The following is a 144,179-nucleotide window of genomic DNA, read 5'->3' as shown; positions in this document are numbered from 1 at the left end:
CTTCCCATTCTTTGTATTATTTCTAAAGTAATAGAATATTTTGAGAGCATTTACTTAAACACTTGGCATGTAACATCTCATATTCGACCCGATCATCGGGTCCAAGTTATAGAATGTCACATTCATTGTCGGAGCAACTATGATCGTTTATACTCAATTTGAGAACATTAAAACATTTAAATACAAGTATAAAATTTGTATAATAGGATATAGAATCATTATCAAGTCTCAATTAAGCTTACGAAAGCTTTTTTGCTAACCCAAGGTTGGATTAGAACCAAATTGTAAAGTCTGCAAAATGCCATGTTGGTGTCGCGACTACGGGAGCTCTTTGTTGCAACGTTGAAGGACTAGCGTGCTATACTGTTCATAGTGCTTGAACCGTTTTGAGCTTACCTTTCTTTGAATTCGTACCAACCTAAGCCTCAGAACATTACAATCCACTAAACTCTATGTGACTTTAGCGTCTTCATTTACAAACTGAAACTTGTGGAAACTTATTGAAAATGAATAAGTTGATTTCTTTCATACATAGATACATCATGTCTTACTCTCTTATTGTGATAGAATAATGTGTAAAATTTGGTTTTCTTAAACTACCTCTACTTTTGTTTGCTCTGTAATTTCTTGAACTAAAACAAATTTCTCTTAAAACTATGAGTTTGCAATGCATCAATTTTGAGTAGTACAATAACAAAACTTGGTACATAGTGTATGCCCATTCATCAATTGTCAAATAAATTCATTATTTAAGGGTCATCTCTTTTTGCATGTTTTGTGTGTTTGCCTAAGGACAAACAAAGACTTAAGTGTAGGGGAGTTTCATTTGCCGTAATTTGATATGTCAAATTAGGCTCATTGTGTCACTTAACGAGCTTTTTTTCTTAAGCAATTTAAATATTTTTTTAGCAGTTTAGCTTAATTTTAGTTTTTGCAATTAAGTAAGCGTGAATGCGTCCTTTTACTCATTTTGAGACCCAAATTGGCCAATTGTGCCATTAGGGACCTTAACAACTGATTGAGTGTTGTAGGAACGTGTTGGTGGTCGAATTCGAGCAAGAACATCATTAAAGGAAGGGGTATCAGAATATCAAAGCTAAAAACCATGATAACCTAAACAATGCTGAAATGAAGAGAATGGAAACCACCTATAGTGGTATCGCGATATCCTCCTTGGGTATCACAATACCCAACACCTTAAGGATCCCCCACTTTGAAATTGCTGATGATATCACGACATCTATAACAGGGTATTGCGATATCGACATCGTGAGGAAACAAAAAAATGACACCATGGGTAGCCCTTTCCAATTGAAGCACCAATCAGAAAGAAATGTTCAAGGGCTTTTTGGTCAACAATTGTGGGTCAGAATTTGCTACTAAAACAACCAATTTTGGCCGAGGAGAGAGAATAAGAGCATTAGGCATAGTTTTAGATAGTTTTCTTTAGTTTTTCTCTTCATCTTTTCTAGGTTTTATCATTTTCTATCTTTTTCCATAGTTGTAGCTTCATTTTCTCTGTATTTGTTTCCATTTCCTAAGTTTGTTATTACTGTAGCTAGGGTTTATTTGCACCTTTAGTACCTCTTCTTTAGTTATAATGTCATTCAACTCTTTATGCTAATGCTCTTTCAGTTTCTTTTATTTTTATATGTTAAAAACTTCATCTTTAGTGTTCTTTGTTTATTATTTGGTTGTTAGAAACTTGTCTTTACTTTTCTTTTAAGTTTTTTAGGTTAAAAATCTGAACTTTCATTTTCTTGTTGACCTTGATGTTAATGGCTTCCATCTTCCTTATTTATTGTTTGTTCGCTTAGTTTTTATCATGAGTAACTAAACCTTAAGGGGGTTGATTGATGGAGATGTGGGTAAGCTAATTTTTTAGTAAGGGACTAAATCGCAATAAATTGGACTAAATTGAACAAACCTAAAAACTTAGGATTGACGCCCCTAAGGGAAAATCTAGGCAAGTGAGACCGATAGGTAATCTTGTTGAGCATCTATTCGTTACTCCTAGGTTAGCCTGTGAGATCGAGAGATAAACTAGATTAACTTGTCTAATTTGGTAAATTTGAGATCGAGAGATAAACTAGATTAATTTGTCTAATTTGGTAAATTTGAGATCGAAAGGTAAAATGGAACCATTTTAGGAGTTTAAGCAATTTAGATCCCTGATTCAAGGATTGGTGAACCATATAAAAAATAATCAACCATCATTTTTTATTTACTTGTTAATTTTGTAACTTGCACACTTTATAATTTAGTCCTTTGTAGCTAGCTTGTTAATCAGTATAATTTCTCTTGACTTTATGGTTTCTCGTACTATAGTGTTTAGCGATTAGTTGGTTAGACTCTTTATTGTACATGCTTGTAGCTAAAATCAGTTCAATTGTCGTCTCCTGTAGGTTCGATCCTCAGAGTACTTCGTACCTTGTTTTACAATTATATTACAACTGACTTGTCACACTTATAGACATCGCACATGGTTATTGATTAATTGTTGTATTTAGTGTTGATTTTTCTTGTAGTCCGCAAGGATGACGATAAGCGGTCAAAGTGTTGGGAAATGTGTCCATATTGTAGTAAATATAATTATTTTATATTTATTTGAATTATAAATAAATAAATTTAATTTCACATTTCACTATTATGTCTTTTGTAATTTTTTATTTTATATTTTGCATGCATAGCAAAATTGTGACAAGCAAATATAAGATCATTAATTGTCTAAGTTCAAAGTGAAGATAAATGGCATTCTAAGAATGTTTACATTACGAAAAAGACAACTTACTTCAGTAGATCATCTAAATAAGTTCGTAATCCAATAAAAGAATCGAAGTAAGCATTTGATTCAAATACTGAGAAGGGTTATTATGTTATCTATAATTCCAATTAGAAAGATGACTAGTCTTGGCTATCAGAGCAGTTGACTCCACGAGTAAAGACATAGATGTACTCATTGGTAGAATGATATATTGGACTGGACCCAAGATGAATTCATTTTTGAATCCATTTGTGAATTAATTCACTTGTGACGTTCATAGTGTGATTTACTAAATTCTGAGTTACTCACTGACCATGCATATGCAACTCATGTGCTTTGATATAAGTGAAGGCTTATGCTCTAAAGATGATCGAGCCTATAGCCAGTATTTTGTCTACATGACTTCTGTATGGCATTGCTTTACTAGCAACAGTGGAATTCATAGCTCAATTAAAGAGTTAATGATATCATCTCATTGTCATTGTGTGGATTGATAAATATAGAACGTGGCCACCGGTTGCTAGTTCTTGAACGAGCATTTATCACAGTTATTTGTTGACAGTGATCATATTTGTAACACCCCTAACCCGTATCCGATGCCAGAATAGGGTTATGAGGCAATACTAGACAATACATCTCATTCACATATATTTATACAATCATAAACAAAACTCATTCACAGTGTTCCTTACGAGGCCCTACAAGACCTTAAAACATGCTTAAGAGTGGTTTGGGACTAAACCGATCGCATATAAAAATTTCCAAACACTTAGAAAAATTTCATAAAATCATAAGTCACACGCCCGTGTGAACCCGACACGCCCGTGGCGCTGGCCGTGTGAAAACAGGGCATACATACTGACTTGTACCACACAGCCGGAGACATTCCCGTGTGTTTTGGCCGTGGTCGAAACTGACTTGGGTCACATGACTAACCACACGTCCGTGTGTCTAGCCCGTGCTCAAGACTGACTTAAATTCGTAGGGCTACCCCAGGGGACACATGGTCGTGTAACATAGCCGTGTGTCGCACACAGCTGAGACACACGCCCGTGTCTCTGCTCGTGTGGACAAAAATAGTCCATTTGGAAAACCAATTTGCCACCCTAAAATCATGCATACAAATCAACTTATTTGGTACCATTTCAAATCATTTATAAGCAACCAAAACCCATTAAAACATACACATAACATAACATATATAATTAACCATTTTAACTAATCAATTCCATATTCAAATTATACCAAATCATTATGCCAAAATCATCACAACTTGCATATATTCCCTATTCACTAATTCATCATAATATCATCTATTTCATATCACAAAACTCATCATATCATCATCTTAAACCAAACCAGTTCATAAAGCATTATATACATTACATATAATACTCACCAAACACATAATTCAAGCCAATTTAGATGGTTATACATACCACATTTACAAGCAAAATCTCATGGCTAATATCATGACTCAAAATATACCAAAATATCACTAGCCTATACATGCCATATACCATAAATACAAGGTTACCAAAATACCAACGAGATAATCGATAGTGTGATGACGTATTCCCGACGATCCCCAAGTCCGCACTAGCTTCAATAATCTATAAAACACAGACAAATAACACACAGTAAGCTTCAAAGCTTAGTAAGTTCATACCAAAAATACTCAATAGTTCATATTATCTAAATCATCAACTAATAAACACTTAATAGTTCTCATCTCTTCATTCAATTCTAATCCATAACCATTTATCATGTATATACCATTTCATCAAGCTTCGTACACATAGTATCAACTACCACATAGGTATTGTACGTACCTGTACTTTCCTGTATTTATTTATTTCATCCTCACCTTTTTGTTCAATACGTTAAATCGTTCGGAAATCTTTCAATACTTTAAGAACTCGCACACTTAGTGCATAAATGTTTAGCCGAAGCTATAACGATATCGCACACTTAGTGCCATCACATTGAACCGAAGCTATCTCGGTATCACACACTTAGTGCCACATAAACCAAAGCTATTTCAATTCACACACTAAGTGCTATATATAGCCGAAGCTATCTCGAAACGCACACTAAGTGCCAAACATCGTAGACTTATCGTCGTACACAGTTGTAGTCACAAATATACAATTTATGCATTATTAAAGTATTGAAAACATAATTGTAACTTCATTTATCACGTACGAACTTACCTCGTACTCGGAATGGACGAATCGAATCGATTACTCTATAACCTTCGATTTTCCTCGATCTAAATCCGATTCCTTTCTTTCTCAATCTATATGAATTCAAAATTAACTCATTTAATCAAACATTTATTCATTTCAATCCAAAAACACATAATTAGGGCATTTTACACTTTAGCCCCTAAAAGTTCACATTTTGACATTTTAGTCCTTATCTCATAAAATCACAAAATACGCATAATTTCACATTTCTCATGTTTATTCGAATTTTCATATAGTCTCTAGCAGCCCAAAAATTTCATTTATTCACACATTTAACCTTAAATTTTCACATTTTCACAAATTAATCCCTAATATGCATTTTTACTCAAAATCACTTTACAAAACATGAATATCAAGTACCAAGCTTTCATTATTCATCATCAAACATTCAAAAACTCAAGCATTCATCAATGGAAACTTTAAAAATCATCAAAAAATTCAAAAATTAGGGTACGGGCTAGCTAGTACTCAAAGCAACGATCACAAAAACATAAAAATCATCAAAAATCGATCAAAATACATACCTCAATTAAGCCACACAAGTGCCGAATGTTTTTGAGCATTCAAAACCCTATTTATTTTCTCATTTTCGGCAATATAGATGGAAGATGATGAATGAAATGATTTTTGTTTAATTAATATTAACATATTAACCAATTTACAATTTTAACCTTAATTTAAACCATTTAAAAACATTCATTTTATGGCCATTTATGTCCATCTCCACTATCAATGGACTAATTACAACATAAGGACCTTTCATTTAATAAGCCATAATAATTAGACACCTTTATCAAATAAAATGTAACTTTTGCATTTTACGCAATTTAGTCTTTTTCTCAAATTAACCACTTAAACGATAAAGTTAACATACTAAACTTTCGCAGATATCTAATCTCATGCCATAAACATACAAAATAATATTAACATATTTTTTTGACTATGATTTGTGGTCTCGAAAGCACTGTTCTGACTAAGGTCTAAACCGGGCTGTTACAATATTAATCATTAAGAAGACACAATGGTGACAATGAGATAAAATAGGATTGTATTGAGTGAACGGATTTAACTTAAAAGAATCAAGGATATCATATGAGAGTAACACACATATGACGAGGTCATTGGACAAAGCAGTTGGATGAATTACTTCGTAAAGAGTGTACAATAAGGAGTTTTCAATCATGGTACTTCTTGTGGATTGACTATATGATTAAGTAATTGTGAATTATCGGAACGATACTTCTGGACATAATTGGAGTTACTAGAGCCTAATTGTATATATCCGATTGGTCCCTCCGCTAGCTTAACAAAAGCTTGATTGGACTGCATTTGAATCAGAAAAAGATTTTACGACTTTGGAAATAATTTAATTGAGTCGATTTATTCAATATGGAATTAAATTAGGTGGTTGTGAGAATTATTCAACTAAAAAATTTGATTAAATAATTTAACTAAAGAATTTGATTAAATAATTTTCTTAAACATTTAATTTGGAAAATTTAAGTGATTTTTCTTGACTGGACCGACAGAGTCGTCATCGACCCGGACCGAACTAACAGCAACTGAACCGGCTCGGGGTGTTGTAAGGGTGTTGCACCTGTATCACCAGATATGGTGGTTCCGGAAGCTACGACGGCAGCATCTCGATGGTCGGCGATAATTGGTCTTCGGTGGTTGAATAGTGGAAGAGTTACACTGTAACCAGGACTCTACCAGAGAATTTGATTTTTAAAATTAAAAATTTTAAAAAATAATATTATTTCAATAGTTTAATATTAAATTAAATTTAATACTTATCTTAATAGTATTCTATTAATTTTATATTAAAGTGATTATCTTAATATTAAATTTAATTTAATGTTTATCTTGTAGATAAACATTCTATTATTTTAATAAGATTTAATATTAAATTTAATCTAATATTAATATTATATTAATTTATTATTAAAGTGATTAAGTTTAATCATAGTTGAACTCTCTAAACTCTCCCTATATAAAGAAAGTCTTGGGTCATTATTTTACACATACTTGAATTCAAGAGAAAGTTGTAGAGAGAAAATTAAAAATGTCTAGATATTTTTTATGATTTACAACTTGACCCAAAAGTTTAGAGAAATTACGAAATTACCCCACTGACAATTTTTGTGAAAAATTTTCTGATTTGAAGCGAGCCAACACTCGACAAACATGAGCTTGAGGATAACGGAGAAGACTACTCAGTCAAATCACTCATCTTAGACAAATCGAAAAGGTACAATTTTGATTAAGTGTTTATTACTTTAGATATCACAACCAAGATCTTGTTTTGGAATTTTTTTTAAAACTCTGGTTTTTCCCTTAATTTACTTTCCGTTATGTTTTTCAAACATGCTTTTTTTCCAACATTGGCCTTGTAATTTAAACTAGGTTAAATTAAGAGGTACTCGATAAACTATTCTTTTGACCTCATTTACCTAGATAACTTCTTAGGGTTTAAGCACACATAATTTAATCCAACTAATACTAAGGCAAACCCTAATTCTTTAGTTAATTAATTCTACATAGGATCGTTAATCTCTTTAAGGTTTTAGTTTATCATGAATTTAGATGCAATTTTCCTTAAATTCAATTCAGATATTAAAACAAATATCAAAATAAAAGTAAAGGGAAAAGAAAATTTTGATCATTTGGATTTCGATTGAGCTCGGAATCTAGAAACCTGTTAACAGTCGTCAAGTGAACAACAATTGAAAGGCAACACAAGAGAAAAACTAAAAATTACTAAAGAAAACAAAACAAAAATTGAAATTGAATCCAAAATAAAAGTTGACATCAAATTCCCAATGAAAACAAACCCTAATTTAGAAAACTAAAAATTAACTAAAGGAATAAGCTACCTAATCAAGCATTAAGCATTGTTATTTATAGTTATCGTGTTTTATGACCATATTAGATCCATTACAAGTGAATAAACATAGTTAAAATGATTTGTGCAGACTAAAAAACCCTTAATTGTAATCTGGCCCTCGTCGAATCGGTGTCGCGACATCGAAAATAAATTATCTTTCCTAGAAGTCTCAAAGTTGCATGTCGCGACATTGAGTACTGGTGTCACGACATCAAGGCCTTCGTATTCCTTTACATGCCTTTGAAGTTGGATGTCGCAACATGGAAGAGTTGGTGTCGGGACAATACCGACTTTGCTCTCCTAGCTTGCATTTAAAGTTCATTGTCGCAACACTGAGAATTGGTGTCACAACATTGCCGTATCTGAATCCCCATTTTGACCTTTGAAGTTGGTTGTTGCAACACTACCAATGGATGTCACGACATTGGAGTCGTTCTTTAAATTCCTTAGCCTGAAATGGTATCCTGCACACTCAATTAACCCATTAGTCATTCCTTAGGCCCGTATTGGCCTAACGGAGCATCAAAGCACCTAAAAGTGCGTAAAAATGCTTATTATATTGAAATCAGACATAAATTTATTAAAATGAAAAACTACTAAAAAGCTAAGTAAATTGCCTGAAAATAAGCTTATTAAGTGCTGGAAAGAACCTCATTTGCCACAATGAATTGTGGAAGATCAGGTCCTAACTATGGGAGTAGCACGACGAGTGGAGTTACAAATTGACGAGTGGAAGGGCAAGGAAGATTTTGAGGTAATCCACTTAGATGATTATGACCTTGTTCTTGGCTTGAACTTCCTTGACCGGATTAAGGCGTGTCTTTGTCATTTTGTTGGTTGCATTCTTATATTTGATGATTCGCAACCACGATGTGTTGTGTCAGTAAATCGAGACATGAGGGTTGGGACAAAGGTATTTTTAGCAATCCAGCTAGTAAAGGATGTTTCGTATGGGAGGAACATCGACTTGGTAGAATAGAGCACCACGAAGACCTCCTCGAAAGTGTTAGAGGTGCAGGAAACAAATATGAAGCTTATTAAGTTATTAATGGGGCTACGACTTATAAGAGAGGTGGGTTGTGCATTGGACTTTGGGGGTAAAGTGGTGATGCAGACTAGGTAGTTGAGATGAGTAAATGATGTGAACGAGGTACATCTCAAACACATTCCTAGTGTTTTTCATTTTAGCTTACTGTTAGCTTGGTAATGACATAATAGCCCTTTTAGAGTTCTGAAGTGGGTAAGTCGAGGGGCTGACAAATCAAAGTTGGCGAGAATACTCACGGTTAACCCTGTGTTCAATGTGGGTGTGTCGAAGCCTATTTGTGAGGATCAAGGGGATCTCAATCAAGGCAAGTAAGAGTGGTAGGCTCTTATAAACTAGATGTACCAATGAGTAGAATGGTTCAAGCTAGGAGACGATGGAAACTGAGGCAAAGGTTTTGAGGGGCGAGACTACCTGATAGTAAGACTAGTCAAGAAAGAGCCAAGGCATCGAGAAAGTTCGATAGTGAGTCAATCTAGTTCCATTCCGAGGACGCAACGAAGGCATTGCGAGATGGGTGGGAGAGAATGTCACGAACCACGATTCAAAACCCGTGACCATTGCACAAAAAGCGTATCATGTAGGTCAATTTATTAAGTGGGGCTCATTTAACCCATTTGAGCTGGCCCAGTGAAACACTTATGGAAAGTTAGGACTACCTTGGTAAATATGGAAAGTAATATTTGAAGATATGTAATTTGATAAGATTTGATTTTGTAATCTTAAAGGATCGAGTCAATCCCTTAAGAATCTCAATTGTAGATAGTCTTTAATCTCGACTGTTGATGTAACCCAATCTGTACCATTGATTTTGGAGGAGCTCAACTATAAATAGAATTCTTCCCCTTCATTTGTAATCATCCCATTCTTTGTACTCTTTATGGAGTAATAGAACACTTTGAGAACATTTATTCAAACACTTGGCGTGTTTTACTTTCTTGTGGCATTTTCTATTTTTTCATTGTTATTTTGGCTTGGACTACTTCCGCTTTATTTTTGGTGCCTTGGGGAATTTCTATAAAGAATTCTCACTTTGCGAGAGTTAGGATAACTTAGACGGATTTGAACACAAGAAATTATCTAAGGTCACACGGATTAAGACTAAAATTCTAACCCCGTGACACAAATAATTTAATCTTTGAAAAGATTTGAACTGAACTGCAATTTAATAATAAAAAATATAATACTTTATTTAACTTTAATAAAAAATATCTAATATTATTAAGTTGATACAATACTCTAAAGAAAATTTAATTATGATTTAATTTGATAAAATTTCAAATTGATTTAATTCGGACGTAAATCCTTTTTTTATGAAATGCTTTGACTATTGAAGATGTTCACCATTGATCTTAGTTTAGTCCTTTACACCGTATTAGTGTAGGCCTAAATTAATTATAGGCTACCAACTTCCAAGTAATTTTCTTTATACGACAAAATGATAACATCTCACGTGAGAATTATTTACACAAATAATTAATTAATATATTTTAATTTCTTTGCTTTCATTAGTTGGAAAGGTATATTTTATTTAAAAAATCTGAAAAGAATAATCTTTAAAATAATATAAAATCTATTTTTATTTGTGAATTATAATATTAAAGTAAAATTCGAATAATAAATGTGATTAGTATAACTCAAATTCAAGTCACTTTTAAAGCGATAAACACTCTTAACCATCAGATCATCACATGGGGTTCAATATAAAATCTTTTTTGATTTTATAAAAATTATAATTTATGTATAAAATATATCTTGCAAAGGTTTTAAAAATTATGAATTTTCACCTTATTGTTATATTCAATAACGAGAAATTAAATAAAAATAGCGAAAAAAATTTGAATGTCGAATTTTTAATTAAAAAGGCCAAAACTTTTTTTTGCTAAAAATAGAATAAAATTAGTAGTAAATCACTAATTTTTCCATTTATCAGATAACTGTCTGCACAAACTCAGTTAGGATCAACTGATTTAATACATGTTTTGTTCAAATTCGCTTCCTAACTCAGATTTAACAACTGAGTTAATCTCATTCATCCTCCGTTTCGACGTGGGAGTTCCGTTATCCGACGTGGACGAAGCCGATGATAACCAAGCCAAAGACGAAGCAGGCTCCGGAGACCGCCGCTTGTTATTGCTCACTCTTACCGGTTCCACCTGATCCGACCCAACAAGGTGAGGGAAATTCAGCTTGGCTTTCGCGCCGCGCATTTCGAAAGCCGCTCTATCATAAGCCAACGCTGCATCCTCAGGCGTCTCGTAAGTACCCAACCAGATCCTCGCACCTTTCCTCTTCGGATCCCTTATCTCAGCCGCGTATGTCCCCCACGGCCTCCTCCTCACACCCTTATAATGCGCCTTCTTCGGCAGCGCGTGGGGTTTAGTTTCCACCACTTCGGAATCAGCATTCACTTCTCTGGTCGGAAAGGAGACATTTAATTCTCCAGCGACGGCGAAATCATCCAAAAACTGATCAAAGGTTATCCATTGATCAACATTAATAGTATCATCAGTCGCCGGACATTGGGTTTCAAAATCATCTTCCAAAAGATACCGACCAATAGACTCCAGAAGGCCGATATCGACACTTTCTCCATACATTTTCCTGTTTGACGTTGACACCTGAGACTGGGACGTGTAGGTTTGAATTTTTTTGAGTCCACTTTGATCATATATATAAATGGATTTTCTTTTATTACAATGACGATTCTATTTCTGGGAAGTTTCACTCTCAGGGGGTTGAGGCTTTGAAAATTAATGTAATTTGATCACGTTTTTGAAGTGCCTCTTTAATGTTTGTTTAAACCTTTGCTTTTGTACTAAACAATTAATTGGGACAAAAGTCCAATATTATTCCACCATTGACCAGCTTGTCTGAATTATTATCCACTTTTTCCAAATATTTCTCAACCAAAAATCCCCCACTTACTCTACTAAATAATTCCCATTATTTTTAAAAATTTTCATATATCTCATTACATTATTTGAGAATTTTTATTTAAATTCCTAGATTGTTAAGGTTTTTTTTTTAAAGTCTAGTTAGTGAGGTCTAAGAGTTGATTTGGCGATCAATACGGTAGATTAATACCCATCGGCGAGTAGAAGAACATATATTATATTTAAGTTGATTTGATAATCAGTATCGAAGTTTAAAGAAAAAAATTGTTTGGATTTTGGTTTGTAAACTCATAACATTTAAAGTTGTTTCATGAAAAAGAAACTAAATTGTAGAAGAGAAGGGAAATGATAGTTTTTTATTGGTATAAGTAGTGCGAACAGAGAAAGTCATGTAATAACGATTTTAACAATCTGGTGACTTAAATAAAAATTTTTAAATAATTCAGTGACTATTTTTTAAGTTTTTAAAATTGAGTAATCAAAACGTAAGCTTTGCTAATAGTTTAATGACCTTGGGGTGTAGTTTACCTATTATTTTAAAATACTTTCATGTTAGGATTTTGGAGTAAAGCAACATTAGGTCTTGAATTTAATAATTTTTTCGAACTTGATCCCTAATTTTTTTTTATCCACATTAATCCTAAAATTTGATAATATTTTTCTATTTGATCATTGAATTTTTTAAAAAATATTATATAAAACACAACAAATTATTAAAAATTTTAACATCTCTCAAATGTCACGTCATTAATATATTAACAAAATCGAAGTTTAAGAAGTAAATTAGAAAAAAACCGCAAAATCCCAAAATCAATATAGAGAAAAATTTTAAAGGACCAAAGAGAAAAAAATTGACTAAATATTAATTTATCCTTTTTTAAAACCCCATTATCTCCAAAGATTTTGGCACTTAATTTGATTGCATTATTTGTCATAGATTTCATTAGTGGTATAACTTTTATTCAAGCGTTCATACTGTTTTCTTTTTATTTATTTATTTATTCATTGGTTTTAACTTAAAATGAAGTTTTCTTTTGTTGGGTAGGACTTTAAAAATGAGCATTCACATGTTACATATTATTATATATTATATTATTTTATAAGGTTTATAGGAACTTGGAGTAACATGTCTGCCATTTTACTCTGTGTTTGCAATATTTATCTTTTTCCATGAAGCTTCTCTTAATTTTTTATATATTTTTTTATGAATTTTAATATGTCATTCAATTTATAAATAATAAGATTAAGGAGTGAAAAATACGTAAAAAATATATTTATTAATTGCAATGATAAAGTTGAATGTTTAGAATTACAAGTATTTTATGTTAATATATTGTATATATAAATAAAAATATTAATTCGATATGAAAGTAAATGTATATATATTCATTTCTTTAAATGTGTTTAGATTTAATCAAATCAAAATTTATGTATCAAATCACATATTAAATTAAACTTTATATATAAATTTAATATTTATTTCTATTATTTAGTAGTCGTATTAAATTATGGTTAATTAGATAATTAATTTATGTCAGTAATTGACATATATATAATATTTAATGGATTATTTGTGTATAAATTTCGTAAATTATCAATAAATAAAAACATGAAATTATTAAATAAAATAAAATATAATAATAAATATATAAATAAATAATAAATTTATTTTAATACAAATAAATATTTTAATAAACATGATTTTCATACGGTTTTTACTCTCTTTTTTACTGTACTATTATTTGACCAAATCGCTCATTGTCATTGACTCTCAACTGGCTGATGTTAGTCTTTTATCGCCCATCTCGGTGGAAAATTTGTGGCCTTTTACTTTTAAGGGAAAAAAACATTTTTAGTTACTAAAATATTATTCATAAAAATATATATATTTTTAAGATTTATGATATATAAAAAATTATATTATTTATCAATTAAGCATTAACTCAAGTATTTCAATAACAAAGATGTGCTTTTATTTTGATTTAAAGATTAAAAAAATTATGCTAAAAGAAATTATATTATTTTTTATTGAATTGTTATTGAAATACTTGAGTTAATATTTATATATGAAAATTTAATTAATAAAAATGATTTTTTAGCTTCATCCCGGTCTAAATTGAAGTCGTTAATATATAGTGATAGTTAATTAAGATGATATTTGAATTGGTATTACATTAAAATATTTTATTAAACAATCAAATAATAATTTTCGATTCACAAGGAAAAGTAAGATTAAAAAATTAAAAAATATGTTGATTAAGTTTTAGTTCGATTGGTATGAATATTATTATCAATATAGGAAGATGTGGGTTCAAATACACTGAAGCGCATTATCTTTTTAATTGAGGAGGGTAAGATTGAGCAAAATCTGATTCTATTCGAAAAATTTAATAAAAAATTTAAATTTTGAATTAAATAATTTAACTTAATCGAGTTAATCAAGTTATTCGGATCCACTTGAATAAAAAAATAAAAATTTTTCGATCATTTTGATAAATGTTTATCTTTTCAAAAATTAAAAGTCAAAACCATTAAGTTAAAAAGTAAAACTACGTCATTTTGATAAATATTTATCCATCAACCTTCCTTATATAATTAAATAGTCTTATACTTTGTTTTCTAGTTAAATAATAAGTTACACGCAATATTAAGTATAAATAATAGGATTTGTTAATTTGATTAGATTTTAAAAAAATTAAAATTGAGTTCTGTTGCTAAAATAGGATTTGTCAACTTGATTAATTCGAAATTTTTTTACTCGATTCGACTCGACTCGATCGAATGTTCACTCTTAGAGCAGGGGTTATGAATAGTTATAAATATTATATCAAAAAGAGATCCGCTTAGAACCTATAATGAGTTTATTAAAAAAATAAGAAATATAAATAAAGGAATTATTACACTAATGAGAAATGGTAAAAAAAAATTCATTTTCAAGATTAAAAAAAACTATTATTTCGTTAGTGTTTTTTTTAAAAAAAAAAAATTCAGGGGTATTATTTTAGGTCCAAGTAAAAATGGGTCGGACTCAAATAATCCAAAACTGGTCTCCAAATGTTGACCAAGTATTCAATTGAACCACTTCCGGCGTGGCTTTATCCTCTGAGTTGCTTGCACTCTTCCTCTTCTTCGGCTTCGGCGAGCTATCTCTCAATCCGTAGGACATCGTCGAAGCTGAATGTGCCGGTGACCGGCGCCTCGAACCAACTCTAATCGGCTCCGAAGTGTTAGAGCCAATCAAGTGAGGGAAATTCAGCTTAGCCTTAGCCCCACGCATTTCAAAAGCGGCTCTATCGTAAGCCAAAGCAGCATCTTCAGGCGTCTCGTAGGTTCCGAGCCAAATCCTGGCGCCGTTCCTCTTCGGGTCCCTAATCTCCGCCGCGTACTTCCCCCACGGCCGTCTTCTCACCCCTTTAAAATTCATCCCCCTCGGCGGACGTGGCGCGTTTGTTTCACGCTCCACATTAACTATCCCTTCTTTCTCTTCCCCGCTTGAAACCACCACCTCTTCAACCGCCTCCGCCGCCGTAACCTCGTTAGAAGGAGTCCACCCAGAGTTTGCAGCGTCACGTAAAGCACTGTAAACCACCATATCCTCCGAATCATCCATTTTTAAGGGCAAATCACCCCAACTTTCATTCAAGAAAACACCACTGAAACTTAAACTCCTGTTGTAACAAGGTTGATCAACAAAAACACCATTATCACTGCTGCAAGTTATTGTTGCTGCTGGAATTTCATAAAAATCATCAAAAAGATAGTGATGAAAAGATTCAAGTATATTGAACTCTGACTCTGAAATAACCTACATAAGCTTAAAAATCACAAAGCTTTGAACTCTTTTTTTTCTTTTGAGAGTATAAGTGAACTATGAAGAGGTTGCCATTGGCCAAGGATATTGTGGGTTATATAAGGAGACATAATCAAAATGGGAACTAAAGCTAAAGCCAAAGCCTTGATGTTTTGCTTTCGAGGACATGTCTATGAATGTTCCCTTTAGGGACTTTGGGGTCATTAATTTATAATTAATATTGAAGTGGAGGAGGTTGGGGGAAGATTTTAGTTTTCAATAACCTCGAGTGTTTACAATCATTTCTTCGAAAACAAAAAAGTTCAAAGCATAATCATATTGCTCCATCCGAGATGATTATCAAACTGTAATTTCATATTATTCATATTTTTTTCTAATTGAAAAAGAAAAAATAAGAAATTTTTTTCCGGAAGGAAAAATCTGTTTTCTCATTTTCCTATTAAAAATAGATAAAAATAATACAATCTTTTCTCTTTGTTCCAAAGCTTATAATGTATGGAAATATTAGGGTTATTGGAATATTTTTTTTTATGTTTTTATTTAATTTATCTTGAAAGTAGCCCTCATTTATTTTCTAATTTTTAGGATAACATTAATATTTATTTTCTTTCAAAATGTTGTAATCTTTTCCTACATTCAAAACCAATCAAATAGAAGATCGATCGAAGTGTTTGGATGATATATGAAATTTAAGTTTAAAAACTGCGATTCCATGTAAACGAATCGAATTCTATTTTTTATTTGATATATAATTAATTTTAATTCTTAGGATAACTGTTAATATTTATTTTCTTTTAAAATGTTTTAATCTTTCTTACTTTCAAATTCAATCAAATCGAAGATCGATCGAAGTATTTGGATGGTATATGAAATGCAAGTTCAAAAACTGCGATTCCATGAAAACGAATTGAATTCTATTTTTTATTTAATATATAATTAATTTTAATTTTTACGATAAAAATAAATATTTTTATATTTAAAATAGTGAAAATAACTTAAAAGTTCTATTGTTTTTTAGAAATATTAATGAAAAATCCTTGAAATTTTGTCAAATAATATTCAAAAGCTATAAAACAAAACTCATTTTATCAAAATAAGTCTGAAAATAAAAAAAATTAACATGGAAAATTTGAAAATCAAACCGATTTGTGATGGACGATTAAAAAAAACTAAAAAACTCGATCGAACCGAACCGATATCACCCTTACCTGACTGAGTTGGTGCCACCCTCAACTGGGTCACCAACTCAATTAGGAAGTTACGAGAATACTCCCTCCGTAGTTAAAATAAATAATATTATTCGAGGATATTTTAGTCTTTTCACTTTTAAAAAATCAATAAAATATGCCTATGGTGAGATTTAAACCCATGCCAATTACATTAGATAAACTTTTAATTTACCATTTAGCTAAAGCTTTATTTTGATATTTATATACATTTTGATTTTATTATGCACACTTTTATTACCCCTATTAGTTGTATATTTATACAATTTATTAAGTGTTTTAATGAATTTGTGTTACCTTCAACCGGTCACCAACTCAGGTAAGAAAATTATGGAAATGCTCTTTCGTAATTAAAACCAATAAATATTATTTGAGAGTATTTTAGTCTTTTCATTTTCATAAAAACTAATAAAAATATGCATATGATAGAATTTGAACTCACGTCAATTGGATTAATAAAATCTTAAGTTTATCTCTCCACAAAAACTTCATTTCAACACGTTTTATACCTTTTTATTTTAATATGCACAAATTATTATCTCTATCAGTTGTGTATATTAATAATGTTGTTAATTGAGTTAGTGTCACAAATTAACTCGACACTAACTCACGATCGATAACAACGCCATGATAAATAATTGTAGTGCATTTAGTATTGTTAGTCTAATGTATTATATTGTTAATTCCATGTGTTATTAAGATTAATTAGTTTCAAATTATAAATTTCATTATTTATTTTATGTTTTGTTAAATATGTAACTATGTTTTAAATCCATGATTTCCGCACGTATACTAATATAGTTCTTATCATTATCCATAACTCTTCTTCAACCCTTAAATAGAGAGATAATGCACTTCAGCACACTTGAACTCATGACCTCTTATACTGACAACAATATCAATATTGATCGAAGTAAAACTCAATTGACACCAATTTAACATATTTTAATTACATCACAAGCTAGGGTTTTCATGTTCCATATTTTCCTCTCTTATTCTTTTCAAAACAAAGCATGCTTAATTGACAATAATTAGAAACAAAGTAGGAAGACATTAATGGAAGACTCGGTGTTGACATTTTCGTAAACTCGGAATATTTGAAAACGACAGAAGATCTTCTCCAGACATTAAATTAGTTTATGTCCTATTAATTGTCCTAAAGATTTATGACTTACGTACAGTGGTACCACTTTTAAGGCTCTTTTTTATTTCCTCGTGTTGTAAGAGTGTTAATTTTTCGTACAAAACTTTTCTAAAACGAAGGTTGACTGCTTATACATCGTACAAAATTTTCCATATGAACACAAAGATTTTACATCTTGATTCTGATTTTGAATTTCTTGTGCAATTTATTAATTAATATTTTAGATTTTATTTAGGGTGTAATGATAAATTTTAATCCCTAATATCTATTTATTATGTCACTTTAACCTTTAATTTTCAAATTTTAATTAAATTATTTTCTTTTAGATAGAAAAACGGATGTGGTAGTATACATATAATTCATAAAAAATCTAAAAGAACAAATAATAAAAAATATTGAAAGTTTCAATGAATTAAAAATAGTTTATAATTTACGTAGATTGTCAAATGAGCCTTTGAATTTCATATTCAAAGTTGCGATCAAACTGATTCTTTTTAATGAATTGATTCAATACATTTTTTATGCACCGATAGGTGCTATATTGGATTTGAATCAGATTCTGGATCAATCTATCTTGATTAACTGCTTCTATTATATTGTTGCTAGCAAATACCATTATTTTTTGTTTTGGATCTTCCAAATCATTCGATCCAGACCTATTTTTTTCTGATCATTCGATAAAAAGATTCATTTTCTTCATAAAAAAATATGAGGTAGAGCCAATAAAGATTTCTTTTTCGATCCATCCCTTGAGTTGAATACCTCATTCAAGAATTGTTTTTGATCCAATCCGTAGGAATCAATAGAAAATGTAAATCCCTTATAATACATCAGATTCGGCATTATTTCGTAGTGAGAATTGTAACTTTCCATGAATTTTCTATTTCTCAGTCAACGACGAAACTTTACGTATTTTATTTTTTTTGAAGATTGACGAATTAAATGATATTTTTGTTTAAATTTTTGCCTCTTCTTCATCTTATAAATCAAAATTTTCTTTGCAATAATAATTCAATTCTTATTATTATCAATGATACAAATCTGGATCCAGGGGCATACCCTTAAAAGAGATGATATACATCAATTTGAAAGGAATTATTTTGAATTAAGTGTTCTGACATTTGAGGACTAAAATTCTATAAAAGCGTGTGAAATTCAAAATTCTAAGGCATTATTTTTCTAAGATATGGTTTCAATTCAATTGTACTGCGCCATACCTCAGGGGGATTGCTTTCAATTAATTAATTTAATTTTAAAGACTTTGGAATTTTCAATTGTTTTTATTTGGACTGATGTGAATTTTATAATAAGCAATAATTGTTTTGCTTTTCTTTTTCTTTTTTTCTTTTTTTTTTATATTTAGCATGTGGAAATCATGATTTTTCTTCTTTATTATTATTATTTTAAAAGCATCATAATTCTTTTGATGTCTTAATATAAATTTGATATATGTAAATATAATAATTACATTTTAACTCTTATAAAAATATATAATTCGATTTTGACTTTTTAAAATAAAATTTTAACTTTACCCTGCTAAGGATGTTCCTTATGTAACAATGGAAATTAACTTTACGACACACAGATTGTTATAATTATTTTTCTTCTTTTTAATAGAATTAGTATGGTTTCCGAGCCACACTTTGCGTTGGGTTAATTATTTTTGGAATAAATAGTTAAAATTTAGAGATTACAATATGCTTCAAGTTTTTGTACTAGCTTTATATTTAGAATTTAGTTCTCATGTTAATGGACTTGAATTTAACAAAAAAATTTAGCGATGTTAATAATTCTTTAAACTTACATTAATATTTTAATTAGAATAAAATATTTAGACTAACTAATAACATTATAAACATCGAGGTAACGTTGGAAAATATTAAAAAAAAAAGAGAGCAATGAAATGTGTCAACGAAGGAAGGACTTGGGGCTTTTATATAGTATAGATATACATATTAATTAGGTGAATAAGTCTTTAAATTACCCTTAATAACCTTTTTCTTGTAATTAGGTAAGTCTAACATAAGCCTAATTGGTGCAATACAATTAAAAAAGCATCCAATTAGCTAAGTCTAAGCCTTTGGTCATAATTTATTTAAGTGTGGATTTGATGTTGGGACAGAATTGGTCTTCATTGTAAGAAACTAAAGAATTCTTGTCCTTAATTTATAAAAAGATATTGATATTTCTAAAGATGAATTTATTAGAATTGTCAAAGAAATTGATGGATCACATAATTAACTAAGACCCATCTCAAAGTCTGAATTATTTAACCACAGCACTGTAATTTCACATCATCATCATTCATCAGCAACCCATTGTAACAATGACTCATCCTCAACATTTACTAATTAAAGGGTTAAATTTAACATTTAGCCCCTCAATTTAGTAATTCTTGAATTTGGATTCTGTTTGAAGTATGATGATATGATATTCTAAAATTAATTTCTTTGTAATTTTTTTAAAAAAATTTAGATAGTATATATATTTAAAAATTTTAGATAATCACATCATTGTACCTTAACAGAATCTAATTTTAAGGACTAAATTGAGAAAACTTGTCAAGTTCCAAAAACTTAGGCCTTATTGGATTTAATTTGTTGTACATGTTTGATAATTTGAAACAAAAACAATTTAATAGAATTTTTACCATAAAAAAAATGTGAAAAATAATAAGTTGATACCAACAGACTAATATTTTTAATTAATTTAAGTTTATTTATTTTAATATTATATTGTCTTATAAAATCTTTAAGTTTAAATTTTGACTTTTGTTTAGAATAAGGTGAAATGTTTAAAAGTTAAAGATAAAATTATTGTAGAATATAATTTTTTATAAATTTAAAATCTATATCCATCAAACAATCTAATTATATATTCCGTAATTAATTTTAAGTAATATGTAAAAAAGATTTTATAACTTAAATTTTAAATACTTAATTTTCAGACATTTATTTTTTCAATTAGATAAAAAAATTTAAGAACTAAATCAAAAAAAATTTACCAAATTCAAACACTAAAACAATAAAGAAGTAGGTTACTAGGTAGCTCACATTTTTTTTTTGTTAAATAACTAAGTTTCATAATTTATTTATTTATTTTAAAAAAAAGCACGTTTGGATTCATTCAAAATTAAAATATGAAATTTCGTAGAAATAGGGAATATTTCAAATAAAATAAGTAAAAGAGACCCATCACTTTCAACTTTCAAATATGAAATGGCTGTAGATTCTTCCATGGTTGGACTTTAGGGTTTATATATTTTCCAGCTCTTCATCAGTTTCTTCCAAGGAAAAAAAAAAGAAGACTAGCTTTGTTCCATTATTTTCTTAGAATCCAAGCAACAAAAAAGAAAATGTGGGTTAATGAGACTAAGTCAGAATCTGACCTTGCTTCCTTGGACATCATTAGCCGGAATCTTCTAGCTGATGATTTTGAAGCTTCTTTAACTTCTTCAGCCATGGTGTCCAGCTTCAATGAACCCTTTTTCGGCAGCTTTACAAGTCTCCTTAGCTCAACAAAGCCTGACGAAGCGGAGGAGGAGCCGCCGCGGGAAGCGAGTCAAGCGGAGGCTGCTGCAGCGGTGGCGGCGCGTGTAAAACCGGTGCATTACAGAGGAGTGAGGAGGAGGCCGTGGGGGAAGTACGCGGCGGAGATAAGGGATCCCGACAGGAACGGTTTAAGGGTTTGGTTAGGGACTTACGAAACGCCGGAGGACGCTGCGTTGGCTTACGATAAAGCCGCTTTCAAGATTCGTGGTGCCAAAGCTAAGCTCAATTTCCCTCACTTAATCGGCTCGAGTAAAGTCGAGCCAATTAGAGTCGGACCACGGCGCCGGTCACTTGAGCCGTCGTCTTCTTCGTCGTTGTCCACGGTGAATACTACCGTCTCGTCTATGTCAAAGCGGAAAAAGAGGGACAATTAACGGCCTCGAATCAATATATAGATGACAGTCTTTGTGTGTGTGTGTTTTTTAAGATTATTTTCTCTAAAATTTGAAAAATGAATTTTGTAATATATTTTATCATTCTACCTATTATTGTAATTTTAATTCTATATAAAATATTATTTTCATTATTCCACTACAAATATTAATAAAGAGAAAGAATTATGTGAAACTGTAATTTCACTTTCAATAAAAAATAATAAATTAAATTTTTTTCTCTTGATTTTTAGCATTTTTAGTTGGATTTAGATTTTTTTCAGGAGGAAGAGGTTAAAAATCAGAAGTTGAAAAGTAGAAGGAAAAATCTAATTTTTCATTCTCATATTGGAAAGGGATAGGGATCACAGTTTTATGCAATCTTTTCTATAGTAAAAGAAAAAAATAAATGTTTGTTAGATGTTAAATACCAATTTTATTTTTCCTCTTTTAAAAGAAACAAAATTAAATAAAACTAAGAAAAATTATACTCTAGTTCACTTTAAAATAATGTCGTTTCTATTTTAGTTACTTTAAAATTTTTTGTCAATTTAGTTACTCTAATTAATATAATTGCTCGAATTGTCACTGCTGTTAAAGATTCTTTTAATCTACTAACAGATAGCCGGCCTTTTTTTTTACTTTTAATTAAAGATATAGATATCTCTATAATTAGTCCAAAATACTTTTTATTTATTTATTTGTGTTGAGGTTTCGTTTTACTTCCCCTAGGAGAAATCCTTCCTTATTTATAAGATATGGTTCTCTTGATGTAACATATTAAAGAGGTAGCATAATTTAGAACGACACGTTCCTCTTTTAGGTTCGACGCGTATTCTATGTGTCTTTCTGACAGGGTTCACACGTATCCCACCTTGAAAGGCCACGAAGTGTTGATATTCCATCTCGCACAAGTTGTGAGTCATCCCCTATAACAGATAAGTGATTGTGTATCCCACCTCGCAAGGCCATGAGGCATGCTTTCAAGAGCACCTCGCATAGGTTATGAGGAATCCCTTGTCGATAACGCCTCGCAAGATTGTGGAGCATTCCATATTGGCCCCATGAGATAGTAAATGTGTCAATTACAGGTAGAATTTCGAGTCACAAGGCCGGCTTGCAATTGAGTTATAAGGAGTTCTATAACAATTTGCAACATATGAAACAACAATATTTATTATCACTTAACACCAACCATAAAAACCACCAATCTTTACCATCGCCCATTCCCTGCTTTCCATCTCTATTGTTCCTCGCTCCGTCCCCTACCCCCATAACAACATCATTTGTACCCATTAATGGATACAAAATAATTGTACCAAAAAATCAGCTCTTTTTCAAAAGGAAAAAATTGGTGGTTTATTGAACGAGGTTTGGGTACTTTCTCATTCTTGAATATTTGGGGTGATTGGTGAAGAAATTTGGAATTAGAGATGGTTTGCATTTTATCTAGAAATTAAATCAAGTAAAAACTAAACAAATATGGAATGCAGAGTCCATGCTTGCTTAGGCTTTTTTTGTTCTACTTCTCTGAACATAATATTAATTCCATAAGTTCATTTTTGGGTAAAATTGACGTTTCATCACGTTGTTTTTATTGTGTGGGGGCGACGGTGTAACAGCCCGATTTTCAATGGTGTCGGAAACAATGGTTAGAGACCACCAAATCCAACGAGGAAGCTCATAAATTTTAATATTTAGTATTTACCAGTCAAATGTGGTTTTAGAAAGATTTTTGAATTAGTAATTTGTGTTTTATAAAGATTTATTAGGTCAAGTGGTTTAGAAAATAAGGTATCGAGACCTCGATTCTATAAACCGAGCCATAAATATTTTTATAAATATTTATGGAGTGTTATTAAGGTAGTATTAAAGTTTTGTTAGAAAATTTTAACGTTTTGATAGTTAATTAATTAAAAAAGACTACATTAAAAAATGTGCTAAACTTGCTAATTAGAAGAAATAGTGATTAAACGGCTTAAATGGTAAATAAGGAGGACTTAAAGAGTAAATAAGCCAAAATGAAATGGCTGAGGCGGCATAAGTAGTGACAATAAAAAAATAGCCATTAAATGGAAAAATAGTAAATAAAGCAAAATTAAAACTACAAATTGAAATTTTAAAGGTTTCTAGACAAATTCTTCTTCGATTCTCAGCAAAAAACAGCCATAGGAGAGATCCTTAAGCTGGTTTTTATATTTTTACTTCAGGTGAGTTTAATTCTTGCCCTTTTCTTGTAATTTTTATGTTTTTGAGACTTTTACAATTAGGTCCAACTAGTTATTACCTTAGTTTTTGATTTTATTGAGAATTTTGAAAATTACCATTAATGAAATTTGATGTTTTTTTTATAAAATAACATGGATTTAGAGCTTTGATTTTGTTGTATGATGATTTTATAAAGTAATTTTTGTTAGATATTAATTTTAGGACCAAATTGTGAAAACGTTAAATATTAGGGTTTGGTATTAAATTTATATTTATCAAGGGCTGTATAATAGCCTAGAATATTTAGATAAATTATCAATTGAGAAAAATTAGTTCATTCAATTGACTAAGTAGTTAAGGGATTAAATTGTAAAAGTTGTAAAAAGTTGGGGTAATTGTGTAATTTCAAAAAATTGAGGGGTATTAATTGTAAATTTAATGAGAACTGAAATATATGCTAATGAATGATTAATTTTATATTTTAGATCAAGAGCCTGTAGATACACGTGAAAAAAGAAAATTAGTATATAGTCCCTCAACTTCTGCAAATCTTACAATTTAACCCAGGTAAGTTCGTACAGTTAAGCTTTAATATTTACATTGATTTGGTGAATGGCATTTTGTATTTATTCTACTGTTATAAATGAATTATTGTTGGAGTTATGCTTTTGAATTGAATATCCGGATTAAATGGAACGTAGGATTTGAGTACAGTCGTTGTGTGGCACAAGACGACATTGGAGGAATTGACGGAAAATTACCCAAGTAAATCGAGGTTTAGCATTTGTTGCGAACTTTCGTCTTTACTTTCCGTTTAGCTTTCATGAGCTTCTGTTTAACTTATATGAGTTTCTGTTTAGCTATTTTAAGCTTCAATTTAACCCTTATGGGTTTCTGTTCAGCTTTTACGAGCTTCCGTTCAACCCTTATGGGTTTTTGTTTAGCTCTCAAGAGCTTCTGTTCAGCCTTCGGGCTTCTAAAAACGATGTACTCCTATCCGTAAGTTGTTCTTTAATTTGGGAAGATTTGGTAAGTGATTATGTAATTGAAATTGAAAAACATATTGTTTGTTATTGGTATTGATGTTAAATAAGTATATTCATCATTTGAAGTTGTGATTGGCAGGGGGTTTACATTAAATGAATTTATCTAATTGAGTTATTATAGTAGGTTCTGTAATATTTATGTTTAACCCATCGAACTTACTAAGCATCATTAAGCTTACTCATGTTATTTAATGTCTTTGTAGATTTTTAAGAGGTGAGAAGATTGGATCACACATCAAGTCACACTATCCAGCTTATTCCGTAGCTTTTGAAACGCACACTATGGTTTATATGGCATGTATAGGGTTGGAATGGTTTTAAGTAAAGTTGGTTCGTGTAAATATAATGAATTATATTTTGTTTGTATTTCCAATCAACTTATATATGTGTTAGTAGTCTTATCATGCTTGATACATGTTTGGTTGTGGTTAATTGATGGATAGTTTATAGGCATGTTAGTGAATGAGATAGTATAGTATAAATATACAAATATGTGTTTTGATCAATATGGTAAATTTGATATGCTATGATATATGAGATAATATGACATTCTTAGAGCTTGAGTTGAGGGTATTGAAGGTCTTGTTATGGCCTATGAGTATGAAATTTGAAGTGTTTAGATTGAAATCAAATATGGGTGAGAAATGTAGCCTTAAAATGACCTATTTTCGTCCACACGAGTAGAGACACGAGCATGTGTCTTAGCCGTGTGTGTCACACGGCCTAGCACAGGGGCATGTGGTTTGGTCGTGTGTCCCCAGCATCTTTAAAATTTCAAAACAGAATGCTCAACTTGTAACAGTCCGGTTTACACTCTAGTCAAAATAGTGGTTTCGGGACCACAAATCCGAGTCAGAAAAATATTTTAATATTATTTTTTGTACTTATTATATGTGAATTGATATGTGTGGAAGTCTCGTATGAAAATTTGAATATTTGTGTGCTTAATTTTGAAAAAGGACCTAATCGCTAAAATGTAAAAGTTGCTTGTTATATGTTAGAAGTGCCTATTTGATTTGGCTTATTATTTGAGAGGTCCTTATGTGGTTAATATTCCATTTATATGGTTAATGGAAATTTATGACCTTGATATTCATGTTTTAATAGTTTTATACCAAAGGGTAAAATGGGAATTTAGTTAATATGATAATTATAATAAAGCATAAGCTTAAAATTTGGTTCATTTTCACTCATCCTTGACCGAAAATACAAGAAAAAGGAAAATAAAAAGAACATTAGGGTTTTGGCACTTTGAGGTTGAAATTAAGGTATATGTTTTTATCGGTTTTTGATAATTTCTTCGTTTTAGTAATCGTTGCTTCGAATACTATCAAGCCCATGTCTCAATTTCTGATTTTTTTGATGATTTTGAAATGTACCATTGATGAAATTATGAGATTTGTGATGTTAGTTTTTGGAAAATAAAAGATATATGTTAGGTTGATATATTTTGTCTTTGAATTTTTGGTGATTTTGAGTAAAATGGACTAAATTGTGAAATTTGTAAATTGAAGGAATAAAATGTGAAATAAATGAAATGTGTGGACTAGTATGAGTACTAGGAGAATTCGGCCAAGCATGAGTATATGCAAATTATGTGTATTGTGTGATTTTGTGAATTAGGGACTAAAGTGTCAAAATGTGAAAATATGAGAGCTAAAATGTAAAATGCTCTAAATGAATGTTTATGGATTGATTTGAATTATTTGGTGAATTAAATGGTAAATTTTGAATACATATAGATCAAGAAAAGAAAAATTCGGATTTAGACCGAGTGAAAGTCGAAGGTTATAGAGTAGACAATCCGAGTCGGCAATTCCGAATACGAGGTAAGTTCGTACGTGATACATGATGTTACAAGTATATTTTTGATGCTTTGATTATACATAAATTGTGTATATATTTGATTATGGTTGAATACGATGATAAATCAATTGCATTTGGCACTAAGTGTGCGATTCAAAATAGCTTCGGCTATAAATAGCACTAAGTGTGCGATTCAAAATAGCTTCAGCTATAAATAGCACTAAGTGTGTGAAATGGTATAGCTTCGGCTATATGAGGCACTAAGTGTGCGATACCGAGATAGCTTCAGTTAATTGAGATGGCACTGAGTGTGCGGAATCGTTCTAGCTTCAACTAAACCTTAAAGCACTAAGTGTGCAGATGCTTAAAGCATGAATAATCTTTAGAAAGTTTTAAAATATCTGAATGAGAGATGAGAGTGAAAATGAATAAATACGGAAAGGTTCAGGTATGTATGATAGCTATGTGGTAGATGATATTATGTATATGAAGTTCGTAGATTGGTATAAACATATGAATTGTGTTGGCATAAAATTGAAAAATGTATTGAGAACTAATAAGTGTTTATGTGTTAATGTTTTATATTTTATAAGCTATTGATGATATTTAGTATGAGCTTACTAAGCTTTTGAAAGCTTACTTTGTGTGTGTTTACATTGTTTTATATATATCGAAGCTGCTGTGAGCTCGGGGATCATCGAGGACCGTCACCACACTATCGAATCTCATTTTGGTACCTTTTAAAATTGTATATAGTAAAGTATGGCATGTATAGGCTAGAAGTACTTTGTATAGGTTTTGTAATGTTTATATTTAGCCATGTGATATGGCTTGATATGGTTGTGTTTATGTTTTTGATTTTGGTATATGAAATGTGATGCAAGATGATCTATTTGACCTGTTCATGAATGGCTAAGAGAAATGGTAAGTTTGGCAAGTTTTGGTATGAGATTTGGTCATGAGTTTATAGATTATGAAACCATATGTTTGCTATGATTTGGTCTTATGTTTTGGCACAATTGAGTTGAGTTTATGAGCATGTAAATGGTTGATAATTTTATGGCATGAATGATGTATGGTTTGGTATAGAAATTGGCTGAAGTTGTTGTGTATATAAGCTTGGTTTGGTGCTTGTAGGTTTGACCCAAATTAGGGTGGCAAGTTGGCTATTCAAATGACCTATTTTTGTCCACACGGGAAGAGATACGGGCGTGTGTCTCAGCCATGTGTGACATACGGTCACATTACACGGCCGTGTGTCCCCTGGGTTACCCTATGAATTAAAGTTAGTATGCCCTTCAGTTTTGACCTGGCCTAGACACACAGGCATGTCTATTGGTCGTGTATGTCATACGGGCTGGCACACAGGCGTGTGGTCGGCCGTGTAGCCAAGTCAGTAGCCTCCCTAATTTTCACACGACCTGGCACACGGGCGTGTCTTGTGGCTGTGTGGACAAGTCAGTAAGTATGATCTATTTCGCCACGGCTTAGACACATGGGCGTGTGACCCTTGAAAGTTAAAATTTTTTCTAAGTTTTGAAACTTTCATATGTTATCAATTTAGTCTCGAATGCATGATTTAGACTTTGAATGCTCGTATTAAATTCATATTGAATAATAATGACTTATATTTATTGAAATGAGATGATATTTGATATATGATTGTTCTGAATTGAGTTACAAGTCTGGTAACACCTTTTAACCTATTTCGGCGGCAGTTACGGGTTAGGGGTGTTACATTTTATTGGTGCCAGAGCTATGGTTTAGTCGGTTTTAGGACTACCATAGCGTATGTGAGTCTAGCTATACATGTCATAGTTTTGAACTATGATAGTGTAATGAATCCTGACATTGAGTATGTACTTTTATATAGCAAATGGATCCCGAACGAGCCGTAACGGATGATGTCGAAAGCAATGCACCTACTCTCGCGCAAGGGACGGCGCCATCGATTCTAGATCGGCTACGAGTAGCCGTGATAGTGAGGCTAGACAAGCCTTCTATCAAATGATGAATGATTGGTTTAGCCAATATATTAGAACCAATCCGGCTGTACAACAACCTCCACCCCCGGTTAATCCTCCACAAGCTCCTGCTATGCCATCAGTGAACCAGATTCAGTTAAGTAAGCCTCCGGTAGATAAGATTAGAAAATATAGGGCCGAAGAGTTTTGAGCTACAACGAATGATGATGCTGAAAGGGTCGAGTTCTGGTTAGAGAACACAATACGAGTATTTGATGAGTTGTCATTGAATCTCGAGGAATGCATAAAATGTGCTGTTTCACTTTTGAAAGATATAGCGTATCACTGGTGGAAAACTTTAATATTAGTAGTTCTGAGTGAGCGAGTTACCTAGGATTTCTTTCAAGCTGAATTTCGAAAGAAATACATCAGTCAAAGATTTATCGACCAGAAACGTAAAGAGTTTCTTGAGCTTAAAGAAGGTTGTATGTCTGTTACAGAATACGAGCGGGAATTTGTAAGATTGAGTCAGTATACTCGTGAATGTGTATCTACTGAGGCAATAAGGTGTAAAAGATTTGAGGATGGTTTGAACGAAGATATCCGTTTGTTAGTTGGGATTCTTGAGATCAAAGAATTCGTTGTGCTTGTTGAACGAGCATGTAAAGCTGAAGATCTTGGGAAAGAGAAAAGAAAAGCCAATTCTGAAGCTAGATAAATGCGAAAGAGATCATCAGGCAAATCATTTCAATCTGCATCAAAGAAATTTCGAGATGATAATAGCCGTTCAAATGCTAATATGGGACATTCTAATAGAGATCGTGCTAGATCGCATTCGAATTTCAAAGCTCCAGCTACGTCGGTTGCCAGTGTTGGTAATGTAAAGAATTAAAAGCTTGAGTGTAATCAATGTGGAAGACGACATTTTGGAGAATGCTGGGGAAAAAGTAATAACCGAACTTGTTACAGTTATGTTTCACGAGATCACTTAATAAAAGATTGCCCAGATTTAGCTAAAAAAGATAATGTTCAGAATTCGAGGCCAAATGGCAACGCTTCTCATGGTAGACTTCCCAGAAATGTAGGAAATGTGAGTGGCAGTTAGAGAGGAATAAAAGATACAGCTATTAGATCCAAGGCTCGTGCACTTACAAGAGCCTATGCTATCCAAGCTCGTGAGGAAGCTTCGTCGCCGATGTGATTACTGGTTCATTCACTCTTTATGATACTTCTGTGATTGCTTTGATAGATCCTGGATCAACACATTCGTATATATGCATGAACTTAGTGAACAGTAAGACTTTGCCTGTAGAGTCTATTGAATTTGTAATTAGAGTTTCGAACCCCCTAGGCAGATGTGTTTTGGTTGATAAAGTCTGCAAGAATTGACCGTTAATGTTTCGAGACACTTGTTTTCCGATTGTTCTAGTGTTGTTACCTTTTGATGAGTTTGATATAATTCTGGGTATGGATTAGTTAACTTTGCATGATGCTGTTGTGAACTGCAAATGGAAAACTATTGATTTGAGATGCAAGAATGATGAAATAGTCAAAATTGAATCTAGAGATTTGAATGGATTGTCTGCTTTGATATCTTCGACGAAAGATTTGAGTATTGTGAAGCCTACTTTGTTTATGTGATCGATTCAAAAGTGTCAGAAAAGAAAGTTGAATCAGTGTCTGTTGTATGTGAGTTCCCTGATGTGTTTCTTGAAGAACTTCCGGGATTACCTCCGATCCGAGAAGTTGAATTTGGTATTGAGTTAGTATCGGGAACTATTCCGATTTCGGTAGTATAGAATGGCTCCGACTGGATTAAAAGAATTAAATTCTTAGTTGCAAGAGTTAACCAATAAAGGATTTGCTAGACCGAGTTTCTCACCTTGGGGTGCTCCGGTTCTGTTTGTGAAAAAGAAAGACGGTATGATGAGAATGTGTATAGATTATTGTCAGTTGAACAAAGTGACTATCAAGAATAAGTATCCTCTGCCCCGAATTGGTGATTTGTTTGATCAGTTGAAAGGAGCTGCAATGTTTTCAAAAATAGATTTGAGATCAAGCTATTATCAGTTGCGAGTGAAAGACTCAGACATTCCAAAGATTGCTTTCCGAATGAGGTACGACCATTATGAGTTCTTAGTTATGCCTTTCGAATTGACTAATGCCCCTGCTATCTTTATGGATTTGATGAATAGAATTTTCAGACCGTATCTAGATCAATTTGTTGTTGTATTCATTGATGACATCTTGAGCATTTGATAATAATGCTACAGACTTTGCGTGATAAGCAATTGTATGTGAAGTTCAGTAAATGTGAATTTTGGTTACGAGAGGTCAGTTTTCCGGGTCATATTGTATCAGCATCTGGTATCCGTGTTGATCCGAGCAAGATTTCAGCTATTCTGGATTGGAAACCTCCGAGGAATGTCTCTGAAGTTCGCAGTTTTCTGGGACTTGCCGGTTATTATAGAAGGTTCGTAAAAGGTTTTTCTATAATTGCGACTTCGCTAACGAAGCTACTTCAGAAAGATGTAAAGTTTGAATGGTCTGAAAAGTGTCAGAACAGCTTTGATCAGTTGAAAACTTTGTTGATTGAAGCTTCGGTATTGGTACAACCCGAATCGGGTAAAGAATTTGTGATCTATAGTGATGCTTAGTTGATCGGTCTGGGATGTGTTTTGATGCAATAAGGTAAAGTCATTGCTTATGCTTTAAGGCAGTTAAAGCCACATGAAGAGAACTATCCGACGCATGACCTTGAGTTAGCTGCGATTGTGTTTGCTTTGAAAATCTAGCGTCACTATTTGTTTGGTGAGAAATGTCACGTATATTCTGATCATAAGAGTTTGAAAGATCTGATGACATAGAAAGATTTGAATCTGAGGCAGAGAAAATGGTTAGAACCGCTAAAAGACTATGACCTTGTGATTGATTATCATCTGGGTAAGGCAAATGTAATTGCTGATACTTTGAGTAAAAAATCATTGTTTGCTCTGCGTGCAATAAATGCTCATTTGGTTCTATTCGGTGATGGTTCAGTTTTAGCTGAATTAAAAGCGAGACCTTTGTTTTTACAGTAGATTATCGAAGCTCAGAAGATTGATAATGAGATTTTAGCAAAACGAGCTCAGTGTGATTTAGAGTCTGATTAAGATGATTGTCTGAGGTTTCGAGAGAGAATTTGTGTTCTGAAAAATCTGGAGTTAATTCAGATGATTTTGAATGAAGCTCACAATAGTCGGGTAGTACGAAAATCTATAATGATTTGAAACAACATTACTGGCGGTCTAGAATGAAAAGAGATATCTCAAACTTTGTTTCTAAGTGTTTGATCTGTCAGAAAGTTAAAGCTGAACATCAGGTGCCATCTGGTTTGTTACAACCGATTATGGTTCCAGAATGGAAATGGGATAGAGTGGCAATGGACTTTATTTCAGGTTTAACCCTGTCTCTGAGAAAGAAAGATGCAATCTAGGTTGTAGTAGATCGATTGATGAAATCTGCTCATTTTATTCCGGTACGATCCAATTACTCACTTGATAAGTTAGCTGAGTTATACATTTCCAATATTGTAAGATTGCATGGTGTGCCATTGTCTATTGTGTCAGGCAGAGATCCTAGATTCACATCACAATTCTGGAAGAAATTCCAAGATGCTCTAGGTACGAAATTTCATTTCAGTACTTCTTTTCACCCGCAAACGGACGGTCAATCCGAGTGGATTATTCATATACTCGAGGATATGTTGAGATGTTGCATTCTTGAGTTTGAAGGTACGTGGGAACAATATTTGCGTTTGATTGAATTCGCTTATAATAACAATTTTCAATCGAGTATTAAAATGGAACCTTACGAGGCTTTATATGGTCGCAAATGCCGTACACCTTTATATTGTACTGGACTCAGTGAAAATAAGATATACGGGGTTGATTTGATAAAAGAAACTGAACAGAAAGTGAAAGTGATTAGATATAGTTTGAAAACAGCTTCCGATCGTCAGAAATCTTATGCAGACTTGAAAAGAAAAGATATTGAGTTTGAGGTTGGCGACAAAGTGTTTTTGAAAGTATCTCTATGGAAGAAAGTGCTTCGATTAGGTTGAGAAGGCAAATTGATTCTGAGGTTCATCGGGACGTATGAGATTACTGAGTGTATTGTGCCAGTGGCATATAGATTGTTGTTGCTACCAGAGTTAGAAAAGATTCATGATGTGTTTCACGTATCGATGCTTCAATGATACAAATCCGATCCTTCACATGTGATCCCTCCGTCTGATATTGAAATTCAGTCTGATATGACTTACGAAGAAGAACCAATCCGTATTTTAGTTCGCGAGGTTAAAGAACTAAGAAATAAGAGAATTCCATTAGTGAAACTGATGTGGCATCAACATGGTATTGAAGAGGCCACGTGGGAGTTTGAAGATGCTATGAGACAGCAATATCCGAATTTGTTCAATGGTAAGATTTTCGAGGATGAAAATCCCTAAGGGGGGAGAATTGTAACAGTCCGGTTTAGACCTTAATCAGAATAGTGGTTTTGAGACCACAAATTCAAGTCAAAAAAATATTTTAATATTATTTTTTGTACTTATTATATGTGAATTGATATGTGTGGAAGTCTCGTATGAAAATTTAAATGTTTGGGTGCTTAATTTTGAAAAAGGACTTAATCGCGTAAAATGTAAAAGTTGCCTGTTATATGCTAAAAGTGCCTTTTTGGTTTTGCTTATTATTTGAGAGGTCCTTATGTGGTTAATATGCCATTTATATGGTTAATGAACATTTATGACCTTGATATTCATGTTTTAATAGTTTTATAACAAAGGGTAAAATTAATATGTTAATTATAATAAAACAAAAGCTTAAAATTTGGTTCAGTTTCACTCATCCTTGACCGAAAATACAAGAAAAAGGAAAAGAAAAAGAACATTAGGGCTTCGGCACTTTGAGGTTGAAATTAATGTATGTGTTTTGATTGGTTTTTGATAATTTTTTCGTTTTAGTAATCGTTGCTTCGAATACTATCAAGCCCATGTCTCAATTTTTGATTTTGCTGATGATTTTGAAATGTACCATTGATGAAATTATGAGCTTTGTGATGTTAGTTGTTGGAAAATAAAAGATATATGTTGGGTTGATATATTTTGTCTTTGAATTTTTGGTGATTTTGAGTAAAACGGGTTAAATTGTGAAATTTGTAAATTGAAGGACTAAAATGTGAAATAAATGAAATGTGTGGACTAGTATGAGTACTAGGATAATTCGGCCAAGCATGAGTACATGCAAATTATGTGTATTTTGTGATTTTGTGAATTAGGGACTAAAGTGTCAAAATGTGAAAATATGAGGGCTAAAATATAAAATGCTCTAAATGAATGTTTATGGATTGATTTGAATTATTTGGTGAATAAAATGGTAAATTTTGAATACATATAGATCAAGAATAGAGGAATTCGGATTTAGACCGAGGGAAGTCGAAGGTTATAGAGTAGACAATCTGAGTTGGCAATTCCGAATACGAGGTAAGTTTGTACGTGATACATGATGTTACAACTATATTTTTGATGCTTTGATTATATATAAATTGTGTATATATTTGATTATGGTTGAATATAATGATAAATCAACTGCATTTGGCACTAAGTGTGCGATTCAAAATAGCTTTGGTTATAAATAGCACTAAGTGTGCGAAATGGTATAACTTCGGCTGTATGAGGCACTAAGTGTGCGATACCGAGATAGCTTTGGTTAATTGAGATGGCACTAAGTGTACGGAATCGTTCTAGTTTCGGCTAAACCTTAAAGCACTAAGTGTGCGGATGCTTAAAGCATGAATAATCTTCGGAAAGTTTTAAAATATCTGGACGAAAGATGAGAATGAAAATGAATAAATACGGGAAGGTTCAGGTATGTACGATACCTATGTGGTAGATGATATTATGTATATGAAGTTCATGGATTGGTATAAACATATGAATTGTTTTGGCATAGAATTGAAAGATGAATTGAGAACTAATAAGTGTGTATATGTTAATGCTTTATATTTTATAAGCTGTTGATGATATTTAGTATGAGCTTACTAAGATTTTGAAAGCTTACTTTGAGTGTGTTTGCATTGTTTTATAGATATCAAAGTTGCTGTGATCTCGGGGATCGTCGAGGATCGTTACCACACTATCAAATCTCATTTTGATACCTTTTGAAATTGTATATAGTAAAGTATGGCATGTATAGGCTAGAAGTACTTTGGATAGGTTTTGTAATGTTTATATTTAGCCATGTGATATGGCTTGATATGGTTGTGTTTATGTTTTTTATTTTGGTATATGAAATGTGATGCAATATGATCTATTTGATGTGTTCATGAATGGTGATAAACCGTAATTTATACATATTTTTACCCCATGTTTAAAGCATTTTATGGATGATTTCCATTAGAATTGGTGAATTTGATGCTCCTAATGCTTTAATTTCGTGTTTTATACTTAGGAGAGCATAGAGAGCGAAAGAACGAGAAACGGGCTAAAAACGGAGAAAATGGGCTAAAGTACGAACTCAACACGGCCTAGACTTCCTCATACGGGCATTCCACATGCCTGTGCCAGTCTAACAGGCTCGAGCACGGCCTAAAGTAATCGCACACGGAGGTGTCCCTGCCGAACCCAAGTTGAGTCCAATTCAGAAAAGACTAATTTTTAGGGCTCATAGGCATTCCAAAGCCTATAAATACACCCTAGAAGATGAGAAAAAAGAGACACAGAATAGGGAGTAAGGAATTATTCCAAGGAAGCCGATTGATTCATCTTAGAAGCCGAATTCATCATCAAGACTGAAGATCTCTCCTTAATTTCCCTTCAGGAGTTTTGGGTTTTCTTTATGTTTTGTATTCTTTATTATTCTAAGATGTTTTCTTATTTAGTTATGAACTAAATCCCCTAAATACCTAAGGGAAATGAAGCCTAAGACGAATCTTGTTATTATTTTCTGAATTGTATGATAAATATTTAACTTGTTCTTAATTATGTGTTCTTAAGTCTTGTTTTAATATCCCAGGATACTGATTCAAGATAAGCTCTTATTCAAAGGAGGAATAGACCCTGTCTAAGAGTACATTTATCATAATTAAGCAGAGTTGATTGCACGTCTAGATAGATGGTAACAAGATTTTGCCGGATTAGGGTGAAACCTAATAAGAGGATCCATAGATCGAGTTAATGCAACCCTAGAGTGTTAATTAGAGAAAAGTCTCGATTATTCAATCTAGGTATTAGACGTTATTAGTCTTGAATAGGGATAATAACATAACTTAGGTATCTCTATGGAACAAGTTAAATGAATAAATCGTTCGATTCGGAGCCAGAATAACAAGTACAGTCTAGGTGGATTTTTCCTTAGGTATTGTCTTCATTCAATCGATTTTTCCAAAAGTAATTCCCCAATTCCATTCTCTGTGCGTTCTTAGTTTAGATAATTAGTTAATTAAAACAAAAACCTCTTTATTCTTAGGCTAGATAATAAAAAGACAGTTATTACTAGTACTTTTAGTTCCTTTGGGTTCGACAATCCGGTCTTGCTAAAACTATACTACTGTTCGATAGGTACACTTGCCTACATCGCGATAATAGTTAGTTTTAAGAACGACTAATTATAAATATTTAAAACCTATCACGAAATAACTTGATCAAATGGCTACGAGAAATGGTAAGTTTGACAAGTTTTGGTATGAGATTTGGTCATGAGTTTAGAGATTATGAAACCATATGTTTGATATGATTTGGTCTTATGTTTTAGCACAATTGAGTTGAGTTTATGAGCATGTAAATGGTTGATAATATTATAGCATGAATGATGTATGGTTTAGTATAGAAATTGGCTAAAGTTATTGTGTATATATGCTTGGTTTGGTGCTTGTAGGTTTGACCCAAATTGGGGTGGAAAGTTGGCTCTTCAAATGACCTATTTTTGTCCACACAGGTATTTTCACACGGCCTAGCACTCGAGCGTGTGACTTAGCCGTGTAACCCCTGTACCTTAATTTTACAAGTCAATATGCTCAGACGGCCTAGCACACAGGTGTGTGGCCTGGCCGTGTGACCTTAGTCAAGGAGTTACACGGGTATAGACACGAGCTGGGACACGGCCGTGTGCTCCTATTTTGAATGCCCACACGGCCTGATACACAGGTGTGTCTCTTGATCGTGTGAGCCACACGGGCGTATGTCCCTTGCACCTAAGAAAAATTTTGAAGTTTTGCAAAAAATTCTCTAAGGTTCTAGTTTAGCCCGATTCATTTCTAATGTATATTTTGGACCCCGATGGCTTATGTAATTGAAAATATGAGTTATTTATGATTATTTTCTGATATGTATGTTAAATGATATGAAATGTTCGTATTTGATCTAAAAAGTTTGATAATGCTCCGTAACCATGTTCAAGCGATGGATAAGGGTTAGGGTGTTACATTTAATGGTATCAGAGTTACGGTTTCGTAGATTCTCAGGCTGAACGTAGCATGTGAAATGTTTAGAAATACATGCCATATAAATTTGTGATTGTGTGATGTGTATGATTTGATCTAACATTTGTTTTCTTATAGATTGTAAAGATGTCAGGTGGGTCTGAACATGCTGACAATGATGAAGTTAACAGTAGAGCACAGACTTTTGAACATGGGACGAGTAGTAATGTCTCGATCCCTCCGGCTCAAGATTAAGAACTTAAAAATATGTTCTTTAGGTATATGAACCAGTGGTTCAGTGAATTTATGCAAGAAAGAAATTTGGCTCAGGAACTTCCACCCCCTACTGTACCACCTATAGTGTCTCCGATTGCACCTCCAACTCATTCAGTGGCTGAATCTAGTAAACATATTCCGATTGAAAAATTCAGAAAGTGTGGAGTTGAAGAATTTAGAGGCAAATTAGAGGATGATTCGGTTAAAGCTGAATATTGGCTTCAAAATGTAATAAGGGTTTTTGAAGAAATGGCTTGCTCCTCTGATGATTATCTTAGATGTGCTATTTCATTGTTGAAAGAGGAAGTATATAACTGTTAGTCAACAATAGTAGCTGTAATGCCAAAGGAGAAAATTTCCTGGGAATTTTTCCAAACTGAATTTAAGAATAAATATGTCAATAAAAGGTATCTAGACAAGAAAAAGAGGGAATTTCTTGAGTTATGTCAAGGAAATAGATCAGTAGCTGAGTGTGAGAGAATTTGTATACCTTAGTAAATATGCACGAGAAATTATGCCAGCCGAAGAAGAAATGTGCTTTCGGTTTGAAGAAGGGTTTAATGATGAAATCCGAATGATGATTGGGGGTACTGAAATACGAGAATTTGTTGTTTTGTCAGATCGTGCATAGAAGATGAAAGAGGTGTACAACAAAAAAATGTAATGAGATAGATGGAATCGAGAATCTTACAAAAGAGGTTCTTCTAAATCATTTTCAGTATTACCGGTGAAAAAGTCTAAAGATGATTTCAGTCGAGCTACCTCAATGCCTAATGTTCGAATAAAAAAAATACAATTCAACAAGATTTTGGGGTAACTACTAGACCCGTTGTTAGTGTGGGTAATGTGCAAAATATTCTTAAGCCCCAATGAAGATACTGTAGGAAATACCACCGTGGTGAGTGTAAAAGTAAAGTGGGGGCTTGTTACAAATGTGGAGCAACTGATCATTTTATCCGAAATTATTCTCAATTGAAAAAAGAGGATAAAGAACAGAAACAAAAACAATTGGCTACTTCTCAGAAAAGTAGGTGTTTGGGTCAAAATAGTACTACCGGGACTGCTTGTTCAAGAATGAAAGATACTGCTGCTCAGTCAGAGGCTAGAGCACCTATATGTACCTATGCCATTCGAGCTAGAAAGGAAGCCACTGCTCCAGATGTGATTGCTGGAACATTTTATCTATTTCATGTTACTGTGTATGTATTGATTGACCCTGGGTCCAATCGTTCTTACATTTGCACTGCATTAGTAGCAAAAAAGAAGTTATCTGTTAAATCTATTAATTATGATATTCAAGTTACTAATCCATTAGGTCAAAGTGTAATAGTTAATTTAGTGTGTCGTAATTGTCCATTGAAAGTGAAAGATTGTGAATTCCCTGTTGATTTGATGTTGCTACCCTTTCGGGAATTTAATGTTATTCTGGGAATGGATTGGTTATCTTTGCATGATGCTGTGGTAATTTGCATATAGAAACGGATTGATTTGAAATGTCAGACAAGAGAGATGATTTCAGTTGAGTCTGAGAATCCAAAAGAAATTATTAGAATTATTTCAGCTTTTTCTACTCAAAGATTGATACAAAAAGGTAATGAGGCATTTCTAGCTTACATTCTTAATACCTGGGATTCAGAATCGAAGCTAGATCTGTTACCGGTTGTTAGTGAGTTTGCTGATGCATTTTCTGAAGAATTGTGGGGTTTACCACATGATCGTGAAGTTAAATTTGTAATTGATGTAATTCCTAGAACTACTCTGATATTAATAATACCATACCGTATGGCACCAACTGAACTAAAATAATTAAAGGCATAGTTGCAAGAGTTATTAGACCAAGGGTTTATCAGACTGAGCATGTCTCCCTGGGTGTACCTGTTTTATTTGTGAAAAAGAAATATGGTTCTTTGAGACTGTGCATAGACTACAGACAGTTAAACAAGGTCACAATTAAAAATAAATACCCTTTGCCATGTATTGACGATATGTTTGATCAACTTAAATGTGCTGCAGTGTTTTCGAAGATAGACCTTAGATCCATGTATTATCAGTTGAAGGTTAAAGAGTGTGATGTGCCAAAGACTGCTTTCAGAACTCGATAAGGTCGTTATGAGTTTTTGGTAATGCTATTTGATTTGATGAATGCTCCTGCTACTTTTATGGATTTAATGAATCGGATTTTTCAGCCTTATTTGGATAGATTTGTGGTTGTCCTTATTGATGATATACTAATTTATTCCAAGACAAAATTCGAGCATGCACAACATTTGAGGATTCTGCTAAGACTTTGAGAGAAAAGCAGTTGTATGCAAAGTTTAACAAATATGAATTCTGGCTTTACGAGGTTGGATTTTTGGGTCATATAGTATCAGCTGATGGGATTCGAGTTGATCCGAGTAAAGTATCTGCTATGGTAAATTAGAAAACTCCGAAAAATGTCTCAGAAGTGCGAAGTTTTTTGGGTTTAGCAGGTTATTACCGATGTTTTGTTAAAAAAATTTCAATTATTGCTTGCCATTGACCCGATTATTACAGAAAAATGTTGAATTTGTTTGGTCTGATGAGTGCCAGTAGAGTTTTGATTAGCTGAAGAATATGTTGACAGAAGCTCGAGTGTTGACTTAACCAAAATTTGGTGTATCGTATGTTGTTTATAGTGATGCGTCTCTAAATGGTTTAGGTTGTATACTAATACAATCAAGAAAGGTAGTGACCTATGTTTCTCAATAATTAAAGCCACATGAGAAGAATTATCCTACAAATGATATTAAGTTATCTGCAATCGTATTCGCTTTGAAGATTTGGAGACATTATTTTTACGGTGAGAAATGTCACGTATTTACAAATCACAAAAGTTCGAAATATTTGATCACTCAGAAGGAGCTGAATTTGAGACAGAGACAGTGGCTAGAACTATTGAAAGATTATGAACTGGTTATTGACTACCACCTAGGAAAGGCTAATGTGGTTTCGGATGCACTTAGTTGGAAGTTTTCATTGTTTGCACTTTGAGCGTTGAGCGCTCATTTAACTCTTAATGAAGATGGTTCTATATTAGCAAAGTTGAGAATGAAACCTCTGTTTCTTCAATGAATTCAGAAATTGCAAGATGATGGTTCAGAATTGGTGTTGAAATGACAGATGGTTCAGGACAATCTGAGTTTAGAGTATAGCATTGATGATAGTGGTATGTTACGTTATTGCAATAGAATTTGTGTTATAAATAATATGGATTTGAAAAATGATATTCTTTCTAAAGCTCACGGTAGCATGTACTCTATTCATCTGGGTAGTTCGAAATGTATTGTGATTTGAAACGGATGTACTGGTGGCTGGTTATTAGACGAGAAATTTGTAATTTTGTAGCTAAAGGTTTGATTTGTCAGTAAGTGAAAGTAGAACATCATGTACCAACGAGTTTATTACAACCTGTCATGATTCCTAAATGGAAGTGGGAGCATATCATGATGGATTTTATCTGGTTTACCTGTGCCTCCGTGAAAGAAAGATTCGATCTGGGTGATTCTTGATAGATTGACTAAATCAACACATTTTATTCCAGTTAGAACAGACTTTTCACTTGAGAAATTAGCGAAATTATATATATATCTGAAATTGTGAGGTTACACGGGGTTCCAACATCTATTATTTCATATCAAGATTCGAGATTTACATCGAGCTTTTTGAGTAAACTGCAAGAGGCTCTAGGTACAAAGATAAATTTCAGTACAGCATTTCATTCTCAGACTGATAGGCAATTAGAACGAGTGATTCAAATTCTGAAAGATATGTTGAGATGTTATATACTCGAGTCTAGAGGTAGCTGGGAAAGGTATTTACCATTAGTTGAATTTGCATATAAAAATAGTTATCAATCCAGTATAAAAATGGCACTGTTTGAAGCTCTTTATGGGAGGAAATGTAAGATGCCATTGTATCGGTATGAATTGAAAGAATCTAAACTAGTAGGAGTTGATTTAATTTGAGAGACTGAGGATAAAGTTCGGATTATCTGGGATAGTTTGAAAGTTGTTTCTGATCGTAAGAAATCATATGCATATTTGAAAAGAAGAGATATAGAATTAGCTATTGGTGAATTGGTATTCATAAAAGTCTCTCCGTGGAAGAAAGCGTTACAGTTCAGCAGGAAAGGGAAATTGAGTCCAAAATTTATCGGACCGTATGAAATTATTGAAAGAATCGGCCTTGTAGCTTATCGATTAGCTTTGCTTCCTGAACTTGAGAAAATCCATAATGTGTTCCATGTATCGATGTTGAGACGGTACAGATTTGATCCTTCACAAGTTATTCCTTATAGTAAAATTGAGCTATAGCCAAATGTGACATATTCGAAAGAACCAGTGAGAATTTTAGCTAGAGAGGTTAAAGAGTTGTGGAATAAACGAATACCATTGGTAAAAGTCTTGTGGCATCAACATGTTCAGAGGAAGCTAACTGGGAAACCGAAGAATCAATAGTGTACAGTATCCGAATCTATTCTAGGTAACATGTAACACCTCCTACCCGTATCCGTTGCCGGAATAGGGTACGAGGCATTATCGGAGTTTACTAAACATTTTCAGATAATTTCGAATCATTTATTATTCATGTGACAGCCCAAAATTGACCCTAGTCGGGAAGTGGTTTCGGGACCACAAAACCGAGTCATAAAAATAATTGATTTCCATATTCTATGCTTATTATGTGTGTACATGAGTATGTGGAAGTTTCATTCTCCAATTTTTCCAATTGCATGAGAAATTATTAAATAGGGATTGATATGAGACATGGTGAAAATATGATAGGCTAATTTAAAATGGTCTATTAATGCATGTTGTGAAAATGATGGGTTTGCATGTCAAATTACCCAAAATTTGAGCTAGTGGTTGGCCATGCTATGGGTGGAAACATGTTGGGAACATGTTGGCCTAGTGAGGTATGTAGGAAAAAAATAAAATAAGGGGCATGGGCATAAAATAATGAAAAGGAGTATGATGAATACAAAAAAAAATGTGTGTAGTTGTTTTTCCCCCCCCATTGCCGTGAGCTAAAGAAAAGAAAGGAGAAAATTTTTGTTCATCCTTTCTCATCTTCATTTAGCCGAAACTAGAAAGAAAAAACAAAGAAAAAAAATGCTCATCCTTTGGTTCATCCTTGGCCAAAAATTTTAAGGAGGAAGGAAGAAGAAAGGTTGAAGAGGTTCGGCCATGCATGTAGCTAGGCTAAGGTATGTTTGATGATGTTCCATGAGATGCATGCATGTTTTAGTTGTTAGCTTGAGTTCTACCTAGCCCATGGTCTAAATCTTGCTATGTGATGGAAATGACACTCGGCCATGGATGCATCATTCTTGGTTGATGTTTGATGTTGTGGTGATGAGGCATGAGGATGAGTTAAGATTCGGCCTAGGTGGAGTTTGTGTTAATGCCATTGCATGCTAAATATGAAGCTTGTTAATGATGCATGTGATGGTGGCTTGATGATTCTTGAACCTCCTTTTTAGCATTTTTGAGTGAGCACATATGTGCATTGGTTGCTAAATGGAGAAGAATCGGCTAGCAAGTTGTATGCTAAGGCCGAATATAACTTTTGCATGTTAATGAGCAATGCATGGGTTAAATTGATGGAAAGGGAGAGGATGCTTTACTAGTGTGTATATGTGTGTATTAGCCAAGTTTTGAACTTGAAACAAAAGGGTGTTTAGTCAATACAAGTGACCATACTTGTAGAATGTATTAAGTGTTGAAATCGGCCCCAAAATAGACATGCATATTCGGCCAAGGGGGAAAAATTAGCTAAAATGTTGAGTTTGATTCATGATTCCGTACATATGTGACTTTAATGTCTAATGTATAAATATGGGCTAAGTGCCTTGTGTTCCTCTTTTCGATGCTCAAATGATTAAATCAATTTATTTGTTTAATTAAGCTCAAGAGCAAAGGGGAACTAAATCTGATAAAGGGAAGGAAAAAGTGGTCGAATAGCTATCGGAATCGTTCGACAACACCCGAGGTAAGTTCTTGAGTAAGAGAGCTTAAATTATGATGTGATTAGATCATGTTTTAAGCAAATTAAAATCATGCTCTTTGTGTGGCTATTGAGCCGAATTTGCAAGAATGATAAATGTCTTGTGTTTGAGTTTTGCTAACGAAAATGAAATACGAATGGGCCATGATTTATTGTTAAATGTGCATGGTTATTTGAATGATGTCCGGGCTAAGTCCCGAAGGCTTGTGCTAAGTGACAATATCCGGACTAAGATCCGAAGGCATTTGTGCGAGATACTAATTCCGGGCTAAGCCCGAAGGCATTTGTGCGAGATACTAATTCCGGGCTAAGCCCGAAGGCATTTGTGCGAGATACTAATTCTGGGCTAAGCCCGAAGGCATTTGTGCGAGTTACTAAATCCGGGTTAAGTCCCGAAGGCATTTGTGCGAATTACTATAACCGGGCTATGTCCCGAAGGCATTTGAACGAGGAGCTATATCCGGTTAAATTCCGAAGGTACGTGATTTGGGAATGAATGAACTTGCTGTAAAATTCCAGTTAATACTCTCGAAACATCCCAACATTGAGGTATGTTTCGTATGTGCTTGAATTTAGTTGAGCCCTTACAAATAAGTATTCGCTCAGTTGATAAACGAGCTATCGGCCTTTGGCTGAGTTGATCTTTTGTGTATGTACATAAGGGTTGATAATGTGAAGCAAGTACGATATCGTAAATTTGTGCATATGAAATTATCCGTTTAGCTATATGAATGCTATACTTTTGTTGTGCTGGAATTCCTTGCTCAAAACTTACTAAGCATAAATTGCTTACTCCGTTTCATTGCTCCTCTGTTTTATAGATTTGGTTCTCCAGCTATCGGACTCGGGATCTTGAAGTCAAAGTCGCCCACACTATCAAAGCCCCCCCTTTTGGTACAATCTTGGTTGAACTTCGAAATGGCATGTATAGGACTACCCGTTTGTTGTGGGTCGTGGACCCTTTGGACTTGTATAAATTTTGGATAGCCATGCGAAAATGGCTTATATGTGTTTGAGTATAATGTTATAATCATTTGGTGTGGATATGCTTGACAAGGATTGGCCACGGGGATGGTTAATCACTTTCATAAATTGTGCTATTTATGCAAAAGGGCTAGTTGAATCATGGAAACCATGAAATAGGTAAAGTCTACCTTAAAGGCAGATGCTGACAGCAGCAGTGATGTAGATTTGGAAAATCACTAAAAATAGTAGGAATGGAATTAAATAGTGAATAAATTATGTAAACAAACCTTGATGAATCTACTTTCATAGGAAAGTAACGAAACAATCATACGGACAGTATGTTAAGAGATATTCAGGTTCTCGTGAGACAGGGCCAGAACGGTTTCTGGATTCCCTGTTCCGACTTTGGAAATTCATTATAAATTAACCAGAGATAATTAGGAGTAATACCATATATGTATAGATTCCTCTCTGAGTCTAGTTTCTATAGAAACAAACGGCATCAGTATTGGACCCCTGTACAAGGAGATATCCAAGTCGTAATGCGCAAAGGTCAGGGTAGTCGATCCCTGTAACATGGGAGACTTTGACTAATAAACTGTACTAATTGGCCCGACCAAAAATTCTAGAAAAAATATGTAGATGGGCATATGAGTCTAGTTTCAGGAAAAAATCACGAAACTGATTTTCAAGTTGTGAAACTCAAGATATGATTTTTAAAGCAACTAGTATGCAGATTGGCAGTGTCTGGGAAATATTTTTTATAATGGGTTTAAAGTCTGTTAACACCTCGTGTTCGACTCCGGTGTCGGTCTCGGGTTCGGGGTGTTACAATTCATATATTTGAAAATAATCATAACGCCCTTCAATTGGGCCCTCGAAGCCCAAAACATACATTAAACATTCAATACACATTCATGTCACATAAATATACAATTCAAACATTCAATAATTCAATTCAAGCTGCACGAACTTACTTCGTTGCTTGTTCGTGTTTATAATTTCACTAATCCGAAAACTTGTCTTTTTCACGTCAAAGTCTCATATTTGAGCTGCCCGAATCTATATAAATAAATTTGATCATCATTTTTATTTATTTCATATTCTGGTACGTTCAATTAATGCTCTAGGCAAGATTACCAATTTACCCCTGAACTTTTGATTAATGACGATTTCATCTTTAGGCACAGAAAAATAAAGTTCTTGTAATTTAATCCTTGTTTCGAGCCTAATTATTCTTATATATTGATAACAGCCCATGAATTCTATAAAATAACAAAATTTTCCATAATTTCAGCACTTTTCAATTTAATCCCTAAAACATGTTTTCACCCGATCTTGATCTTGATCCATTTCATGCAATTTGGTCACTTCTGACATTTTTAAAAAATTTCCCATAAAGTTTTAATTTTATTCAATTTAGTCCTTGAGCCTAAAACATGCAAATTAGCCATGCTAGCTGAATATTTATATATATTTTCCTCCTCCTCCTCTCCATTCCACATCCTTGATGTATATATCATGCTTATAAGTAACATTGTCTATAATTTCACTATTGACTTATGTGTATATTCAAAGCTATCCATCCGTGTCATAGTCACTAAATTATTTTTATCTTAAGATACAGAACTCAAAATTAAGACCCGTTAATTTTCCCTGAAACCAGACTCACATATCTTCTTACCATAAAATTTTTAGAATTTTGGTTTGGCCAATAAGTACAGTTTATTCTTTAAAGTTACCCTTGTTTTGCTGTCTGACAGTTCTGACCCTTCTTCACTAAGAATTAATTATCTCATCGTACGAGATTCGAATGATGTTCCCGCTTATTTCTCTTGAAAATAGACTCATTAAGGATTTTAAACGTATAAATTTAAGCCCTTAATTATTTTTCTCCACACTATTTCTCATTACTTTTTCCTATTTTCTCTTCACTAACATATCAAGAACATAAGACCATATATAAGAAAACTCTACATTAGCATCAATTCCATGCTTTTTCAATAATATTAATCATAAAAATATATTGAAATCTTGATGTTCTTACCTTGTCCCATTGATTTTAATCTTTAACTTGATTTTCTCTCTCCTCCAGCTTCTATTTCTTGAATCTAACTTAATATTCTAGCTCCCCATAGTCTCCTTGTGATCTTTCTCTCTTGATGGCTCTGGAAATTCTTTTGATTTCACGGTGAAAATGGTGGATTTTTGGTGAAAGGACCAAATTGTAAAGAAAACAAAACTTTCTTTCTTTCTCTCTTCTTCTCACGTTGGTTTGCATGGGAAAGATGATGAAAATTCTTCATATTTCCTTCCTTTTATACTTAATAAATAACAATAAAATAATAAAATATCTTATTAAAATAATATTTATCTAATTAATAATTATAAAATATCATCAACATCATCATTACTTTCTAGATTTCTCTCTCTTCCAATTGATCATGTTGCCCTTTATGATCTTTTAAAATTCTATCATTGAATTATCACATAATTTGGTACGATTTAGTCCCTCATAATTCTTTTCCTATTCAATTTAGTCCTAATTCATCCATTTTCCTTAGTTTCTAGATCGTTTCACCCTTAAAATATTTGAACTATTAGTCTTTTAAGTTTTTCACATTTACACTTTAGCCCCTCAAATTTTGAGTATTTACTCTTGTGCAACAAAACTTTTCTCACTTTTACAATTTAGTCCTCTCTTGAATTAATATATCATAATATACTTACCAATGTTGACATAACTCAGTATTTTCCCTTTTTGTCACTTTATTTCCTTATTTTACTATATCAAGGATAATATCTTACTGTAAAAATTTTAGGGATATTACATTTCTCTCCCCCTTAAAATAAATTTCGTCCTCGAAATTTCCTTGTTTTCTTTTGATCATGAACTTCATTATTTTTATAATTCTATAGTTTCTTTCTGCACATATGTACCTAGTTTATCATTTATATCCATTCTCTATCCTTTCATTTCACAATTTATTTTTAATTCAATATTTCACATTTGTCTTTCAGAACTTCCACCAACAGAAATTAGAAGATAATATCATATGAATCTTAGTATCAAGTGTTCTATCACATATATTGGCTTGGAAAACCAAAGAAAGATAGAGCAATATCACTTGTGAATCAATCAGACTTGCGAAAATTTCTGTCTGTTAGCATATTTATCCAACCTTTCTATATAATGGTTATAGCATCCAAACATGAACAGTTGTATATACCTTTGAAAATATCAGTACATATAAGACACCCATATAAAATCCCAAAAATCTACTATAATATACCCAATTATAATAGCTATATTCAAATATTTATGCAATTTATTCACCAATCCATTGACTGGTATAGTCATCAATAATTTCACATCATTCAGTTCACTCAAGAAGCTAATTCGAAAGAAATTTTTAGTTAACCATTCTGTAAATACCTTATCTAAATAAATCAATTTTCCTATAAATAACTTTTTTCTTTAGCAGTGGTACTGTATATCCCAAGTAGTTTTCAGAAAAATCTAATATCTCTATTCAAAACCCATCTTCACTTATTAACTCATTCTCAGTTTTGACTGCATTATCAATTGCTCCACTATCGAACTTTTTCACTTTCACAGTTTTGAACTTAATCAATATAAATCTCATAAATTTCATTGCATATAACTGTATTGGTAAGGGGGTAGAGATTGTAAAGCCTCATAATTTAATTTTCATGTATTTACTTATATAACATAGCATTTATCATTCTCAAGTACTATAAAACATTTATCCGTATCTTTACGAGTTTTATTTCATTGTAATCAACATTTTTACTCAGAGATAATCATTTACCTTGTAACGAAAATTGTTTACCTTTTTAACAGAGGCCCACTAGACTAAACAGAACACTTAAAACATACGGAACTGATATAGAGGTGCATTATTATGCACTATTAAACAGAGAGCACTAAAGTGTTATACAGATAGCACAGGTGTGCTAAACGGAGAGCATTAATGTGCTAATAATCAAAGAGCACTAATGTACTAATAATCAGATAGCGCGCTAGAGTTCCTTAATGGCATGCCACTAATATCCTAGTAGTTCTAAATTCCGTCTACTTGAGCATTAAAACTGAATTTCATACATTTAAATACTTTACAATTTAATCTTTGTACCAATAATCTGTATATTTATATATTCTCTATCTTTAATGCATGTAATATATTTCAAAATTCACTAGTCATTCGTAATTTACTAATAATTCTTATCATGTACTTCATATATCACTTTTCAATTCCAATTTCACTTTCAATTTATTCACAACTCAATCTAATTTCACTTTCTCATCAATATACAATTCAATACTAATATTTATCCATAGCTCAATTCAATTTCCATTCAATTCAACAATAACACTTACCTCATAATTCACTTACCATACACATAATTTAAATCTAACATTTAATAATAAATAATTTGAATTATAGTAATATAATCGTACGCTGAGTATGTCTATACTCAGTAGTATTACCATAATTCAAATTATAAAAACTATAATAAATAATAGACATCAAACATGTAACAATATAAGTCATATGTGTTAATTTATATTTAATTTCATATCTCAACAACAGTCTTTCATCAAATGGCATCATATATAATCTATATTATCTTTAATCAAATCATGAACCTTTGGTTCAAACTTTCAATCGCATATCTCAATTTCAATTCATAATTCCACTTTTTCATACTTTCAATAGTTCAATCGATCAAATTCATTTGATTTTCTCATTTCATTTATTCAACTGATGTCAATATCAACAATTCGATATTTTATCAAATTCATGAACCTCAAGTTCATGCTTTAAATCTCACATCTCAATTCAATTCACAATTCAAATCATAATTTCTTTCTCATATTTTTAATAGTATGATCAATCAAATTTATTTAATTTTTTCATTTCAATTATTCACCCTATTAACAAATTCGGACTTTGACGAATACATGGATTCCAACCCAAATATACCAGTACGGCACATTGTGCCTAAAACATACATAGTACCTGATCAGTATACGACACATAAGTGCCTGAAAAAACACACGAGGTGCCTGAAATACGACACATAAAGTGCCTGATCGACAAAGCCGATAAATCCCGTACTTTTCCAAATCCTATGGCATGCCAATTATATCTGACTAGCCCGACAAGTTAATAGGGTATTCAATTCTCATTTCAATTTCACTTAATATTCATATCTACCCCTATTAACAAGACCCACACTTTGGCGGATACACGGATTCAACCAAACACTCCAGTATGGCACCCAGTGCCTCATCGGATAGTTCGAAGCAAAGTTGACACCCAATGTCTCATCGGCCTAGCCGAAGTAAAGTGGTACCCAGTACCTCATCGAATCTATCCGAAGTAAAATAGTGACACCCAGTGTCTCATCGACTCAAGGTCGAAGTATCTCTGAACACTTCCAATCCTATGGCATGCCAACTATATCCAACTCAGTCCAGTACAGTTAATAGGGTATTCAATTCACTTTTCAGTTTCCAATAAATACACATTTCAATTAATCACATATATTCTCAATTCAATACAATTCAATTCATTTTTCAATAACAAATATTCAAATTTCGTAATAATCACATATTCATATCATTTCATCACATTCCCAATCAATAAATTTTTCAAATATAACATATATCTAAAATTCTATTTCCATATCAATCACATATATCCATACCAATTCAATTCAATATTGATACTTACTTTAAAATTTTACTTACTATACACATAAATTTAAATATAACAATTATTCATACCTTTATGAGTTCCGACTCATCATAATCAACTTTTACTCATATATTTGAGTATCGCTTTCAGCATTATAGGAATTAGCTCGGTTGGGAAAACATTTCTATCTTTAAGTAAAATAAATCTAATCAGAGTTGGAAAATATCACATTATCTTATCATAGGTTATATAATGGCATGTATTTCTAGACTTCACATATGCTACGTTCGGTCCGAGAACCGACTAAATCTTAGCTCTGATACCAAAAATGTAACACCTCCTACCAGTATCCGTTGCTGGAATAGGGTACGAGGCATTATCGGAGTTTACTGAACATTTTCAGATAATTTTGAATCATTTATTATTCATATATTTGAAAATAATCATAACGTCCTTCAATTGGGCCCTCGAAGCCCAAAACATACATTAAACATTCAATTCACATTCATGTCACATAAATATACAATTCAAACATTCAATAATTCAATTCAAGCTGCACGAACTTACTTCGTTGCTTGTTCGTGTTTATAATTTCACTAATCCGAAAACTTTTCTTTTCGACGTTCAAGTCTCATATTTGAGCCGCCTGGATCTTTATAAATAAATTTGATCATCATTTTTATTTATTTCATATTCTGTACGTGCAATTAATGCTCCAGACAAGATTATCACTTTACCCTTGAACTTTTGATTAATGACGATTTCATCTTTAGGCTCAGAAAAATAAAGTTCTTGTAATTTAATACTTGTTTCGAGCCTAATTATTCTTATATATTAATAACAGCCCATGAATTCTATAAAATAACAAAATTTTCCATAATTTTAACACTTTTCAATTTAATCCCTAAAACATGTTTTCACTCGATCTTGATCTAAATTAACAATTTCATTCAATTTTTTAATTTAAATAATAAGATAATCCATTTCATGCAATTTGGTCACTTTTGAAATTTTTACAAAATTGCCCATAAAGTTTTACTTTTATTCAATTTAGTCCCTGAGCCTAAAACATGCAAATTAGCCATGCTAGCTGAATATTCATATATATTTTTCTCCTCCTCCTCTCCATTCCACATCCTTGATGTATATATCATGCTTATAAGTAACATTGTCTATAATTTCACTATTGACTTATGTTTATATTCAAAGCTATCTATCCGTGTCATAGTCACTAAATTATTTTTATCTTAAGATACAGAACTCCAAATTTAGATCCGCTAATTTTCCCTAAAACCAGACTACATATCTTCTTACCATAAAATTTTTAGAATTTTTGGTTTAGCCAATAAGTACAGTTTATTCTTTAAAGTTACCCATGTTCTGCTGTCTGATAGTTCCGACCCTTCTTCACTAAGAATTAATTATCTCATAGTACGAGATTCAAATGATGTTCCTGCTTATTTCTCTTGAAAATAGACTCATTAAGGATTATAAATGTATAAATTTAAGCCCTTAATTATTTTTCTCCACACTATTTCTCATTACATTCTCTTATTTTCTCTTCACTAACATATCAAGAACATAAGACCATATATAAGAAAACTCTACATTAACATCAATTCCATGCTTTTTCAATAATATTAATCTTACAAATATATTGAAATCTTGATGTTCTTACCTTGTCCCATGGATTTCAATCTTTAACTTAATTTTCTCTCTCCTCCAGCTTCTATTTCTTGAATCTAACTTAATATTCTAGCTCCCCATAGTCTCTTTGTGATCTTTCTCTCTTGATGGCTATGGAAATTCTTTTGATTTGTAGGTGAAAAAGGTGGATTTTTGGTGAAAGGATCAAATTATAAAGAAAGCAAAACTTTCTTTCTTTCTCTCTTCTTCTCATGTTGGTTTGCATGGGAAAGATAATGAAAATTCTTCATCTTTCCTTCCTTTTATACTTAATAAATAACAATAAAATAATAAAATATCTTATTAAAATGTTAATAAAATAATATTTAACTAATTAATAATTATAAAATATCATCAACATCATCATTACTTTCTAGATTTCTCTCTCTTCCAATTGACCATTTTGCCCTTTGTGATCTTTTAAAATTCTATCATTGAATTATCACATAATTTGGTAAAATTATGATTTAGTCCCTTATAATTCTTTTCCTATTCAATTTAGTCCTAATTCATCCATTTTCCTTAGTTTCTAGATCATTCCACCCTTAAAATATTTGCACTATTAGTCCTTCAAGTTTTTCATATTTACACTTTAGCCCCTCAAATTTTGAGTATTTACTCTTGCGCAACAAAACTTTTCTCACTTTTACAATTTAGTCCTTTATTGAATTAATATATCATAATATACTTTCCAATGTTGACATAACTCAGTATTTTCCCTTTTTGTCACTTTATTTCCTTATTTTACTATATCAAGGATAATATCTGATTGTAAAAATTTTTGGGATATTACATAACAAATTTCGAGGATGAAATTTCCTAAAGGGGGAGAGTTGTAACAGTTTGATTTTCAGTGGTGTCAGAAACACTGGTTTGAGACCACCTAATATGATGAGTAAGCTTGTAAATTTTAATATTTAGTATTTTCGAGTCAAATGCGGTTTTAGAAAGATTTTTGAATTAGTAATTTGTGTTTTAGAATGATTTATTGAGACCTAGATTCTATAAACCAAGCCATAAATGTTTTTATAAATATTTATGGAGTGTTATTAAGGTAGTATTAAAGTTTCATTAAAAAATCTTAACGTTTTGATAGTTAATTAATTAAAAAAGACTAAATTGAAAAAAGGTGCAAAACTTGCTAATTAAAAGAAATAGTGATTAAATGGCTTAAATGGTAAATAGGGAGGACTTAAAGAGTAAATAAGCCAAAATGAAATGGCTGAGGCTGCATAAGTAGTGAAAATAATTTAAAAATAGACATTTAATGGCAAAATAGTAAATAAAGCAAAATTAAAACTACAATTTGAAATTTTAAAGGTTTCTAGACAACTTCTTCAATTCTCCGCCAAAAATAGCCATAGGAGAGCTCCTTAAGCTGGTTTTTATATTTTTACTTCAAGTGAGTTTAATTCTTGCCATTTTCTTGTAATTTTTATGTTTTTGAGACTTTTACAATTAGGTCCAACTAGTTATTACCTTAGTTTTTGATTTTATTGAGAATTTTGAAAATTACCATTGATGAATACTAGATTTTTTTGATAAAATAAAATGGATTTAGATATTTGATTTTGTTGTATGATGATTTTATAAAGTAATTTTTTTTAAATATTGATTTTAGGACCAAATTGTGAAAATGTTAAATATTTGGGATTGGTATTAAATTTATATTTATCAAGGGGTGTATAATAGCCTATAATATTTAGATAAATTATCAATTGAGAAAAATTAGTTCATTTAATGGACTAACTAATTAAGGGCTTAAATTGCAAAAGTTGTAAAAAGTTAGGGTAATTGTGTAATTTCAAAAAATTGAGTGGTATTAATTGTGAAGTGAATGGAAACTGAAATATATGCTAATGAATGAGTTTTATATTTTAGATCAAAAGCCTTATATACTCGTAAAAATGAAAAATTAGCAGAATAGTCCCTGAACTTTCGCAAATCTTACAATTTAACCCAGGTAAGTTCGTACAGTTAAAATTTAATATTTACATTGATTTGGTGGATGACATTTTATATTTATTCTATTGTTATAAATGAATTATTGTTGGAGTTATGCTTTTGAATTGAATATCCGGATTAAATGGAGTGCGGGATTTGAGTACAATCGTTGTGTGGCGCAAGACGGCATTGGAGGAATTGACGGCAAATTACCCAATTAAACCGAGGTTCAACATTTTTTGTGAACTTTCATGTTTACTTTCCATTTAGCTCTCAAGAGCTTCTGTTTAACTTCTATGAGTTTTCGTTCAGCTTTTTTGAGTTTCTGTTTAACCCTTACGAGCTTCCATTCAACCCTTATAGGTTTTTGTTTAGCTCTCGTAAGCTTCTGTTCAGCCTTAGGGCTTCTGAAAATGATGTACTCCTATTCGTATGCTGTTCTCTAATTTGGAAAGATTTGGTAAGTGATTATGTAATTGAAATTGAAAGACATATTGTTGTTATTGGTATTGATCTGAAATAAGTATATTCATCGTTTGAAGTTGTGATTGGCAGGGAGTTTACATTAAATGAATTTATCTAATTGAGTTATTATAGTAGGTTCGGTAAGATTTATGTTTAACCCATCGAACTTACTAAGCTTCATTAAGCTTACTCATATTATTTAATGTCTTTATAGATTTTTGAGAGGTTAGAAGATCGGATTAGCACATCAAGTCACACTATCCAGCTTATTCCGGTAGCTTTTGAAACATACACTATGGTTTATATGGCATGTATAGGGTTGGAATGGTTTTGAGTAAAGTTGGTTCGTGTAAATATTATGAATTATATTTTGTTTATATTTCCAATCAACTTATATATGTGTGTGTAATCTTATCATGCTTGATATGTGTTTGGGTGTGGTTAATTGACGGATTGTTTATAGGCATGTTGGTGAATGAGATAGTATAGCATAAATGGTATAAATATGCAAATATGTGTTTTGATCAATATGGTAAATTTGATATGCTATGATATATGAGATAATATGACATGCTTAGAGCTTAAGTTGAGTGTATTGAAGGTCTTGTTATGGCCTATGAATATGAAATTTGAAGTGTTTAGGTTGAAATTAAATACAGGTGAGAAATATGACCTTAAAATGACCTATTATTGTCCACATGGGTAGAGACACGAGCGTTTGTCTTAACCGTGTGTGACACACAGCTTAGCACATGGGCATATGGTGTGGCCGTGTGTCCCATGTATTTTTAAAATTTCAAAACAAAATACTCAGGTATTTTCACACGGCCTAGCACTCGGGCATGTGACTTGGCCGTGTAACCCAAGGCAAGGAGTTACATAGACATGGACTAGGCTGGGACACGGCCGTGTGCCCTTATTTTGAATACCCACATGGCTTGAGCCATAGGCGTGTCTCTTGACCGTGTGAGCCACACGGCCTAGCCACACGGGAGAGTGTCCCCTGCACCTAAGAAAAATTTTGAAGTTTTGCGAAAAATTCTTTGAGGTTCCAGTTTAGTCCCGATTCATTTCTAATGTGTATTTTGGGCTTCGAGGACTCATGTAAGGGACAATATGTGTGATTTATGATTAGTTTTTGATATGTATGTTAAATGATATGAAATGTTCATATTTTATTTGAAAAGTTTGGTAATGCTCCACAACCCTGTTCCAAGAACGGAAAAGGATTAGGGGTGTTACAGACAGAGTGAGGAGTGATAGAGATGGGACTAGGGAATTGACGGTGATGAAGATTAATGATTTTTATGGTGGATGTTGAGGGTAATGAAAATGGGTGGTCCTTATTATGCAAATAAAGAAAAGTCTTTTAGACTAATTATAGAGAGGACCCTAACTTTAGTCAAAAGTTTAAAAAAAATGTTGCGTCAACAATCCGTTAGTGGATGAATAGAATTTTTAATGGCAGTTCCAATTCGAACAATTATCTTAATTAGAGTGATTAAATTGATAAAAAAATCTAGAGTGACTGGTAGCAAGATAAATTTGTATTTTAATATATTTATTCTAAGCTAATTATCGAATAAAATGCTATTAAATTTGGATTTATCTTATCAGGAATGAAGTTGGTGTGCTGAATTCAAACTCTTATAAAAGGGGGCTAAATTGGAACAAAAAGCGAAGCGGATAACTTGATTGAAAGATTGAAGATACAAAGATGACTAGATAAAGATTGAAGGGTTGAAGATTTTTTTAAAAAGTGGCTGGATAAAGATCAAATGTATTTTGATATTGTTACAACTCTATAATTCGTTTAAATTTAATATAGTTTATATTTGATTTTTAAATTTTAAATTATTTAGTAATAATATATAAGAAAAATCTAGCTAAATTTTAGCACTAGAAGTATATACAAATACCTAGTGGCTATAGCAAATTAAATACACACTTGACTTTTGTAATTAATAAATATTCCTTTATTTTTCTTCCTTTTCCAACGTCAATCTGCGATTTCTATTCTGTTTCATTTTTTTTCCTTTTACTTTCAACCTTTTTGGTTTAATTACCTTCCAAGGCCCTTCCCTTTCCACTTTCCATAAAACCATTTATTTTCAAGCATGATTCTTTCCATGATTAACTAAACCCCTATTTAGCTTTAGTCCAGAAATTACTCCAACAAAACAATCATGAGATACGAACCCGCTTAAAAAACCTCTCAACATAGTATTTTCTATCTCTCCAGTACATGGGATAGTACAAATTCGTCCCTTAAAGTTGATTCAACTTCGATTCAAAAAGTGCACGTTGTGTAACACCCCCTACCCGTATTCATTGCCGAAATAGGGTACGAGGCATTACCGAAGTTTACTGAACATTTTCAGATAATTTTGAGTCATTTATTATTCATATTTTGAAATAATCATAACGTCTCTCCATTGGGCTCTCGAAGCCCAAAACATACATTAGAAACCAACTGGAATAAAATCGAGATCATAAAAATTTTCGCAAAATCTTAAATTATATTTTCATCTAAGTACTTACCATTTCAATGCTCCTTATAATTAAACATGTTACCATTCAATCAATAGCTTGGCACTTGTCTAAGCGTCAAACAACAACATTATTAGTACACTTGCACATATTTCATATAAATTCAACATTAATATACCTATTTTCTCAACATATCACACTTGAATTTAATAATAGTATCAACTTACATAATTTCCTTGTATCAACATATCAAAGATAATTATATATATACATGTCACAAAATATACTATTCTCTTACTGTTTCTTCATAAGCATATATCATTCATTTCGTTATGTCAATATTTCATGCACCATCATTTCCTTATATCTTGTATATATTTATTTCGGTAATAGTTCGTATTAAACTTAACATAAATTAAATTCCATATACCCATACTTATTTCATTTATCTATCTTCTTAATTATTTCATACAACTATTTTGTACATATATTTCCATATGACCAATTCCTGTAAACATTTCACACAACCATTTCATATAACCATTCCATCTTATACATATTACCTGAATATCGATTGTTCAATAGATATCTTGGCGTTTCTCTTCCTCGGTCTTATTTATCTTTGACATGATGTCATAGTATCTTTCAACTATGGTTTTACTCGTTTTCTGTCATGTTGCCATGGTATCTTTCAACCATGGTCTTATTCATTTTCCCGTCATGTTTCCATGGTATCTTTCAACCACGGTCTTACTCATTTCATGTCAGGTTGCCATGGTATCTTTCAACCATGGTCTTATTCATTTCATATCACGTTGCCATGGTATCTTTCAACCATGGTCTTACACATTTCATATCAGGTTGCCATGGTATCTTTCAACCATGGTCTTACACATTTCATATCAGGTTGCCATGGTATCTTTCAACCATGGTCTTACACATTCCATATCACGTTGCCATGGTATCTTTCAACCATGGTCTTACACATTTCATATTAGGTTGCCATGGTATCTTTCAACCATGGTCTTACACATTCCATATCAGAGAGCACACTCCCGCGAACCTCATCCTTACAGTGGGATTACCAGTCCAGGCTAAATCCCCTGTAATATAAACTCATAGAGTATTGTCGAGATTACCAGCCCAGGCTAAATCCCCTGCAACGACAATTACTCTAATGAGCTTGGATCTGAATTACCAGTCCAGGCTAAATTCAGACCCTAATTCGGATTACCCGTCCGGGCTAAATCCATTTTCCACATATTCTTCGGGAGGACTATATCAGGATAGGATCACCCGTCCGGGCTAGATCCTTTTTACCGTCAATTCCTTTTCAGAGATCCATCGAATTTTCCTTCCATTCAACCGTGATTTTTTTCCCTTTTTTTTCAAATATATCAATGTTTCATAAATTTCTATATAATGAACATTCAAATCATATTCATATAAAAAAAACATGCATTTCAAGCATTTAAGAATATAATTCAAGTTACACGAACTTACTTGGCGAAATTGCAGAAATATCAAGATTAAAGGGCATTTTGGTAATTTACCATTTTCCCAATTTTCACCCGATCTTAAATTGAAAATTTCATTCAATTTATTAATTTAGATAATAATAAAAATTCATTCCCTTCAATTTGGTCATTTTTGACATTTTTACAAAATTACCCCTGAAGTCTTACTTTTGTTCAATTCAGTCCTTAAACCTAAAACATGCAAATTAGCCATGCTAGCTGGATATTCATATATATTTTCCTCCTCCTCCTCTCCATTCCACATCCTTGATGTATATAACACACTTGTAAGTAACATTATCTATAATCTTTATTATTTACTTTTATGAATATTCAAGCTGTCCATCTGTGTCATAGTCACTAAATTATTTATATCTGGAGCTATATAACTCCAAATTAAGATCCGATAATTTTACCTGAAACTAAACTCATATATATTCTTACCATAAAATTTTCAGGATTTTTGGTTTAGCCAATAAGTATAGTTTATTCTTTAAAGTTACCCCTGTTCTGCTGTCTAATAGTTCCGACTCTTCTTCACTAAAAATTAATTATATCATCGTACAAGATTCAAATGATGTTTTAGTTTGTTTCTATGGAAAATAGGCTCATTAAGTATTCTAAACATATAAATTTAAGCCCGTAATTATTTTTTTCCAATTTTTTATGATTTTCCAAAGTCAAAACAGGGGAACCCGAAATCATTCTGACCTTGTCTCATAAAATTTATTATATCTCATGATTCATAATTCCATTGCTTACATAATTTCTTTTATAAGAAACTAGGCTCAATAAGATTTAATTTAATATTTTATTCATCCTCTAATTAGATTTATACAATTTTTGGTGATTTTTCAAAGTTACACTACTGCTACTGTCCAAAACAGTTTTAATGAAAAATGTTGATTTCCATTTTGCCCTAAATTTCACAGTTTATACAATTCAGTCCTTGCTCAATTAACCCCTCAATTGAGCTAATTTTTCTCAATTAATATTTTATTCTATCATTTTAAACTTCTTCATAACCCCTAAAAATCAGAACTTTAGCATTAGACATTAATTCCAAACTCTTTCTTAATTAGGTCCTAAAATGAATTTTCCATCAATTTTACTTGATAAAATCATCATATACCAAAAGTAAAGCTTCAATTCTATGATTATTCATCATATTATTTCAGCACTCATCCATAAAAACTTTAAAAATTAGCCATGGAATCAAAAACTAATGAATAGTAAGTTGGACCCAATTGTAAAATTCCAAAAACATAGAAATTTCAAGGAGAAAGCAAGAATTAAACTTACATGAAGCTAGAGCATGAAAACCAACTTGAACCCCATTCCATGGCTGTTTTTCATATGATGAATATGAAGAGAAATGAAGAGAATTCTAGATATTCCAATTTAGTCCCATTTTTATTTAGCAAATTTTGGCAATTTCCCAATTTTGCCCTTATTTCACCCATTTCCTGATTTTTCTCAGCTATTGCCGGCCAAAATATCTCCTTTGGGCTTATTTTCACTTTAGGTCCTTCCTTATTTGACAATTGAGCTATTTAATCCTTTTAGCAACTTTTACACATTTTCCAACTTAATCCCTTTTATTTAATTGACCACCCAAACGTCAAAATTTTCTAACGAAATTTTAATACTACCTTATTGACATTCCGTAAATATTTATAAAAATATTTATGGCTCGGTTTATAACATCGAGATCTCGATACCTCTTTTTCTCAATTTCTTGACCAAATAAATCTTTATAAAACACAATTTACTATTCCAAAAATCTTTTAAAAACTACATTTGGCTCGTAAATATTAAATAATATAATTTTCGAGTTCATTTGTCGGATTTGATGGTCCCGAACCACTATTTTCGACATCGTTGAAATTCATTCTATTACACGTTGGGTTAGAGTTGCTTGGCGTACAGTTGGGAAGTCGAATCGGCCGTACGATGTTCGAATTCCCACGAACAAATTGGCGTGTCTAGGTGGAAAAAGCCAATTGGATTCGTCAAGGGAGATAGAGATTGGATTTAAACGACACATGCGGTTGAGGCCAGAGATTTGAATTGGGCTTTTCAAATCGCAAGGCTGTTGAAATCTTAAATTAAGAACACGTGTATTGCAGTTAGAAATTTGACAAGATTCGATTTACAGGTCATATCGAGATCAACTACATATGGAAAAGTTGGCAGTTGAGACGCTCTTGGCTGCTATAACTAGCTTATTACTTGGAAAGGAAGATCTATTTCAAGGATCGATTCAAGATTGGAGTACACCGAGGCTAAGGCTTTGCTTAAAAATATTTCATTTATCCATTTATTTTATTTTCTTAAATTTATTTTTTCAATCTGTTTTTATTTTTATTTTGCTGACTTCATATTTCTTTTTTTTACTATTTTAATCAATTTAAACCCCCAATTTTTATTTTTTTTCTGCATTGCTATGCACAGGTCGTGGGCACGATTATGACCGCGACAGCGATTCTGGTCACTGAAAAAGGCATAATTAGATAGCCAGTCCCTGTGGATTTGACCCTACTGCTCTATACTACTATTTACATTATTTTTTCGTAGGAATTTATATTTGGTGGTTTTGACGCCCATCAAATTTTGGCGCCATTGCTGGGGATTGGTGAAAATTTCTAATTTTTGTTTGTTTTGTTTATGACTAGGTCAGAATCGAGGACTCTAGCATTTGAATCGGGGATAGAAAAGTTGGCTCGAACACTTCGAAGGGAAGCTAATCAGTCTGGTAAACAACCATAACCCGACTATGAAGAAGGATCTTACATCGAAGATATATACTCATCTGAAGATTTAAACGACATGGCGAATCAAACTATACGCCAACTTGCAATTGTACCAAATAAACAACAACCACTATGCATAACTTATCCAACGAGTGAAATATTGTTCGAGTTAAGTTGATATTAATACATTTATTGCTTAATTTCTACGGTTTGAAAAACGAGAACCCCCATACTCATCTGAAAGAGTTCCACATGGTTTGTCTAAGCATGAAACCAGAAGGAATAACTAAGGATCAAATAAAACTACGAGCTTTTCCTTTTTCATTAGCTGACTCTACTAGAGAATGACTGTTTTATTTTCCTCTGGGATCTGTTAATACTTGAACTGATATGTCTCGATTGTTTCTTGATAGGTTTTTCCCAACAGCTCAAGCTGTAACAACCCGGTTTTAGCTAAATCGAAATAGTAATTTTGAAATCACAAATCTAATGTCAAAAAATCATTTTAATATTATTTTCAGTATTTAAAGCATTTTATTTGATATGTGTGAAAATTTCGTGAGCTAATTTTATCGATTGGATGGTTAATTTGTGAAAAAGGACTAAATCGCGTAAAATGTAAAAGTTGCATTATACTTGTTAAAGGTTTCAAATAGCTTTGGTTTTTAGATATGGCGATCTTAAATGGTAATTAAACCATTTGAAACATATGTGGACAAAGGTGGACATGGTAATGTTTTAGTAAAGGGTAATTAAACCATTTGAAACATATTAAATGTTAATGTTTTAGTAAGGGGTAAATAGGTAAAATAGAAAATAAATGATAATAATTAAAACAAAAACATAAAATTTTCATTCATTCATCTTCCTTAGATGAAATTTTGAAGGAATGAATAGCCATGGTTAGGTTTTCATTCAGCCAAGCTTTCCTAACTCATTAAGGTACGATTTTTGCCTCGTTTTTAATGATTTCTACGTTTTTGAGATCGTTACAGCAAGGTCTAGCTAGCCCAGGGACTATTTTTCAAAATTGTTAAAGATTTTGAGAGTTTCCATTGTTGAATCTATGTGTTCTTTGATGTTTAATGTTGAAATATGAAAGCTTGATGATAGATTTTCATGTTTTGTAAAGTGATTTTTGATGAAAATTCATAATAGAGATTAAATTGTAAAATGTGCAAATTGTGTGGTTGAAATGTGAAATAAATAAAAGTTTTGTACTGCTAGGGACCTATAAATAATTCTGTCAAGCTTGGGTTTATTGAAATTATGTGAATTTTGTGTTTTGTGAAATAACGACTAAATTGTTAAAAGTGTGAAATTTAGGGGATAATCTGCAAATAGGCCTAAATGTATGTTTTGGACTAAATTGAATGAATGGTTGATTAAATAAGTTAATTTTGAATTCATATAGATTAAGAAAGAAAGAATTCGGATTTAGATCGGGGGAAAAGCAAGGTTATCGAGTAGTCTACCCGATCCGCCAATTCTGAATACGAGGTAAGTTCATATGTATTAAGCACTATAATAATTGTGCTTTTAGTGCTTAAATATTGTATAAATTGTATATATGAGACTACAGTTATGTTCGACGTAAAATTAGCTATTGGTGGCACTTAGTGTGCGAATCAACATAGCTTCGACTATATATGGCACTTAGTGTGTGATTTGAGATAGCTTTGGCTATGTACGGCACTTAGTGTGCGAGATATCAAGTATGGCACTTAGTATGCGAGATATCGACTGTGGCATTTAGTGTACGAAATATTGAGTATGACACTTAGTGTGCGAGACATTGAGTATTCAACTGCATTTTGTGTATGTATGAACTTGTTATAGATTGGTACAGGTATGTACATGTATATTATGAGCTTAAAATCTAAAAAGATACAAGGTTTGTATATAAGCTTATGAATAAGTAGGTGAAAGGTTTGTTAGTAATCATAAAGTACATGATAATATGTTAAGATTGATGTGTAACACCCCGAAAATTTATACAGTAAGATATTACTCTTAATATAGTAAAATAAGGAAATAAAGTGACAAAAAAAGGAAAATTGAGTTATGTCACTGGGAAGTATTATGACATATTGATTCAAGAAAGGACTAAATTGTAGAAGTGAGAAAAGTTTTGTGGCCCAAGAGTAAATACTCAAAATTTGAGGGATTAAAGTGTAAATATGAAAAATTTGAAGGGCTAATAGTGCAAATATTTTAAGGGTGGAAGGATCTAGAAATCAAGGAAAAATTGATGAATTAGGACCAAATTGAATAGGTAAAGAATTATGAGGGACTAAATTGTAATTTTACAAAATTAAGTGATGACTCAATAATAGAATTTTAAAAGATCATAGAGGGCAAAATAGTCAATTAGAAGAGAGAGAAATCTAGAAAGTAATGATGATGTTGAAGATATTTTAGACTAATTAATTAATTAAATATTAGTTATTAATATTTTAATTTAATTTTTTATATGATATTTATTATTGTATTATTATTTTATTAGTATATATAAAGAAAGAAAGATGAGAAAATTCTCATCCATTTTCCATGCATTCATGTTAGGAAGAAGATAAGAGAAGAAATAAACTTTTCATTCTTTACAATTTAGTTTTTCTACCAAAAATTCACCATTTTCACCTAAAAATCAAAAGAATTTCCATAGCTACCAAGGGAGAAAAATGTTAAGGAGACTATGGGGAGTTAGAATATCAAATTAGATTCAAGGAATAGAAGCTGGAGGAGAGAGAAAATCAAATTAAAGATTGGAATCGATAGAACAAGGTAAGTACATCAATATTTCAATATATTTCTAAGTTTGTTATTATTGAGAAAACATGGAAATAATGTTATAGTAGAGTCTTCTTATATAAGGATCTATGATCTTGATGAGTTAGTGAAGGGAAATAGGAGGAAGTGATGGGAAATATTATAGAGAAAGGGAATAAGGGAGTTATAAACATGGTAAATAATATCTTGCACTAAAACAGTTTTGGACAGCAGCAGTAGGCTAATTTGAAAAATTACCAAAAATTGTGAAAGTTGAATTAGAGGTTGAATAAAATATTAAATTAAATCTTATTGAATCTAGTTTATTATAGAAGAAATGATGTAAGAAATGGAATTGTAAATCATGAAATATGATAAATTTTGTGAGACAAGGTCAAAATGATTTCAGGTTCCCCTATTCTGACTTTGGAAAATCATAAAAAATTAGAGAAAAATAATTATGGGATTAAATTTATATTTTTATAATCCTCAATGAGTCTATTTTCAAGAGAAATAAACTAGAACATCATTTGAATCCTGTACAAGGAGATAATTAATTTTTAGTAAAGAAGGGTCAGAATCGTCAGACAGCAGAATAAAAGTGACTTTAAAGAATAAACTGTACTTATTGGCTAAGCGAAAAATTCTGAAAATTTTATGGTAAGAAGATATTAAGTATAGTTTTAGGGAAAATTATCTGATCTTAATTTTGAGGTCTGTAGCTCAAGATATAAATAATTTAGTGACTATGATGCAAATGGACAATTTTGAATATACATATAAGTGAATAGTGAAAGCATTGATAATGTTACTTGTAGCATGTTATATAAATTAAGGATGAGGAATGGAGAGGAGGAGGAGGAGAATATGTATGAATATTCAGGTAGCATCGCTAATTTGTATGTTTTAGGTTCAGAGACTAAATTGAATAAAAGTAAAATTTTAGGGGCAATTTTGTAAGTATATAAAAATGATCAATTTGAAGGAAATGAATTGACTTATTGTCTAAATTAATAAATTGAATGGAATTATCAATTTAGATCAAGATTGGATGAAAATCAGGGAAAATAAAAACTTACCAAAATGCCCCTAAATCTGATTTTTTTGCAATTTTGTTAGGTAAATTTGTGTATCATAATTGAGCATGAAAATATGTTAAATTGTATGTTATATTGGATTGAATGTGAAATATTAGTACATTCGTATAATATGAAATAATATGAATACGAAATGAATTATTACCATATATGCTTGAAGTATATATATAATGATTTGTACATGTTATATGGACACATGGTGTGGAAAGTATGTGCATATAGAATTTGATTTATGTTAAGTTTGATATGAATTATTATCGAAATAAATATACGTGAAACATATGGAAATTATGGTACATGAAATTTTAATATAATGAAATAAATGATTTTAAACGGTAAGGGAATGATATATTTCATGGCATGCACATATATGATTATCTTTGATTTATTGATAAAGGATTATGTAGGTGGAGACAATTATTAAACTCAAGTGTGACGTGTTGAGAAAATAAGTATATCAATGTTGAGTTTATATAAAATATGCGTAAGTATACTAACAATGTTGATTGATGCTAAGACAAGTGCCAAGCTATTGATTAAATGATAATATATTTATCTATAGGATGCATTGAATCGGTAAGTATTTAACGGAAATTTTTGCTAAATGATATGTAAATCCGAGTAATGCTCCGAAACCTTGTTCCGGTGACGGATACGGGTTAGAGGTGTTACATGATGAATGTTGTATTTGTGATTAGTTAAGTTTATATTATACGAGCTTACTAAGCTTATTAGCTTACTTTGTGTATTTTTCCAGTGTTTTATAGTGATATCAAGGCTAGCTCGGATTCGGGAGTCGTCGAGAGCATCATCGCATTATCAAACATCTAAGTTGGTACTTTTGAATTATACATTTATGGTATACGGCATAAATAGGCTAGATGTAGTATTTTGGTTGTGATTATAGCCATGAGATTTGGCTTGTAAATGATGTTAATATTGATTTGCGTTTGGCTTTAGAAATAGCTTGTAAATGTATATGTTTTGGTTTGTATAAATATAGCCATGAGTGATGGCTTATTTTGGTTTCTTTTGGCATGATTGTAACCAAGACATTATGGAAGTTAAAATGGTTATATGAATTATGATAAATGAACCATATTGTTTGATATTGTTTTAAAGCATATTTAAGGCCTCGTAGGCCTTTATAAGGGACATTGTGATTGTGTTGAATGATTTATGAGAACGTATGCTTTATGTTTTGATTTGTTTGGCAATACCTTGTAACCCTACTCAAGCGATGGATACGGGTTAGGGGTGTTACATTTTATTGGTATCAAAGCTACGGTTTACTCAATTCTAGGACTAATGTAGCATGTGTGAGAGTTTAGCTATACATGCCATATATACTTTGTAATAGTGTGATGATTCCTGACAACTTAAATTGTGTTTTCGTATAGTAATGAATCCCAGTCGAGCTAGAGCCGATGAGGTAGAGAGTAATGTGTCTGCTCCCACGCAAGGGACAGCAACATCTGATTCTAGACCTGTGACGAGCAGTCAGGGAGGAGAGGCTAAAGAAGCCTTCTTCCAAATGATGAACGAATGGTTCACTCAATACATTTGTACAAACTCGGCTACTCAGCAACCTCCACCCCCACCCCCACCTATTCCTCAAAAAATCTCTGTTGTTCCTCAAGTTATAGATCTGATATGGTTGAACAAGCTGCCAGTAGATAAGATTCGTAAACATGAGGCTGAAGAGTTCGGAGCTATTGCTGATGATGATGTTGAAAGAGCTGAGTTTTGGCTTGAAAATACAATTCGGGTATTCGATGAATTGTCTTGTACTCGTAATGAATGTATTAAATGTGATGTATCTTTTCTGAGAGACACCGCGTATCAATGGTGGAACACGTTGATATCTGTGGTTTTGAAAGAACGAGTTACTTGGGAATTCTTTCAATCCGAATTCTGAAAGAAATACACCAGTCAAAGATTTCTCGAACAAAAGCATAGAAAGTTTCTAGAATTAAAACAAGGTCGAATGACTGTGACAAAGTATGAAAGAGAATTTGTACGGTTGAGCAAGTATGCTCGGGAATATGTTCCCACTGAAGAAATCATGTGCAAGTGATTTGTAGATGCGTTGAATGAAGACATTAAACTTCTCGTTGGAATTTTAGAACCGAAGGAATTGGTTATTTTAGTAGATAGAGCTTATAAAGCCGATGAACTTAGCAAAGAAAAGAGAAAGGTTGATTCAGAGGCATGAGATTCGAGGAAGAGATCGATGAGTAAACCTTATCATTCTTCGTCGAAGAAATCCAGAGATTATTTTAACCGACAGATAACTTCAACGGGATATTCCAATAAAGATCGCAGAAAGCAATGCACCGGCCCTAAAGCTCAAGCCACATCAGTATCGAGTGTTGGCAATGTAAAAGATATTAAGCCCGAGTGTTAATAGTGTGGAAGAAGGCATTTTGGAGATTGCTGGGTGAAAAATAATAATAAAGCTTGTTACAGTTGTCGTTCACGAGATCATTTTTATCAGAGATTGTCCCGAGCTAAATGAAAAAGATAAATCTTAGCATGCAAGATCGAGCAATACGATAACGAGAGGGAGACCGCCAAGAAATAAGGGAAATGTATCCAGAGGTAGAGGTGTAATGAGAGATTTTACTATGAGATCTGAGGCATGAGCACCTGCCCGAGCTTATGCTATTCGTGCACGAGAGGAGGTATCATCGCCAGACGTTATTATCGGTACTTTTTCTCTTTTCGATACTGATATAGTTGTGTTGATAGATCCTGGATCAACCCATTCATATATCTGTATGAATTTAGTATTTAAAAAGAGTTTACATGTCGAGTCTATAGAGTTCATAATTAAAGTATCGAACCCCTTAGGCAAGTTTATTTTAGTCGATAAAATTTGTAAGAATTGTCCTTTGATGATTGAGGTTATTGTTTTCTGGCCAACTGATGCTTATTCCATTCGATGAGTTTGATGTGATTCTGGGTATGGACTGGCTGGCTATGCATGATGCAGTTGTGAATTGTAGAAGAAAGATTATCGAACTGAAATGCCAGAATAATGAGACTATTAGAATTGAATCTGATGATCAGAATAGATTGCCAGTTGTGATCTCGTCTATGTCAGCTCAGAGATTTTTGAGAAAGGAGTGTGAAGCTTATCTTGCTTAGGTACTTGATAAGAAAGTGACAGAAACAAAGATTGAATTAGTACCAGTTGTGTGTGAGTATCTAGATGTATTTCCCGAAGAGTTACCGGGGTTTACCACCTATCAGAGAAGTTGAGTCATTACCACCTATCTAGATTGAATTAGGTACTTGATAGGGTACGAGGCATTACCGGAGTTTACTAAACATTTTCAGAAAATTTTGAGTCATTTATTATTCATATTTTGAAAATAACCATAACGTTTCTCTATTGGGCCCTCGAAGCCCCAAACATACATTAAAAACCAACCGGAATTGAATCGGGATCAAAAAAAATTTCGCAAAATCTTAAATTATATTTTCATCTAAGTACTTACCATTTCAATGCTCCTTATAATTAAACATGTTACCATTCAATCAATAGCTTGGCACTTGTCTAAGCATCATACAACAACATTGTTAGTATACTTGCACATACTTCATATAAATTCAACAATGATATACCTATTTTCTCAACATATCACACTTAAGTTCAATAATAGTCTCAACTTATATAATTTCCCTATATCAACATATCAAAGATAATTATATATGTACATGTCACAAAATATATTATTCTCTTACTATTTCTTCATAAGCATATATCATTCATTTTGTTATATCAATATTTCATACATCATCATTTCCTTATATCTTATGTATATTTACTTTGGTAATAGTTCGTATTAAACTTAACATAAATTAAATTCCATGTATCTATACTTATTTCATTTATCTATCTTCTTAATTATTTCATACAACTATTTTGTACATATATTTCCATATGACCAATTCCTGTAAACATTTCACACAACCATTTTGTACAACCAATTCATATATCTATTTGTCATCTGGTACATATTACCTGAATATTAGTTGTTCAACAGATATCTTGGCGTCTCTCTTCCACGGTCTTATTTATCTTTGACATGATGCCATAGTGTCTTTCAACTATGGTCTTACTCATTTTCTGTCATGTTGCCATGGTATCTTTCAACCATGGTCTTATTCATTTCATGTCATGCTGCCATGGTATCTTTCAACCATGGTCTTACACATTTCATATCAGGCTGCCATGGTATCTCTCAACCATGGTCTTACACATTTCATATCAGGTTGCCATGGTATCTTTCAACCATGGTCTTACACATTTCATATCAGAAAGCACACTCCCGCGAACCTCATCCTTACAGCGGGATTACCAGTCCAGGCTAAATCCCCTGTAATATAAAATCATAGAGTATTGTCGGGATTACCAGTCCAGGCTAAATCCCCTGCAACGACAATTACTTTAATGAGCTTGGATCTGAATTACCAGTCCAGGCTAAATGCAGACCCTAATTCGGATTACCCGTCCGGGCTAAATCCATTTTCCACATATTCTTCGGGAGGGCTATATCAGGATAGGATCACCCGTCCGGGCTAGATCCTTTTTACCGCCAATTCCTTTTCAGAGATCCATCGAAATTTCCTTTCATTCAACCGGGATTTCTTCCCATTTTATCAAATATATCAATGTTTCATCAATTTTCATACAATGAACATTCAAATCATATTCACATCAATAACATATACTTCAAGCATTAAAGAATATAATTCAAGTTACATAAACTTACCTAGCGAAATTGTAGAAATATCAAGATTTAGGGATATTTTGGTAATTTACCATTTTCTCAATTTTCACCCGATATTAAATTGAAAATTTCGTTCAATTTATTAATTTAGATAATAAAACAATTCATTCCCTTCAATTTGATCATTTTGACATTTTTACAAAATTGCCCCTGAAGTTTTACTTTTATTCAATTTAGTCCTTAAGCCTAAAACATGCAAATTAGCCATGCAAGCTGGATATTCATATATATTTTTCCTCCTCCTCCTCTCCATTCCACATCCTTAATGTATATAACACACTTGTAAGTAACATCATCTATAATTTTTATTATTTACTTTTATGAATATTCAAGCTGTCCATCTGTGTCATAGTCACTAAATTATTTATATCTGGAGCTCTAGAACTCTAAATTAATATCCGATAATTTTTACTGAAACTAGACTTATACATCTTCTTACCATAAAATTTTCAGAATTTTTGGTTTAGTCAATAAGTACAGTTTATTCTTTAAAGTTACCCCTATTCTACTGTCTGACAGTTGTGACCCTTCTTCACTAAAAATTAATTATCTTCTCGTACAGAATTCGAATGATGTTCCCGTTTATTTCTATTGAAACCAAACTCATTCAATATTCTAAATATATAAATTTAAGCCCATAATTATGATTATCTAATTTTTTATGATTTTTCAAAGTCAGAACAGGGGAACCCAAAATCATTCTGATGTTGTCTCACAAAATTTATTATATCTCATGATTTACGAATCTATTGCTTACACTGTTTCTTCTATGAGAAACTAGACTCAATAATCTTTAATTTCATATTTTTTTCATCTTCTAATTCAATTTCTACAATTTATGACGATTTTTCAAAGTTAGTCTACTGCTACTGTCCAATATTGTTTTAGTGCAAGTTGTTTATTACCATTTTTCCCTTAAGCTTTAATAAATAACAATTTCATCCCTACTCAATTAGCCTCTCAATTGAGCTGATTTTTCTCAATTAACACTTTATTCTATCACTTTAAACTACTTTACAACTTTTGGAAATCATAATTTCAACACTAGACTTTAATTCCAACACTTTCACAATTATGTCCTAAAATCAATTTCCATTAATTTTACTAACTTAATTCATACTCTATTTCTATTCAAGTTCCATCCCAACTCAAATTTAACTCCTAAATTTTCAGCTTATTTAACTAGTTTCAAAATTTCCTCAAATTAGCCCTTCAACATAAAACTTATGAATTACTTTACAATTCAATCCTTATTTCATTTCTAACTTGAATTTCTATCAATTTAACCCTTATTTCATCATTTTACTCAACATGAACAGTATCTAAAAATCTAATATCTTTTCAAAATATCAACTTAATTTCATCAAAATCTTGTCCAAAGCTTCTAAAATATCAAAATTGAGTAAAAAGGGCTCAATTGACTTACCTATTAAACTTCCAAGCTTCACATCTTTGATTTTCCCTTTTTTTCTTTCTTTTCTCTTTTTCTTTCTTTCCTTCCCCTGCTTTCTGTTTCGTTTGCTTTGTTTCTTTATTTCTCTCCTTTATTTCCTTTTTCCTTTTTATTTTCCCTTTTTTATATATATACACATGTATTTATACTTGAATAATAAGTATTATTTATTTATTCATGTGTATATTATTAGTACATTTGTATCCATTTATAACCATACATTTGTCATTATTTAATATATTTATCATATAAAATCTTATAATATAATTATTTAATTAATAAATATCTATTTAATATCTAATACATGTATTACAAATGTATGTATTTTTATCCATACACTTGTATATTTTATTTACTATACATTTGTCTTTATATTAATTTGTTTATCATATAAATATCTTATAATATAATTATAATAAATTAATTTAATATCATTTATTACTAATATATATATATTAATTAAAATCTAAGTAAAAATCTTAGATTTTTATTTTATATGCTGCCTCACTTATGCTAAATGGCATAATTGCCATTTTGGTCCTTTTTATTTTCTTTTAATCTATAATTAAACTTTCACACTTTATTCAATTTAATCCTTTTATCCAATTATCCTTAATTAAGCTAAATTCACTTAATTAAACTCTAATTAACCACTCTGAACTTTTTAAATATTTTTGATAAATATTTACGGATCCTTTTTTTTTAGTAATGAAGACTCGAAAATACACTTTTCCGATAACCGCAAAATTCGGGTTATTACAACAACGTTAATATCGATAGCTCTGTATAGAATGGCTCCGATAGAGTTAAAAGAATTGAAAGCTCAGTTGCAAAAGTTGTCAGATAGAGGTTTTGCTAAACCAAGTTTCTCTCCCTGAAGTGCACCGGTGTTATTTATGAAAAAGAAAGATGGCACGATGAGAATGTGTATAGACTATCGATAGCTTAACAAAGTGACGATCAAGAATAAATACCCTTTGCCACAAATAGATGATTTGTTTGATCAGTTAAAAGAGGTAACAGTGTTTTCGAAAATTGATTTGAGATCGGGTTATTATCAGTTGAGAGTTAAAGACTCAGATGTGCATAAGCCTGCATTTAGAACAAGGTACAGACAGTACGAATTTCTTGTTATGCCTTTCGGACTAACAAATGTACCTGCTATTTTTATGGGCTTAATGAATTGAATTTTTAGGCCGTACTTAGACCGATTCGTAGTTGTATTTATTGATGACATTTTGATTTACTCTCGTGATGAATCTGAGCATGCCGAGCATTTGAGAATCGTGTTACAAACTTTGAGAGATAAACAATTGTTTGCAAAGTTCAGCAAATGTGAGTTCTGGTTACGAGAGGTTGGTTTTCTGGGACATATAGTTTCAATTGCGGGTATCCGAGTTGATCCGAGTAAAATTTCTACGATTATAGATTGGAAGCCTCCGAGAAATATATCCGAAGTCCGTAGTTTTCTAGGATTAACCTGCTATTATAGACGATTTGTGAAAGGCTTCTCGATGATTGTGACTCCGATGACGCGATTGCTTCAAAAATATGTTAAATTTGAGTGGTCAGAAAAGTGTCAGCAGAGCTTCAAACAGTTGATAGCATTATTGACATAGGCACCAGTGTTAGTTCAGCCTAAATCGGGTAAAGAATTCGTAATTTTTAGTGATGCATCGTTAAATGGCCTGGGCTGTGTTTTGATGCAGGAATGCAAAGTTGTAACTTATGCCTTGAGACAGCTGAAGCTGCATGAAAAGAATTATCCGACGCATGATCTAGAGTTAGGCGCAATAGTGTTGGCATTGAAAATTTGGCGTCATTACTTGTTTGGTGAGAAATGCCATATTTATATCGACCAAAAAAGCTTGAAATATCTAATGACTCAGAAAGATTTGAATTTACGACAGTGGAGATAGTTAGAATTGCTAAAAGACTATAAATTAATGATTGACTATCATCCAGAGAAAACGAACGTAGTTGCTGATGCTTTGAGCCGAAAGTCCTTATTTTCTTTACGTGCTTTGAACACACAATTAGCTTTGTCTAAAGATGGTTCGATAATAGTCGAGTTAAAAGTGAGACCGTCCTTTCTATAGCAGATTTGTGAGGCTCAAAAATTTGATAATGAATTGCAAGCAAAACGAGCTCAGTGTAAGTCGACTTCTGATTTAGAGTTTCGAATAGGGTTTAATGACTATTTGATGTTTCATGATAGAATATGTGTACCAAGAAATTCTGAGCCCATTCGGAAGATTCTAAATGAAGCACACAGTAGTTGCTTATCAGTACATCTGGGAAGCACGAAAATGTATAACGATTTGAAACAACATTATTGGTGGCACGACATGAAAAGGGATATCTCAGAATTTTTTTTAAAATGTTTAATTTGTCTGCAAGTCAAAGCTGAGCATCAAGTGTCTTCAGGTTTATTGTAGCCTATTATGATTCCTGAGTGGAAGTGGGATAGAGTAACAATGGATTTCATATCAGGTTTGCCCTTATTTCTGAAAAAGAAAGATGCGATCTAGGTTATTGTTGAAAGATTGAAGAAATCAACTCATTTCATTCTAGTACGTACAGATTTCTCACTTGATAAATTAGCTGAGTTGTATATTTCTGAAATTGTGAGATTACATGGTGTTCCCCTATCTATTATTTCGGATAGAGATCCAAGATTTACTTCGCGATTTTGGAAGAAATTGCAAGAAGCTTTAGGTTCGAAACTGCATTTTAGCACTGCATTTCACCCGCAAATGGATGGTCAATCCAAAAGAGTTATTCAGATACTTGAGGATATGTTGCGTTATTGCATTCTTGAGTTTGAAGGTAAATGGGAGAAATATCTACCGCTGATTGAATTTGCTTACAATAATAGCTTCCAATCGAGTATAAAGATGGCACCATATGAAGCTTTATATGATCATAAATGTCAAACACCTTTGTACTGGAGTGAGCTCAACGAAAATAAGATTCACGGGGTTGATCTGATTAGAGAAACTGAAGAAAAAGTGAAAGTAATTCACGATAATTTGAAAGCAGCTTTGGATCGATAGAAATCGTACGCAGACTTGAAACAGAAAGATATTGAGTTCCAGATCGGGGATAAAGTATTTTTGAAAATGTCACCGTGGAAAAAGATATTACGGTTTGGTCAGAAAGGGAAATTGAGTTCGCGATTCATCGGACCATATGAGATTATTGAGCGAGTTGGGCCAGTGGCATATCGGTTGTCCTTACTGTCTAAGTTAGAAAAGATACATAATGTGTTTCACGTATCGATACTATGAAGATATCGATCAGACCTTTCGCACGTTATTTCTCTAACTAAAGTTGAGATACAGTCAGATTTATCATATAGTGAAAAACTGATTTGAATTTTAGCTCGTGAGATCAAAAAGCTGAGAAATAAGATAATTGCATTAGTGAAAGTATTATGGCATCGACATGGGGTTGAAGAAGCTACATGGGAACCTGAGGATGCTATGAGAAAACAGTACCCGAACCTATTCACTGGTAAGATTTTTGGGGACAAATCCCTAATGGGGGAGAGTTGTAACAGCCCGATTTTAGCTAAATCAGAACAGTAGTTTTGAAACCAAAAATTTGATGTCAAAAAATTATTTTAATATTATTTTTGGTATTTACAGCATATTATTTAATATGTGTGAAAATTTCGTGAGCTAATTTTATTGATTGGTTGGTTAATTTGTGAAAAAGGACTAAATCACGTAAAATGCAAAAGTTACATTCTACTTGTTAAAGGTTTCAAATAGCTTTGGTTTTTAAATATGGTGGCCTTAAATGGTAATTAACCCATTTGAAACATATGTGGACAAATATGGACATGGTTTATATTAAATGTTAATGTTTTAGTAAAGGGTAAATAGGTAAAATAGCAAATAAATGATAATAATTAAAACAAAAACATAAAATTTTCATTCATTCATCTTCTTTAGCCTAAATTTTGAAGGAATGAATAGCCATGGTTAGTTTTTCATTTGGCCAAGCTTTCCTAGCTCATAAGGTACGATTTTTGCCTCATTTTTAATGATTTCTACGTTTTTAAGATCGTTGCAGCTAGGTTTAGCTAGCCCAGGGACTATTTTGCAAAACTGTTAAAGATTTTGAGAGTTTCCATTGCTGAATCTATGTGTTCTTTGATGTTTAATTTTGAAATATGAAAGCTTGATGATAGATTTTCATGTTTTGTAAAGTGATTTTTGATGAAAATGCATAATAGGTATTAAATTGTAAAATGTGCAAATTGTGTGGTTGAAATGTGAAATAAATGAAATTTTTGGGCTGCTAGGGACCTATAAATAATCTGTCCAAGCTTGGGTTTATTGAAATTATGTGAATTCTATGTTTTGTGAAATAAGGACTAAATTGTTAAAAGTGTGAAAGTTTAGGGGATGATGTGCAAATAGGCCTAAATGTATGTTTTGAACTAAATTGAATGAATGGTTGATTAAATAAGTTAATTCTGAATTCATATAGATCAAGAAAGAAAGGATTCGAATTTAAATCGGGGGAAAAGTAAGGTTATCGAGTAGTCTACCCGATCCGCTAATTCAGAATACAAGGTAAGTTCGTATGTATTAAGCACTGTAATAATTGTGCTTTTAGTGCTTAAATATTGTATAAATTTTATATACGGGACTACAGTTATGTTCGATGAAAAATCAGCTATTGGTGGCACTTAGTGTGCGAATCGACATAGCTTCGACTATATATGGCACTTAGTGTGCGATTTGAGATAGCTTCGGCTATGTACGACACTTAGTGTACGAGATATCAATTATGGCACTTAGTGTGCGAGATATTGAGTATTCAACTGCATTTTGTGTATGTATGAACTTGTTATGGATTGGTACAGGTATGTACATGTATATTATGAGTTTAAAATCTAAGAAAATACAAAGTTTGTATATAAGCTTATGAATAAGTAGGTGAAAGGTTTGTTAGTGATCATAAAGTACATGATAATATGTTGAGATTGATGAATGTTGTATTTGTGATTAGTTAAGTTTATATTATACGAGCTTACTAAACTTATTAGATTACTTTGTGTATTTTTCCAGTGTTTTATAGTGACATCAAGGCTAGCTCAGATCCGGGAGTCGTCGGGAGCATCATCACACTATCAAACATCTAAGTTGGTACTTTTGAATTATACATTTATGGTATATGGCATGTATAGGCTAGATGTGGTATTTTGGTTGTGATTATAGCCATGAGATTTCGCTTGTAAATGATGTTAATATTGATTTGTGTTTGGCTATTAGTAATGGCTTGTAAATGTATATGTTTTGGTTTGTATAAATATAGCCATGAGTGATGGCTTATTTTGGTTTCTTTTGGCATGGTTGTAACCAAGACATTATGGAAGTTAAAATGGTTATGTGAATTATGATAAATGAACCATATTGTTTGATATTGTTTTGGCTTGTATTTGGCTAAGTAAATGGTAGTGATTTGAGAATTGAAATAGATGAAATTATAATTGTATGAATTGTGCATTTGGTTGATGATATTGGCTTCCTAATTGTATAATGAAATGGTACCATTTTGCCTTGTGTAGGTACTTTGAAGCTGGGGTGGCAAATTGGCCTTGCGAATGGGCTATACGGTCAGAGACACAGACGTGTGTCTCAGCCATGTATGACACACTATCATGTTACACGGTCGTGTGTTACACGGTCGTATGTCCCCTGATGTTGAAATTGAATCGAAGTCAGTATGCTCTACACGGTCTCACACACGGGCATGTGACTGGTCGTGTAGTACAAGTCAGTGTACCCCCTAATTGACACACGGCCTAGCACATGGGCGTGTGACTTGGTCATGTTTCATAAGTCAGTATACCCTCCAGTTTTCACACGACCTGGCATACAGGCGTGTCCTCGGTCGTGTGATACAAGTTAGTATGTATGCCCTGTTTCCACCGACCTGAAGCACAGGCGTATCTGGTGTGTGACTCCTGTATGATTGAAATTTTTCTAAGTTTCCAAAAAATTTTCATATGTTATCGGTTTAGTCTCAAACCACTTCTAAAGCATGTTTAAGGCCTCGTAGGCCCTTATAAGAGACATTTTGATTGTGTTGAATGATTTATGAGAATGTATGCTTTATGTTTTGAATTTTTCGGTAATACCTTGTAACCCTACTCTGGCGACGGATAAGGGTTATGGGTATTACACGAGCAGCCGAATTAATGAGGAGTATAGCCAGGATACAACAAAAAGAAGTGGAAACACTCTATGAATATTAGGAATGATATAAGAAGTTATGCGCAAGTTGCCCACAACATGGCCTTCCTGAACAATCGCTCTTACAGTATTTCTATGATGGGTTACTCCCAATGGAAATAAAGATGATTGATGCCGCTAGTGGAGGGGCTCTTTTGAACATGACTCCCCAAAGAGCTAGGGAATTAATTTCAACTATGGCTGCAAATTCTCAACAGTATCGACCATCTATGGAACCTACAAGAAGGGTTCATGAGTTAAATACACATTCCATAGTAAATAAGATTGATGAACTTACAATATTGTTAAAAATATGCTTGCAGGACAGACGAACCCAGCTCGGTTGTGCGAGATTTATGCTAAGCCTGATCATCTTACTGACTCGTACTCGATTTTGCTTGAGGACACAACTGCACAAGTAGATGTCGTTGAGAACTTTTCAGAGCCACCTCAAAGGCGTTACGATCTATATTCAAACATATACAATGCAAGGTGAAGGGATCACTCAAACTTGAGCTATGGATCGAATCCTCGATATAATCAACTATATCAACCAAGACCACAACCGCCTCAACAGTATCAACCTCCAAAGTCATCTCTTGAAGCCATATTAGAGAGTTTGGCCATTAGCACCAAAAAGCTCCAACAAAAGTCTAAGGCGTACTTCCAAGAAATTGATCAGCAAATAAGTAAGTTAGCACTTACAGTTAGTCGTTTGGAGAACTAAGGAAAATTGCCATATCAAATCGAGCCGAACCCACGTCAAAATACGAATGCTATAACTGTAAAAGATGGAACACAGTCAGAGCTAGTGCCTGGCACGAGTCGTGACCACGACGTTGAACAAGAAGCCAAACCAGCAGCTCCCACCGAGCCAGTACCTCATAAACCATTTGTTGTACCTCCCCTATACCCTGGAAGGCTCACCCAAGTTAAAAAGGAACGAGAGGAAAAAGAAATCCTTGAGACATTTCGGAAGGTAGAAATTAATATTTTTTTACTTGATGCAATTAAATAGGTTCCACACTATGCAAAATTTTTTAAAGAACTGTGCACCGACAAAAAGAAGCTCCAAGGAAATGAATGGGTAAAAATGTGGGGGAAAATATTTCTGTAGTGCTACAAAGGAAAATTTCACTTAAGTGTAAGGACCAAGTTATGTTTTCTATATCCTGCAAAATAGGGAATATTGGCATAAAAAAAGCCATGTGTGATTTAGGAGCATCTATTAATGTAATGCCTTTATCTATTTTAAAGTGATCTGCATTATAGTTTACCTTAAAACTATTTACCAAAATTTTAAGGCCTTTTAATTAAGTACTTAAAGCATTAGTATGATATCAACTATATTCTTTCTGTAGTTTTATTATCAAATTGAATGTTAAATGCTAACTCAAATTTTACATGGAGCATATTTAAAACATGTTAATTTATACTTATTGCATGAAAAATTTAAACTTAATGCATTAAAAATGTCATTAAAATTTAAAATAACTATTTATTCTTAACATGCTATATCCAAACTAACCATATAGTAGACACCTGCAATAATTATTTGAGTGAAAAATAATATTTGTTCTATACTAGATATTTGGACAAGCCTTAACCTTTACTTGTTGATTTTAATTAATATGGTTTTTACTTAGGTTTCGTGTTGGGTTAATTATTTATTTATTTTTGACTAAATATAGCATAAAAATTTAATCAACTCAAACTTAGTAATTGAATAGAGAATCGATTATACCGAAAATTGATGATTTAACCAATTCAATTATCTACCCTATTTTTATTATACACCAATTTATTGCATTTCTCTAAACTTCCATATTGGATACAAGGCATCCAAGTTCTTCTACATCCACTTGTTGCATAGCCTATGCAACAATTTTGGATTATCACATACAGTGCATTCCATAAAAAAGAAGTGTATACCAAATTTTTTAATGCTAATTAATATTAGTATTGGTCTAGTGACTAGCGATAAGAATTTTGGTATGAATTTTTTTCTTTAGTATATCGTAGAACCTCTTATGTATAAGTGATAACACATACCTATTAGTAGTAAAAAAAACGTACTTATAAAATTAGAAATTTTCATTGATAGTATATGAAATACTAACTCTAGATAATATATGAATCTTAGATTTTTTATCCATAAAAAAACATTTAAGAAAACAAAAACGTTGTTGTATTTTTGTGCTTTGCAATTGAAGAAGATGGAGTCGACTCAACCCAACGGATGCATTGGGCTTAACAGTTTGACATGCCCTTACTGACCCGAAACCAAACAAAAGAGGTTTCATTTTGCTTCCCCTGGGCAATCATTCCTTATTTATAAGATATAGTTCTCTTTACGTGACATATTAAGGAGGTAGTTAGGTGTCATGCATATAACTTAGCTCACGCCTAGTATTATCAAAAGTGGTCGTGTATCCTACCTTGAACATGAGGCATTGATATTCTGCCTCGCATAGGTTGTGAGGCATCCCCTGTAACACATAAGTGATCACGTATCCCACCTCACAAGGTCGTGAGGCGTGATCTCAAGAGTACCTCACACAGGTTACGAGGAATCCTTTGTCGATAACACCTCGCAAGATTTTGGAGCATTCCATGTTGGTCCTGTGATATAGTAAGGGTTTCAATTACAGGTCGAATTCTAGGTCGCAAGTCCGGATTGCAATTGGGTTATAAAGAGTTCTATAACAATTTGCAACATACGAAATAACAATATTTATTACCACCTAACACCCACCATAAAAACTACCAATCTTTATCTTCGCCCATTCCCTGCTTCCCATCTCTATCATTCCTTGCTCCGTCCCGCATCCCCATAACAACATCATTTGTACCCGTTAATGGATACAAAATATTTATACCCAAAAATCAACTCTTTTTAAGAGGGCCAAAATCGACAATTTATTGAACGAGGTTTGGGTACTTGCTCATTCTTGAATCTTTGGGGTGATTGGTGAAGAAATCTGGAATTAGAGATGGTTTACATTTTATTTGGAAATTAAATAAAGTAAAAAACCAAACATATATGGAATGTAGAGTCTATGCATTATTGCTTCATCTTTTTTTGTTCTACTTCTCTGAACATAATATTAATTCCAGAACTTCATTTTTGGGTACAATAGACGTTTCATCACGTCATGTCTATGAAGTGGAAGTGACGGAGTGAGGAGCGATAGAGATGGGAGTAAGGAATTGACGGTGATGAAGATTAGTGGTTTTTATGGTGGATGTTGAGGATAATGAAAATGGGTGGTTCTTATTTTGTAAATAAAAAAATTTGTTTTGGACTAATTATAGTGAGGACCCTAACTTTAGTCAAAACTAAAAAAAAAAGTGTTGCGTCAACAATCCGTTAGCGGATTAACAAAATTTTTAATGACAGTTCCAATTCAAACAATTATCTTAATTAGAGTGATTAAATTGATAAAAAGAAAATTTATAGTGACTTAAATAGGAACGACGCTATTTTAGAGCGGTCTGCATTATAGGCTACCTTGAAACTATTTTAAATTTTTTTAATTAAGTACTTAAAGCATTAGTATGATATCAGCTATATTCTTTCCGTAGTTTTGTTCTCAAATTGAATGTTAAATGCTAACTCAAATTTTACATGGAACATATTTAAAACATGTGAATCAAATTTAAAATACATTTATGCTTATAGCATGAAAATTTTAAACTTAATGCATTAAAATTGTCATTAAAATTTAAAATAACTATTTATTCTTAACATGCTATATCCAAACTAACCGTATAGTAGACACCTACAATAATTATTTTGAGTGAAAAATAATATTTGTTCTATACTAGAAATTTGGACAAGCCTTAACCTTTACTCATTGATTTTAATTAATATGGTTTTTACTTAGGTTTCGTGTTGGGTTAATTATTTATTTATTTTTGACTAAATATAATATAAAATTTTAATTAACTCAAACTTATTAATTGAATCAAGAAACGATTGTATCAAAAATTGATGATTTAACCAATTCAATCATCTACCCAATTTTTATTATACACCAATTTATTGTATTTCTTAAAGCTTCCATATTGGATACAAGACATCCAAGTTCTTCTACATCCACTTGTTGCATGGCCCATGCAACAATTTTGGATTATCACATATTGTACATTTCATAAAAAAGAAGTGTATACCAAAATTTTTAACGCTTATTAATATTAGTATTGGTCTAGTGACTAGCGTTAAAAATGTTTGGTATGATTTTTTTTTCTTTTATATATCGTAGAACCTCTTATGTATAAGTGATAACACATACCTCTTAGTAGTAAAAAAACGTACTTATAAAATTAAAAAAATTCATTGATATTATATGAAATACTAGCTCTAGATGTTGTATGAATTTTAGATTTTTTTTTCATAAATTTAAGAACAACAACATTGTTGTATTTTTGTGCTTTGCAATTCGAGAGGGTAGAGTTGTTTCAACCCAACGGATACATTGGGCTTAAAGGTTTGACTTGCCCTTACTAACCCAAAACCAAACAAAAGAGGGCTTTGCCTTGTTGGCCCCATTTTAATAGAGCGTGTGACCACGGATATACCGACACGGTAAGAAACACCAAAACAATCGAGGCATGAGCAATCTTTTAGGGTAAACTACTAAAATAGTCATTTTTGTTTACCTTAGGTTACATATTAGTCACTTATGTTTGAAATGTTACATTAATCACTTACGTTACCGTGTTGTAACATTTTAGGCACTAAGTCGTTAACGGTATAACGGTAAACTGACGTGGCACATTAAATCATCATTTCAAACGAAAATTTTAGGTTAAATTATACAATTGGTAATTATATTTTTCCGTTTTGAGCAATTTAAATTTTTTCTTCTATATTCTTTTAACTTTCCTTTTTTTTTTCTCTTTATTTTCTATTCTCCTGTTTCTCCCCTTGTTTTCCTCCCTTCTCCATTTCTTTTAAGATAGCTTTTCTATATTTTTCATTTGTTAAAACTAGTCATTCTACTTTCATTTTTTTGAACAATTTAATTTTTTTCTTTTTATTTCTTTATTTTCATTTTTTTCCCCATTTATTTTTCTCTCTTCTCATATTCTTTACTGTAGAAACATAGTCTTTGCCCACCAAATAAACCAAGTCCTTGTTTCTTTCACATTATTCCTAAATTAAATTTAACTCAAAACCAAATATCAATTATTCTTAATCAAATCTCGATTTGAATATAACTTAATTTTGAAACTAAAATTGGATCTAACTAATCAATATAAAAAACTATATCCTTAATCAAATCTAAGCATAAATTGAATTCTTTATATTCAAAATAATTTTTTTTCCGTTTTCAAATTTTTATAGAATCATGTAGATTATTCTTTTCCTTTTCTTTTACTCACAGACAAATAAAATTAAGCAAATGATAAAATTTATTTAAATCTTCTTGAATATTCCCAAGCAAGTTTGATTAGAAGCAAAGCATGGATGAATAGAAAGAGTGAAAGGGAGTATGAAACCAAACTAGTTTAGGTAAATTGAGGGTAAGTTTTGTATGGTGATAGTTTTAGTTATTAAGAGTGTAGAGCTTGTTTGAAGAATCCGTGAAATAACGTAATTTTGAAAGGGTAGGAATGTTGTAGGTAAAGACAAATAAGGTAGCCGTGGGGGTCGGTTAGGAGGTTGAGGAAACGGACTCGAGAAACTTTGTTGAGGGTGGACTGTCATTAGTCACGATTGGCAAGGTCTTCAAGTGAAGCAAGCTTGTAGACTAGGTCATTGAGAGATCCAAATTGGTTCATTAAAACAGTGATGGATGATAAGGGTTTGTAATTATGGGGTGAGAATATGCGGAACAATTTTTATTTTGGTTTAAGCTTTTGCTTTTCTTTTTTCATAAATATAAAAAAGTTTTAACAAATGGAAAATATAAAAAAAACTACGTTAAGACAAGGAGAAAGGAGAAAAACAAAGAGAGAAGCAAAAGAAAATGGAAAATAATTTTTTTAAAAGAAAATAAAAGAAAAAAATTAAATTACTCAAAATGAAAAAAATATAAGGGCCAGTTGTATAATTTAACCTAAAATTTTTATTTGAAATAATGATTTAATGTGCCACGTCAGCTTACCATTATACAGACAACGGCAATTAATGGCTCAGTAACTAAAGTGTTACAATATTATAATGTAAATGACTAAGACGTAATATTTCAAATATAAATGATTAAAATATAATCTAAATTAAATAAAAGTGATTATTTTAGGTATTTACCCAATCTCTTGTGGAACTTATTGTTTTAGCTGTATTTGAGACAAGGCAGCAAGTAGTTGGCTCATCTGTCTTGGGTCTGTCAATATTAGGTTTTTTTATTTTATTTTATTTTTTAAAAAATTCTTTTATAGCTTTTTATAGCTATTTTTGTTTCAAAATTTCATCCTTTTATAATTTTGTTCTTATCCTTCCAATTTGAACCTCAAAACCTCAAACACCCAGAAGCAGATCTTTGTTGGGTTATTTGCAAAAACCCGATGCTACTCTAGAGTAAGCAACTTTATTTCTAATTTCACCAGCAATGGCCTCTCGGTTGCAGCCAACTACTTTATTATTCATCTTCTTCATTACATTGATTCTTATCCCAACTAGACACGCTATTCCCTTCATCGTATTGCACGGTAATGTTCTTGTCTTTGTAATTTTAATTGCCTATTGGGTTTGAATTAATCAAAGTTTCTCACTTTGACTTGTTATGTTGGGTCAATTTTTAAGTTCCATGGAATTGGGAACTATGTTTTTGGAGAAACCAGTGAACTGCAATGACTGTTTGCTTGGCGGGATCATTGAAACCTGTCATATGCTATGAAGCTCCATTAGTAATTGTAGAACATGGTGATAAACAAAATAGAGTCGGTAAAAAAATTGCTCATGTACGTTTAGATTAAAAAGCAAAGTGATTTTTCTCTTAAAAGTTATAGATGAAATTTTTAATAGAAATGACTGATTTGGTATTGAATCTAAGATATATGAATTAATTTGCACATTTTTTGTGTAAAGGGGTAAAATGTGATCTCACTCTTAATACATTGGTCTTAATACATTGGTCTCTATGATGCTTTTACCAAATAGAGTCTCATGGTGTATTTGTGATCTAAAATTTATCTTAAATATGCAATGTAGTATTAAAATTTTCCGGCTATGTAGTAGTCTGCTTCTGATTCTACTTCTAGTACATGCTTCTTGAACAAATTTCATGGATTTTAATCTGTAAAAATGTTCCTTTAAGAAATATAATGAACTCGATTTTATTGGATTTTTTTCTTACTATGTTATTCACTACTAATACGTTTTTATGGCAGGCATTGGTGATAAATGCAGTAACCGAGGAATCTCTGAGTTCACCGAGGTTTTAAGCGACTGGTCTAAATCTCAAGGCTACTGTGTGTATGATTTTCTTCCCATTTTTCTTTTATTTTGGTACTAAAAGCTTGCATCTAGTTGCATCGAGAACAAGAAATGAAATTTGCTTGAGCATATTCTTGGACTCCTCACTGATTTTAGCAAACTTATGCAGCTATTTTAGTTATCGATGCTTGAACTTTTCAGTATGCGTGTAGCACCTTCTTCATATGTGTTTGTTTTTGTGTGTGTTTGTAAATTTGTTCTTATGGTCGTGTTATCCCCCGGATCTGATATGCTTTTCCTTTGTCATAGTGAAATTGGAGATGGATCCTGGGATTCATGGACAATGCCCCTTTCAGAACAGGTGACATATTAAACTGAGTTCGAAATTTCTCATCACTTGCAGTCCTATAGTAGTAGTATAACTCTGACCTATCTTACGTTTTTCTTGCAGACATCGATTGTTTGTGAGAAGGTCATAAAACCATTTGGTAACATGTATCACTATGCTGTACTATAGTTTTAATTTGTTTCTGAATGGAACTTCTTTCGAACTTGCAGGTGAAAAAAATGAGCGAACTTAGCAACGGTTACAACATAGTTGGACTCTCTCAGGTGACTAATATGAGTTGAAGCTTTGCTTATTTCTATAATTTTAAACTTGTTCTATGCATGCACGTGCTCACAAACGTTTACTAACATACTCGCAAACTTTTACTCAGGGTAACTTGATTGGTCGAGGGGTTATTGAATTTTGTGATGGAGGGCCCCCTGTAAGAGCTTATTCACAAAAACATTTATACTGCATTTCATTTAGGTAAAAGTACCATGGAGACCTTTGTACTAAGAGTTGGATTGCATTTAACTCTTTGTATAGGGGCCTCCACAGTCCTTTTACCTTTCATTTAACATTTTGTTTAGCCAATTAATTCTGCTTGAATTGGCAGTTGGAAATCAAATCCTTTCAACTCTGCTTTTTTTGCATGCTTTTACTTCTCCCGTGTTTTTCTTTTGTTACACTGTTTCCATATATTTTGTCTTAAAACCGAAATTGAACTTAATTTTATGTCAGGTCAAGAATTTCATATCATTGGGAGGACCCCATGCTGGTACTGCATCGATTCCATTTTGCGGAGTAAGTGCCCATATTCTGGTTTTAATTGTTTTAGACTATTATTAAAGTCCAGTCTGATGTGCCCCTCTTTTGGCAGTCTGCTGTGATATGCATACTGCTTGATAGCTTAATCAAGTTCGGAATCTATAGTGACTATCTCCAGGTATAAGGTTCCTTTATACCCTTCAGCATATTTTTCGTATCTTGTTTCTATATCTAAACAAAAATTTAATACCATCTAGAATACATGCCATCGATAATTACAGGAACACTTGGCTCCCAGTGGTTATCTTAAAATTCCAACAGTGAGTAACATTTGACCCTTTAAATTTAGACAAGTACAGCTACGCTTCTCTGACTCTCCAGAGTTGATGTTCTTTTTCCATTCACCAGGACATGTCAGACTATCTTAAAGGATGTAGATTCCTCCCAAAACTCAACAATGAAATCAATGGTATGAGAAATTCTACTTACAAGGAACGGCTTGCAAGTTTACAGAATCTGGTGCTTATAATGGTAAGTTGAAATATCCACTTGGCTCTACGACTTTTGAACAATGTCATCACGTTAATCTCTTCCATGTTTGGACCAGTTTGAGGACGATACAGTTTTGATACCAAAAGAAACAGCCTGGTTCAGTTATTTTCCAGACGGTGCTTTCGAACCTGTATTGCCTGTACAAGCGGTAAACATATACATAACTGTTCTATAAGCAAAGTAAAACTAAAACCTTTCGTTTTGGTATTGTCCGGATTTGTTTGCTTTTCTGCAGGCCAAGCTCTATAAGGAAGATTGGATCGGTTTGAAAACTTTGGATGAAGCTGGAAAAGTTAAATTCGTAAATGTCTCGGGTAATCACCTACAAATCTCAACAAGCGACATGAAGAAGTACATGGTACCATATTTGGAGTACCAAACACCTGCACCAACAGGGCAGACACCGACAGAAGCTTCATCGTATCAATGGTTTTCAAAAGTTGGGCACTTTTTTAAAGATTTAATTGGCCTGAGCGAAGATCAACCTTTGCTGCATACTGTGTACTAAAACCGTAACTTTCTTGGGGTACAATCCACGTTATTATTGGTTTTAAGCCACTATTATTACCATATATGTGAAAGATTGTGACGTTCTTATCATTTTATGATTATGATAATACTTTCGTACAAATCCATACTTTGATGCTTCAACACTCCATTGAAACAGACCTTAACATCTTCACTTATTTATTTGCGGAACTAATTGGTCCGAACAAGCATCTCAATGTTTATATTTGAAACCTAAAACCAGAATTTAAACAACCAAATGCGAGACAATGAACATGTTCTCGAAAATACTAACATTAGTGACTTGAAAAGATCTGTATAGTCGATGAAAGCCTCGGCTAATCTTAATTGGGTTCCTAAACCAAATAGAGGGTTTCTTGCTGATGGTACTCGAGGTTCCTAAGTACAATTTTAGCAAAGATTTTAACCTCAACGGGTTCGTTGGCTGATGCAGCTGCGGCACGCAAAACCTTTACCGCTCCAGCATCTAGCATCAAGCTAGCATGGTAAACAGCATTTCGACCCTGAGGATCAGTGAACTGCAATTACCGAATACAATTATCAGTGTAAGCTCAGATAAAAGAATTTTGCAAACAGGATACTTCATCGATCCGTAGGCATAAATTACCTGGAGTAGAGCAAATGCGGCAAATGCCTTGAGTATTGAAGAGGAACTTCGAAGCATGGTGATAAATCTTCCGATTTCAGCCTCACTAATCAACACAAAAGTTATGTTATTGCAGAGAGATCAACTAAGAGTCACACGCAGACACGACACGAAAGAATCAGGGTGAAAGGTAGAGAAACCTGCATCTCAGAAACCCGGTTTCTAGAATATAAGCTCTTTCGATTGCTTGATCTAATGCTGCCCGAGATGATGAAACAACAGCAGCTGCAAATGCTTGTGGATCGGAGAATGTAAGAATAAAAGCTTCAATATGCTTCAAAGCTGTTGTTCTCGCCTCATCTAAGCTCACACTCTTTGAAGTGTTTTCCGATGATGTCCCCGTCGGTGCAAACTCGTTGGTTCTGCTAAAATTATCATAGGAAACAAATTATCATCAAGCTAGTTCGGGCTGTTATTCCTACAGAACACACACAGGATATTTACCTCCCATAGCAGATGTATGCTAGGGCCAAAGCAGCCATGAAACGAGCCTTCCTCGATTCAGACGAAGAACAAAGACGAGCAAGTACAGGGATCCCACCTTCTTCGACTATCCAAAAAACGTTACTATGATCGAAAGCAAGGTTCCAAAGGGCCCCTGCAGCAACTTCATGAACATCCTGAAAACAAAAAGCATAATTGAAGATGCCACTTTTGGTCTAAAATAGGTTATGCAATTAGCTGCAAGGAATGCATACATGAGAATCCGAGTGTGCAAACACGATCAAGGGTGGAATACCTCCTTCTCGTCCGATAGCAATGCTACAAAAGACCCAAATACGAGAAGCCTGTTAGTGTTCCATGGCATCAATATATTTACATGCACGTAACAAAAAAACTAATCTTATTACGAGTTAGCTTTCGACATCGACAATCCCCAAAGAGCTCCAGCCACCATCCCTTGAAGACATTGACTAGCATTTAAAGAAGATTGGGCAAGAGTAACCTACATAAAAGCAAAACAAGAAAAAAAGACAGTATCTTTACGATTTGCTTGCTTCTAAAAACCTTAGGGGCTAAAGAAGATAAAATATCATACCAATGCCTCGACACCACCGGCTGCTGCAATGGCTTCTCGGTTTACGTTGGTCAATGACAAATGCCACAATGCACCAGCAGCTACTTGCCTGTTTCAATCAGCAAATATCACAATGCACCAGTAGCTACTTTACAGGCAGAGCATCAAAAAAGTGATTTTGTTTTACCTAACACCTTCATGGGGAGAACATGTAAGTTGAATTAGCGCTTCGAGAGCACCAGCTTCTCGAGCATTAGGACCATTTCTAACACTGTGAGCAGCCAAATTCACTAAGCCGCGAGTAGCCTAACATATTTAGACACGAAATCAGTCATTAATTGTACAAGGTTCCCTCTTAATTGTGAAAGTGATGGTACCTGTTCTTGTACACCGCGGAACTTGCAGTTATTGATGAGCGTTGCCAGCAACTGTACGCCACCTGCAATGGTGATTTCCGTGCTATATTTCTTATTAGCTGCTAAATTTGCTAAGGCACCAGCGGAACATTCCTGTAACATACACAAACCAAACAATGATCCAACATAGTACACGAAAACATAATACATCGTGTATAAAGACAACATACGAGGACTCCATCTGAGTCTGAGGACCAGTCAGATATAATGTCAACTAAAGTTTTGATTCCACCAGCTTCAGTAATTGCAGCCTTGTGCTCTTCCCCAACAGAAAGGTTCCATAGCCCGCCGGTTGCCGCCTCAGAGATCTGCCTGTTCTTAGACCGAGCCAACTCTATAAAGATACCGATCCCTCCTTCATCAGAAACAGTTTTTGCAGCATTCGGATCGGCAGATAAATTTGATATAGCCTTTGTAGCAGCAGATTGAATCCCTTCCTCCCATGATTTTGCTAGATCAAGAAGAAGAGGAATCCCACCATTTTTCACAACGGCTTCGGCTTTTCCAGGATCTATAATGGCATTTCCCTCATTGGCGAAAATACAAGTAGCAAGTCCAGAGGCTGCCATTTCTGGAATATCCTCTTGTGAGCACTGTAATAAGCTGAGGAACAATGCTACACCTTGCTTGAGCCAGAAGTAATCAAGATTTTGCGGACTACTCTTAGCGATATGTAAAAGCGTGTGAGATAGTATCCATTTAAGCCATGTCATGATCTCATTGGAACACCCCCAATCCGAAAACACATTCCTTATATCTGAAAATAGGCCAAGCAACAATTTGCCTTCGGTTTTAACGGTGTTAACGGTAATGTCTTGTTCGAGAACAGGACAATTCAAAGCACATAAAACCTTTAAACTCCGGGATGACGATAACAACATTGAAACAGCGGTGGAACTGATATCAGTTCTCGAAACATCCAATCCGATCAATTCAGGCAGCTTGCACCAAACATGTGAAGCAACATCCCATTTCATATTAGACGTCCCTGCAACAGATAGGAACCGAACAGATAAAACATGTCCTAATGCTACCCCATCAACATTTAAGCAATCAATGAACCCAATGTCAACCAAATTGGGACAATAATTAGCCAATGCATTGATTGAATCGGCGAGAACATCCTTTATACCAGACAACCGAAGTTGTTTCAGTTTCGGACAGTAAAATGCTATTGCTTTTATAGAACCACTGGTGACCTTGTCGTCCGGTCCGACCTGAATACATCGTAAATCCTTATGTCGAGAAACGAGCATGGTTAGAGTATCATCGGTTATGGAATCGCCGCTTATGTCACGCAAATTCATAGCATTAAGATGATTTATTGCATCAGCAGATTCTGCCCCACGGAACCGAACCTGTTGAAGGTTAACACATCTAGGAGAAAGGCAAACAGCCATTGTAATGTTAAATTTATAACCACGAAGATCTAATGAAGTCCATAAACACTTAGAAGCACCCACAATTCTCCATGCCTTACATGTTGCAGACAAGTTTGCCCTGTCATGGTAATTCAATAACGAAAACAACTGAATCATAGCATCATCAGGCAAGCTTGTCCAGTCGACAAATCCATTGTCTTTCATTGCCACCTTGCGCCACACACTATGATTCTTGAAAACCATAAACAAGCATAGAGAGATAGATAGATAGAGAGAGAGAGAGAGAGAGAGTGATAATGGGGAAAATTGTAATGAAAATACGAGTTAAGATGTAAGGATTGACACTGACGAAGCAAAAACCAGCAATATAATTTAATGATTTGGCTTTGTATTATATATGGAATTTCATTAAGGAGGAAGAAGATTATTAGTATCTTTTCTAATTAATGTTTTCTTATATAAGTTAAATGTAAAAAATAAAAAGGTTAAAATATTATGTTTGTTCCTGTAGTTGTATAGAATTTGAGATGTGGTCTCTATATTTTAAAAGTTCAAAATTCAATCCTTCCACCCATTTCAATGTAAAAACTTTGACAAAATTTTAATGACTACACCAATATTTTTAAATAAAAAAAATAGAATGATTTAATTTTTAATTTTTCAAGTATAGAGATTAAATATCAAATTTTATCAAAATATAGAGATAAACAACATATCTTAATCAAATAAAAAGCTAGAATAAAATAATCAAATGTATATAATTTTTTAATATATGTGAAAAATGAAAAAAGTTAATTTGGGTTAATATACTATTTAGTACTTAAATTTAATTTCAATGTTCTTGATACTTGAGTGTTTTTTTTCATGTTAATTTGGTACTTGGGTTTTTTAAATATGATATTTATGTTTTTTTAGTCCTAATTAAGTATTCGAGTTTGATTTCAATATTTAATTTGACATTTAAATTTTTACTTTTACCTAATTAAATACTTTTTTTTTACTAAAGCGCATATGTCAAATATTTATTAGGTTACATGATATTGTTTGACCAAGGAACCAAATTGAATATTGAAGTCAAACTCAAGTACCAAAATGAAATTAAAAATAAAAAAAACCAAATTTAAATATAAAAATGGTATATTAATCCAAATGGTACATATATGTAAGTAAATCTTTGATTTCCCAAAATAAACAAGATTTTGAAAAGGAGTAAAAGAAGAAATTAATAAAGTTTATTGTCTTTGGAATTTTTTTGAAGAAGTTTATTAAATTTAATTGAATTGTTTTTTAAGTTGTAATACAAGCAATATATATTTAAACATAATCGGATTAATAATTGTAATATATCATAAAACATAATCATATTAATAATTGTAAGAAATTAAAATAGCTTAAAAGAAAATTTACATATAATAGAATTTAAGTCAAAATAGATATAAAGAATATTTATACATAATTTACAAATGCTTGAAATATTAAATATTTAAAATCCCAACTTTAATAACTCTGTCAAAGCATCATTAGCAACCTAATCGAATTGTTACATACCACTAAGAATGATAATAAAAATACGATAATTATTCTATATGCCATGAGCGAAATAAAAAAAATAAAAAAAAAACCCCCCGCGAATAGATTTAGAATGCTATCATGTAAGTAGTTTGGGAGCAACTAGGGACCTCGATTTTTTGGTTGAATAGTATAATTAAATTTTTAGTAACTCTCTAATATAAATAGTTTAATTTGAATTTTTTAACTTTTTTAAAATAAAAAATTTATCATTTTGGTGTTCTCAAAAAGTTAAAAATTCAATTTAAACCATTTTTAATACACAATTTTAGCTTTAGCTATCCATATTTTTAAAAATTTTATCTCAACCTCTTTCACGTAATTCCTAATTTCACCCTTATAGGGAAGCATGGTAAACCCGTTTGTACAATTTTTTTCCACTTCATTGTATAAAAGGATTAATGTATTATTTAACATCTGAGTTTTTTTCCCAATTTGGTACCCATGTTTAACTTCACGGTTCAATTTGAGACCTAAACCAAATGACATCATGTGGAAAAAAAAACTTAGATACCAATTTGAATGTTGAAGCCAAATTCAAGTACAAATTTAGGATAAAAAAACCTCAACATCAAAATGAAGAAATTGAACAACATTGAAGCTAAACTCAAGTACCAAATTGAGATAAAAAAAACTTTAAGTATCAAATCAGTATATTTACCCTACTCTAAAGTAATTACTCATATAATAATTGTGAGTGTAATGAATAATAAATATTAATTATTATTTGATACAGTAATTAACTAATTATTTAACTTAAAAAGGATAAAAATCAAGCTTAAATCTTTCCTTAATTAGATTCTTTTGCCTTAACCAAATCAAATCACGCATTTATTCTACGCGCGTACCAGAGCTCGGTTTTACACGCGTTTCATTAACTGCAAATTTCCAATTTACGTCAGTTTCAATTCAAATTCAAAACTCTCGCCATATCTAAAAACCCCTCACGTCGGTCTCCAACTTTCCTTCCATCCAAACAAGTCCCAAACCATGTCATTCCACTTCAGTAACACTCTACTTGGATTCATCAACTTCTTAACATTCCTATTCTCCATCCCGATCATCATAGTGGGCGTTTTGGTAACCAAGAGCAGCGTAACGGAATGCGGCTTATCTTCCGATAAAACCCTGATCGGCATCGGGGTCGCGATCATGATCGTCTCTCTGGCTAGCTTCGGAATACTGATTTTAATCCTCCTCGGCCTTGGATTTTCCGGTTTTTCATATGCTGTGAGTAGGAAAGGGACCGCTGAAACACTCCCCGGAAAAGGATACAAAGAATATAAGCTTGAAAAATATTCTATTGTAATTCAAAAGGCAATCAATGAAACCCAGAATTGGAATGATATCAAATCATGTATTGTTGATTCCAAGATTTGCAGCAGTTATGAAAACAAGTATCACAATGACACCATCCAAATGTTTTTCAAAGAGTCGATTGAATCCTATTCAGCTATCCTATAATTACCATTTCATATGATTCTTACCTTTTCTCAATCGCTTTGGTTTTATCTCTTAATTCCATTCATCATGGTGAAGAAACTGATTTATATTATATTATTTTTATATTTTATAATCATCTAAACAACTTTGATTCAGTCAGTTTAATTTAATAATTTTCTCAATTAAAATTGAATCAACTAATTAAATTATTTGCTGGATGATGCCCGTTTTTTTAAAACTGGATTTTGGATGAACCGAATCAATGTTTTTTTTTATCAGAAATTAAAATCGAATTTAAATGTAATTTGTAACATTTATCTCTATATATTTATTAGGAGGAAGGATTGTATGAAACAGTGACGCCACGTCATCTGTATCCCTTTCCAATAGTTTTATGCCACATCAGTATTCTTATCCTGAAACTGATGTGGCATAAAACTATTGGAAAGGGATACAGATGACGTGGCGTCACTGTTTCATATTTTCCTATTTATTAAAACCCCCTGTTTTATAACTATAATTTTATAATTTTATAACATATATTTTCGTTAATTTCCCTTCAAAATAATCGATTTTAAAAATACTTTTTTATATTTTATTATAATCTATTACTTTTATAATATGTTTATTTAATTTTGTAAAAATAGTATATTATAAAGTATTATTTAAAAATTTGAGACGTGTTTTGGTTGCATTCATAAAGAAGTCAAAGGTCAAATGGGTAAAAGGTCATTTCATTTCGAGATCGTATCTAAATTAAAACCTTATCGTATACAATAATTATCATATATGATTTTCTGTTAGATTTATTTTGAATTTAAGTCAACCTTACACAAGAGTAAATTTAAATTTTTTTTAGTGGAGTCAAAATTAAATTTTATTATTTATTAATTTATAGTTTGATCATTTTATTACATATTAACTTATATTCTCATATATATTTTTTATAGAATAGAATTATCAAAAAAGTGGGAAGGTTTGAGCAAAAATATAAGTTCGGAAAATGGATTTTGACAAAAAAAAGTCTATTTTCTAAATGGGTCGGGCCTCAAGTAAGTTTTTTTACCTAGACTCGGCTTGTCCCGAATTTGTTAAAAAAAAACTGTTGCTGTTCTGCAATTGTTTTATTGTCATTTTGTCATTATTTTATTATTATATTGTTGTTATTATTTGGATATTCTACAATTTTTGTTTATTATTATTATTATTTATTATTTTAGATACATTTGCTTGCTAAGTTGTACCTATCTTAGTGTTATTTAAGTATAATTTTTTTAAAAATTTATTTTTAAATTGTTAGAAAACATTTATTTTAATATTTTTAGTGTATTTGATATATTATATTTATTTTATTTTTATATAAAAAATAATATACAAAATTTAAATATGACCGAATCAAGTCGAGTTCAAATTCTAACAATTTTATCGAGAGAAATTTAGACAAAATTTTAAGTTTTTTTTTTTAAAATGAGCTTCAACCTGAAAAAGAGATAACAAATTTTGCTTTCCCTCGGCCATGATGACCTCTAAATAATCCTAAACGCACACACCCATATTTCCATCATTTTTTAAGGTAATAAATTACAAAATTTTCATTTTTTGATTCGTCTCTTGCATGAAATTTGTTCCAACATATTATAAATTTCAAAACAATCATGCTTTGTTCAAATATAATTCGTGATTAAATGATTCATTGCAGTCCGGGTGCTGTAAACTGCCGGACGAGTGCGTGTTTACATATAGAGGTCTGACGAACTGGACGAAGGAGAGCGGAGTTTTCGACAATCCCGATTGCAAAACATGGGAAAACGATCCCAAAGTGTTTATGTTTTAATTGCAAATCATGCAAGGCGGCTGTGGCAGATAATTTGAAGCAGTCGTTAAGGAAAAAGGCGACCGTCAATATCGTCTTCCTTGTTCTCCTCACCATAGGATTTTGTGTGTGTATTTGCGCTTTTTGGAACAACGGCAAAGACGATGCTTATAGTGCTTAAACGGTGTCTAAAGTAGCCATTGTATGTGATACTTTGCGTGTTAAGTTGGATTTGTTTGTAGTAATTCTACTATTAGTTTTGGTTAATTAACAATAAGGTGATATAAAGGATGTTTGATTTTTGAAACAATTTTGAGATTAAAAATTCATGTTTATATATTTAAAAAAACATGTAAATGGATGAAGTGGTTTTTTTTTTAATATTTCTGAATTTTGGTTATATTATTATAATTTTTATTTATAAAATTAAGATATGATTGTTTTTATTATTTATAGTTGAAATTTTTTAAATTTATAAATTTTACTAGATTGAATTTCCTATAAATAATATAATCTATTTAATTTAGTATCAATTCCAATCCAATTCAATAAAAACAATAAAACATTGTTAAATTATTTTTTTCATAATAAATATCAAAATAAACTGTCTAAATAGAGGTTAATAAAACAAAGGTACTCATAAATTATTTGAATTTCATTTAAACAATATTTGAATTCAATTTGATGATTATTTAGTCAAGCTTGAGATTGAATAGTTTGAGTTATCAATCAAGTTTAATTTGATTGAGGTTAAACTTTTTAGAATCAAAACTAAATTAATATAATATATAAATGTTAAGGTTATTATTATGTCAATTTTAAAAGCTACCATATTTAGGGTAAGTAAAATTTAATTTAACTCGAAAAAAATTAAATTTTTAATTAACTCTTTCTTTTTCAAATTTTGAGTTATAATTAAGTTAAATTTTTGAATTCAAATAACTCAAATAATTCGAATAAGTCAAATATTAAATCATTCTTCTCCTCTTCATCCAACCCCCCCCCCCAAACACTTTTACTTTCCTAAAAAAAAATTACTTCCTCGCAAACTCCCAAAAACATTTTTCCATTTATTTTCCCCGAAACTTTTATTCCCCAAACCCTTAAAAATATTTTTCTTTTATTTTTTTCTCAAAACTTTTACTTCTCCAAACCCTCAATTTTTTTTTCTTTTTTGCTTTCTCCTAAAACTTTTACCTCTCCCAAACCTCAAAATTTTTTTTGAACTTATGTCTACTATTTATATTATTGAATAAATTCCACACTTTATATTATTTATATTATTAAACTGTTTAATAATGTTGAATTTTTATCAATTTTCGTTAAAATTAAATTATTGATTATGACATAAAATATAGGTGTTAAAATTTTCTATAAGTATCAATTTGTCATTTTATCTTTAAAATAACTTTTATTAAAAAAATCATTTTTTACCTTTAATATATATTTTTAATTTCAAAATACAATGTGAGAAGAATTAGAAGATAATTGAAGCAACTAAGCAAGCAAATAAGCTATTATGTACATTAAAGATTAATAAATAAATTATAAGGAGATGGAAGTTAATAACAAATTTAATTCCAGTGAGCAAATTTAATTATGATGGGTGAAAGTGGCTACAAGGATCCAAAGTTATTTTTTAAATTTAACTCGAAAAATATATTCAATTTGAATTCCATCTCACTCAACTCGATTTGAGAAAATTTCAAATCAAGTTAAGATGATAAAATAGGATTCATCAGTTAGATTAACTCAAAAATTTTCACTCTATTCCATTTGATTCGATCGAACGCTCACTCCTAGACACATCATCTTCCCACAAGCAAGTGAAAAAAAAAATCGAATAGTTTGGTGATGATTTTATAACTTTTTATAATTAGATGACTAAAAAAAATTAGTAATAGTTGGTGGACTAACTGTGTAGTTTAACCATTTACTTTCGTGTAGAAAGTTTAAAACGACGCTGTTTAGGAGGACAAAAAGGCTTTCTTACTGGAACTCTGATTTTGGATCCGAGGAGTTAGTGAATTAGCGATGATGGCAGCAGCTGAGAAATTCGTGGAAGCTGATAATGCGGAAGCCATAATAACAAGAATCGAGCACAAATCCAGGAAGATCGAGAGCTTACTTAAACAGTAAGTATTTTTAATCCATTTAAAATCTCTTTTGAAAAAAACCCTTAATTAATTGAAATTAATTTCTTCCTATCTCAGGAATAAGCCCGTTGAAGCTCTTAAAACTGCGCTCGAGGGATCTTCTCATATGATACGTGACGAGCGATGCAAGGTTTTGGACCCCAAAAAATGTTCAATTTCTTTTTATTCAATTATATAAAACATTAAGCATTTCTTCTTCTTCTTTTCTTTTTAATTTTGGATTTGGGGATTTGCAGTCAGCGAATTGGATAGTTGTGCATAGAGCGCTAATGGCTATAAAAGATGTCGAAGGAATGTTCTCTTCTTTGGATCCTGAGTACTATGATATCCTTATGAAGTGAGGTTTTTTTTTTTTTTGGGTATTCCTTGTTTTGATTGTATTGTATCTCAAAATTAGAAAATTTAAATTAGGGCGAGCTAGTTTTATTCTCAATTATGCATATTAGTATTATGATCTCTTCCTAATAGATTATTTTATATTCCATGTTTGTAGCTTTATGTTATTGTCATTCTTATTGCTGATAATATGAGTCCAATTTCATACCCTTTAGAGCTGAATTTTCATAGTTGGTGCTGGTGCTATGGTTTTTAACATTTTTACTGTAATTGTTCTGATAAGGAGTTTGGTAGGGAACAATGTTACTTGGACTTGGTTTATTACAGATATAACAGTTTATTGGGTTTAAAGTCTTCTTTCTGTAGGAGTTTGGTCTTTGTTGCGAACTCAGAGTATTGGTGACAGGATATCTTATATTGGCTAGAATGGTAGGAACCTGAGGTTGAAAAAGAAAATCAGATTTGAATTCTGCAGAACTAATCATATTCAATATTGAATATTGGTAAAGGTCTAGAAGTTCATTCAGCTGATGACACTTACAAAACTTTATCTTTACTAGGTCTTTGAGTTCCGCTACTGAACATTGCCTAGTGAAATGTTATAGCTCTGGTAAAAGTAAACAATTGCTTTCTTGACAAGTACACATGCTCAGTATTTGTGTATTTGATACTGCAAAATAATAATAAGCAAGGATTATTGTGTTATTTCCAGGTATTTGTATAGAGGATTGTCAACCGGAGATCGCCCCACATGTGATCAGTGCCTTAGGATCCATGAGAAGCTGACGGAGAGAGCTGGTTTGGGCTGCATACTTCGTTCCCTTGCAGATACTGTGAATGCAATTTGACTCCAATAGGCCCTTCACTTTGGAAAATGTTTTCAAGTGTTGTTGTTCTTAAATCATTGAAGTGCTTTAGAAGCTTTTATGTTACAGCTTTTCTTCCATGATTCGTATTTCCAGATCAGAGTTGCGGTCACATGGGTTATATGGTCTCCTATCTGGCTTTTCTACTTGGGGTAATTGGAGGTGTTTAGGTATAGAATCTTATCACCACCTTCCAGTCCCTCTCCCTTTCCCTCCCTCTTTATCTTAATTTGAGAATCTTGTTACCTATGGGTTGCTATGAAATTTGCATGAAAAGAGAGATCGAATATGAAGCAAAAGACTTCAAAAAGTATAGATAGCTGTAATTGTTATATATACTAGACATGAGCATATTTTCTGTTCCTTATTGGTAAAAGTACGATGAAGCTTTTGTATTATAAGTTAAATTGTATTTTGTCTCTTTTATCTAAAAATAGGCAAATTAATTCATATATGTTAGATCAATGAGCAAATTGGCAATTTCTGTTAAAGATTCATCCATTTCTACTGGTAAAATACAATCCAACTCCTAGTAAAAAATTTTTTGGTACTTTTACCTTTCTTTTTTTGTTTCTTGGTTATATTTTTTGGTTTCTTGCCTGTGGATTGCTAGATGTCTAAAAATAGCCTGACAATCAACCAAAAACTTATTTAGAACTCAATAAATCTTAACTTGAGTAGGTGTAGTTGAGCTGAGGGAGTAGACATGAGATATAGAGTGGAAACTGTTGTTTCGTAGGGACCAATGATGATAAAAGAGAAGTAGTTGCTCATTGTTGAAACTGAGTGCATTATTGAAGACTTGCTAATGCAGTTATTAGCACATTGAGAGCACGTTTGGTTCGCTGTATTGGATTAGAGGTGTATTGGATTGGATTAGAGGTGTAATGGAATAGAGGTGTAATAGCAAATCAACTGTTTGGTTGAATGTAATGGAATAGAGGCGTAATAGTAAAACTGTGTTTGGTTGAATGTAATAGAGGTGTAATAGCATAATGGAGAAAACTAAAATGACCAGAATACCCTTAGCATAAATTTGTTTTGGTAAATGATTATTGTTATTGTTATTTAAATTTTAATAAGATTATTTATTATCAAAAATAAATAATTTAATCATATTTAAACATAATTATTATTTAATATATTTTAATTAAAATATATAATTTAATAAAATTCTTAATAATTAGCAGAAATTTGTTTTGGTAAATTATTTTATTTAAATTTTAATAAGATTAATATCAATAATAAATAATTTAATCATATTTAAACATAATTATTATTAAATATATTTTAATTAAAATATATAATTTAATAAAATTCTTAATAATTAATATTCTTATATGAATTTACTCAAACCATAATATATGATACTGTAAAATATAAAATAACATAATTATTATTAAATATAATATAATTAAAATATATAATTTAATAAAATTCTTAATAATTAATATTCTTATATGAATTTACTCAAATCATAATATATGATTATAACTAATATGATTTAATTAAATATATGATTTAATAAAATTTAAAATTATTATAACTAATATGATTATAGTTTATGAATTTGTATAATTTAAAATAATAATTATTACATATAATTTAATAATAATATATAATTTCATAAAATTCTTGATAATAAAAATTTGGGTATATGAATTTATACAATTTAAAATAATTAATATTAAATATAATTATATAGTGATATATAATTTCATAAAATTCTTAATAATAAAATGTTCTTATATGAATTTACTAAAATCAATATATAACTTGAGAATTATATTATGCATAAACATAATTAACTTATATTAAGAAAAGGTTAGATGAAAATGAAATTGTACATTAAAATCCATATGTTATATAGTTTTACAACATCAAAAAGTTTGAACATTGATATTTAATGGTAAGAAAGAAATCTCCTAACCCATTCCAATCGGGCAACTGAAGGTAAACTAAAGAAAACGATCATTTGAGTTGGATGGTCGGGAATTTTACTCAATGCATCATATCGTTGATCGTCGGTTAAACCTTCAATTGACCATAAGGCTGAATATAAATTTGAAGCTCTCTCTTCCATATGTTGTTCTGACTTCTGCTGAACTACCACCTCGGAGGCAAAACTCCTACTGATTTGATCGCCAACGGCCTGGATTTTCTCCCCGAACAAAGTGGCAGCCTCATTAAATGAAGAAAACACATTATCACGAGCATCAGATTTCTTCTTTCTCTTGTTTGAAGATGAGGAACCCCTTGGTCTCGATCTCCTCGCGGATCCGTACCAGAAACATCCATGTCATCTAAAGAGACGTCAGCTTCGCAGTCATAGAATGTGTTTCTCTCTTCATTCATATCTGTAGTACGTTCATCATCAGCATGTATTTCTTCAAGAACATCAGCAGCTGTTTGAGCATCTCTCCCAGTTGCTCGATCTCTTGCGTATATGGTAGTAAGCTGGTCATAGTAAGGGAAAGTACGAAATCTGAATTGGGCGGCTTCTTTGTGACTCTAAAAAAATGAGGAAATCATATTAGTCGTAAGTTTGGTAAAAATAATATAATAAAGACTTGAAATAATCTTACCTTTAAATAGGACTCCCAAACCGCATCTTCAGCAACAACGAGCTGCCTATGCTCGTCCCAACCAAAACCGCTATTGTTTTGGCCATTAAGCATGTCGTAGACGATTGACCACTCCCTTTTAAGTAACCTAATCCTTGATTCAATATTAGGTTTCGCCTTCAACATTGCATTTGGTAAAACCGTTTGTAGCATTCTTTCCAACTCGTTCAAATAACCGGCTTTGAACCCGGTATCAGCATTAAATGTTCCAACATTGTGCAGGTCCACCATGCTGGAAACTAATGCTGCATCTTCCTCGGGAACCCATTTTCTTTTGCTTCCTCGAGAAGCTTGAGCATTTGATTCTGGAACACCTGACATAATGATCTTAAGAAAAAAATAATAAATTATATTAATTACTATTTTAATATCATGATTCAAAAGGTCAACACTTTATAAAATCTAAGTAATTAAGTTTAATATCATGAATCAAAAGTTCCATAGCACAAAAAATTTAAAATTATAACACATGCTGAATTAGAAGAAATTATATTATAATTTCTGTAGTTTAGTACAATACAAAAATCAATACAAAAGTTTCACAAACTAATTTCTAGATGCTTGCCATTCATCGAACATTTGGTTGGCTAGTTCCATCCTCCAAGTAGCCCAAGCATCCGATGGATGAATATTTGTGATATTCGGTTCATCGTCATCCACCACATTAATTGTAGGTAATCCTTCTCCCACCTCCGCTTCAATGGGATCACTACTCATATGGGTTCGAATAAAATTATGGAGCAAACAACATGCAATAATAATTCTATTGTGCACCCTTACAGGATAGAACGATGGACTCCTAAGTATTCCCCATCTAAGTTTTAATAAGCCAAAGCATCTTTCAATGACATTACGTGCTGAGGCATGTTTCATATTAAAAAACTCTTGCGGAGAACTTGGCTGATAACCCTGACGCCACTCGTTCAAATGATATCGTTGTCCTCTAAATGGTGCAAGAAATCCCTCACAATTTGTGTATCCAGCATCAACTAGATAATAACAACCTATAAAATAAGTTTCATATTAAAAAATGATTAATTCAGCACACAAAGTGTGATCTTAATGAATAAATCAAAGTCCTCTAACTATACACTTTACCATGAGGAACTTTTAATCCATGTCTTCTACTAATGGCATCTCGAAGAACCCGTCCATCAGCAACTGAACCTTCCCAACCAGGAAGAACATAAACAAATTGCATCTCAGGTGTACAAACACCTAGCATATTTGTTGCTATGTCACCTTTTCGCGTCCGATATCTAGGTTTATCAACTGTTGGAACCCTAATCTTGATGTGGGTTCCATCAAGAGCACCTAAGCAATTCTATATCACATGATATAAAACCTTGAGTTAGAATACTAATTTAAATCTAAATCAAGTAAATGTTGTTGAAGCTATATATAAAACTTAGTCCTATACCTTAAACCATTTCCACCTTGTGTCAGAAGAATCGGCTGTAATTGGCTCCGGGTTTTTAAATAACACATCTTGCAAGCGTATGACAGCATTTAAAACACTATGAAATGCTCTGCTAACAGTTTCCTCGGACCTTCTAAAGTGATGCTTGATAACTCGATTTTTCAGGTGATGGGAGATGATATGTAAAAACATTGCTACTTGCTCGTCAACGAGCATGAACCTTGACGACTTCAATCCCCCTATCGATTCTAACATCTCACATAATTTAAAAAAGGCAGCTCTATTCATCCTAACTTGTTCAATACAGGTCTCGTCACTAGCATATACAAGCCTATTCACATAATCCCGTTTTGCATAAAAATCTACGGTATAGGACCTAATCCTTGGTCTATGTAGGCTAAGGCTGGCACCCATTCTAAATAAGAACCAAACCGCGATTCTACAGATTTCCAACCATATTGTCACAGCAATACTAATTCTTTTACGCCTCACACTTTGTGCAATTAAAGGCAGACGAGCCATTACTGCAACATTTTAAAATTAGAACACACTATCAAAGAATTGAAGTTGCAATTACACATTATCGAATAAAAATAAACAGCACAAATTTAGAACACACGAAGCAAAAAATTATCTACTAAATGATATCGTTGCAACTTTAATTTCATTTCTTTATCAATCACCCAAATAATTATGAAAGAGTATATTTAATTACTGATGATTAGTTTAATTAAGGTTTTCTTATTTCAAAATAAGTAAAATGAAGAATGAGGATTTGGTTTAATAATGAAATTGAAGTTTTATAACTTTTATAACATTTTAAATGGTAATTTCATTTTGTAAAAATATATATAACTTTGAAGAGGATTTATTTTTTACAAGAATTGTTACTTATCTGTCTAGTATCAAGTTTAAAATACATGTTTAGCATTTTTTCATCAAAAAATTATTATTATTAAAATTTCAGAATTCTATAGAATTTATTAATTTAACAGCCAAATTTGACTTTTTAAGTAAAATTTGTATAATTTTATTTATCATATTATATATACGTTAATTTTAAAAACTTCCTTACACTTTCACAATTATAATTTATGTATTATAGGGAAATCATATTATGAATGAGGAATATTTTATGTATAATGTAATTGACTTAAAATCTAAGATAGAATTAGACAATAATAAATTTCAGTCCATTTATCCATTTTTATAATTAAGATAACATTATTTCCATTATAGGGGAAAAATAATGTTTGAATCAATTAACATTTGTTTTAAATAACATGTGTTGCGTGCATAAAAGGTTAATTATAATCCATGAGCATTTAATTTCTTAAAAAACTTATATTAAATTTTAATATATTATGTATAATTGAGGTAAAATTAATTGAGGTAAAATTTGAAGGTTGGTATTTGTTAGATTATAACTAAACTCATTATAATTTGGACATTTAAATATATTGATTAGTTAATTAAAATCACCCAAATTAATTGACCTAAAATGATATCGTATAAATATATTGATTAGTTACTTAAAGCATGTTCAAAGTTTGATCATTGAAAATTTTTTTTATTGATGATTAGTTTAGTTAAGGTTTTCCAATTTCAAAATAAATAAAATGAAGAATGAAGATTTAGTTTAATAATGAAATTGAAGTTTTAAAACTAGATAATAACATTTTAAATGGTAATATAATTTCATAAAAAAATATATAACTTTTATCTCATTTACATGTACAAATTTATCTCATAAAAGATTTGTAGGCATAATGCTCTTTGAACAAAATGTTACCTAATAGTAAAAACATATAACTTGGCTGATAAATTCAAAAAGAACAATGGTCATGCAGCAATAACCATAACCATACAAACAAAAGCTTTAATGAGCATTACAAACATACAAACAAAACCATATTCATTTGGGAAACAACAGAACCTACTACATCAATACTAACCTGTAATGCTCAAATCTGGGACGACTGCGATGTGGAAGTGTTGGAAAAATGTTACCTGTAATGAGAAAAGTGCTCGGATCAACCTTTTTTATTTTGGGGAAAATATTTATGCTATAGCTAAATATAGTATATCAAAGCACAGAACAACCATACACCAATCATCATCCATGAGCCATATTTTAAATATGATATCGATCAAAACAATATCTAGATAGTTTATTAAATCCCCTTGCCTACACATCATCAATACTTACAATTATGCAACAATCACCTTTTGAGTACTTAAATGGACCGTTAACTTTCTAGAGTAGTCTTACCTTCTGCTCTATTCCAGGAACTTTGAGAACTTTATTATTAACCTCTCTCTTACTGCAAAAACATAAGAAAAATAAAACATTTAGCCACTGGTTATAGGCTTATAGCAGATACTGATAAGCAGGAACATAAAAAGAGGGAACTATGAAACTATTAAGTCCAATTGCATAGCTTTCAAAGGATTCACTGGATTTTCTTTGTTCTGTATGATACCAGGCGACAAACCATTAAACCCAATTCCAAGTTCAATAACCTACACTGAACTGCCTCCTCGTTTCCCTCATTATTTGTAATTAGTTCTCACCTCCCTTTTTTTCCTAATAAAATGCCGAACCAGCAAGTGCCCTCTTTTCATTACAATATGAGAAGACTAGATAATAATTTTTCTTTTGTTTTTCAAGAATGCTGGAAGCAGTCATGGCACAACCATAAAACCAACCATATTAAGTAAATTCAGTGCCTAACATCCTACATGTAGTAAGTTGCACTCAGTTAATACATAACAAACCACTGGCCTCTAATTCCCCCACATTCATCCCCATTAGCAAACAACACAATGCAGGCATATGTATCATCAACCGAGCAAAAAGATTCAAACTAACTACAAAAGTGATTTGATGCTCATAATTTATCCATCAAACCTAATTTCAAAAGGAGACAACAACAATTGATAAGCTAATTTAGCCAATGATTTCGCTGAAGAATGTAGGAGAAACATCATTTGCTTTAGATATGCAATCATCAAACATTACCTTTTATCATGATCCAATGCCAAGGCCTCATTATCATAACTTTTTGATCAGTGAACACACAAAAACTTCATTTCAATCAAAATCACTTCAATGTATTACTATTATTTTGGATTATGCAAATACTCAGAAATACATGTCATTTCACATTATACCAAAGTTTTGAGTACCTGAGAATCTTCCCAGTTTGTTCATATATCAGACTATGACCCCTTTTTTATAAAAAAATAAATAATTTCAGATAGATAATTGACAAAGCAGAGAAAGTCTAACATGAGGGACAAGAACCTGTTAGATTAGCCAAGGTGACTGCCTGGCACCCTCACAAAGAGCTTCTGGTTCTTTTCCATGGTTGATACAGAGATTTTGAACCTCTTTGAAAGATGCAGGCAAGTCATCATTGGCTACCAAACACGACTCTTTTCATCATGTAAGACCTCTCTCATTCTCAGTTTTTATGCACACCAATGGTGAACACAATTCTTGGTGTTTATATATTTTTAAAAGCAAACTCTAGTTGACATTGTTAATGGCTATGTCACTGTCCAGTAAAATGGAATATATTCTGGTAGTCTTGAATGGAGAATTCTTGCACAAGGAAAATGTTCTTTTGATGAATTTTATTAATAAAAATAGGATCAAACATCTATGATATCAAATGAAAAGCCACATCTTTTGATGAAATCATTGACTCTTTTTTTTTTCTGTTAATTGGTGACAGAAAATAGGGGTTGATAGTGGACAAGTTGAGCAATCATCAATTAGCTTTACAAAATGAAAATCCCAGACCAATATCTCTGCCTTTCCATTTTTGGTCTACCCTTTTAATTGAATCCCTATTGGAATATATTCTTCTTTCTTTTTAAGTAAAGTTGAAAATTATGCAGAGGCAACAATGGAAGTAAAAGAGAAAATTGCAGATTACAAATGTTCAGTTGCCATCTTTTTTCTTTCTTTGGTCTAATATTCGTTTTATGCTTCGTTCTTTTTCTAATATAACCTCGTTCGATAACTAAAACTACTGAAGAATAAAAGATTCATAACCATGAAATCAGCATTAAACTACTGAAGAGTAAAAAACCACAAGCGCAATTATACAATAATTCCAATGAAAGCAGCTTTAAAAGCAGTGCATCCATATACACAATAATCTCGATGAAATAAGCAACAATGAATAAAATAAAATAGCAATTTCAGCAGAAATTAACTTGTAGGAACTAAAACAGGTAACACTTAGGTGACGATTAAGCTTAAAAAAGTAAAGAGAAAAGCATGCAGAGGGGTTATCTACAATTGGGAAAAACATTGAGATACATGTACTACAATTGGCAGATTATTTTAGGTCAGAATTAAAACTCACTTGATATTGGATGCTACGTGATGACCCGAAAAACGCTTCACTCTTTTTTCAATGGATTAAGCTATCAGGAATTTCCAATTTTGTGAATATAATGAAGAGAAAAAGAGAGAGTTTTGGTGTGCGGCGCAGATAGGGTTGGGAGGAAATGGGGAAGGAAAATTAGACGCCGAGACGAGAAGAAACGATGACGACAGAATAATCAACGGAAGCAGTGGGAAATGGGAGGAGAAAATGATTAGGATGGAAGAGGAGAGGGTCGGGTAGGGAGGGAGGGTAAAACAGGGAGATGGGGAGGGAGGCCGGAAGTAATAGCTAATACAGCGAAAAGGGAAGGGATTGGAAAACACGGGAATTTGGGGATTAGGGGCGTAACCGATTACGCGCGTAATACCTATTACAGCGAACCAAACGCCGGAATAGGGGCGTAATGTAATACGCACGTAATCGGGGCGTAATGGATTGAGTAATACGGCGAACCAAACACGTCCTGAATGCTTTTAAACTTTGTCTCTGTAGGAACTTGAAAATCATCATTAAGTGCCAACCATTTGTCACAGGTTTCTGCTATTTTGCCTATTGAAAAGCTTCTGCCAAACTTCTGTTAACTCTCTTTTACTTTTGGGGTTAAAGCTGACAGACAATATTGTGCGGTTTACAATTTAAAGTCATAACACGTTAACGCCCTCAGTTTGGAAAATATATGGTTAACTGATGTTTGATATTGATGGCATCCTTTTTGGTAAAAATATAATAGAAGTCTATCTTAAATTAAAGAATAAATTAATTATTTTGTTAAAAATTTTATCTATTTATACTATTAAAAATTAACATAATTAACAAAATAACTAACGAATAACGTTATTTTATGTTAACTTATGATATTAATTTAATATTTAATTTAACATATAATAATTGATTTATTTATTTTTTAAATAGAGAATAAAATATAATTTAACTCCCAATATAAAATTCTCCATGGCATTTTCACTTATTGATCAAGGGATACAATGGCATGAAAAAAAACCAGGGTAAGAAAGAGCCAAAACCTCAAGTCCTAGCTGTAAAGAGCGCAGTAGGAATCTGATCAAAGTTGACTGGACAACCATTCACATGGATAAAGTGACCAGTAAGCTATAAAGAGTGAAACGAAGTCTATATAGTTGTTATTCCTTCATTAGAATCTTTAGATATATGAATGCCCCTTTCTACTTTCTCAATTTGCCCCCAACAGATCACAATAATATAAACGAAAGGGATTCAGATTCTTCTGTTATATAATATATATTATCCAAACTCCCAGCTTCCTATTATATAGATAGAAAATTCTGTCACTGGTCCTCCCTTTATACCTTTGTCTTGTCCAAAAAGGGTACAAAGGCTTCTAAGAAAAATTAGTTTCCTAACCAGTCATTGATTTGTTTATATCCTCCCCAAAAATATTCTGCCATTTGAGATATTATGATCTAGATGCAGGGGCATTGAAAGGTTGATGAGTAATAGGCATTGCAGCCCAAGGGTTAACAGGCACTGGCTGTTGACGGTCAGGGCTCGTTTGGCAACGCTTCACAGCAGAAGAACCAGGGGCAGCCACACGTTCACAAGACGGGCACATGGTGAGTGTCGTAGGAGGTTTCATGTGCATGTAAAGCTGTGGGGATAGTTTCAATGCTCTAAGTTCTTGTACTTCCTTATGCAACCTCCGGTTCTCCTCCGTTAGATTCTCGCAACACCTTTTTAGATACTCGCAGTCGACTTCCGTCTGCTTCAACTTTGTCCTGCACCAAATATATTAATGTCCATATGCATTGTGGGATCATCTTCGGATTTTATCGGTCCAAAGCTTCCTATATCCCAAAAAAAGTAAAAACCCTTCCTTCTTATTTAGGGTAAACTATATTTAATAAATTTATTTTTTAATTACTAAATAATAAAAATTCACAAAATTACCACTCAAATATTCAATTTTTTTTTAATCATCCTAATCTTTAATGAGCAAACCCACAACTTGAATGAAGAAATCTTGCTCCAAACCCAATCACCCTACACAACATCTAAAGATTTGACACAACAGCTACATAGGCTCGGCGGACACCTTTAATAACCCCCCCCAATAGGGTTTTTTTATTATTGTTCATTGAAAAACACCCACAGAATCCCTTGAAAATCTTCTTTAGTTGAAAGTGACAAATCTTAGCCCATATCAAGACATTAATGAGGGTGTTTAAAACTTGTAATAAAAATAAATGCATAATTGTTCTTTTATTAAACCCTAAAAGAAAGGAAAAGGGCAGTTACTTTACTTACCTTGCCCTTCTGTTTTGAAACCAAACCTCCACTTGCCTAGGCTTGAGATTCAATTGCTTAGCCAATGCCAACTTTTGTTTCTGCAATGTAACACAAGACAACCAATTAATCCCAACATCAAAAACCAAAATTTTAAAGGCACCCAACAATGTTTTTTTTTCTTTTCATTTTGGTCATAAAAAAAAAAACCAAACCAAGTAACCATTCAATTTTGTCTTTTTTATTGCCCAATTACTTTGGATTTTCCGGTATTTTTATTTTTACAATAGGTAACTGCTGATAAAAAAGATAAAATTGATTACTTAAATAATTTTTAAATGTTGGATGACCTTTTGTAATCCTTAAAAGACATAAAATAAACTAATTGAATTTGCTACTAACCGGATTCAGAGTACTATGTTCCTTGAAAGTTTCTTCAAGCACCATGGATTGTTCCTTTGAAAGCCTAAGCTTCTTCCTCGAGGCATCGCCACCACCAGCACTGCCACCGCCATCTTCGTCATCGCTGGCACGAGAGCAAGAATCTCTCTCGGCCTCGGTTTCTTCAGCAACATGATCTCTCTCGTTTTTCTTCCCACTTATGGTGGAAATAGTGCTGTTGGGCGACGACACCCCCACACCTTCTTCCTCGCAATCGACTGTTGCTGCCGGTGCTCGGTTCACATCGATTCCTCGAAGAAATGATCCTGTATCCATGTGCCCATCTGCATGCATATTGCGAAATCACAACCCTCACTTCATTAACGTTAAAATTGAGTCATACATTTTTGAAGGAACCAAAAAAATCATACAATTTCACCATATTTTTTTAATATAAGAAACGGCACCAAGACTGCTACCTACTCCCTTAGGAACCTTCATGAAAACCGATACTGTGTGTTGCATATAGAACAAGATACTAGTAACATAAATGCATGAGTTTTTAACATTAGTGGCAGGCTCTATGGCTCCATTTAAATGGAAAAATTATGTTTTAGTCATCTGATAAATAATAGAATTAAAAATTACCATACGGTAAAGTTGCACTGCCTTCCCAAAAATGAAAAGATTTTTATTTAGTCCTTTCAGAAGTGATGAAATCATTAGCTAATACAACATAAAATTACACTTAACCTCATAAAAAATTCTAATTTTTCTTTAATGTATACAACTCACGCACCAAACGCAAGTGACCTTTGCAACTCGAAACAGATCTGAACCTAAAATACAATGTATTCTTCTATATTTAACCAGGTTTTATAATAATAATAATAATAAAAGACAAAGGGGACAAAGAACATACCAGAAGACAGACACAGTCGGTTCCAAGTTTTGTTCTGCTGAAGATTTTGCAAGGGGTTAGAAGCTAAAAACATGAAATTTAATTTAGAAGAAGGCTGATTCTGACCACAACCCAAGCTCAAACTCAACCCCAAACCATCATCTTTATCACCCATTTCTTCTTCTTACAACCAAAGTTCTCAACTATTTTCTGTTTGGACTCCGAGAAAAAAAGAAGAAGAAAGAAAGATAGAAAATAGCCTGAGGTTTAGCAACCAAGAGACTTGCTTTTGGTTCAGCAAAACAGTGAGGAGATGGGACTATATATATACAAACTGAGATTAATAAGAGAGAAAGAGACAGATGGTTATAGAATTAATCATGACTTATGTCAGTGGCCCCCTATTGGCTCAATCATCATTATATATAGCTTTCTTTTCTTTGGCTTGGTTTAGCCTTCAAGCGCATGACTTTTTTAACTCAATCATGGTTTAAAATTCCTCATTTTAACCATGATTGGATTGAAGTTGTAACGTGTAACTGAGAAAGATGTTTTATTGTTTTGATGTTAAAGTTTTTTTTTAACCGCAGTTAGGTGTCTTGTTTGAGGAGTTTTTCTCTCTCTTGTTATCAATATTATTAAACTCGGCTTAAAAAGCGGCTTTCTCCCTCGTTGACCGTTGACTAATTGGACAGGAAAAAAAAACTGCTGCAAAACCTTCCCCAGTCGCTGGTGCCACGCGCTTTGAAAATCATGATGGTAATCATGTGTACAAACCAAACCAAGCCAAGTATTCTCTTTATCCTTGGTCGATTGTTGTTTTTAGTCTCTTTACTATCATCAAATTTAGAATTTAGTTATTCTACTCTAGTGTCAATTTTTGTACTGAAGACCAAATTCAAGCTCGATTAATCTCTTTCTATATAATAATAGTTCATAATAGTTATTAAAATGAAAAGCTTAATTAGGCTCATGAGCCTCTCAAATCAAATATCATGATGTTCAAATTAGCTTGATTAATAGCTCGAGATGCTCGAGCTTTGGGGCGAAACCAAAATGTTTTTAAAGGGCCAAGATTAATTTTGAGCTAAAATACAATTTCACCATTTTACTGACTTATATCTTTATGGTTTTCAGGACCAAATCAAAATTATTGTATTTTAAGGGTAAACTATAATTTTACCATATATTAACTTAAAGATTTTATAAACTTTGTGAAGACTAAGGAAACAATTTTCCATATTAGGGGCTAGGGCCCTTGCTTTCCCTCTCTTCGCTAATTATCAAACTAAATTTGATTTTTTTACTAATCGAACTTGAATACCTTATGACTTACGAGGAATAGTGTCTTATTATATCCTTAGCTAAAAAAGTTTCTTTTTAATAAAAAATCACATTAATATTTTATTAGAACAAATAGTATTATAAAAATAGTGTTCAAAATATGTCAAAATAAAATATAAATACTACATCTTAAATTCTATGATGATAGAGGGAGCAAAGCCACAAATTAACTTTTCTATCTTTCCCCTTTGTAGGACCATAAGCCTCCCATTGTTGGGCCCATGCATGGCCTTTAACCAACAAGCCAACATCAAATCACGAGGCAAATGAGTGCTTGTGGGTCCCACATGTTGTATGAAAGGCGAGTGAAAGGAGGCGCGTGGGGAATGACTTCGGCACTGGGCACAATGGGGTTTTTATTATAATGTGAAGGAGATTTTGTTTGTGTTTGAAGGATTAGGCTACAAGCATTTACGTTTTTTTAAGGACCAAAAAAGAAAAAGAAAAAACTGCATGGGAGTTACCCTGCAAAGCCAGCCATGCAGATACAATTTAGCCTAAAATAAATAATCATTAATATCCCATTAATTAATGCAATTAAATTCCACTTATTATAATGTTTTCATTTTTTGGACTTTATTGCTAAAAAAAAAACTCAACCTTCAAAATTAAGCTTAATTACTTCAAAATAAACGTTACATTGTAGCTCAATTCAACCTTTGTTGATATAAACTCGATTTTATTATCACTATTATTACATTAATAAAAAATGCCGAGTTTAACTCTCAATGTTTTTTTTGATAAAAAACGATCCGAGAGTCAATCTCATTTTATTGCTTCACGAATAATAATATTGTAGATTTCTATCGAATAATTCATATTAAAAATGTCGAGTTTAACTCTCAACGTTTATATATTAAAAATTAGACTTATTTTTTAGTTAAATTTTATTTTTAATTTTTAAAAAAAAATATATAAATGAAAGTACGGACTAAAACGTTAAATTTTTAAATAGGTAGCTTGTATAGAAATCCACGTGTACTTTGTGCTAGTTTTTTGAATTTTTATAATTTTTCTTTTAATTTTGATTTTTTTATTTTTTAAAAAAATATTTTTATAAATTTTAAATTATTTACTGGTGTGATATATATGATAAATAATGTCATGTCAATATAAAATACATATAAGTTGTCATGCTAATATCGTTAAAAAAAATTGTCATGCTAATATCGTTAAAAAAATTAACTTTTTTAAAGATTGAAGCACAAATTTAATAAATAAAAATAAAAATCAACTTGATAAATGATAAATTTGATATTAAATTTATTACATTCAAAATCTATAATTAAGTTAAATATTTTAAAAATTAAATTTTCAAGTACCGTATACCCAACTTTGCAAAAAAAGGCTTTAAGGCCTTACAAAAATGCCGTAAAAAGAGGAAACACCCAAACTTTAATTAATTCTAACCTAGCAGAATTAATTTGCTAAGCCATGCGTGGCCAAATTGGGTGTACAAGTACATACACCTTGAATAATATTTACATCTTTTGGCCTAACTTGTATATCGTCCCCAATTATTTATTACATGCAGTTAAATAATATGCTTATATCGGTTAAATCTTAACTCAATTGCTATGGATATTGTTATCAGTATAGGAAGACGTGTGTTTGAGTGCATTGAACCACATTATTCTCATATTTATGAGTTAGGGAGAGAATATAATTAGTTTTAAGCATTATGTGAAAAAAAAATAGATATAACCAGAAGTTATAATAAAATTATTCAAAAAATAATATGTTTTATATAGAAGGGAAATGGACCCTATAATTGTGGATCGTTGTGTGGTATGATAAAATATTTTTCCTTTTAACCTTTATGCACTTAGGGTTTAGGAAATACTTTTTTCTTCGATGGCATACATTAGATTTTGTCAGATATATGATACGAAAAAAATATTTTAAGTTAAAAATATTTTTTTATTAAATTTTGTTAGAATGATGTGATCCAAATTCCTGTTAAAAACTAGGGTAGGGACCATGTGGCACAAGTAGAATCCGTATAGAACTACTTTTAGTCTATTTGACATTGATTTAGTCAAAAATCCTCTTGTATCATTCAGTTCTCAACATTAGTGAATTTCTCCTTCTCTACCCATAATTTTTTCTCGAAAGGATTTCCACGTAAAATTTATTTGCTTTAATTTTCTTTTCTTTTCTTTTGTTTTGTGATTGTTCTATATTGCCATTATTGACGTTAGTTTTAACAAATTTATTTATAGTGAATATAGGTAGAGTGGTAATGAATTTGTGGGTTTTTTTTTGTGATAAAAAGAAAATAACACTTAGTTACATAGGATTATTTTGAGCAAAAACACAACAAAAACTTGCAGGTCTTCCTTTCAACCAAAAGTCATTTTAGATAGGTGATCGACAATATGTATTTTAATACTATATATTGAACACATGTTTTATCTTTTAGATTTATAATTTGTAATTGTTTTATTTAAAGATAGTATAAAAATATGAAAAAAAAATAAAAGTATCATAATAATATTTAAAGATAGTTTCAAAATTGAGTTGATGACCAATCAAATTAAGAGTGACACTACCTTAATAAATTCTTAAATATATATATGTTGACCAATCAAATTAAGAGTGACACCACTTTAATAAATTCTTGAATATATATATATATATATAAGTTCACAGCTTTAAATCCATGCTTTCCCATCCATATACGTACTCTAAATGAAACAAATGGACCAAATCAAAAGATACGTTAAGCGAATAAAATTGGTGGCACTATATCTTTTCTTTGCCACTATCATGGGGCCTATGAATCCAAACAAATTTACTCTTATAGAAGATTTTAATTTTTTGTAATGTATAGTTATTAGTTTATTGATATGGTATAAAATTATATATAAATCGTCAACGTATCAAATATAAATTTAAATTAAAAAAATGCTATTCGATGTGTGATGAAATATAAACTTGGCTCGTTGGTTGTTGATTAAAGTTTTGGACAGCTATGGCTACATATAACATAAAGAAGAGATTCCACTTACATCAAAGTAGTTTTATATTCTTTCATATATTTTTGGACGATTAATATTTTAACGATTCAATCATTGAATTTATCAATATAATTATATTTGTTATGCATGTAAATTTTTAAATCGATCCATTATCTCTATCATAACGATCTACAATAATGCATACATTAATTTTTTGATAGTGGCAAAGAAAATTTTAAGTTACATCAAATTTGACATACATGATCTATATAAATGGAATATAAAATATGATGGTTAGATTGTTAAAATATTAATTGTACAAAAATATACGAAATTACGTAAAATTACTTTAGTTTTACATAAGTGGATCCCTTTCCTATAATATATAGACCTTTTTATTAGATGCAACATAGAAATAACAATAAATATTGGGTGTAGTTATAAGACACATTGCATTTTAAAAAAAAGAACTTTAATTTAAGTCTTAAAAATAATATTATTAAGAGAAACAACTACAAACCCTAAAAATTTAATCTTTCTACAATACTAAAGACTCATATATAGAATAAAATTAACTAAATTATCATGTTAAACTAGATCACTCAACATCTATATATTCATGTAAATATTTGTACATTCTACCTACCAAATCTCGTAAAAATCTACCATGTTTTGGTTTGTCATCACATCACAAGGCATGGTTTCCTTTTGGAATCCCATCCCTTGATTCTTATCCATCCACCGACAATAAGATCCCTCCCACTAATCATTCAACTAAACCCTAATTATTATAACACTATCCTTCATCTTGCTTGCATATGGTTGAATCAAATCTTTGTCTCAAGGAAAACACACACACACACCCCTATATATATAATACCACTTAATGGTTTAGATAATCATAAGAATGGCTGACATCTTTCTTTTTGTATACAATTAAAAGAAAAGGGTTGTTATGGTGTTATAATTGTATTTTATTATAAAAAATTATTTGAAAAAATATAGTGGTTTTTTTAGATTATTTAAAATAAAACTTTTCTTTCTTCAAAAAATGATTTTATCATGTCATATGACAGATTTATTGTATATGTGATACATTGTAACTTTAAAAAAGAAATAGATTATAATATGTTAAAATTGACATGTAATAATCTCGATCAATATTATTATTATTTTTAAAATTTAAAGTATGACACATGTCACATACATAATAAACTCGTCATTTGATATTAATATAAGATTTTTTTTTAAAATTTAAAAAAAAATCTAAAACTCAACATATTTTTAAAAATTTTTTAAATATATATTCTTATAAAGCACTGCTAGATATATATATATATCTTTAATGGTGGATATACTACTTGGACCATACTTTTTTCATTGAGTGCGAAATATTATTGATTGTTTATAGCATATATCGGCTTTGACTTTTGGAGTGGAGGTCACGTGGGAGAGGTGTGGTAGTTCACGTGCACGCATCATGTGGGTACACTGCCACGTGTTAACACATGGTCCCATAATTGCACGCGTGGGGTGTTACTTTGCCTCTCCACGGCCAGACATCCACTTGTCTACAATCATTGGATACCCTTTTCCAGGATTTCATGCTTTACTTAGTCATCTTCACGCGCTTAAGATGTTTTCTTTGACTTGCAACATAGAAAGTTTGGTTCGAAGATTCGACGTTATCCATTTACCTAATTGCTTTATCTATTTTTGCAATTGGGAAACTTGAAATTCCTCTACTCGGATTTTGTCTACTTAAATTAATTGGAATGAGAATTAATTAAGTTATCAATTTAAAATAAATATTAGATTAATTGAATTGTTAATCAATTCATTTTTCTCTATTTCTTTAAATATTTTTATTTTTTTATTCAGTTTAATCGCTTTTAAAAACTTTGGTTATTCCACTTTCGTAATACCTCCACATGTCACCTATGAGCATCACATCATTGAGCACACCTTTGCCATGAGCTACCTTCGACGGAAGTAACTAGAGGCCTTCAATTGTAATGGGACGTCTATTGATTACCAAGCCACCTTATATTGTCACGTCACTGATTTGCAAGGAGATAGGAATCCTATGTTACCTAAAATGTGAATCGGTCCAGTACGAGGAATGAAAACGAGAATGCAAATCGCTAATTGTTTAAAACGTAATTTGATAGGGGTAGTCTTATTTGAATCATTTAATAGGAATGTAATACAATTTTTTTAATTTGCTTAATAAGAACCAAATATGATTTATTAGGGTAGTGTAACACCCCTCACCTGGCCCGATCGCCGAACTCGAGTTACGGAGTGCTACGGAAAAATAGAGACATTCATATGCAAGGTCATCAAAGAAATCTATTTTAAAGTCATCAAAATTCTTATTTAATCATACATATATATTAGAGGTATAAACATATATGAGACTAATCCAGGTTTACTAATAATGTTGTTTAGACCATGGTTAGTCTCAATATTTTATAATTCTTTACAAAAACTTTTAAACAAAACGCGCTAAGGCATTCCGTTAGAAAAATAATCGTTCGAGTCTATCCGCCGCACGTTCTTATTAATTTATTATTATTCACTCAAATAGTCCGCTTTTATAAGTTCGCCAATTATCCAACATGAGTTAACATATTTAACTGGTGCAATTATTTCCATTTCAAGCATACTAATTGCCTATGCCAACATTGGATAAGCATCACGAAAGAGTAAATACATACATATATATATAACGATCAGTACATTAACCTTTATTTCACATTCAATTTCACAAAATATACCTTATATACATGCCACTTGACTTGATGTAGAGTTAAAATAATTCTATCATAACAGGAGTTGGATAATATGAGTTGTAGATCAATTCGACTACCAACACATGTTATAAATCACATTCCACATGTGATTTAGGCACCATTCCACATGTGATACATTATATGTTTAGATGTGATTTATAACTTGTATGTTTTGGTAAGCATTAACTTAATTAAATTCTTTATCCTACCAATACATTCCACATATATAAAGTGAGTACATAATATTCAAACATATAATGCATCTCAAACATTTCATTACTCATTCATACCTTATTTCAATTCATAAAGATCATACAGTCAACACTTCTATTTTAGAACATTAGCCCAATGACTCAACACAAATAGAAAAGAATAGGCGAGTCTAGTTTGCTCATGAGAGCTATTCCAACTGATAACACGCCAGATGCACATAGTGCGAAGCCCATAAGCTAAATATTCTCCTTAATAACATGTCAAATTACTCATAAAAGTTATTCCAACAGGTAACACGCCAAATGCACATAATGCAAAGCCCGTAGACTAAATATCCTTGCCCGATAACACACCAGAATCTCCGAAAAGATTAAATTGGAAATCTACAATAAATGTAAGATTCAAGAAAACTATAGTAAACTTTCTTCATCTTCTTCACATCTCCCATCTTCACGTACAATACGTCATTACCCCTATTAACATGCCAATTGTATCATTTGTTCATTCGGGCTCTATATACATAACAAAACTTCCTTTTTACTGATCACACCTTTCTCACCTTACCGATCAATTTACTAACATTTTACCATATACATTCACAATCAAACATTTCACGAATAAACGTAACAACACTATATGAACTTACAGTTGGAAAAACGAGTTTGGAAAATGCAGCGACAAATAAATTTAGGGAAAAACCAGAGTTTTAAATTTTTTTCTAAAATAAGATATTGGTTGTGATATTTAAAGTAATAAAAATTTAATCAAAATTGTACCTTTTTGATTCGTCTAGGATGAGCGCTTCGACAGAGTAGTCTTCTCTGCTATCCTCAAGCTCACATCTACTGAGTGTGAGCTCGCTTCGAATCAGAAAATTATTTACAAAAATTACTAGTGGGCTAATTTTTTAATTTCTTTAACTTTTGGGTCAAGTTGTAAATAAAAAAATATATCTTTAGAAATTTTCTAGAATAATCTCTTCAGAGAATTTTCTCTCTACAACTTTTTCTTAAATTCAAGTGTATGTAAATAATGACCTAAGACTCTCTTTATAAAGGGAGAGTTTAGAGAGTTCAACTATGATTAAACTTAATTAATTTAATGTTAATTAATATAATATTTATCAAGATAAATATTAGATTAAATTTAATATTAAATCTTATTAAAATAATAGAATGTTTATTTACAAGTTAAACATTAAATTAAATTTAATATTAAGATAATCACTTTAATATTAAATTAATAAAATACTATTTAGATAAGTATTAAATTAAATTTAATATTAAACTATTATTATTTTTGGAATAATTAATCTGAAATCACATTTTCTGGTGGAATTCCAGTAGGAATGTAACTCTTCCAATACTCAACTACAAATGACCAACCGCCGTTGTCCACCGGGATGTCGCCATCCTAGCCGTTGGCACTGCTGTGTCCAGTGATGCAGGTGCAACCAAGCCGGTTCAGCTGCTGTTGGTTCGGTCCAGGTTAATGACAACCCAACCTGTCCAGTCTAGCCACCGGCTGGACCATCGGCCCGGCTTCATATACTGGACTCAATTCGATCATTTTTTGGGTCTTGGTCTCGGTTTTGAACTCCCAAGCCCAATTTACAAACTTAGGTCGAATTTTCAAGTTCAATTACCAATTGGGCCAATTGTCTGACTTGAAAATTAACTTCCAAAAATATAATATTAATATTAATTGATTTGATTAATTTAATTTTACTTGATCAAAATTAATTTTTTCAAACATCACATAGATCTTCCAAATTAATTTTTCAAGAAAATTCTTTAATTAAATTCTCTAGTTGAACAATTCTTACCACCACCTAATTTAATTCCATATCGAATAAAATCAACTCAATTAAATTATTACCAAAGTCGTAGAATTTTCTTCTAATTCAAATGTAGTCCAATCAAGCTTTTGTTGAGCTAGCAAACAGACCAACTGGACATATACAATTAGGCTCTAATGATTGCAATTATGTCTAGAAGCATCGTTCCGATAATTTGCAATTACTTAATTAAAGAGTTAGTTTACAAGAAGTACTATGATTGAAAACTCCTTATTGTATACTATTTACGCAAGCAATTCATCCAACTGTTTTATCCAATGACCTCGTCATGTGTGTGTTACCCTCGTATGATATCTTTGATTCCTTTGAGTAAATCCGTTCACTCAATATAATCCTATTTTATCTCATTGTCACTATTGTGTCTTTTTAATGATTAATATGATCACTACCAACAAATTACTGTGATAGATTGCTCGTTTGAGAACAAGCAACCGGTGGCCACGTTTCATATTTATCAATTCACACAATGCCAATGAGAGGATATCATTAACTCTTTAATTGAGCTATGAATTTCATTGTTGCTAATAAAGCCATGCCATACACAAGTCATGTACCTAACATACCGACTATGGACTCGATCATCTTTAGAGCATAAGCCTCCACTTATATCAAAGCACATGAGTTGCATACGCATGGTTAGTGGCTAACTCAGGATTTAGGTAAATCTCACTATGAACGTCACAAGTGAATTAATTCACAAACGGATTCAAAATTAATTCATATTGGGTCCGGTCTGATGTATCATTCTACCAATAAATACATCTATGTCTCTACTCATGGATTCAACTGCTTCGATAACCAAGACTAGCTGTCTCCCCAATTGAAATTGTAGACGACATAATAATCCATATCAGTATTTGAATCAAATACTCACTTTGATTCTTTTATGGAATTAGAGACTTATTTAGATTATCTATTAAAGTAAGTCGTCTTTCTCGCAATATAAAAATTCTTTTACAATGCCGCTTATCTTTAGTTTAAATTTTAGAAAATCAATGAGTTAATATTTGCTTGTCACAATTTCGATATACATGCAAAATATAAAAGACATAAATACAAAAGAAATAATAATGAAATGTGAAATTAACTTTATTTATTTATTCATCGTTCAAATAAATAGAAAACAGTTACATGTTTACTACAATATGAGAACATTTCCCAACAATTACTTCGTACAGTAGCAGAAATTGAACGTCAATGAACAATCTGTGATGTAACAGTCCGATCTAGACCCTAATCGGAATGGTGGTTTCGGGACGACGAATCTGAGTCAGAAAAATATTTAAATATTATTTTCCGTGTTTATTATATATGAATTTGCATGTGTGAAAATTTTGTATAAAAATTTGATTGTTTGTGTGCTTAATTTGATAAAAGGACTTAATTATGTAATTTGAAAATTTGATAGTCCAAATTATAAAGGTTGAATTGATAGTGGCTTTTTAATATGGAGTGTTTATGTTGCAAACAATCCTTTATTTTGGTTATGGCCGAATATACCCATAATGTATGTGTTTATGATATTATTTTATTAAGGTTAAATAAGTGAAATATGTTAAATGTTAACATATAATATATTATAACATAATAAAAAAAAAAGAAAGCCATTCATATTACTTTGTTCTAGCCGAAACTTGAGAAAGAAAGAAAGAAAATATAGCTTAGGGTATTCGGCACTTTGGAAGCTTAATTCAAGGTTAGTTTTTGTTCGGTTTTTAATGATTTGTACGTTTTTGAGATCGTTGCTTCGAATACTACTCGACCCATGTTTGAATTTTTTATTTTGGTGAATATTTTGTGTTATGATATTGATGAATATTTGTGTTTTGTGATGTTTGATGATGAAATATTAAAAATATATTTTAGATTAACATATTTTGTATTGGAGTTTTTGATGATTTTGAGTTATTAGGATTAAATTGCAAAAATAATAAATTTAGAGACTAAAATGTGAAATAAATGAAATAGATGGACTAGTATGAGTATGTTGAAAATTTGGCTCAATTATGTTTTTGTGAGATTTGGTGTATTTTGTGTTTTGTGCAATTTGGACTAAATAGTAAAAATATGAAATATTAGGGGTAAAATGGTAATTTTACCATTTATGTGTTGTTGGATTAAATTGAATGAAATTGTGTTTAAATGAGGTTAATTTGAAATTATATAGATCAAGAACAAAGGAAATCGGACTTGGATTGGGGAAAAACAAAAATAGTTGAATAGTCGATTCGTAACGTCCGTCGATATCCGAGGTAAGTCTTTAAGTAATTAAGCATGGTTTATTTTGAACATAGAATGATTTACTATGATGATTCAAATTTTATAATGTATTAGTTTGATAGCCGAATGAGATATTTCAATGAATTAATGTGATTAAGTTGTATTTAAATGATATCAAAGCTTTAGAAAATATGTATGTGATGCATGAAATATTATACAATACGATATATGTGAAATGTTGTGGAATGATTATATGTTTGTGATGTTTAGGCTTTGAGCCTAGCAAGCCTTGTGCTGGTGACTTTGTTCGGGCTTCGTGTCTAGCAAGCTTAGTGCCGGTGAATGAATTTCAGACCTTGGGTTTAGCAGGCCTTGTGCCGGTGTTGAATCAAGCTTATGCCTAGCAGGTTTTATACCGGTGAATTGTTCTCAAGTTTATGATTACAAGAGTTTAAGATATTGTGGATATTGAACAAGTGAAATTAAGCTATAAAACATTGTATATGTTCGGCCAAACAAGTACAAGTAAGCTTATATCAAACTTGAGTATTCGGTTACATGTGAATTTATATTGAACATGTGTATTTGGTTACATGTGAGTTTATATTGAGCTTATTTATATACATTCGATACATGTGAGGTTATATTGAATTCATAAATTCGGTCATATGTGTTGATTTATTGAGTTTGAATATTAGGTTATTATGATAATATATCTTGAACTTATGTATTCGGCCTTATAAGATAATATAATGTATCTTTCGAATTTGGATATATAGGTAAGTATTTATGTGGTATTATATTTGATCTTGAATATTTGACCAAGGTAAATTATTTGAGTTAAAGTATATCTTTGATGGTACATTTCAGCTTAAATAAAATGTTTTGATCATTCATTTAAGCTATTTAATTTATTTAAAGCTTAATAAGCTAAGTTAGCTTACTTTGTATGTTTTGTTATTCTGTTTTATAGATTTTGGTTGTAAGTTACGAGCTCGGGGATCGTGATCGAAGTCATCCACACTATCGTCAACTTTCAGTAGTTTTAAAAGTTTATCTTCGAACTTTTGGCATGTATAGGCTAATTCGTATTTTGTTCGACCTTGAATACGTATAACTTTAGCCATGCGAAAATGGCTTAATTTCCATGATAGATTTGTTCATACTTGGATATGGTTTGAGCTTACTTTTAGTTAATATGTTATATATTATATGTGAATGAAATATGTGATATATGTGGTATGTTTGAAAATGGTTTATTGATGTTAGATTTGAAAGTGGATTGATGTAAAGATAATATATATATAGATTTCATGATATAATTATTTGTTTCGGTTTAGGTTTTCGGTTTTGGATAAAATATATTTGAATGATGAGTTTAGAATATGTAACTTATAAGAGGTTTATACATGATTTCATGTGAGAATTTATATTTGTTTATGATGTAATAAAGTTGAAAGGAATATGATGATAAGGATTTGCCTATTCGATTAATGAGATGAAAATTTACCAAATGAATAGTGTTTTGTATAATAATATGTTTGGTAATGGTTTATTTTGTTTTGATTATAATGTTAAGCATGTTTAATGTAAATTTGATAATGCATAGTATAAGACACGCATATATTTGAATATGCATAGGTTATTTTAGTTCGGTTTGCATGAGGTTAAATAATGATTAATTATTAAGATTGTTTTGTTTAATAAGGCTTGTAAATGAAACATTGATAAGTGACCATTTGAATAGTGATTTTATGTAATAGTTCACCATGGAAACTATATGCATTTTTGCAAAAATGATAATTATGTGTACACACACATATATATATATGTATGTTTGTGAATTCGAATGATGATTTGAATATATATAAAGAAAGTATTTGTGTATGTAAATATATATATATTTGCTAATGAATAAATGAATCATGATAATACTCTATGTTTAAATTTGTGAAAGTTCAGGATTATGTTTTTGTACTGTAATGCCTCGTAACCCTAGTCTGGCGACGGATATGGGTTAGGGGTTTTACATTTTATTGGTATCAGAGCTACAGTTTAGTCGATTCTAGGACTAACGTAGTGTGTGTGAATTTAGCTATACATGCCAAAATTAATACTGCGATAGTGTGATGACTTCTGACATTTGAAAATGTACTTTCATGTAGTAAATGGATCCCGATAGAGCTGTAGCTGATGATGTCGAGAGTGTAGCGCCTACTCCTGCGCATGGGACAGCGCCAGTTGAATCTCGACCTATCTCGAATAGCCATGAGGGGGGGCTAAGCAAGCCTTCTATCAAATGATGAACGATTGGTTTACTCGGTATATCAAGACTAATCCAGCTATACAACAATCTCCACCCCCGAATAATCCATCTCCGACACCTGCGGTACCCCCAATGATTGATCCAATAAGATTTAATAGGCCTCCTATCGAAAAAATTAAAAAACACGAGGCCGAAGAGTTTAAAGCTAATGATAATGATGATGCTGAGCGGGTTGAGTTGTGGCTCGATAATACTATCTGTGTGTTTGACAAGTTATCATGTACTCCGGATGAATGTCTAAAGTGTGCCATATCTTTATTACGAGACATTGCATATCATTGGTGGAATACACTAGCATCGATGGTCCCGAAAGAGATAGTGACCTGGGAATTCTTTCAAGCTGAGTTCCGTAAGAAATACATCAGTAAGAGATTTATCGATAAAAAATGTAAGGAATTCCTGGAATTAAAACAAGGTCGTATGACCGTAACCGAGTATGAGCAGAAATTTGTGAGACTTAGTCGATATGCTCGTGAATTTGTTTCAACCGAAGCTATCATGTGTAAAAGATTTGAAGACGGTTTAAACGAAGACATTAAATTGCTGGTTGGTATACTTGAAATTAAGGAGTTTGTGACACTTGTTGGTCGAGCTTGTAAAGCTGAAGAGCTCGAGAAAAAGAAAACAAAAGCTAATTTTGAAGCCAGAGATTTCTGTAAAAGATCATCGAGCAAGACTTTTTATTCAGCATCAAAGAAGTTCAGAGATAGTTCTAGTCAATTTAAAGCTACTTCGATTGCTACTTTCATTGCTAGTGTTGGCAATGATCGGCAGAACAGACTCGAGTATAAATATTGTGGCAAATGGCATTCTGGAAGTTGTAGATTGAATGATTGGTTATGTTTAAATGTGGATCAATGGATCATTTCATCCGAGATTGTCCGATGTTAGCCGAGCAAAACACTATTCAGAATGCGAGACTGAATAATATGTCAGGACAAGGCAGACCACCCAGACATTCAGGTAATGTGAGTGGTAGTTAGAGAGGGACGAAAGATACAGTAGTTTGATCTGAGGCCCGTGCATAGACCAGAGCATATGCTATACGAGCTCGCAAGGAGGGTTCTTCCCCAGATGTTATTACTGGTACTTTCACTCTTTATGATACTAGTGTTATTGCATTGATTGATCCTGGTTCGATCATTCGTATGTGTGTGAAACATTAGTATCCAGTAAGACTTTTCCTGTTGAGTCTACTGAGTTTGTAATTCGAGTATCAAACCCCCTGGGCCGGTGTGTTCTAGTTGACAAAGTGTGTAAAAATTGCCCGTTGATGATTTGAGATTCATGCTTCCTGGCCGATTTGATGTTGTTACCTTTCGATGAGTTCGATATAATCTTGGGTATGGATTGGCTGACTTTGCACGATGCAGTTGTTAATTGCAAAAGAAAGATCATTGATTTGAGATGTCAGAACAATAAGATTATTTGGATTGAATCTAATGATCTGAATAGTTTACAAGCAGTAATATCTTTGATGTTAGCTCGAAAATATGTGAGAAAAGGTTGTGAAGCTTACCTTGCTTATGTGCTTGATAGTAAAGTAACTGAAAAGAAGATTGAATCTGTACTAGTTGTGTGTGAGTATCCGGATGTGTTTCCTGAAGAATTATCAGGTTTACCACCTATTCGAGAGGTAGAATTTGGTATTGAGTTAGTACCGGGAAAGACTCTGATTTCAATAGCTCCGTATCGGATGGCACCTACTGAATTAAAAGAGTTGAAAGCACAGTTGCAAGAGTTAATAGACAGAGGTTTTGCACGACCGAGTTTCTCTCTCTGGGGTGTGCCAGTACTATTTGTGAAAAAGGAAGACAGAATGATAAGAATGTGTATTGATTATCGTCAGCTAAATAAAGTAACTATAAAGAATAAATATCCGTTGTCACGGATTGATGACTTGTTCAATCAGTTAAAAGGGGCTTCAGTGTTTTCGAAGATATATTTGAGATCGGGTTATTATCAATTGCGAGTCAGAGATTCCGATGTGCCAAAAACTACTTTTCAAACGAGGTACGGACATTATGAGTTTCTAGTTATGCCGTTCGGACTTACTAATACACCTGCTATTTTTATGGATTTGATGAATCAGATTTTTGTACAGTATTTAGATCCGTTTGTGGTTGTGTTTATTGATGATATACTGATCTACTCCCATAATGAAACCGAACATGCGAGCATTTGAGACTTGTGTTACAGACTTTGCGAGAAAAACAGTTGTTTGCAAAGTTTAGTAAATGTGAGTTTTGGTTTCACGAAGTTAGCTTTCTGGGACATGTTGTCTCAGCATCAGGTATTCGAGTTGATCCGAGTAAAATTTCAGCAATACTTGATTGGAAACCTCCGAGAAATGTTTCTGAAGTTAGAAGTTTTCTGGGACTTGCTGGTTACTATAGACGGTTTGTGAAAGGTTTCTCTATGATTGCAACCCCGATGACGAAGTTGCTGCAGAAAGATTCTAAGTTCAAATGGTCAGAAAAGTGCCAGAAAAGTTTTGATCAGTTGAAAGCCCTTTTGACTGCAAAGAATTTGTAGTTTATAGTGATGCATCTTTAAATGGTTTGGGCTGTGTTTTGATGCAGGAAGGCAGAGTTATAGCTTATGCCTTGAGACAGTTAAAGCCAAATGAAAAGAACTATTCGACGTATGATCTAGAATTGGCAGCTATTGTGTTTGCATTGAAGATATGACACCATTATTTGTTCGGGGAGAAATGTCATGTTTATTCCGATTATAAAAGTTTGAAATATTTAATGACTCAGAAAGATCTAAATTTGAGACAACTTCGATGGTTAGAATTGCTGAAACACTATGAACTTGTGATTTACTATCACCCGGGAAAGGCTAATATTGTTGTTGATGTTTTAAGTCGAAAATCATTGTTTGCTTTGCGTGAAATGAATGCACATATAGCTATGTCAGATGATGGTATGATGATAGCTGAATTAAAAGCAAGGCCGTTATTTATTCAGCCAATTCGTGATGCCCAGAAGGCTGATAATGAATTGATAGCAAAACGGGTTCAATGTGATTCAAGTGCTGACTTAGAGTTTCGAGTTGATGTTGATGATTGTATAAGATTCAGAAATCGAATATGTGTTCCGAGAAATATAGAGTTGATTTAGATAATCTTGAATGAAGCTCACAACATTCGGTTATCTATTCATCCAAGTAGTACAAAGATGTATAATGATCTGAAATAGGACTATTGGTGGCCAGGTGAAACAAGACATTTCTAACTTTGTATCGAAATGTTTAGTTTGTCAGCAAGTAAAAGCCGAACATCAGGTACCTTTCGGATTGCTACAGCTGATCATGATACCTGAATGGAAATGGGACATAATTACGATGGATTTTGTATCTAGTTTACCGATGACACCGAGCAAGAAAGATGCAATCTGGGTTAGTGTTGATTGATCGCGTGATTCGTAACAAGTAATAAATATTTATAATGAAGATCAAACCTAAACTAACTATTATCACGACAAAAAGGCAAGCGCACTTATCGAACAATAGTATAGTAATGGCAAGACCGGGATATCGTACCCAACGAAACCAAAAATACTAGTAATAACTATCTTTTTATTATGTAACCTAGAAATAAGGAGGGGTTGTTTATTAAACTAATTAACTAAACTTAATTAACTAATTAAACTAAAGCAAAGAGACAATTTGGAAAAGGAATTGAGGAAAAGTAATTGATAAAGACGATACTCAAGGAGGAATCCACCTAGATTTCACTTGTTATCTGACTCTGAACCAGACGATTTATTCACTTGACTTGATCCGTGAGACTCCTTAACCTAAATTATTATCTCTTTCGAGAGTAATAACGTCTAACCCTCAGTGGAATTAATCGAAATCTCTTTCTTAATTAAAACCCCTAGGGAAGCAGTAAATCGATATATGGACTCTCATATTAGGTTTCACCCTAATCCGGCAAAATCTCGTAACCCTATTTCTAGGCGTTCGACTCCGCTTAATTATGCCAAATCTACTCTTAGACAGGGAGTTTTTCTCCTCTGCATAAGCACATCAAATCATGAATTAATACCCAGAATATTAACTCGAGCATTAAGAACACATAATTAATAACAAATCAAGTATTTATCATACAGTTCAGATAATAATAAAAATATCTGTAACACCCCCGTACCCGAGACCATCGCCGGAGTCGAGCACGAAGTGTTACTAAACTTAATTCATCAATTAAACAACTTAAACAACTTATTACCAACCATGCATGACAACCAAGCATATACACATCACCAATATCAAACATAACATAAATAACTAGATTTATAAGTCAGAATCATTAGCTCACTAAAGACCAAAATATTTGGCCAAATTATAATAACACATGTTATAAAATTAGGTCCCTATACATGCCACTCACTTGATAATTCTAGCATATGTGTTTATACTGTCAAGGTGTTGGCTTGATAGTGTGATGCTGCCTCCGACGGTCTCCAACCCTGAGCTAACCTGACAACACTAAAAGAAATGGAAAGGAGAGGGTAAGCTTTATGCTTAGTAAGCTCACATGAAATAATAATAAGCAATTTACTAACATGCTTCCCACAATAAAACTAACTCATTTGTACATTTACACATGTTCTGGTTAAGCTGTTTTCTTGAGTAACAGTCACTAAATCATTTATATTTAGAGCTACGGAACTCCAAATTAAGATCCGTAAATTTTCCCAAAAACTAGACTCATATATCTTTCCACCATAACATTTTCATAAGTTTTGGTCCAGCCAATAAGTACAGTTTATTATTCAAAGTCTCCCCTGTTTCGCTGTTTAACAGCTTCGACCTTTCTTCACTAAAATTTATTTATCTCATAGTAAAAAACTCGGATGATGTTCTCGTTTTTTTTTTAAAATTAGACTCATCCAAGATTCTAGGAATATAAATTATACGCCAAAATTATTTTTATATAATTTTTAAAAATTTTTCAAAGTAAGAACAGGGGATCTCGAATTCATTTAGACACTGTCTCACAAGAATTCAAATATCACATAATATGGATTTCTTTTGCTTCCCCTGTTTCTTTTATGTGAAAATAGACTCAATAAAATTTAATTACATATTTTATTTGAAATTTAATTCAACTTCCAAAATTTTTGGTAAAATTTTCAAATTCATGCACTGCTGCTGTCCAACACTGTTTTACTACTAAAGTTCACTTTTGCACAATTTCACTTAATCCATTCCATTTTACCGAGGTTCGCTCAAATATCGAGCATATTGCTCGTAAATTTAAATAAACATATACTTGCACTTGTTCATCACATGATCACTTTCACATTTATTTTCACTTAATCGATTTTCTGTTGAACTCATCGGAATAATAACAAATACACAATTGCCTGCACATTTTCTCATTTCCACACTTGTAGTCGAAGCTATCTGGTACGCATAGTAGCCTGCACTTAGTACTACACACGTGACCTAACCATCTGATACACGTAGTAGCCTGCACTTAGTACTACACAAGTGATCGAAGTTATCAAGTACGCATAGTAGCCTGCACTTAGTACTACACATGCGACCAACAATCTGGTACACGTAGTAGCCTGCACTTAGTACTACACACGTGACCTCACAATAGCTCATTTGTATAGTTTCTATTCTGAAGGTTAAATCGGGAAATTCCTCACTTTTCAACATTTTATTAAATTGTCCGTAATCAATTTAAATTCATAATTTACATCAAATAACCATTTGATAGGCAGCCACATTTCATATGATATCAAAATGTATTAACATAAAAAGAATCAATAGATTATTTATATACGAACTTACTCGAAGTGTCGATCTCATTATCCATAGTACCAATTGTCCATTCATAGTATAATAAGACACAACTCAAATATCAAATCAGCTTTTAAGAATTTACATAACATATATCACATATTTCATATATCACTTGTCATGTATCTTCATTTTCTTGCATTTCATGTAACATTCTTTCATGTCATATTTCCACATCATAAACACCATTCCATCAACTTTTCCAATATATTAAATCATAAAATATATGCAATAATAGTAAGAAATATAATTCAAACATAACATTGCATTATTATTATCATATGAACTTACATCGATACAAAATATTAGCAATCGAGCCTATTCCTTGTAAACTTTGTTTTTCCCTCGATCACGATTTAAATCTCGTTCCTCTTGATCTATAATACCAAATTAATTTATTTAATACATACATTCATCAAAACAGCCTTCAATATGAACTTTGGAAAAATTACCATTTTGCCCCTAAACTTTTGCATAATTACACTTTTTCCCCTAGGCTCGGGAATTAAACTTCATCCCTTATTCTTATGTTTTATGACATGCTGATCATTTTTCCCTTCTATGACAACATCAAATTCTCACTCTAACATGCACTTATGACTATTTGGTATTTTTACCGATTAAGCCCTTTTACTCGTTTTCACTTAAAACCGAGTAGCACAAGTTGTCTGACATAATTTAAAACCTCATATTCTAACATAAAACACCAAAATACACAAATTTCACCTATGGGTATTTTTCCAAATACGAACCCTAGGTTGAATTATTTCTAGCATAAGCTTAATCAAGTTACCGGGATTCCAAAAACGTAAAGAACTTGAAAAACGGGGCTAAAATGGACTTACTATTGAGCTTGGAAAGCTTGAAAACCCTAGCCATGGCTTCCCCCATGCTAATTTCAGCCTCCATATGGAGAAGATGACCATTTTGTGTTATTTTTCCCATTTTATTTCATTTAATATACAAATGACCAAAATGCCCTTACTACTAAACTTTCAAAAAAATTCCATCCATGTCCAATTTTTTTCCACAAACTTCAAAATGGTCTAATTACCATTTAAGGACCTTTGATTTAAAAACTCATAACAATTAAACACTTCTAACATGTAAAACTCAACTTTTGCACTTTTTACAATTTAGTCCTTTTGATGAAATTGAGTGCCCAAACGTCGAAATTTTTGAACGAAATTTTCACGAAATCATTCCGTAAAATCGTATACCATAAAAAATAATAAAAATGAAATTATCCTCATCGAATTTGTTGTCCCGAAACCACTGTTCCGACTAAGCCCAAAATCAAGATGTTACATTTCTCCCCCTTTTAGGGATTTTCGTCCCCGAAAATCTTACCAGAAAAGCGGTTTTGGTTTTTCAATTGGATTCCTCAATCCTATAATCGATGTCAAATAACTTTCACTCAGGCTAAACTTTTACTACCTCTCTCTTTAAATTTTACAAACGAAAATCGTAAGTGGTATTCACTTTACAATACTTTTTCTGAAACTTAATCTCTACTAAAAAGCTTATGTACTCAAAAGTCCGATCCATGCCATCATGTTACATATACATTCGCACCAGAATCTTTTCGGATTCAAATAGCAAAACTAGTCAATTCATCTCGGCCTCATACTCTTTATAATGTCACACAATCCAATTATTTGTCAATTCAACCCTCAGTTACTTCTTATTTCAAACCTCTTCTGGTTTTCCAAAGAAATCATGATATGAAACTCAGATCTCAATCCGATTGGTGGAGATTAAAATTCCATGATATCTAACATTCATAAAGATATGAAATCCTATAAATCTGCTGAGTAGACATTTGGGTATACCAGCATAATTTGCATATCTCATAACGTTTAACAAAACTACATATTACTTTCCTCTTTCAAGGACAGGAATGACTCAGACAAGAAAATTCATATTAACCTTTTCTATTTCCATTCTAATTCCCAGACGGCAAAAATAATTCTGATGATTCTTGTTATACATCTTTAAACTTTCAACATTTGAAGAATTTGTACTCAAAGATAAACAATGATCGTTTCAGCATTTTTTTTATACCCAGATTATCTTTATATTATCAATACCAGATCTTCTTATTCTCAAGTATGCACATCTCATTAAGTTCTAGACATATACTCCATACAGATTGAACAATTAAGTCGACCTTATTCATCCGTAATTGATATTTCAAGAAATTCTCTCTTCTAATCAACAGAACGATTCAACATGCATCATTCCAAATTCACTCATCATGCTACTCGAAGACCATAACAAATGCATTAGCATAAGTAATACTGATACCTCAACTGAATACATCAGCTCTGATTAACTTACTTGAGAAAGGAAATTCACCATACACATTGGGACTTGAAATTTCACCACACTATCAGGATCAATTCAGAGGTATAGTCATATTTGTTCTTTATATACATCAATCACAAGCTGAAAGTCATGCTCTAAATGCAAGCCATGATCAACAAGTTACAAGATAAAATATCTAGAAAAACCAAGATAGAGAAATCTGAAACAAAGAAGCCAAGAATAAAGAAATCCAAGATAAAGAAATCCATGATACAAAAATCCAATTCATAGCACTGCATCAGAAAATCGAGAACCAAACTCATAAAATATGAAGTCCCCAATAGTTTTTTTTAAAGAAAAGAAATCCAGAATAACATCATTCCAAACCACTGACAACAAATACAACTGGAACTATATCCTTCTTGTATATATATAAAATCAATCAGAGCAATGATCGGTAGAAATAGAATCATGGCACCATACACAATTTCTCATTGATTCCCAACAGGCGGAATATAACAAAATACCAGAGAAAAACAGAACCATGCATATTATAATTTAATTAGACTAGCAACACATTCATCTAACGTTAAGATCAGGGAACATTTCCTTATTTCGAATCTTATTCCTTTAACTATTTCTACCATCCCAAGTTCCATAATATTCCCTTCACTAAGAAAACCAGTTCATGGGGGAATTTCAATCAATATATTTCTCGACATCATACCGGGATAGATCGTTTTACCAAAATTAACTTTTCCGCTAACTGCGATGTTGCGAAAATTAAACAATCTTTCAATCAATCTGATATCTTTCTAGCTCATGTCTTTACTTATCAACCCATTCTCAATCTCTAATCATGCTTATAACCATTCCATCATTGAACTCTTTGGTTTCTCACCTGGAAACTCATTCAACATAAATCTCAGGAATTCCCTTATAAAACCCCACTTTGGTAAGGGGGAGGGATTGTAGGGCCTCTGACTCAACTCTCATATACAAATGTAACACAGTTTTCATCATAGCAATCATATTTCAATCATGTCATTCATTTCGAGTAACTAACATTCATATTGACTTTACACTCACTTTTTAGTTATCTCATTTAAACAAGTGTACTTATACATGTATTTCAATGTTTCCTAGATAATATTACTTATGCATTCATTAAATTAGACAAGCCAAGCACATAATATCATATAAGGGCCAAACAAACATGGATAAGTATATTACAGTCTAAAGTTTTATCTTACACATCATCATATACATATCATTAAATTATATATATCAATCCAAGCAATTTAATACATTTACTCAAGTTATACAAGCTTACCAATCATAATCATCCCAACCAATATACATGAATATTCATCTTATCAATATTTTTGATAAGTTACTCAAACACATGCATTTGTTCAAATAAATCGATCATATACATCATGGAATTATCTATTAATCATAAATAAACTTATTTCACTAAGTACACATTTTATGAATCCTCATTTGCACCTTTCCAAGTTTCAGTTCATCATGACTATACTTTACTCGAATATTTTAGCATCACATTCAACATGATTGGTATAGCTCGGCTGGAGAGTACCTTTGTCTAAACACAATGGCTCTCATACGCGTCGGGAGACATCACACTATCATGGATCGGTGACATGTATAGTTGGACTTTTACACATGCTAGATTAGTCCTAGAACCGACTAAACTATAGCTCTGATACCACTAAATGTAACGCCCCCATACCCGAGACCATCGCCGGAGTCGAGCACGAAGTGTTACTAAGCTTAATTCATCAATTAAACAACTTAAACAACTTATTACCAACCAAGCATATGCACATCACCAATATAAAACATAACATAAATAACTAGATTTATAAGTCAGAATCATTAGCTCACTAAAGACCAATATATTTGGCCAAATTATAATAACACATGTTATAAAATTAGGTCCCTATACATGCCACTCACTTGATAATTCTAGCGTATGTGTTTATACTGTCAAGGTGTCGGCTTGATAGTGTGATGCTGCCTTCGACGGTCTCCAACCCTGAGCTAACCTGACAACACTAAAAGAAATGGAAAGGAGGGGGTAAGCTTTATGCTTAGTAAGCTCACATGAAATAATAATAAGCAATTTACTAACATGCTTCCCACAATAAAACTAACTCATTTGTACATTTACACATGTTCTGGTTAAGCTGTTTTCTTGAGTAACAGTCATTAAATCATTTATATTTAGATCTACGGAACTCAAAATTAAGATTTGTAAATTGTTCCAAAAACTAGACTCATATATATTTCCACCATAAAAGTTTTAGAATTTTTGGTCCAGCCAATAAGTACAGTTTATTACTCAAAGTCTCCCCTGTTTCGCTATTTAATAGCTTCAACCTTTCTTCACTAAAATTTATTTATCTCATAGTACAAAACTCGGATGATGTTCTCGTTTGTTTTTATTAAAATTAGACTCATCCAAGATTCTAGGAATATAAATTATACCCCAAAATTATTTTTATATAATTTTTAAAAATTTTTCAAAGTAAGAACAGGGGATCTCGAATTCATTTAGACACTGTCTCACAAGAATTCAAATATCACATAATATGGAATTCTTTTGCTACCCCTGTTTCTTTTATGTGAAAATAGACTCAATAAAATTTAATTACATATTTTATTTGAAATTTAATTCAACTTCCAAAATTTTTGGTAAAATTTTCAAATTCATGCACTGCTGCTGTCCAACACTGTTTTACTACTAAAGTTCACTTTTGCACAATTTCACTTAATCCATTCCATTTTACCGAGGTTCGCTCAAATATCGAGCATATTGCTCATAAATTTAAATAAACATATACTTGCACTTGTTCATCACATAATCACTTTCACATTTATTTTCACTTAATCGATTTCCCGTTGAACTCATCGGAATAATAACAGATACACAATTGCCTGCACATTTTCTCATTTCCACACTTGTAGCCGAAGCTATCTGGTACGCATAGTAGCCTGCACTTAGTACTACACATGCGACCAATTATCCGGTACACGTAGTAGCCTGCACTTAGTACTACACAAGTGATCGAAGTTATCAGGTACGCATAGTAGCCTGCACTTAGTACTACACATGCGACCAACAATCTGGTATACGTAGTAGCCTGCACTTAGTACTACACACGTGACCTCACAATAGCTCATTTGTATCGTTTCTATTCCGAAGGTTCAATCGGGAAATTCCTCACTTTTCAACATTTTATTAAATTGTCCGTAATCAATTTAAATTCATAATTTACATCAAATAACCATTTGATAGGCAGCCACATTTCATATGATATCAAAATGTATTAACATAAAAGAATCGATAGATTATTTATATACGAACTTACTTGAAGTGTCGATCTCACTATCCATAGTACCAATTGTCCATTCATAGTATAATAAGACACAACTCAAATATCAAATCAGCTTTTAAGAATTTACATAACATATATCACATATTTCATATATCACTTATCATGTATCTTCATTTTCTTGCATTTCATGTAACATTCTTTCATGTCATATTTCCACATCATAAACACCATTCTATCAACTTTTCCAATATATTAAATCATAAAATATATGCAATAATAGTAAGAAATATAATTCAAACATAACATTGCATTATTATTATCATACGAACTTACCTCAATACAAAATATTAGCAATCAAGCCTATTCCTTGTAAACTTTATTTTTCCCTCGATCACGATTTAAATCTCGTTTCTCTTGATCTATAATACCAAATTAATTTATTTAATACATACATTCATCAAAACAGCCTTTAAAATGAACTTTGGAAAAATTACCATTTTGCCCCTAAACTTTTGCATAATTACACTTTTGCCCCTAGGCTCGGAAATTAAACTTCATCCCTTATTCTTATGTTTTATGACATGCTTATCATTTTTCCCTTCTATGACAACATCAAATTCTCACTCTAACATGCACTTATGACTATTAGGTATTTTTACCGATTAAGCCCTTTTACTCGTTTTCACTTAAAACCGAGTAGCACAAGTTGTCTGAAATAATTTAAAACCTCATATTCTATCATAAAACACCAAAATACACAAATTTCACCTATGGGTATTTTTCCAAATACGAACCCTAGGTTGAATTATTGCTAGCATAAGCTTAATCAAGTTACCGGGATTCCAAAAACGTAAAGAACTTGAAAAACGGGGCTATAATGGACTTACTATTGAGCTTGGAAAGCTTGAAAACCCTAGCCATGGCTTCTCCCATGCTAATTTCGGCCACCATATGGAGAAGATGACCATTTTGTGTTATTTTTCCCATTTTATTTCATTTAATATACAAATGACCAAAATGCCCTTACTACTAAACTTTCAAAAAAATTCCATCCATGTCCAATTTTTGTCCACAAACTTTAAAATGGTCTAATTACCATTTAAGGACCTTTGATTTAAAAACTCATAACAATTAAACACTTCTAACATGTAAAACTTAACTTTTGCACTTTTTACAATTTAGTCCTTTTGACGAAATTGAGTGCCCAAATATCGAAATTTTTGAACGAAATTTTCACAAAATCATTCTGTGATATCGTAGACCATAAAAAAAATAATAAAAATGAAATTTTCCTCGTCGAATTTGTGGTCCTGAAACCACTATTCTGACTAAGCCCAAAATCAGGGTGTTACAAGATCCGTCATAGGTTTCAACCCCCTTAGGTATCTAAGGGGTTTAGTTCATAATAAAATAAGAGTACATCTTAGAAGTATGAAAATGACAAAACATAAAGAAAACTCTAAAACCCCTGAAGGAATTCTGAGAGAGATCTTCAGTCTTGGAGTAGCTCCAGCTTTTGGGATGGATCGTGTGGCTTTCTTCAAGTAATTCCCGGCGTGCGGTTCTGTACTCTAGAAAAGTTCTGGATTGATCGGCCCCTCTCTAAGTCATACTTAGGGTGTTTATATAGGCTTTGGATTGGCTTTCTTCCTCTCTAAGTATCCTTTTCTGTGTAAAATACAACTCTTTGAAAAAGGGACACACCTGTGTGCCATGGTCGTGTGACGTGATTTCCAGGCCGTGTTCGATATGTTAAATTGTAAACGGCCGTGTAGGTCAATGGCCAGGCCGTGTGAATCGTGAAAGCCTTAGTCGACACCCTCGAAAGACACGGGCATGTGAGTTGCCCGTGTGGCAAGGTTTAGGCCGTGTCATCTTCTCGATTTGGTCCGTTTTGTCCCCTTTTGGCTCCTTTTTGGATTCTTTTGACTCTTGGTGCTCTCCTGAGTACAAAACATGAAATAACTGGATTAAGAGCACCAAAATCCATAAATCTAGTAATAAACATCCATTACTGATAATGTTACAAGTACCCCCACACTTAAGCATTTGCTTGTCCTCAAGCAAAACTCTCATTTACTGCTAGAATTCATTCCTCTCAATCACATAGTCATTACTGATAATGTTACAAGTTATTCCACAGAAAATCATACAGTGAGAATTCAACTATAGGGGCATTAAAAGCCTCAAACAATCTAAATCGAATATTTTGATAATAAAATCATAGGTAATCTCCTTCCTCTAAGTAATTAACTTTAGTCCTAAATATACAAGAGATGACATCCTCATTAAAGATTCACTCAAATCACTCAAAGTGTTTAAGGTTCAAGATTAAGCACTCGATTGTCTAACATGAGAAGTTATTACTATAGGCTTGCATGAAAATCAAATCTCCACCACTTGTAAATGATATGATACACAAATCAAAAGGTCTTTGCATGGTTGCAATGGGGTTTAGGTTACGGGTATGGATACAAGCTGAAGAGACAAAGGTTAAAATCGAGATAATTTCAATATATTACCCCACTATCAAAAACTTAATTACTGAATCACAAACAAATATCTAGAACTATATTACATGAGCTTATGACAACTTTAGCTTGCTGAGAATTACAATAATAATACTGAGTTTTTTTTAAGAACAAATCAATTCAATACAATATAGAAATTATACTTCCTGATTCAGTAACAAAAAATGGTGAACATAGTGAGGTAACAATATTAAAAATAATCCTGATAAAAAAGGGTAAGTTAAGTAAGAGGATTTCAACAATAATGGGTTAATGGGTTAATGATGAGGGTTAATTAATAAAAAGGGTTAGTAGGCTCAATGGGGTTTACTAAGGGTTTAATTATGTGGGAAGGCTTTTTAAGGAGTAAGTGGGTTAAATCCTAAGTGCCTTTATCATCTCAGTATATCAAATCATACGTGTGATCTCGACATGTATAATCGAAGCAAGTTCTAGAATGACAGTTCAATGTTGACACACTCAAACCACAAAAAAAGTGAGCAAGAAAGAAAGCTATATGCTCAAAAGACTCAAAAATCTCACCAAAAATTTGGGTTTTTGATGTCTTTCTTGTATACTTAAGATTTCAATATAATACCTCAATTTAGGAAAATAGTCTAAAAATTTTAGTTCTCAAATATCAATTTATCATGCTTGATTCTCTAATGTCCTATAATCAAATAATCGTGCATAATTCTCATGGTCTAATTCATGACATATCAACAATAATTATAGATCAATCAGAATTCATTCGATCAATATTATGAGAAAATCACTTAAGCACAAGATCAAATTCAGGGATTTGAGAATAATGCAAAAATTTAGGCATCATGTTCATGTTCACCCCCCACACTTAAGATGTACATTGCCCTTAATGTACAAAGATAGATTATTCAAAATAAAGAAAATCATAAGAGGGAAGGAGGTGAAACTCCCTTTTATATGGATGTGGAGCTTGATTATGATGCTGGAGTGTTTGGGGAAAGTGGTAGCTGCCACTGTTCTTAGCTAGATGAAGAAATTGGGTCGTTGAACATGGCACTCGTGAGGTATTGTTTCCCATTTGTTTCCTGATTCCATAAAATATTCCTAGCAGCTTTCCTTGGAAGTCCATGGGTTTGTGGACAGGAGGGCACAGATGGCATCAGCTAGCTAGACTTGCTCTACGGCAGCCCAGTCAACGCAGTGACCTGTAGTGAGGGGTCGCGCGCGTAGTATTTGAAATAGCTCCTCTTGGGAAGCTTGCGGAAACTCAAGGAATGGGTGCCAAAATTCGGCTGTAGCACGTACCAAGGAAGAACCCAGTCCCCTACATCTCTTTGAGGATGGGACCGCGCCTTTTTGCCTCTCGATGATGACATAATGTACCTGAAAATGTATGAGCATTGATATAGTAGTTCCAAGATGTGTTAACATTTACCGATATCAAGCGAGAGGTGAAAAATTTATATGATTATTCAGAAACATGTACTGAAATAAAAAATGCATCATCGGTTACGCAAGAACCTTAGAACTAGTATATGCTATTTAGTAGTTTAAACAATTCACATATAGAAAATACTAAAGCAAATTCCTAACTTAATTAGAAAAAATTGGTAATATTAACAATATCTTTGTAAAGTATGTAGAATACTAATGTAGTAACACAAATTGGAAAAACAAGGTTGAGGAAGTGAACCAAAAACTGTTGTAGGGCGGCGCACGGGCGTGTTGATGGTGAGCACGGGCGTGGGGCGTGAGTGTACAACCGTGTGGAGGAAAAATGGAGGGAAAAGAGAGGGGAAAGTGAGGATTGATGCAGGAGGAGTGGATTTGAGGGTGGTTTGGGGGTTGGAGAAGTGAGAATCTAGGGAATAGTGGCCGGAAAAAGGGATTAGGGAGTGGGGAAGGGGAGATTTCGGCTAGGGTTTTGAAAGGAAGAAAAAAATGAACAGTGATTTGCTTATATAGGGGAGGGCCACACGGCCTAGGGCCACACTCGTGTACTCTAAAGGTGACCCGTATTTTTGAAATTTTACAATTTAAGTCATGCCTGGTTACTATCCCACGCCTGTGTGTTAGGGTACCACGCCCGTGTATTGTTGTCCACGGTTTAACGGCACGAGCGTGTCTCATGCCAGTGTCGAAGAAATAGATCGAGCCTTACCCCTGGCACGGCCGTGTTTTTCCATTCCCACGCCTGTGTTCACCTATCATGTTCACCCACGGCCATGTCGTACGGCCGTGGGGATTTATCGCATCCCGTGTTTTGGGGAACTCATGTCGGCCGTGTCCCTTCCCCTATTTGGCCACGGCTTTAGGCACGCCTGTGTGCTTGGCCGTGTGTGCTGAAAAACTTTGCAATTCAAAGATAAAGTTAATGATTCTAAGTGTTAGAGATTAAACATACAGAAATCAGAATATGTTAGTGCTCAGGTTGCCTCCCGAGAAGCGTTTATTTATAGTCTAAACTCGACTTACCTCTCTAGTGAATGGTCAGGGTGGTTCGAGGAGCTCGTATTCCTCATTCCTGCTATCAATCTCATCAAAATAAGGTTTTAAACGAGTGTTGTTTACCTTAAAAATGCCAAACTTTGGGTGACTCACCTCTACCGTACCGAATGGAAAAATACTGAGTACCGTAAGAGGAATTTCTTCATTCGGTGTGGTAGTGACAATGTGGGGATCTACGGCGTCTAGTAAGACTTTATTGCCAACTTAAGTTGATTAGGAGAGGTATCGGGCTTATTTTAGCGTAGTTTCGATTTATCATGTGTTCTTGGTTTGTGTGCTCGCCATTCATCTAGCTCCTTTATCTGTAGTCTTCATTCTTCATGAATGTGTCCTCTATCATCCTTGGAACATGGCTCGTGAACTTATTTGAAGCTTAACTTCTGCAAAGTCATATTGTCAGTTTTAGTAGATTGGTGTGGACTACTACCTTCAATGTTCGATGTGATGCCAGAATTACGAGCTTGAAGGGTGATCGTTTCGTCTCTCACACGACGTGTAAGCTCACCTGTGCCAACATCAATAATTGTTTTAGCAGTTGCTAAAAAGGGCCTCCTTAAAATCAAAGGGGTGTTATTATCCTCCTCTATGTCTAGAACAACGAAATCAACGGGAAATATGAACTTATCTACTTTCACGAGTACATCTTCAATAAAACCCCTAGGGAATCTTATAGTTTTATCTGCCAATTGAATGCTCATTCTAGTTTGTTTAGGTTTCCCAAGACCTAGTTGCTTAAACATTTTGTAAGGCATAACGTTAATGCTAGCCCCTAAATCAGCTAATGCATGACTTATATATAAAATTCCAATTAAACAAGGAATCGCAAAACTCCCTGGATCTTTCAATTTGTGGGGTAGCTTATTCTGTAGAATAGCTGAGTAGACTGCATTTAGCTCCACATGCGATGCTTCGTCCAACTTCCGCTTATTTACTAAAAGCTCTTTTAAAAATTTCATTGCATTTGGCATTTGCGACAAAGCTTAAATAAATGGTAAGTTAATATGTAATTTTTTCAAAAGTTTGAGGAATTTACCGAATTGTTCGTCTGAGCGGTCTTTCCTTGTCGTGTTAGGGTATGGCACACGAGGTTTACATTCGATAGTCACTGGTTTGTTTGTATTTTGACCTACCTCATCTCTCCCTTTGCTTACCACAGTTTCTTGCCTCGGTTCTGGTTCAGGCTCAACGACTCCTTCGTCATCTTGAGTATTAATTGCGTTGAGTTGTTCCCTTGGGTTAGGTTTGGTATTACTTGGCAAACTACCTTGTGGTCGTTCGGAGATCAGTTTGAAAAGCTGGCCTATCTGAGTTTCGAGTCCTTGGATCGATGCTTATTGATTTTTAAGTGCTGTCTCGGTATTTCGAAAATGGGTTTTTGACATTGATATGAATTTTGAGAGCATCTCCTCAAGGTTCGGTTTCTTCTCTTGTTGATAAGGTGGCTGTTGAAAACCCTAGGGATTTTGTGGCTTTTGATTCCCTTGACCACCCCAGGAGAAATTTGGGTGGTTCCTCCAACTTGCATTATAAGTATTACTGTATGGGTTATTTTAAGATCTAAACTTATTGTTACCCATATAGTTAACTTGTTCCTCTTCGGTTGTGGGATTGAAGGATTGATATTCTGTATGCACACCTCCTCCGCTTGAGTCACACCTCATTACTAGATGTACCTGCGTAGAACTAAGAAAACCATCAATCTTTTTATTGAGAAGTTTTACCTGATTTGACAGTATAGTAACTGATTCGACGTTATAAACGCCGACTATTTTTGTTGGCTTAGTCCTCATGACTTGCCACTGATAGTTATTCAGTGACATTTCTTCAATGAATTCATAAGCTTCTTCAGGTGTTTTGTTGTTGATGGTTCCGCCAGTAGCTGCGTCAACCATTTGCCGAGTCGAGGGATTTAGACCATTGTGGAATGTTTGTACCTGCAGCCAAAGCAATAACCCATGGTGAGGGCGCCTTCTCAGTAAGTCCTTATATCTCTCCCATGCATCGTAAAGTGTTTCTAAATCCATCTGCACAAAAGAAAAGATACCATTACGTAATTTAGCCGTTTTAGCCGGCGAAAAGTATTTTAGTAAAAATTTTTTGGTCATTTGTTTCTAAGTAGTAATTGACCCTCGTGGTAACGAGTTCAACCATTTTTTAGCTTTGTTCCTCAATGAAAAAGGAAATAACCAAAGACGAATGGCATCATCAAAAACGCTATTGATTTTAAATGTATCGCAAAATTCTGGGAAATTTGCTAAGTGAGCGTTGGGATCTTCATCCTGCAAACCATCAAACTGAACAAACTGCTGTATCATCTGAATAGTGTTAGGTTTTAATTCAAAAGTATTTGCAGCTACAACAAGTCTAACTATACTAGATTCAGTTCCTGTTAAAGAGGGTTTAGCATAATCATACATCGTGCGTGGAGCAGGATTTTGATTAGCCGCAATTGCAGGAGGTAGCTGATTGCCTTGGTTTTTAGCCATTTCGTCGGTTGAGAGTTGAGGATCGTCTTCTTGCTCGTTCTCCGTGTATTATAAGCTACGCCTTATCTCTATTTGATTTCTACGAATTGTACGATCGATTTCTTCATCAAAAAGTAATGGTCCCGACGGGTTTCTTCTAGTCATAAACTATAAAAACCTGCCAAGAGAAAGAAAAAGTGAATTAATAAAATTAAATTAAATTGCAAGAAAAATAAATGGCTAAAGTAATAAAAATTTAGCGTTCCTAATATTTTAGTTCCCCGGCAACGGCGCCAAAAACTTGATCGCGTGATTTGTAATAAGTAATAAATATTTATAATGAAGATCAAACCTAGACTAACTATTATCACGACGAAAAGACAAGCGCACCTATCGAACAACAGTATAGTAATGGCAAGACCGGGATATCATACCCAAGGGAACCAAAAGTACTAGTAATAACTATCTTTTTATTATTTAACCTAGAAATAAGGAGGGGTTGTTTATTAAACTAATTAACTAAACTTAATTAACTAATTAAACTAAAGCAAAGAGACAATTTTGAAAAAGGCTTGAAGAAAAGTAATTGATAAAGACGATACCCAAGGAGGAATCCACCTAGATTTCACTTGTTATCTGACTCTGAACCAGATGATTTATTCACT

At 32.4% G+C, this 144,179-nt stretch overlaps 7 protein-coding genes, 1 long non-coding RNA gene and 1 other non-coding gene across 9 annotated transcripts; 4 read left to right on the top strand and 5 right to left on the bottom strand.

The window, feature by feature from the left end:
* Positions 1 to 10,832: 10,832 nt before the first annotated feature.
* Positions 10,833 to 11,577, bottom strand: LOC107938628 (ethylene-responsive transcription factor 2). The gene has a single exon (XM_016871860.2). The coding sequence runs from the start codon at positions 11,543 to 11,545 to the stop codon at positions 10,916 to 10,918; it is 630 nt and encodes a 209-aa protein (XP_016727349.1). The 5' UTR covers positions 11,546 to 11,577; the 3' UTR covers positions 10,833 to 10,915.
* A 3,228-nt stretch (positions 11,578 to 14,805) lies between these two features.
* LOC107919633 (ethylene-responsive transcription factor 13) lies at positions 14,806 to 18,866 on the bottom strand. Its single transcript, XM_016849057.2, has 2 exons — positions 18,786 to 18,866; positions 14,806 to 15,647 (listed from the first exon to the last, which is right to left on the bottom strand). Exons 1-2 carry the CDS (start codon positions 18,864 to 18,866, stop codon positions 14,871 to 14,873), a joined length of 858 nt encoding a protein of 285 aa, XP_016704546.2. The 3' UTR covers positions 14,806 to 14,870.
* Positions 18,867 to 21,189: 2,323 nt separating this feature from the next.
* Positions 21,190 to 22,095, top strand: LOC107938638 (ethylene-responsive transcription factor 13). The gene has a single exon (XM_016871865.2). It carries the CDS (start codon positions 21,379 to 21,381, stop codon positions 21,946 to 21,948), a length of 570 nt encoding a protein of 189 aa, XP_016727354.2. The 5' UTR covers positions 21,190 to 21,378; the 3' UTR covers positions 21,949 to 22,095.
* A 61,877-nt stretch (positions 22,096 to 83,972) lies between these two features.
* Positions 83,973 to 87,280, top strand: LOC107923947 (palmitoyl-protein thioesterase 1). The gene is made up of 12 exons (XM_016854162.2): positions 83,973 to 84,305; positions 84,987 to 85,071; positions 85,342 to 85,393; positions 85,484 to 85,504; positions 85,591 to 85,644; positions 85,752 to 85,802; positions 86,102 to 86,164; positions 86,241 to 86,306; positions 86,410 to 86,448; positions 86,537 to 86,659; positions 86,736 to 86,828; positions 86,916 to 87,280. The coding sequence occupies exons 1-12, from the start codon at positions 84,206 to 84,208 to the stop codon at positions 87,186 to 87,188; spliced, it is 1,020 nt and encodes a 339-aa protein (XP_016709651.2). The 5' UTR covers positions 83,973 to 84,205; the 3' UTR covers positions 87,189 to 87,280.
* Positions 87,281 to 87,412: 132 nt separating this feature from the next.
* LOC107919645 (protein ARABIDILLO 1) lies at positions 87,413 to 90,925 on the bottom strand. The gene is made up of 10 exons (XM_016849065.2): positions 89,459 to 90,925; positions 89,250 to 89,381; positions 89,060 to 89,178; positions 88,894 to 88,981; positions 88,706 to 88,800; positions 88,553 to 88,616; positions 88,299 to 88,474; positions 87,995 to 88,216; positions 87,816 to 87,900; positions 87,413 to 87,726 (listed from the first exon to the last, which is right to left on the bottom strand). The coding sequence occupies exons 1-10, from the start codon at positions 90,911 to 90,913 to the stop codon at positions 87,544 to 87,546; spliced, it is 2,619 nt and encodes an 872-aa protein (XP_016704554.2). The 5' UTR covers positions 90,914 to 90,925; the 3' UTR covers positions 87,413 to 87,543.
* A 6,469-nt stretch (positions 90,926 to 97,394) lies between these two features.
* LOC107923952 (actin-related protein 2/3 complex subunit 5A) lies at positions 97,395 to 99,215 on the top strand. Its single transcript, XM_016854175.2, has 4 exons — positions 97,395 to 97,630; positions 97,709 to 97,781; positions 97,888 to 97,988; positions 98,700 to 99,215. Exons 1-4 carry the CDS (start codon positions 97,530 to 97,532, stop codon positions 98,833 to 98,835), a joined length of 411 nt encoding a protein of 136 aa, XP_016709664.1. The 5' UTR covers positions 97,395 to 97,529; the 3' UTR covers positions 98,836 to 99,215.
* Positions 99,216 to 100,679: 1,464 nt separating this feature from the next.
* On the bottom strand, positions 100,680 to 105,434 carry LOC121210874 (uncharacterized). Its single transcript, XR_005906143.1, has 3 exons — positions 105,170 to 105,434; positions 104,853 to 104,907; positions 100,680 to 101,364 (listed from the first exon to the last, which is right to left on the bottom strand). It is a non-coding gene; the product is annotated as an uncharacterized lncRNA (long non-coding RNA).
* Positions 105,435 to 108,417: 2,983 nt separating this feature from the next.
* LOC107923960 (homeobox-leucine zipper protein HAT3) lies at positions 108,418 to 111,233 on the bottom strand. The gene is made up of 4 exons (XM_016854187.2): positions 110,863 to 111,233; positions 109,962 to 110,284; positions 109,581 to 109,660; positions 108,418 to 109,051 (listed from the first exon to the last, which is right to left on the bottom strand). Exons 1-4 carry the CDS (start codon positions 111,014 to 111,016, stop codon positions 108,733 to 108,735), a joined length of 876 nt encoding a protein of 291 aa, XP_016709676.1. The 5' UTR covers positions 111,017 to 111,233; the 3' UTR covers positions 108,418 to 108,732.
* A 31,766-nt stretch (positions 111,234 to 142,999) lies between these two features.
* Positions 143,000 to 143,106, top strand: LOC121211597 (small nucleolar RNA R71). The gene has a single exon (XR_005906817.1). It is a non-coding gene; the product is annotated as a small nucleolar RNA R71 (small nucleolar RNA).
* Positions 143,107 to 144,179: the final 1,073 nt, after the last annotated feature.

This window comes from Gossypium hirsutum, chromosome A12 (assembly GCF_007990345.1).
Source record: "Gossypium hirsutum isolate 1008001.06 chromosome A12, Gossypium_hirsutum_v2.1, whole genome shotgun sequence".
Classification (NCBI taxonomy): Eukaryota; Viridiplantae; Streptophyta; class Magnoliopsida; order Malvales; family Malvaceae; genus Gossypium; species Gossypium hirsutum.
The sequence above is the reverse complement of the archived record's forward strand: the minus strand, read 5'-3'. Positions and strand labels throughout refer to the sequence as shown.

Excerpts from the sequence above, each read along its gene's own strand:
- LOC107938628 (XM_016871860.2), bottom strand. The coding sequence starts at position 11,545 with ATGTATGGAGAAAGTGTCGATATCGGCCTTCTGGAGTCTATTGGTCGG.
- LOC107919633 (XM_016849057.2), bottom strand. The coding sequence starts at position 18,866 with ATGCCGAATCTGATGTATTATAAGGGATTTACATTTTCTATTGATTCC. Across the intron at positions 15,648-18,785 it reads AAAAACAATTCTTGAATGAG|GTTATTTCAGAGTCAGAGTT; the intron begins GTATTCAACTCA and ends AAGCTTATGTAG.
- LOC107938638 (XM_016871865.2), top strand. The coding sequence starts at position 21,379 with ATGTGGGTTAATGAGACTAAGTCAGAATCTGACCTTGCTTCCTTGGAC.
- LOC107923947 (XM_016854162.2), top strand. The coding sequence starts at position 84,206 with ATGGCCTCTCGGTTGCAGCCAACTACTTTATTATTCATCTTCTTCATT. Across the intron at positions 84,306-84,986 it reads TCCCTTCATCGTATTGCACG|GCATTGGTGATAAATGCAGT; the intron begins GTAATGTTCTTG and ends TTTTTATGGCAG. Across the intron at positions 86,449-86,536 it reads GTTATCTTAAAATTCCAACA|GACATGTCAGACTATCTTAA; the intron begins GTGAGTAACATT and ends TCCATTCACCAG.
- LOC107919645 (XM_016849065.2), bottom strand. The coding sequence starts at position 90,913 with ATGGTTTTCAAGAATCATAGTGTGTGGCGCAAGGTGGCAATGAAAGAC. Across the intron at positions 88,801-88,893 it reads CCGGTGGTGTCGAGGCATTG|GTTACTCTTGCCCAATCTTC; the intron begins GTATGATATTTT and ends GCTTTTATGTAG. Across the intron at positions 88,617-88,705 it reads TCGATGTCGAAAGCTAACTC|CATTGCTATCGGACGAGAAG; the intron begins GTAATAAGATTA and ends GGTCTTTTGTAG.
- LOC107923952 (XM_016854175.2), top strand. The coding sequence starts at position 97,530 with ATGATGGCAGCAGCTGAGAAATTCGTGGAAGCTGATAATGCGGAAGCC. Across the intron at positions 97,631-97,708 it reads ATCGAGAGCTTACTTAAACA|GAATAAGCCCGTTGAAGCTC; the intron begins GTAAGTATTTTT and ends TTCCTATCTCAG. Across the intron at positions 97,989-98,699 it reads TACTATGATATCCTTATGAA|GTATTTGTATAGAGGATTGT; the intron begins GTGAGGTTTTTT and ends TGTTATTTCCAG.
- LOC107923960 (XM_016854187.2), bottom strand. The coding sequence starts at position 111,016 with ATGGGTGATAAAGATGATGGTTTGGGGTTGAGTTTGAGCTTGGGTTGT. Across the intron at positions 110,285-110,862 it reads CCGACTGTGTCTGTCTTCTG|ATGGGCACATGGATACAGGA; the intron begins GTATGTTCTTTG and ends ATATGCATGCAG. Across the intron at positions 109,661-109,961 it reads AACATAGTACTCTGAATCCG|AAACAAAAGTTGGCATTGGC; the intron begins GTTAGTAGCAAA and ends GTTACATTGCAG.